The 117248-nt window shown below is 65.1% G+C and overlaps 9 protein-coding genes across 14 annotated transcripts in view; 6 read left to right on the top strand and 3 right to left on the bottom strand.

The window, feature by feature from the left end:
- Positions 1–727, bottom strand: part of RARG (retinoic acid receptor gamma) — a 10075-nt gene extending 9348 nt beyond the window's left edge. Inside the window, exon 1 of one of the 2 annotated variants that reach the window (XM_064474430.1) lies at positions 474–727. In XM_064474430.1, coding sequence (XP_064330500.1) covers positions 474–618 — 145 coding nt within the window. In that variant the 5' untranslated portion in view covers positions 619–727. The remainder of the gene's footprint in view (positions 1–473) is intronic. The other variant, XM_064474429.1, reaches the window with a different exon arrangement.
- A 15178-nt stretch (positions 728–15905) lies between these two features.
- Positions 15906–18568, top strand: MFSD5 (major facilitator superfamily domain containing 5). Its single transcript, XM_064474418.1, has 2 exons — positions 15906–15995; positions 16965–18568. The coding sequence occupies exon 2, from the start codon at positions 17017–17019 to the stop codon at positions 18376–18378; it is 1362 nt and encodes a 453-aa protein (XP_064330488.1). The 5' UTR covers positions 15906–15995; positions 16965–17016; the 3' UTR covers positions 18379–18568.
- Positions 18569–21481: 2913 nt separating this feature from the next.
- Positions 21482–35077, top strand: ESPL1 (extra spindle pole bodies like 1, separase). Of its 2 annotated transcripts, none has more exons than XM_064474349.1 (31): positions 21482–21561; positions 22218–22327; positions 22455–23528; positions 23731–23835; positions 24041–24161; positions 24385–24521; positions 24758–24951; positions 25104–25346; positions 25562–25706; positions 25921–26065; positions 26159–26298; positions 26407–26541; positions 26630–26749; positions 26909–27080; positions 27290–27418; positions 27533–27689; positions 29603–29712; positions 30043–31172; positions 31246–31588; positions 31713–31865; positions 32434–32647; positions 32779–32963; positions 33074–33198; positions 33272–33394; positions 33490–33645; positions 33722–33892; positions 33977–34081; positions 34194–34309; positions 34382–34465; positions 34584–34748; positions 34829–35077. In XM_064474349.1, the coding sequence occupies exons 2-31, from the start codon at positions 22247–22249 to the stop codon at positions 35028–35030; spliced, it is 6480 nt and encodes a 2159-aa protein (XP_064330419.1). In that variant the 5' UTR covers positions 21482–21561; positions 22218–22246; the 3' UTR covers positions 35031–35077. The 2 variants fall into 2 exon arrangements, with proteins under 2 accessions (XP_064330419.1, XP_064330418.1); XM_064474348.1 differs by having other exon boundaries at positions 24032–24161.
- Positions 35078–35916: 839 nt separating this feature from the next.
- Positions 35917–37972, top strand: PFDN5 (prefoldin subunit 5). Its single transcript, XM_064474492.1, has 6 exons — positions 35917–36040; positions 36677–36779; positions 37064–37095; positions 37256–37330; positions 37467–37572; positions 37665–37972. The coding sequence occupies exons 1-6, from the start codon at positions 35969–35971 to the stop codon at positions 37742–37744; spliced, it is 468 nt and encodes a 155-aa protein (XP_064330562.1). The 5' UTR covers positions 35917–35968; the 3' UTR covers positions 37745–37972.
- Positions 37973–38411: 439 nt separating this feature from the next.
- Positions 38412–49099, bottom strand: LOC135317767 (zinc finger protein 497-like). The gene is made up of 7 exons (XM_064474178.1): positions 48753–49099; positions 48254–48366; positions 45570–46140; positions 41498–42259; positions 40817–40899; positions 39421–39522; positions 38412–39305 (listed from the first exon to the last, which is right to left on the bottom strand). The coding sequence occupies exons 2-7, from the start codon at positions 48330–48332 to the stop codon at positions 38500–38502; spliced, it is 2403 nt and encodes an 800-aa protein (XP_064330248.1). The 5' UTR covers positions 48333–48366; positions 48753–49099; the 3' UTR covers positions 38412–38499.
- A 1661-nt stretch (positions 49100–50760) lies between these two features.
- ASB8 (ankyrin repeat and SOCS box containing 8) lies at positions 50761–54032 on the top strand. Of its 2 annotated transcripts, XM_064474469.1 has the most exons (4): positions 50761–51188; positions 51612–51636; positions 52444–52548; positions 53045–54032. In XM_064474469.1, the coding sequence occupies exons 1-4, from the start codon at positions 51010–51012 to the stop codon at positions 53675–53677; spliced, it is 942 nt and encodes a 313-aa protein (XP_064330539.1). In that variant the 5' UTR covers positions 50761–51009; the 3' UTR covers positions 53678–54032. The 2 variants fall into 2 exon arrangements, with proteins under 2 accessions (XP_064330539.1, XP_064330538.1); XM_064474468.1 differs by lacking the exon at positions 51612–51636 and having other exon boundaries at positions 50763–51163.
- Positions 54033–55426: 1394 nt separating this feature from the next.
- PFKM (phosphofructokinase, muscle) lies at positions 55427–66237 on the bottom strand. The gene is made up of 22 exons (XM_064474374.1): positions 66139–66237; positions 65364–65437; positions 65168–65245; positions 64766–64955; positions 64349–64514; positions 64208–64252; positions 63997–64105; positions 63826–63921; positions 63626–63718; positions 63422–63547; positions 58391–58455; positions 58238–58301; positions 58005–58151; positions 57699–57769; positions 57518–57605; positions 57281–57433; positions 57021–57185; positions 56825–56886; positions 56639–56750; positions 56433–56532; positions 56096–56201; positions 55427–55940 (listed from the first exon to the last, which is right to left on the bottom strand). Exons 1-22 carry the CDS (start codon positions 66227–66229, stop codon positions 55793–55795), a joined length of 2349 nt encoding a protein of 782 aa, XP_064330444.1. The 5' UTR covers positions 66230–66237; the 3' UTR covers positions 55427–55792.
- Positions 66238–69587: 3350 nt separating this feature from the next.
- SENP1 (SUMO specific peptidase 1) lies at positions 69588–85026 on the top strand. The gene is made up of 18 exons (XM_064474177.1): positions 69588–69592; positions 70059–70176; positions 70484–70744; positions 71436–71508; positions 71624–71783; positions 72767–72926; positions 74266–74369; positions 74447–74694; positions 74889–74943; positions 75282–75320; positions 75417–75501; positions 75789–75941; positions 76181–76312; positions 76780–76983; positions 77850–77929; positions 83369–83453; positions 83868–83963; positions 84553–85026. The coding sequence occupies exons 1-18, from the start codon at positions 69588–69590 to the stop codon at positions 84613–84615; spliced, it is 2121 nt and encodes a 706-aa protein (XP_064330247.1). The 3' UTR covers positions 84616–85026.
- Positions 85027–97168: 12142 nt separating this feature from the next.
- On the top strand, positions 97169–116033 carry COL2A1 (collagen type II alpha 1 chain). 3 transcript variants are annotated; one of them, XM_064474352.1, is made up of 54 exons: positions 97169–97357; positions 100156–100347; positions 101109–101125; positions 101381–101413; positions 101559–101591; positions 101710–101763; positions 101891–101992; positions 102071–102148; positions 102384–102428; positions 102512–102565; positions 102662–102715; positions 102847–102900; positions 102995–103048; positions 103135–103188; positions 103456–103500; positions 103617–103670; positions 103803–103847; positions 103973–104026; positions 104118–104216; positions 104407–104451; positions 105230–105328; positions 106249–106302; positions 106745–106852; positions 106940–106993; positions 107090–107188; positions 107981–108034; positions 108117–108215; positions 108298–108351; positions 108531–108584; positions 108850–108903; positions 109026–109079; positions 109191–109235; positions 109533–109631; positions 109748–109855; positions 109935–109988; positions 110069–110122; positions 110211–110264; positions 110365–110418; positions 110496–110603; positions 110743–110796; positions 110885–110938; positions 111276–111437; positions 111536–111643; positions 112079–112186; positions 112422–112475; positions 112576–112683; positions 113204–113257; positions 113366–113473; positions 113664–113717; positions 113893–114000; positions 114087–114375; positions 114512–114699; positions 114981–115223; positions 115343–116033. In XM_064474352.1, the coding sequence occupies exons 1-54, from the start codon at positions 97273–97275 to the stop codon at positions 115487–115489; spliced, it is 4449 nt and encodes a 1482-aa protein (XP_064330422.1). In that variant the 5' UTR covers positions 97169–97272; the 3' UTR covers positions 115490–116033. The 3 variants fall into 3 exon arrangements, with proteins under 3 accessions (XP_064330422.1, XP_064330421.1, XP_064330423.1); XM_064474351.1 differs by having other exon boundaries at positions 97170–97357; positions 100147–100347; XM_064474353.1 differs by lacking the exon at positions 100156–100347 and having other exon boundaries at positions 97170–97357.
- Positions 116034–117248: the final 1215 nt, after the last annotated feature.

Raw genomic sequence — 117248 nt, 5'->3', positions numbered from 1 at the left:
CCCCCCTTCCCACGCGTGTCCCCCCCCTCCTCAAGCGTGTCTGCCCCTCCCTACCCGTTCCCCCCACACACAGACGCGCGTCCCCTCCCCACGCGTGTCTCTCCCCAGGCGTGTCCCCCCACTCCCCACGCCTTCCCCCCCCCCCACCCCCCACGGGGGTCCCCCCACGGGGGTCCCACCACGCGTGCCCCCCCCCCACGCGTGCCCCCCCACGCGTGCCCCCCCACGCGTGCCCCCCCCCCACGCGTGCCCCCCCCGTGCCCCCCCCCCACCCGTGCCCCCCCCCACGCGGGTCCCCCCCACCCGTGCCCCCCCCCGTGCCCCCCTCCCCGCGTGCCCCCCCCCACGCGTGCCCCCCCCCGCGCCCCCCCCCACGCGTGCCCCCCCCCCCCGCCCCCCCCCCCGTGCCCCCCCCCCCCGTGCCCCCCCCCCGCGTGCCCCCCCCCCCGCGCCCCCCCCCCCGTGCCCCGTACCGCGGCGGGCGGGCGGCGGCCAGGCGAAGGGCGGCAGGGCCCCGCAGCGCGGCCCGTAGCCCGCCTTGCGCAGCGCGCAGGCCCCGCGGTTCGTCACGTCGTGCAGCCGCCGCGGCCCCGCCAGCGCCTCCAGGCAGTCGTACATGGCGGCGGGCCCCGGCCCGGCCCCGAGCGGCCCCGGCCCCGCCGCCCCCCGGCCCCGGCCGCGATCGCTCCCGGCGGCTGCGGCGCGGCCCGGCCCGGCCCCGGGCCCAGCGACCGGGGGCGGGGCCTGCGGGGGCGGGGCCTGCGGGGGCGGGCGGGGCCGGCGGAGGGGGTGTGGCCTGGCGGAGGGGCGGGGCCTGGGGAAGGGGACGCGGAAGGACGCGGGCACACGCGGCGGGACACGAGCGCGCGCGCGCGCGCACGCACACGTGGGTGTCGCACGGTATCACGCACGCGCGCACACACCCCTCCCCACGCGCGCGCGCGCGCGCGCCCGGGGGGCGGGGCCCTGACCTGCCCCCAGCCCCGCCCCCGGACCCCGTGTCACCGCCCCAGTCCCTCCCAGTCCCTCCCAGTGTCCATGTCACACCCCCCCATTCCCTCCCAGTCCCTCCCGGTCCCCGTGTCACCCCCCCCAGTCCCTCCCAGTCCCTCCCAGTGTCCATGTCACACCCCCCCATTCCCTCCCAGTCCCTCCCGGTCCCCGTGTCACCCCCCCCAGTCCCTCCCAGTCCCTCCCAGTGTCCATGTCACACCCCCCCAGTCCATCCCAGTCCCTCCCGGTCCCCGTGTCACCGCCCCACTCCCTCCCAGTCCCTCCCGGTCCCCGTGTCACCGCCCCAGTCCCTCCCAGTCCTCCCGCTCCCCGTGTCACCCCCCCCAGTCCCTCCCAGTCCCTCCCGGTCCCCGTGTCACCCCCCCCCAGTCCCACCCAGTCCCTCCCGGTCCCCGTGTCACCCCCCCCACTCCCTCCCAGTCCTCCAGTCCCCGTGTCACCCCCCCAGTCCCTCCCGGTCCCCGTGTCACCCCCCCAGTCCCCGCCAGTCCTCCCGGTCCCCGTGTCACCGCCCCAGTCCCTCCCGGTCCCCGTGTCACCCCCCCAGACCCTCCCAGTCCCTCCCGGACCCCGTGTCACCGCCCCAGTCCCTCCCGGTCCCCGTGTCACCGCCCCAGTCCCTCCCAGTCCCTCCCGGACCCCGTGTCACCCCCCCAGTCCCTCCCGGTCCCCGTGTCACCCCCCCAGTCCCCGCCAGTCCTCCCGGTCCCCGTGTCACCGCCCCAGTCCCTCCCGGTCCCCGTGTCACCCCCCCAGACCCTCCCAGTCCCTCCCGGACCCCGTGTCACCGCCCCAGTCCCTCCCGGTCCCCGTGTCACCGCCCCAGTCCCTCCCAGTCCCTCCCGGACCCCGTGTCACCGCCCCAGTCCCTCCCGGTCCCCGTGTCACCGCCCCAGTCCCTCCCAGTCCCTCCCGGACCCCGTGTCACCCCCCCAGACCCTCCCAGTCCCTCCCGGTCCCCGTGTCACCGCCCCAGTCCCTCCCGGTCCCCGTGTCACCGCCCCAGTCCCTCCCAGTCCCCGTGTCACCCCCCCCAGTCCCTCCCAGTCCCTCCCGGACCCCGTGTCACCCCCCCAGTCCCTCCCAGTCCCTCCCGGTCCCCGTGTCACCCCCCCAGTCCCTCCCAGCCCCCTCCCAGTGTCCATGTCACCCCCTTCCAGTCCCCCCAGTTCCATCCCACGTCCCCCCAGTCCCCTCGATCCCTCCCAGGCCCATGTCACCACCCCCCCCCGCCAGGGCAAGGGGGGCACCCCGCGCCCCCCCCATCCCCCCGCGCCCCCCCCATCCCCCCGCGCCCCCCCCCATCCCCCCGTGGCCCCCCCGATCCCCCCGCGGCCCCCCCGCGCCCCCCCCCGGTGCCCCGCGGTGGCCCCCGAAGGGCCCCCCTCCCCCTCCCCCGTCAGCCCAGAGCTCCCAGTTACCCCCGGCGCGACTGAACCCTGATGGGGTGACCCACGCCCCGGCACCCGCCGGCACCCCCGCACCCCCCCACACACCCGCACACCCGCACCCACCCGCACACCCACACACCCGCACACCCCCCCACACCCGCACACCCGCACACCCCCCACACCCGCACACCCGCACACCCGCACACCCGCACACCCGCACACCCCCCCACACCCGCACACCCGCACACCCCCCACACCCGCACACCCGCACACCCGCACACCCCCCACACCCCCACACCCGCACACCCCCCACACCCGCACACCCACACACCCGCACACCCCCCACACCCGCACACCCCCACACCCGCACACCCGCACACCTGCACACCCGCACACCCCCACACCCGCACACCCGCACACCCGCACACCCGCACACCTCCACACCCCCACACCCGCACACCCGCACACCCACACCCCCGCACCCGCACACCCGCACACGCCCCACACCCACACACCCCCACACCCGCACACCCGCACACCCGCACACCCCCGCACCCGCACACCCCCACACCCGCACACCCGCACACCCCCACACCCCCACACCCCCACACCTGCACACCCGCACACCCCCACACCCCCACACCCCCACACCTGCACACCCGCACACCCACACACCCGCACACCCGCACACCTGCACATGCACCTGCACACGCACCTGCACACCCGCACACCCCCACACCCCCACACTTGCACACCTGCACACACACCTGCACACGCACCTGCAGACCCGCACACCCGCACACCCCCACACCTGCACACCCCCACACCCCCACACCTGCACACCCGCACACCCGCACACCCGCACACCCGCACACCTGCACATGCACCTGCACACGCACCTGCAGACCCGCACACCCCCACACCCGCACACCCCCACACCTGCACACCCACACACCCGCACACACACCTGCACACCCGCACACCCGCACACCCACACAGCCATCACACACCCACACATGGCCTTCACACGGCCATTGCACACCCGGACACGACCCTCGAACAACCACACACATCCCTCGCACGCCCACACACACCCGCGCACAGCCCTTGCACGGCCCTCGTGCTCCCTCGCACGGCCCTTGAACACCCTCGCACAACCCTTGCACACCCTCGCACGGCCCTTGCATGGCTCTTGCACACCCTTGCACGGGGCCACGCTGGAGAGGCCAGGCAGCTGGGAGCGTGCGAGGGGGGCGTGGGGGGTCAGTGCAAGGGTTGCACGGGGCGGTGGTGCAAGGGTTGCATGGAATGTTGGTGCAAGGGTTGCACAGGGGGCTGTTGGTGCCAGGTTTGCACGGGGTGGTGGTGCAAGGGTTGCACGGGACATTGGTGCAAGTGTTTCACGTGGCGGTGATGCAAGGGTTGCATGGGATGTTGGTGCAAGGGTTGCACGGGGCGGTGGTGCAAAGGTCGCACGGGGGGCTGTTGGTGCCAGGTTTGCACAGGGCGGTGGTGCAAGCGTTGCACGGGGCAGTGGTGCAAGGGTTGCATGGGATGTTGGTGCAAGGGTTGCATGGGATGTTGGTGCAAGGGTTGCACGGGGCGGTGGTGCAAAGGTCGCACGGGGGGCTGTTGGTGCCAGGTTTGCACAGGGCGGTGGTGCAAGCGTTGCACGGGGCGGTGGTGCAAGGGTTGCACGGGGCGGTGGTGCAAGGGTTGCATGGGATGTTGGTGCAAGGGTTGCACGGGGCGGTGGTGCAAGGGTTGCACGGGGGGCTGTTGGTGCTTGCACGGCTGTCGTGAGCAGTGTGTTCCCGCCCAGGCCCACCCTCCCCGTGCACGTGCAGACACCGTGCGAGCGGTTTGCACACCCGGTGCGTGCATCGCCCCCACAGGGACGGGCAGGGACGGGCAGGGACGGGCAGGGGATGGGCAGGGGATGGGCAGGGGATGGGCAGGGATGGGCAGGGATGGGCAGGGACGGGCAGGGATGGGCAGGGGATGGGCAGGGACGGGCAGGGATGGGCAGGGGATGGGCAGGGGATGGGCAGGGACGGGCAGGGACGGGCGGGGATGGGCAGGGGATGGGCAGGGACGGGCAGGGACGGGCAGGGGATGGGCAGGGGATGGGCAGGGGATGGGCAGGGACGGGCAGGGACGGGCGGGGATGGGCAGGGGATGGGCAGGGGATGGGCAGGGACGGGCAGGGATGGGCAGGGACGGGCAGGGGACGGGCAGGGATGGGCAGGGACGGGCAGGGGATGGGCAGGGATGGGCAGGGACGGGCAGGGATGGGCAGGGACGGGCAGGGACGGGCAGGGACGGGCAGGGGATGGGCAGGGGATGGGCAGGGACGGGCAGGGATGGGCAGGGACGGGCAGGGGATGGGCAGGGGATGGGCAGGGACGGGCAGGGATGGGCAGGGACGGGCAGGGGACGGGCAGGGATGGGCAGGGACGGGCAGGGGATGGGCAGGGATGGGCAGGGACGGGCAGGGACGGGCAGGGATGGGCAGGGATGGGCAGGGGATGGGCAGGGATGGGCAGGGACGGGCAGGGGATGGGCAGGGATGGGCAGGGACGGGCAGGGACGGGCAGGGATGGGCAGGGATGGGCAGGGGATGGGCAGGGATGGGCAGGGACGGGCAGGGGATGGGCAGGGATGGGCAGGGGATGGGCAGGGATGGGCAGGGACGGGCAGGGGATGGGCAGGGATGGGCAGGGACGGGCAGGGACGGGCAGGGGATGGGCAGGGACGGGCAGGGATGGGCAGGGGATGGGCAGGGACGGGCAGGGGACGGGCAGGGATGGGCAGGGATGGGCAGGGGACGGGCAGGGATGGGCAGGGACGGGCAGGGACGGGCAGGGGATGGGCAGGGACGGGCAGGGGATGGGCAGGGACGGGCAGGGATGGGCAGGGGATGGGCAGGGGACGGGCAGGGGACGGGCAGCGGACGGGCAGGGACGGGCAGGGACAGGCAGGGGATGGGCGGGGACGGGCAGGGGATGGGCAGGGGACGGGCAGGGGACGGGCAGGGATGGGCAGGGACGGGCAGGGGATGGGCAGGGGATGGGCAGGGGATGGGCAGGGACGGGCAGGGGATGGGCAGGGATGGGCAGGGACGGGCAGGGACGGGCAGGGGACGGGCAGGGATGGGCAGGGAAGGGCAGGGACGGGCAGGGACGGGCAGGGGATGGGCAGGGGATGGGCAGGGATGGGCAGGGACGGGCAGGGACGGGCAGGGACGGGCAGGGGATGGGCAGGGGACGGGCAGGGGACGGGCAGGGGATGGGCAGGGACGGGCAGGGATGGGCAGGGGATGGGCAGGGGACGGGCAGGGATTGGCAGGGACGGGCAGGGGACGGGCAGGGACGGGCAGGGACGGGCAGGGGATGGGCAGGGATGGGCAGGGACGGGCAGGGATGGGCAGGGACGGGCAGGGACGGGCAGGGACGGGCAGGGGATGGGCAGGGGACGGGCAGGGGACGGGCAGGGGATGGGCAGGGACGGGCAGGGATGGGCAGGGGATGGGCAGGGGACGGGCAGGGATGGGCAGGGACGGGCAGGGACGGGCAGGGACAGGCAGGGGATGGGCGGGGACGGGCAGGGGACGGGCAGGGGATGGGCAGGGACGGGCAGCGATGGGCAGGGGATGGGCAGGGGACGGGCAGGGATGGGCAGGGACGGGCAGGGACGGGCAGGGACGGGCAGGGGATGGGCAGGGGACGGGCAGGGGACGGGCAGGGACGGGCAGGGACGGGCAGGGGACGGGCAGGGGATGGGCAGGGGACGGGCAGGGGACGGGCGGGGACGGGCAGGGGATGGGCAGGGATGGGCAGGGACGGGCAGGGACGGGCAGGGGACGGGCAGGGACGGGCAGGGACGGGCAGGGGATGGGCAGGGGATGGGCAGGGGACGGGCAAGGGATGGGCAGGGACAGGCAGGGACGGGCAGGGACAGGCAGGGACGGGCAGGGACGGGCAGGGACAGGCAGGGGATGGGCGGGGACGGGCAGGGGATGGGCAGGGGATGGGCAGGGGATGGGCGGGGACGGGCAGGGGACGGGCAGGGATGGGCAGGGGATGGGCAGGGGATGGGCAGGGGATGGGCAGGGGACGGGGAGGGGACGGGCGGGGATGGGCAGGGGATGGGCAGGGACGGGCAGGGATGGGCAGGGACGGGCAGGGGACGGGCAGGGACGGGCAGGGACGGGCAGGGGATGGGCAGGGGATGGGCAGGGGACGGGCAGGGATGGGCAGGGGACGGGCAGGGGACGGGCAGGGGATGGGCAGGGGATGGGCAGGGGATGGGCAGGGATGGGCAGGGGATGGGCAGGGGATGGGCAGGGGATGGGCAGGGACGGGCGGGGATGGGCAGGGGATGGGCAGGGGACGGGCAGGGGATGGGCAGGGGATGGGCAGGGATGGGCAGGGACGGGCAGGGGATGGGCAGGGGATGGGCAGGGACGGGCAGGGACGGGCAGGGGATGGGCAGGGGATGGGCAGGGACGGGCAGGGGATGGGCAGGGGATGGGCAGGGGACGGGCAGGGGATGGGCAGGGGATGGGCAGGGGACGGGCAGGGGATGGGCAGGGACGGGCGGGGATGGGCAGGGACAGGCAGGGGATGGGCAGGGGATGGGCAGGGATGGGCAGGGGATGGGCAGGGGATGGGCAGGGACGGGCGGGGATGGGCAGGGACAGGCAGGGGATGGGCAGGGGACGGGCAGGGGATGGGCAGGGGATGGGCAGGGGACGGGCAGGGACGGGCGGGGATGGGCAGGGATGGGCAGGGATGGGCAGGGGATGGGCAGGGACGGGCGGGGATGGGCAGGGACGGGCAGGGGATGGGCAGGGACGGGCGGGGACGGGCGGGGATGGGCAGGGACAGGCAGGGACAGGCAGGGACGGGCAGGGACGGGCAGGGACGGGCAGGGGATGGGCAGGGGACGGGCAGGGGATGGGCAGGGGATGGGCAGGGACGGGCAGGGATGGGCAGGGACGGGCAGGGACGGGCAGGGACGGGCAGGGACGGGCAGGGGATGGGCAGGGACGGGCAGGGATGGGCAGGGACGGGCAGGGACAGGCAGGGACAGGCAGGGATGGGCAGGGACGGGCAGGGACGGGCAGGGGATGGGCAGGGGACGGGCAGGGGATGGGCAGGGGATGGGCGGGGACGGGCAGGGGATGGGCAGGGGACGGGCGGGGACGGGCAGGGGATGGGCAGGGACGGGCAGGGATGGGCAGGGACGGGCAGGGACGGGCAGGGACGGGCAGGGACGGGCAGGGGATGGGCAGGGACGGGCAGGGACGGGCAGGGACGGGCAGGGACGGGCAGGGGATGGGCAGGGGATGGGCAGGGGATGGGCAGGGACGGGCAGGGGATGGGCAGGGGACGGGCAGGGGACGGGCAGGGGATGGGCAGGGTCTGGGGGCAGGAGGCACCTCCCTGCCCCCCCCGCCCCACCTGGGCCTCTCATCCTTCGCACAGGGCTGGGGGCACCCACAGCCCCCCAGGACGGGGAGGGGGCTGCAGCGTGGGGAGCATGTGCAAGGGTGCGTGAGAGTGCACAAGTGGGTGTCACAAGCATGCATGGGCACATATGTTGTGCCTGTGTGGGCACCAGTGGGTGAGAGATTGTGCAAGAGGTCTGAGCGTCTGCAAGAGGTGTGAGCTTGCACGGGTGTCTACGGGCGTGGAAGAGAGCGTGTAAGTGTGCACAAGGGGGTGTGAGCATGCACAAGGTGTGTGAGCGCGCACAGGCGTGTATGGCCATGCACAAGCGTGCACAACTGTGAGCATGCACAAGTGTGCGTGGGCATGCACGAGCGTGCACAAGCCTGTCCGAGCGTGCACAAGCACGTGTGAGCATGCACGAGTGTGAACGTGAAGGCTTGTGTGTGCAAGACCACACACGAGCGTGCACGTGTGACCGAGCACGACCCTGTGAGCACGCACGGCTTGCCTGTGCGATTGCACACGCGTGTGCCCACACCCGCAGCGTGACCGCACTGCACGGCCGCCGGCGTGTCCCCGCGTGCGCAGGCGTGCGAGGCGTGTGCCAGCAGCACCTGCCTGGCCGCATTCCTGCCTCCCCCACCCCACCCCCGCCGCCAGCTGGGGCGTGCCACCCCCACCCACGGCAGCACCCGGCCCCGTGGGGCCCCGTGGGGCGCAGGACGGCGGGTCCCTGTGGGGAGCGGGGTCCCCTTGTGAGGATCAATCTGAGCCAGGCAGTCGGCTGGAGGCCTTCATTAGAGGGTGTCCCCCCTGGGGAGTCCCCTTGTTTGCACGGCACGGTGCTGCATGGCATTGCACGACTTTGCACGGCATTGCACGACTTTGCACGGCATTGCACGGTATCGAACAGCAATGCACAGCCTTGCAGAACCTTGCATGTCATTGCACGGCATCGCGTGGCGTTGCATGGCATAGCACAACCTTGCACGGCATCAAACGGCAGTGCACGGCATTGCACGGCGTTGCACAACCTTGCATGGCATTGCACGGCATCGCTTGGTAGCGCACGGCATCGAACGGCAGTGCAAGGCCTTGCAGAACCTAACACGGCATTGCGCGGCATTGCATGGCATAGCACAACCTTGCACGGCATCGAATGGCAGTGCACAGCATTGCACGACCTTGCACGGCATTGCACGACCTTGCACGGCATTGCACGGCATCGCACAGAATTGCACGGCACCGCCTGGCAGTGCCTGGCATTGCAGAACCTTGCACAGCACCGAATGGCAGTGCACGGCATTGCATGACCTTGCACGGCATTGCACGACCTTGCACGGCATTGCACGGAGTCGCACAGAATTGCACAGCATCGCCTGGCAGTGCCTGGCATTGCACGACCTTGCACAGCGTTGCACGGCATCGCCTGGCCTTGCAGGGCATCGAATGGCAGCGCACAGCTTTGCAAAGCCTCGTGTGGTTTTGCACGGTGCTGAGCGCCTTCGCACGGCTCCATGCAGCGACATACGGCTTTGCATGTGCTTCACCACGCGGCCTTGCACGGCTTTGCACAGGTTTTGCACGGGATTGCATGGCTTTGCACAGCTTGGCAGGGTGTGCCCGAGCACTGCCCAGCGCGCCACGGCTTTGCACGACTTTGCACGGCTTTGCAGCGCATCTCATGGCACGGTGCAGCGTGGCTCAGTGTGCCGTGGCTTTGCACGGCTTTGCAGTGCCTCGCACGACTTCGCACAGCTTTGCGCTGCCTTGCACCGCGTTTAAAGCTTTGCACTGCTTTGCACGGCGTTGCACGGGTTTGCACAGCTTTGCACAGCTTTGCATTGCATTGCACACGTTGCACGGCTTTGCATGGCATTGAGTGGCCTTGCACGGCGTTGCACGGGTTTGCACAGCTTTGCACTGCGTTGCACAGCTTTGCATTGCCTTGCACGGCCTTGCACGGCCTTGCACGGCGTTGCACGGGCATTGAAGCATTGCCTGGTGTGCCACGGCTTTGCACGGCAGTTTAATCCTTTGCACGGCCTTTGCAGCCCTTGCACGCCCTTGCACACTCACGGCCCAGTACTCCCCAGGCCCCCCCCAGTGCCCAGCCCGTGCCACCCCCCCCCCGGGGAAACTGAGGCACGGAGGGGGTGGGGAAGGGCACGGGGGGAGGGGCGGACGGGGGGGGAGGGGATCCACGGGGGGCTGCGGCCGCGGGGGGGGAGGGGGCTGCAGCGCGGGGCCCCGCAACGAACAAAGCCGCCATTGAGCGGCGGGGGGAGGATTTTTCCACCCAAAACTTTTTCCATGACCCCAGCGGCGGCCGGGCCGCGCCCCTCCCCCCACCCCCTTCCTCCCCACCCCTCCCCCTCCCCCTCCTCTTCCTCCTCCCCCCGGCCGGGGGGTCCCCGGTTGGGGAAACTGAGGCACGGAGGCGGCGGGGGGGGGGGTGCGGGGGGACGCACACGCGTGCGCGTGTCTGTGTCACGCATGTCCCGGGGGGGGGGGTGCACGGCCACGCACTCGCACACGCGGCCTTGCACGCGCAGGCGGACCCGCGCTGTCACGGGCCCTTGCACACGCGTGTGTGCTCACACACGCACCCCCCCACCCAGCAGCCCCCTCCCCCCACTGGGTGACCCCCACCCCCACTCACCTGGCGTGGGTGTGGGCGTGGGTGTGGGCGTGGGCGTGGGCGTGGGCGCCGCCCGGGCCCGCCACGCCCCGTCATGTGACACCGCCCCGAAACCCGCCGCATTTTTCCCCAAACCGCAGGACACGCGGGCGAGGGCACGGGGCGGCGCCGCCCCCCCCTGGGGGACGGGGACACGCGTGGCGGGGGCTGGGCGCGCTGCGGGGCGCGGGGGCTGGGGGGGTGCCCGTGTGTGGGCGTGGCACGGCCCGGGTGACACGCATGGCACGTCCTGGGTGACACGCTGGCACACGCATGGCACGGCCTGGGTGACACGCATGGCACGGCCTGGGTGACACGCTTGCACATGCATGGCACAGCCCGGGTGACACGCATGGCATGGCCCGGGTGACACGCTGGCACACGCATGGCACAGCCCGGGTGACACGCATGGCATGGCCTGGGTGACACGCTGGCACACGCATGGCACAGCCCGGGTGACACGCATGGCACAGCCCGGGTGACACGCATGGCACGGCCTGGGTGACACGCTGGCACACGCATGGCACAGCCCGGGTGACACGCATGGCACAGCCCGGGTGACACGCATGGCATGGCCCGGGTGACACGCATGGCATGGCCTGGGTGACACGCTTGCACACGCATGGCATGGCCCGGGTGACACGCATGGCATGGCCTGGGTGACACGCTTGCACACGCATGGCATGGCCTGGGTGACACGCATGGCATGGCCTGGGTGACACGCTGGCACACGCATGGCATGGCCCGGGTCACACGCTTGCACACGCATGGCATGGCCCAGGTGACACGCATGGCATGGCCTGGGTGACACGCATGGCATGGCCCGGGTGACACGCATGGCACGGCCCGGTGACACGCATGGCATGGCCTGGGTGACACGCTGGCACACGCATGGCATGGCCCGGGTGACACGCATGGCACGGCCTGGTGACACGCATGGCATGGCCTGGGTGACACGCTGGCACACGCATGGCATGGCCCGGGTGACACGCATGGCACGGCCTGGTGACACGCATGGCATGGCCTGGGTGACACGCTGGCACACGCATGGCATGGCCCGGGTGACACGCATGGCACGGCCGGGTGACACGCATGGCACGGCCCGGGTGACACGCCAGCACGCTGAGGCTGAGGCACTCACGCAGGCACCTGGGTCACACAGAGCTGTGTCCCCCCGTGTCCCCCCGTGTCCCCCCGTGTCCCCCAATGTCCCCCGTGTCCCCCGTGTCCCCCCAATGTCCCCCGTGTCCCCCCATGTCCCCCCGTGTCCCCCAATGTCCCCCGTGTCCCCCGTGTCCCCCCAATGTCCCCCATGTCCCCAATGTCCCCCGTGTCCCCCGTGTCCCCCCGTGTCCCCCAATGTCCCCCGTGTCCCCCGTGTCCCCCCGTGTCCCCCAATGTCCCCCGTGTCCCCCCGTGTCCCCCCGTGTCCCCCCGTGTCCCCCCGTGACCCCCGCGTCCCCCCGTGACCCCGCGCCGCGGGGCCCCGCACGCCGCCGCGCTCCCGGTGCCCGCCAGGGGCCAGCACGAGCCCGCGGGACCCCCGGGACCCCCCTCCCCGCCCCCCCGTGGGGTGCCGCGCGTGGGGCCGGTCACCCCGCGGGGCGGGGCTGGGGGCTGTGCAGGGGGCAGCAGGGCGGCCCCAGCCCCCGCACCCATGGGTGCTGCCACGTGCGTGTCCCCCCGCGCCCCCCCGCCCAGCGGCTTTGGGCCTTAAATCCCCGGGCGGGGGGGGGCGGGGGGGGGGGCGGGGGCGGCATCGCCATGGGGCTGGGCTGGCCGGGACCCCGGCCCCGCCGCCGCGGGGGGCCCCCCATGGCCTGCTGCTGCCCCCCCTGCTGCCCCCCGCAGTGTCACCCCCTCTGCTGCCCCCCCGCCTGCCCCCCCACCTGCTGCCCCCTCTGCTGCCCCCCTGCCTGCCCCCCCCAGTGTCACCCCCCACTCTGCTGTCCCCCCTGCTGCCCCCAGTGTCACCCCCCACCCTGCTGCCCCCCCTGCTGCCCCCCTACCTGCCCCCCCCAGTGTCACCCCCCACCCTGCTGCCCCCCCTGCTGCCCCCCTACCTGCCCCCCCCAGTGTCACCCCCCACCCTGCTGCCCCCCCTGCTGCCCCCCTACCTGCCCCCCCCAGTGTCACCCCCCCTGCTGCCCCCCACCCACTTGCCCCCCGTGTCACCCCCCACCCTGTTACACCCCGTGTCACCCTCAATGTCACCCCCCCTGCTGCCCCCCACCCTGCTTCTCCCAGTGTCACCCCCCACCCTGCTGCTCCCCCCCCCCGCCCTGCTGCCCCCCCTCCCGGTGCTGCCCCCCCGCCTGCCGCCCCCGGCTGAGCATCAAGTGAGGGGGTGCCCAGGGGTCCCCCCCCCGCGCCCCCCGCCCGGGGCACCCTCTGGGCAGGCGCCCGGCGGCTGCGGTGAGTATGGGGGTGCACCCCCCGCCCCCCGCAACACGGGGAAACTGAGGCGCGGGCTGAGCCCTGGGCTCCGGGCCCTGGGTTGTGCAAGGGGGGGGGGGGGCGTTTGCACGGGGGGGGGGGGGTCGTTTGCACAGAGATTGGGGCATTTGCACGAAGGTTGGGGCACGTGCAAAGGTGCGGGAGGATTTGCACAAGGGCTGGGGCATTTCCATGGAGGTTGGGGCATTTGCACAAAGGCTGGGGGCAATTGCACGGGGCTGGGGCATTTGCACAAGGATTGGGGCAAGTGCACAGAGATTGGGGCATTTGCACAAGGATTGGGGCAATTGCACAGAGCTGGGGCAGTTGCACAAGGATTGGGGCAATTGCACAGGAGCTGGGGCACTTGCACAAGGAGTGGGGCAATTGCACAGAGCTGGGGCAGTTGCACAGGGGCCGGGGCACTTGCACAAGGAGTGGGGCAATTGCACGGGGCTGGAGCATTTGCAGGACAGAGGCATTTCCATGTAGGCTGGGGCATTTGCACAAGGATTGGGGCAAGTGCACAGAGATTGGGGCATTTGCACAAGGATTGGGGCAATTGCACAGAGCTGGGGCAGTTGCACAAGGATTGGGGCAATTGCACAGGAGCTGGGGCACTTGCACAAGGAGTGGGGCAATTGCACAGAGCTGGGGCAGTTGCACAGGGGCCGGGGCACTTGCACAAGGAGTGGGGCAATTGCACGGGGCTGGAGCATTTGCAGGACAGGGGCATTTCCATGTAGGCTGGGGCATTTGCACAAGGATTGGGGCAATTGCTCAGAGACTGGGGCATTTGCAGAGGGGTTGGGGCAATTGCACGGGGGCCGGGGCATTTGCACCGTGCCTGGGCTGTTGGGGGGGGTTATCGGCACCGGAGTTGGGGTGTTTGCACAACAGGGGGGATTTCCATGGGACGGTGGGGGCTGCACCGCAGGGGGGCACGGGGTGGGGGGGCTGCACGTGCAGCGGGGCTCTTGCACGGGGACAGCAGCGTGCACTGGGGGCGTCCTGCGGGAGCGGCTGCACGTGGGTTTGCCCGCACGTGCCGGCGGGTGTGGGGGGAGGGGGGCTGCCCTCTGTGACCCCCCCCCCCCCCCCACTAATCCCCTGCAAGCGCAGCGGCTCAGGGCCAGGCGGGAGGGCACCTTGCGGGGCAGCGCTACGTGTGCCGTGCGAGGGCGTGCACGGCTGTGCTGGGGTGTGCAAGGCTGCACTGAGCCGGGTGACACAGCCGTGCAACACAGCCGTGCAAGGCTGGGCTGAGCTGTGCGATGCAGCTGTGCAACGCAGCCGTGCAACGCAGCCGTGCAGTGCAGCTGCAAAATGCATCCGTGCAAGGCTGCACTGAGCCGTGTGCTGCAGCCGTGCAACGCAGCCGTGCAGTGCAGCTGCAAAATGCATCCGTGCAAGGCTGCACTGAGCCGTGTGCTGCAGCCGTGCAACGCAGCCGTGCAACACAGCCGTGAAATGCGTCCGTGCAAGGCTGCACTGAGCCGTGTGCTGCAGCCGTGCAACGCAGCCGTGCAACACAGCTGTGAAATGCGTCCGTGCAAGGCTGCACTGAGCCGTGTGCTGCAGCCGTGCAACGCAGCCGTGCAACACAGCCGTGAAATGCGTCCGTGCAAGGCTGCACTGAGCCGTGCCATGCAGCTGTGCGTGGCTGCAGCCAGCCACACTCTGCATCTCTGCCCTGCACCGCTGAGACTGGCACCGCCAGCCCCGGCCTGGCCTGGCCTCTGTAGGCTGAGCTGAGCCCAGATGAGCTGAGCTGGGCTCAGCCGAGCCGGGCCGAGCCAAGCTGGGCTGAGCTGAGCCAGACTGAGCCGAGCTGAGCCGGGCTGAGCTGAGCTGGGCTGAGCCAGGCCAAGCTGAGCTAGGCCAAGCCTAGCCTAGCCGACCTGAGCTGAGCCGAGCAGGACCAAACCGAGCCTGGCTGAGCTGAGGTGAGCTGAGCCAGGCCAAGCCGAGCCAAGCTGAGCTGGGCCGAGCCTGGCCGAGCCGGGCTGAGAGGTGCCGAGTCCGACCAGGCGCAGCCGAGCGGCTCCGAAGGCGGCCCCTCGAGCACTGGGCTCAGGTTCGGGCCCCTCGGGACAAGAAGGGCCTGGAGGGGCTGGAGCGTGTCCAGAGAAGGGCAGCGGGGCTGGGGCAGGGTCTGGAGCACAAGTGTGCTGGGGGGCGGCTGAGGGGGCTGGGGTGGGACGACCCGGCCTCGAGCCGCGCCGGGGAGCCGTAGGTCGGATTTTGGGCCCGATCCCTGCCCGCGAGCGCTGGCCGGCCCCGCGGGGGTCAACGCCGTGGGGCTGGGGGCCCCGGTTTGGGGGTGCTGGCGGGGCTGGGTTAGCGCTGGGGGTCCATGAGCTTAAGGGTCTCTTCTGACCTAAATGATTCTGTGATTCTATAGACGCCCCACAGACACCCCATGCAGGGCCCTATAGGCACCACTGACCTGTAGGTGCCCCCCAGACTCCCTGCGAGGGGCCCTGCAGGCGCCTCCACCCCACAGACGCCCTATAGACACCCCACAGACACCCCAGACAGGGCCTTACAGGCACTGCTGCTACACAAATACCCTATGGAAACCCCATAGACACCCCATACGGGGCTCTATAGGCACCTCCACCCCACAGACACCCTATAGACACCCCATAGATTCCCTGCGAGGGCCCTATAGGCACCACTGCCCCACAAACACTCTATAAGTACCCACAGACGCCCCAGACAGGGCCTTATAGGCACTGCTGCTACACAGATGCCCTATAGACACCCCACAGACAGCCCGTGCGGGGCTCTATAGGCACCTCCGCCCCACAGACCCCCCTACAGACCCCCCACAGCCCCCCCAAGGTTGGGGGCAAAGGTGACAGAGAGGGGAAAGGTCACGGCGAGGGGGGCGGGGAGAGCGGGGCCCGCGTCACGTGACGCGGGCCAAGATGGCGGCGCCCGCGGCTGGGGCCGGGCGGAAGCGGAAGTGGGGAGGTGCCGGCGCGAGCGGCTGCGGCCCCCGCTGAGGGGCAGGTGGGGAGGGGGGCGTCTGCGGGGCCTATGGGGGCCGTATGGGGTCTGGGGGGGGGGGTTGTGGGTCCTATAGGGGCCGTATGGGGCCTATAGGGGCCTGTGGGGGGGTGTCTATGGGGCCTATAGGGGCCGTATGGCCCGCGGCTGTAGGGTCCCCGAGGGGGGGGTCCTGTGGGCCCCGGGGCTGTGGGGGGCAGGTGGGGGGGTCTGGGGGGATCTATTGAGCCTGTGGGGGCTGTATAGGGCTGGGAGGGTTATGGGGGGCTCTGTGGCCTATGGGGCCGTGTGGGGCCGGGGTCACTATCGGGGGTCTGGAGGGATCGGGGGACATGTGGGGCTGGAGGGCCCGCGGCTGTGGGGTCCCCGAGAGGGGTCCTGTGGGCCCCCAGGCTGGTGGGGGGGTCGGTGGGGGATCTATGGGACCTATTGGGGATGTGTGGGGCCAGAGGCCCCGTGGCTGTGGGGTCCCCAAGAGGGGTCCTGTGGGCCCCGGGGCTGGGTGTGTGTTGGTGGGGGATCTTTGTGGCACATGGGGGGCCGGGGGGGCCTTTGGGGACCCTATGGGGCAGGGAGGGTGTAGGGGCTGTGCTGTGGGGGTGTGTGTGGGAGGTACTGCGGGGGGGTTATATGGGGCAGGGGTGTTATGGGACAGGGAGGTACTGGCGGGGGGGAATACAGGGCAGGGCGGGGGGTGTGTATAGGGCAGGACTGAGGGGGTACCTCAAGGGGGATGTATGGGGATGTATAGGGATGTGTGGGGGCTGAGGGGGGGGGGAGCTGGGGGAGCCCCTCGGTGGGGAGGGGCTGTGGGGACAGGAGGGTGATGGGGGCGGGGGGGTCAGCGGGGGCTGATGACACCAGAGGCACTTTTTGGGTTGAGCTGGGTGGGCTGGTTGGGGGCCACACTCCCCCCGGACCACCACCCCCCAACACGCAGCCCCTCTAAACCCCCCTTCTCCCCCCGCACAGGACCCCCGCAGCCCCTCTCGCCGCCGGCGATGCCGATGACCCCCCCTCCACCATGCTCCTCGCCTCCTACGCCGCCTGCGCCCTCCTCCTGGCCGCCTGCCTGGCGCTGGAGCTGGCCGCCTGCCGCTCCCGGCCCCCCGCCGCCCCCCACCACGCCAACCCGGCCTTCCGCCGCTTCCAGCGCGGCTACTACCGCGTCTACCTGCCGGCCCTGGCCGCCGACTGGCTGCAGGGACCCTACCTCTACAAACTCTACCAGCACTACCGCTTCCTGGAGGGACAGATCGCCATCCTCTACGTCTGCGGCTTCGCCTCCAGCGTCCTTTTCGGGTTGGTTTCTTCTTCTTTGGTCGATCGATTAGGTCGGAAGAAATCCTGCGTTCTTTTTTCCTTGACCTACTCGGTTTGTTGTTTGGTTAAACTCTCCCGGGATTACCTGGTGCTGGCGGTGGGGAGGGTTTTAGGGGGTTTATCCACGGCCTTGCTCTTCTCCGCCTTCGAGGCGTGGTACGTCCACGAGCACGTGGAACGCTATGATTTTCCGACCGAGTGGATCGCCGTCACCTTTTCCCGAGCGGCTTTTTGGAACAACGTCATCGCCGTGGGGGCCGGCGGGACGGCCGATTTCTTCGCCGAGTGGTTGGGGTTGGGCCCGGTGGCTCCGTTCATGGTCTCCATCCCCCTCCTGGTGCTGTCGGGGGTCTTCGCCGTAAAAAATTGGGATGAAAACTACGGGAAGAAACGAGCTTTCTCCAAAACCTGCGGCGACGGTTTGAAGTGCCTCCTCTCCGACCGCCGCGTCCTTCTCCTGGGCACCATCCAGGCTTTGTTTGAAAGCGTCGTCTACATCTTCATCTTCCTCTGGACGCCCGTCCTGGATCCCCACGGCGCTCCCTTGGGCATCGTTTTCTCCAGTTTCATGGCCGCCAGCATGCTGGGCTCCTCGCTTTACCGCCTGGCCGTCTCCAAGAGGTACCACCTCCAGCCCGTCCACCTCCTCTCCCTCGCCGTCCTCCTCATCTTCTTCTCCCTCTTCATGCTCACCTTCTCCACCAACCCCGGCCAGGAGAACCCCGCCGAGTCCTTCCTCGCCTTCCTCCTCATCGAACTCTCCTGCGGGCTCTACTTCCCAGCCATGGGTTTCCTCCGACGGAAAGTGATACCGGAGAAAGACCGTTTGGGGGTGATGAACTGGTTTCGCCTCCCTCTAAACTTACTGGCTTGTCTGGGTTTACTGGTCCTCCACGACAGCGACCGGCGGACGGGCACCAGGAGCATGTTCGGCGCCTGCGCGGCCGTGGCGCTGCTGGCGCTGCTGGCCGTCGGCCGCCTCTTCGCCCTGAGCCGCCGCGACGCCGAGCTCCGCCTGCCCGCCACGCCGGGACAGGCCGAGGACGCCGCGCCCGAGCCGTGACGGGGGTCCCCGACGCCGGCGTCGCCCCCTCCCCGGCCCCGGGGGGACCCGCTGCTACGGGGTGAGTGGCCGTGGGTGGCCGGTGACCCCCAAAACATCCTCAGCTCCGCGGCGGGGCCAGAACCGCGCGGGGAGGCGGATTGTCTTTTTTTTTTAATGAAAAAACCCCAAAATAAAAGGTTTTTCTGCAGATTCCCACCCCCCTCCACGCCGTTTTTGGGGGGAATCTGCCAAAGATTGGGGGGAAGCTTCGAATCTGCCCCCCACCCGCCCCGCCCGGGGGTCTGCAGATGTGCAGATTGCACACTGGAACCTCGTCATGAGCGGCGGCGCGCGGAGCCACGCGCGCACGGTTGTTCCTGGGGGGGGTTTTCTGTGCACGCCCAGCGCTCGTGTTGCACAATCGTCCCTCGTGCGTGGGGGGGAGGGGTTTCTGTTGCACCGACACGTGGCCGTCCTGCTCCGTGCAGAGCCGTGGCCCCGCGCCTCGTGGCACGCTGGTCCCTGCACGCCCGGGGCACAGGCGTCCTTGCACGCCCGCTCCTCATTGCACAGGTGTCCTTGCTCACTCACTCTCTGTTGCACTGGCATCTTTGCACACTCACCCCCCGTTGCACAGGCGTCCTTGCACACTCACCCCCCATGCACAGGTGTCCTTGCACACTCACCCCCCATTGCACAGGTGTCCTTGGCACATTCACTCCCCACTGCACTGGCGTCCTTGCAGACTCACCCCCATTGCACAGGTGTCCTTGCACACTCACTCCCCACTGCACTGGCATCCTTGCACACTCACCCCCAATTGCACAGGTGTCCTTGCACACTCACCCCCCATTGCATAGGTGTCCTTGCACACTCGCTCCCTGTTGTTCAGGCTTCCTCACACACTCACTCCCCTTTGCACAGGTGTCCTTGCACGCCCACTCCCCATTGCACAGGTGTCCTTGCACACCCACTCCCTGTTGTTCAGGCGTCCTTGCACACTCACTCCCCATTGCACAGGTGTCCTTGCACACCCAATCCCTGTTGTTCAGGCATCCTTGCACACTCACTCCCCGTTGCACAGGTGTCCTTGCACGCCCACTCCCCATTGCACAGGCATCCTTGCACACTCCCCGTTGCACAGGTGTCCTTGTACACCCACTCCCCACTGCACAGGCATCCTTGCACACCCTAAAGCTGTTGCACTGGTCCCTGCACAGCATCCCCCCGTTGCACACTCCCTGTGCCCACACCATGGCCCTGCTCCATGGGGGTCCCTGCACACCCACCCCCATTGCGGGGGGGTCCCCACACACCATTCCGGATTTACACCCGCCCCCCCACCACAGGGCCCGGCCCCGGGGTCCCACTGGCGAACGTCAGCTCCGAGGGAAGGTTTCCAGTTCCTCTTGGGTCGGTTCTCGGGTGCCCCCGGGGAGGGACCCCTGCCCCAGCTGGCGCCCCCCACCCGCACCCCTCCCACCCATCACCCAGCCCCCGAGTCCGGCCCCTCCGTTGCGGTCGGTGGGCTCCTGGGTTCCCGCGGGGATTTACTTCCCGGTGCCCCTTGCCTTCGTCCCGCACCCATCGGCCCGATCCTGCGAGTTCTGTGGGTGCAGCGGGAGCTTTCCCGGCTGCTTCGGGTTCGGGCACGCTGGGGGCTGCAACTCCGGGGGCTGCAACTCCCGCGGCTGCAACTCCAGGGGCTGCAACCCCGGGGGCTGCAACTCCCGCGGCTGCAACTCCAGGGGCTGCAACCCCGGGGGCTGCAACTCCCACGGCTGCAACTCCGGGGGCTGCAATTCCTGCGGCCTCAGCTGTGGCCTCACTGGGGCAGAGCAGAGGGGGAGGAGAACCCCCCTCGCCCTGCTGGCCACACGCCTTTCAATGCCCCCCAGGGCACCGCTGGCCCCCTCGGCCCCACGGGCCCGGTGCTGGCTCAGGGTCACCTCGCTGCCCCCCAGCACCCCCAGGACCCTCTCGGCAGAGCCGCGCCCCGGCCGGTCACCCCAACCTGTGCCGGTGCGGGGGGCTGTCCCTCCCCACGGGCAGGACCCCTCACCAGCCCCTATTGCAAGGGGGGACCTTGTGCACCTGCGCCTGTTGCACGGGGTTCCTTCACACCCCCACCTGTTGCCGGGGGGTCCCCGCACACCACTCCCCATTGCACGAGCGTCCTTGCACACCCGCAGCCGTAGCAGGGGGGTGTCCCGGCGCACCCGCGCCTTTGCAGGGTGCGGACCTCTCACACCGTGGGAGCTGCGTGGGAACCGGGGGCGGCCTTGAGGCCGCTCAGCAGGAGCCAAAACACCCCGGCGGGATCAGAGACGGGCTGTTTTGCTCCCAAACCCAAGGCTGCTGCCGAGATAAATAACTGTCCTGGCCAGAGCAGTAAAGGGGGGTCCTGCACAACCACCCACCATCACACAGGGGTCCCCCACAACCACCCTCATTGCATGGGGGTCCTGCACAACCACCCCCATCACACAGGGGTCCCCCACAACCACCCCCACCACAGGAGGGTCCTGCACAATCACCCCCATCGCACAGGGGTCCCCCACAACCACCCCCACCACAGGAGGGTCCTGTACAACCACCCCCATCACACAGGGGTCCCCCACAACCACCCCCACCACACGAGGGTCCTGCACAATCACCCCCATCGCACAGGGGTCCCCCACAACCACCCCCACCACACGAGGGTCCTGCACAACCACCCCCATCACACAGGGGTCCCCCACAACCACCCCCACCACACGAGGGTCCTGCACAACCACCCCCATCACACAGGGGTCCCCCACAACCACCCCCACCACACGAGGGTCCCGCACAATCACCCCCATCGCACAGGGGACCCCGTGCACCTGCCCCCCATTACACAGGGGTCCCCGCACAATTGTCACCATTGCACGGGGAGGAGCTTGCACAACGGCTCCCATTGCACGAGGGTTCCCGTGCACCCACCCGTCACCGCAGAGGCGTCCCCGCACACTGACCCCCACGGCACGGGGGTCCCCGCACAGCGGCCGCCATTGCACGGGGCGACGTGCGCATGCGCACCCCGGGCAGGCGGACTACAACTCCCGGCGTGCCCCGCGCGGGAGGTCCCGGCGGAGCCGCGCGCTGATTGGCTGCGGAGGACATTTGAACGGGGCGCGCGGCGGGGCCTGCACCCAACGGCGAAGCAGCGGCACCGGCACCGTGAGTCTGAGGGGCTGCGGACGCGGGGGGCGGCCGCGGACCCCCGGAGGGGCCCGGGAGTGGGGTGTGTGCCCTTGGGGCGGGGGGCTGAGTGCCCCGGGGGGGCGGGGAGTGGGGCTGGGGGGGGGCTGTGTGCCCTGTGTGGGGGGCGGGAGTGGGGATTGGAGGAGGCTCTGTGGGGCTGGGAGCGGCTGTGTGCCCCGTGGGGGGGCGGGGAGTGGGGCTGGGGGGGGCAAGGAGTGAAGCTGGGGGGGCTGAGTGCCCTGAGGGGGGGCCAGGAGTGAGGTTGGGGGGGTCAAGGAGCAGGGCTGGGGGGGCTGTGTGCCTTAGCAAGGGCTGGGAGTGAGGCTATGGGTCCTGGGTAGACTGGGCAGTGGGGCTGGGGGCTCCCACAGGGCTGAAAAATGGTGTGGTGGGGGGCTATGAGCACTGGGGTCTGGGGAGTGGGGCTAGGGAGGGCTGTGTGCCCTAGAGGGGCTGGGGAGTGGGGCCTGAGTAGACTGCCGTCCCCCAGGGATCTGGGGAGTGGGGGTCTGAGCACTGGGGGGGACTGGCAAGTGGGGCTTGGAGTTGCTTGCCAGCCTGTGGGGGGGCTGCAGGTCCAGAGAGGGTGCTGGGAGCTGTGGGGGTCCCACACCTTTGCCTGCCCACCCCAGTCTGCCCAGTTGCCAGTCCGGTGTCACACATGAAGAACCTCAAAGGAGCTGATTTTGCCCCCCAGCTGGACAGCCAGGAGGGCATAGAGAAGCTGCTCCTCGAGCTGAAGGTGAGCTGGGGACTGAGGGGCTCTGCTGCGGCACCATGGGGCAGGGTGACCCTCCCCCGAGGGCCCTGGGCTGGGTGCCGGGGGTCTGACACCCTCCCCTGCCCAGAAACACCTCTTACCCTTCCAGGGCAATGCCAGCCAGGCCTCCCGGCTGCGGAAAAGCCAGGTCTGCGACAAAGTCCTGCGGCTGTGTGTCGAGCGGATGGCCGAGCCGGGGGGCTCGCCGGCACTTGCCGCCAGCGTGGCAGCCGCAGCCGAGGCAGCGTGCCAGGGCTACCTGAGCGCCGCGCCGCAGCCCGCTCCTCTCTACCTGGAGAAGATCCTCTACCACCTGCTGAGGAACATGGCCGGCCGCGGGAGCGGCGGTGCCTGCTGGAGGGTGGCCGACCTCCTCCGTGCCCGGCTGCTGACCTACCGCCCCGGCCAGGCACCCTCCAAGGACTTCGCGGCCATCGCCTACAGCAGCTTCAGCGTGCTCTGGAGAGGGGCCGACACGCTGGCCGAGCCCGACTGGCCGCAGGAGGAGGGTAGAGCCGTCCTCTTGGCCCGTCTGCGAGCCCTGCGCTTCCTCCTGCTGCTGGAGGTGGACGAGGAGGCCTTGCTGCCGCTGCAGCCCCCCTTCTTCACCTCCCAGACAGCACAGCAGGCAGCTGCCACTGCCGCCTTGTACGAAGCCCAGCAGGCGCCATCCTTGGCTTTCCTCAGCCAGCAGCTCGGGGACTGCTTGCTTGCGACTCTGCGAAGGGAGGCGGCGGAGCCCCCCACCCTCCAGCAATCCCTCTGCTTCTTCGAGCTCACCCTGGAGCAGTGCCGGCATCTCTGCAAGCGCGGCCAGTACAGGGAGGCGGAGGAGGCAGTAGAGGATGCGAGGGGCTTCCTGGGGGCCACCGGCAGCTCCGCAAAATCTTTTGGTGACCCGCTGTCCCTCCTGGAGGCCGGGGTTCAGCTGAGCCGGGTGTTGGCCAAGAGCACCGGTCCTGCGGGGCCACCCTTATCCCAGGCCGCGGCGGCTCTCGGGGCGGCAGCGGAGGCCTCGGAGCGGTTCCTCAGGGTGCTGGCTGAGAGCTGCCAGTTCACCGTCTCCTCCCTCGGCGAGTACGTGAAGAGGAGCAAGCAGCAGCTCTTTGGCCGGGAGGACGTGCTTGGCCTCTGTGCCTTCACGGAGGGGCACTGCCGTGTCCTCCAGCGGCTGCTGGAGAGGGTAAGGCTGGGGCTGAGAGTGGGTCGACCACGTAACGTGGTTGATCAGAGCCTCTGTGAGTAGCTGGAGGGTTCGTAACCCTGCTGCGGGCTCGGTGCTCCCCTTAATGCATCAGCAGTGTGTCCCTCTCTGGTGTCCCTGGCTGCCGGCAGTGCTCGGTGCTGCCCTGGCCCCACGAAAGCTGCTTCCCTTCCCTCCATAGGTTCCTCCTGATGGTGTCAAAGAGAAGCTCATGGTGAAGCAGGTGCTCTACCGCAGCCTCCAGCTCTTCGCCAGCATGACCTACGACGCCTTCCAGTGCTCCCAGGTACCACCAGTGGAGGGGATGGTCCCTGGCACTGGGGGTGGGCGAGACCCTCGTGGTGCTGGGTGTCTTCTCCCATCAGAGGTGGTGGCACATTGGTGGGGTTGGAAGGGGCTGCTCACGCCACCCCGGGGAGGTTCTGCGGGGGCTGTGGGTCGCTGGTGGCCTCTTGCCGGCCATCCTCTCCCTCTCCCTGGAGCCGTTGCAGGCGGCGGGCTGGCTGGGTCTGGAGCGGCTGACGGCGGGCTGCAGGGCGAGCGTGGTGTGGATGCTGGAGGCACTGGAGGGGCTCCCCGAGAGCGAGCGAGCCAAGTACCTCGACATCACCGGTCAGTGCCGTGACAGGTGGGACCAAACCCAGCTCCTCGGCCCTGTCTCAGGTCGAATGCGGTGGCAGAGCTCAGTGTCCGTGACCTGAGGGGGTTCTCTGCCACGCAGAGTATGTGGCTGGTGGGGCCAGGGCAGAGGGTGACCGTCCCTGGCTGGGTAAGGAGAGGGAGGGGTCGTTCTCTCTCCATCGTGTCTTTAATATCTGGGTTTCCCTTGCGGCAGTGCTGTGCACGTTCAAGCTGGCCTACATCTTCTACAACCAGAACCTTCATGAGGAGGCCAGCTCTGTCAGCGAGCTCTTCTGCAAGGGGCTGGAGATGGCGGATGCCTACGCGTGTCCAGAGATCCCCCCGGAGAGGGTAAGGGCTTGTCTGATGCTCCTGGCAGAAACGGGGCTGAACTGAACGTGGTCCTGGTGCCAGGGGAGCAAAGGAGAGGACGGGACCAGCTTTTTGCTGCTAGAACAACCCCAATTCCCTGCTCTGAGACCTCCCCTTCGCCCAGGCGGGAGAGGGGGCTGCGGTACGGGTCGAGGGAGGCGGGGAGTTTGCTCCCACATAGCGCTGAAGCCGTTTCTCTGTGCTTTCCCCCGCAGCTGCACAAATGTTTCAGGCTGCAGGTGGAAAGCTACCGCAAGCTGGGGCGGCTGGAGAGAGCCCTGGCGTGTGTGGTGCAGTGGCTGGCTGCGCTGCGGGGCCGGATCGGCGAGCTGCTGGCGGAGCCCGTCTCCTTCTGGGTCAGAGTCAAAATGGATGCCGTGAAACAGGGGGCCGAGGAGTTACGGTTGCGGTAAGACCTGGAAGGCTGCCTGGTGCGTGGGGGGTGGATGTTTTGAAAGCTGCGCTTCCCAAGCTGGTAAAATGAGGCTGTTTCTCCTTGCGAGGCGTGCTCGGCTCCGCTGCGCTCTGTGCAGAGCCCCTCTACATCTCTCTCCCCCCCAGGACCCTCAAGGAAGGCTTGGAGGGGCACAACCTGGACGCAGACACCTTGGTGACCGTCCTCTTTGCGGAGTTGAAGGCCTACAAGACCATCCGAGCCGACACGGGGCAGGAACGCTACAACGTCCTCTGCGACCTGCTGGAGATCTGCTCGGAGGAGAGCGGCCGCCTGCACGAGCGAGCCGTCGGCTTGACAGAGCTGGCCCAGGTCTTGTGCTACCGCAGCTACGCCCAGCAGACGGACTGGTGGGTGGACGCTGGCGCACCAGGATCACCTCCTTGTGTCCTTCAAAGCCCCCCAGGAGCATTTAAAGGTCCTCAGGGGGTGTTTTGAGGATCTGGAGTGTTATTGCTCTGGCCGTTTACTCTGTTAAGGGTGCTGGGCTGTATCTGTCCCTCCCTTTAAGGTGCCCCAGGGGTTTTGGGGGCAGAAGGCTGTTTCTAATCCCTCTGTCTGGCAGCTCCTCCCTGGACTCTATCTGTGAAGCCTTGCGGCTGCTCGAGTTGGTGCCCCGGAGCGCCCAGAACCGGGACCAGCTCCTCGATGACCAGGCGCAGGCTCTGCTCTGGCTCTACATCTGCACCCTGGAGTCCAAGCTGGAGAAGGTGGGTGGCGGCGGCAGAGGGGGAGCTGTGGGATGCCGAAACGCGTCCCAATCTGGAAATGCCATGGGGGCTTCGTGTGCGTGGCGGGTGCCCTCCTCAGCCCTGCCACCAACACCCAGCTCTGCACTGGGGCCACCAAGAGCCACCCAGACCCTGCTGGAAACCCCGTGGTGGCTCTTAACGTGCGTCGCTGCTGCCTTCTCCCCCGCTGCAGAGCACAGAGAGGGAGCAGAGAGCCAAAGCCCAGGGGCTGAAGAACCTGGATGACTTTGAGCCCAACGACCTCAACTACGAAGGCAGGCTGCTGGAGGACAGGTTCCTGTACAATGGCATCTCCTTCAACCTGGCGACAGAGACCGGTGAGGACGCTGGCGGGTTTGGGCTCTTGAAGAGGCTCTTTGGGCGCGCCTGGTTTCGGGTCAGGGTGTCTCAGACCCGTGGTACGCCCTCAGCTCTGTCCAAAAGCCTGGACGACGCCTTTGCCTTGTGGAAGCAGCTCCTGGCGACGCCGGGCGTCCCGGCCGTGCGCAGCCCCGAGCAGACTGTCGCCTCCCTGCACCTCCTGGCAGCTCTCTACAAGCTGATGGCCAAGGTAACGCTGCTGGGGAGGTGGCCGGCGGGATGGCAGCTTCCCCAGGCACGCAGGGTCTCTCTGAGGTGGTCTCTGACTGTACCTTTGGGGGGGGTTCCTGCCCCCTAGCCCTTGCAAGCCATGGAGAGCTACCTCCTGGTCAGAGCCCTGTGCAGCGCGCTCGGGGACAGCCTGGGCACGGCCGGAGCCCTGTGCCAGGTCACCAAGCTGCTTTTCCGCCTGGAGTGCCCCAGCTATGCCCAGGTAAGTCTGGCAGGGAGGGAAGGGCCGGCAGGGTGAGCTTGGCCGATCCCTGAGGCCGCAGCCCTCACGCCGGCCCGTTGGTTTCCAGCTTTTCCTGGAGGAGACGGAGTCCTGCCTGCAGAAATCCGACAGCAGCGACGATTCCTACCTGCTGCTGCAGCAAACCTGCCTCCTGCTCCGCAGCCAGCTGTGCTGCGTCAATGACCGGGTAAGGCTGCTAAAGCCCTTTTTCCACCTCAGAAGTAGTGTTAGAGGGTAAGAGGAGACTGCGGCAGCTCTGTCTGGCTATCTCAGTGCCTCTCACCAGGGACCTTGGGCAGGGAGACGCCCTGGACCTCAAATGGTGACTCTTTTTCTCCCTCTGCAGATTGAAGAGGGTCTTACCCTGTTGCTGGGGGTGCTCCAGAACCCGGCTCTGCAAAAAATCACGAGGGTCTGGTACCTGCTGCGAGCCCACGTCCTTCAGCTGGTGGCCGTCTACCTGAGCCTTCCCCCCGCCCGCCTCTCGCCAGAGCTCCAGCAGTGGATCGTGGTGCAGGGTGAGTTGCCGGGGGATGTTTAAAACCCTCCCAGTGAGCACCAGGGTGACAGGGCCTGTGGCCGAAGCTCCGTGCAAACATCTGACCCCTGGGTTTTTCCAAACCAGCCCGTTTGGGGCAAGGAGAGGGAATTTTGGGGAGTTGCTCTGCACTGGGGCTGGGGGGGAGGGTCTTGAGTGGGGCTGATACCCACAACCGCCCTCGTGCAGGGTGGAAGACACCTGAGACGGCTCTCGCCGAAGCCCACAAGCTCTTCCGCAGCATCATCATCCTCCTGATGGGCAGCGACGTGCTGGGCTGTCAGACAACAGCATCCGACGTCCAGTTTGTGGATTACGGTGAGCCGGTTGTTCGTGGGGACCGAAACCCACCCCTTTCCCCGGCCAGTGGGGCTCCCTGCCTGCCTCTCCAGGAGGAGCAGCTCCGCTCACCTTCCCTGTCACCCCTCGCAGGGGACAACCTGCTGCTGAAGTGGCAAGTGCTGGCTGACTTGTTGGCCTGCTCGGAGCACCTGGTGGCTCTGCTCAGCAGGTTGGAGGTGGTGTGTAAAGCTAAAGCCTTCTGCTTGGAGGCCGTCAAGCTGGCCATGAGACTGCAAGCCTTCCAGTGGTGAGTTGCCTGAGGGGTGGGGGACAGGCTGGCCGCGGGCTCCCGGGGATGCTCGGTTAGGGCTGAGCCGCCCTGCGGCCGCCGGGGACGTTGGTGCCCGGCAAGGTGTGTGCCTGGCAAAATTACGGAGGTGATTCGGGGAGGTATTGAGGAAACAGCCGAAAGGCGACGCAGGCGCTGCCCCGGCCAGCACGGGCTCACGAGGGGAAAGTCCTGCTCAACAGACGTGGTTTCCCCCTGTGACAAGGTCACCCACGTGAGTGACCAAGGGAAGCCAGTCGACGGGATCTTTCTGGATTTCAGTAAAGCTGTCGCTGCCGTCTCCCGGCCTCCTCCGGGGCGCAGCGTCCAGCACCCGGCCGGCTACACGCGGGGTGCAGGGGGTGAGCGCCGGCCGCGCGTCGGGCTCGGAGGGTTGGAGCAAGCGGGGTTACATCGGGCGGGCGGGGGTCGCCCCGGGGCCAGCGCTCCTCCGGGTCCCCGTAAACGCTTGGGCGCGGGGCTGGGAGGGACCCGGCCCCTCGGCGACGCAGGGTCGGGAGGAGCTGCGGGCGCTCCCGAGGGCGGCCAGGGCCTGCGGAGGGGTCGAGGCGAAGTGGGGAGCCGGGCAGCCGCCGACCCTGCGGGGGTCAGCAGGGCCAAGGGCTGGGCTTTGCCCCTGGGGCAGGGCCCCCCTGGCCGTGCGGGGAGGCGGGGGTGCGGGGAGGCGGGGGTGCGGGGGGCTGGGGTGCGGGGAGGCGGGGGTGCGGGGAGGCGGGGGTGCAGGGGGCTGGGGTGCAGGGAGGCGGGGGTGCAGGGGGCTGGGGTGCGGGGAGGCGGGGGTGCGGGGAGGCGGGGGTGCAGGGGGCTGGGGTGCGGGGAGGCAGGGGTGCAGGGGGCTGGGGTGCGGGGAGGCGGGGGTGCAGGGGGCTGGGGTGCGGGGAGGCGGGGGTGCGGGGGGCTGGGGTGCGGGGAGGCGGGGGTGCGGGGGGCTGGGGTGCGGGGAGGCGGGGGTGCGGGGGGCTGGGGAGCAGGGGGCTGCCTGTGCGGGGAGGCGGGGGTGCAGGGGGCTGGGGTGCGGGGAGGCGGGGGTGCAGGGGGCTGGGGTGCAGGGGGCTGGGGAGCAGCTCTGCAGAGGGACCTGGGGGTTCTGGCCGACGGCAAGTTGAACATGGGCCAGCCGTGCCCTGGGGGGCACCGAGCCCCGCATCGCAGCCGGGCGAGGGGGGGATTGTCCCGCTCTGCCCCGCGCTGGGGCGGCCTCACCTCGAGCGCTGCGGGCAGCGTTGGGTGCCACAGGGCGTAGGATATCAATGATATAAAGGATATATGGAATATAAAGGGTATAAAGCTACTGGAGAGTGTCCAGAGGAGGCCACGGAGCTGGGGAAGGGTTTAGAGGGGAAACCGTACGAGGGGCGGCTGGAGTCCCTGGGTTTGTTCAGCTGGAGCAGAGGAGGCCGAGGGCAGCCTCATGGGCTCTGCAGCCCCCTCCCGAGGGCAGGAGGAGGGGCAGGGCTGGTCTCTGCTCTCTGGTGCCCAACGCCAGGCCCCGAGGGAACGGCAGGGAGATGTGCCAGGGGAGGGTTAGGCTGGGCATTAGGAGAAGGTCCTTCCCCCAGAGGGTGGTGGGGCCCTGGCACAGGCTCCCCAGGGAGGCATCGCGGCACCAGCCTGGCGATATTCCAGAAGCGCTTGGCCAAGGCCCTCAGAGACACGGTGTGAATTTGGGGTGTCCTGTGCAGGGCCGGGGGCTGGGCTCGATGGTCCCTGCGGGTCCCTCCCAGCTCAGGGCACCCTGTGGTTCTATAATTCAGCTTGCCAGGCCGGGCGTGAGCTCGCTCCTCGCTGCCCACCTGCCTCCCTCCCGCTCGGCCCTGGGGATGGAGCGATGGCTGCTGTGGTTGGGGCTCTGAGGGCTGTTTTCCCCCCAGGAGCACTACCTTCCTGGTGTTGAAGGCCCAGCTGGAGCTACAGCAGAGCGAGCTGGAGCTGAGCCACTTTGACCTCCATCAGGCTCTCTTCCTCCTGGAGTCTGACACCGGTGAGTCCCCGCTCCGGGCTCAGAGGAGAGGAGTGGGGGCGCTGAGGTGAGCCCCACACCCAAGCAGTGCCAGGGACGACCCCTTTTGCGCCCACTTTTGGGCTGGGGTGAAAGATCTGCCTTGCGCCCATCCCCATCGCCCAGGAGGGTGCAGAGGTGGGCGGGTGACTCTGAGCCATGTCTCCGCTTGTCAAGCGACTCCTCCAGCTGATAAAGGTGTAGCTGGGGAAAGCAGAAGTGTCGGGTCCAGCTTCCCACGCCCCTCGGGCCGGCTGCGGCGGGAGGGCTGTGCGGGGACGATGCCAAAATAACCCTCCCCTCTGCCTGCAGAACTTAAAGTCAGCAAGAAGCAGAAAGGCCAGACAAAAATCCTGCTCAGGAAGGGCAAATGTGAGGGCAAGAAGCCACAGGACCCCTCCACTGAGCCCCCGGGGGAAGAGGAAGCTTTCCTGAATGGCCCCGCGATGGAGTTTGTGGCCACGGTGAGTGGGCTGGAGAAGGCGGATGCTCTCACCGCCTCACCGGAGCTGAAGCGCGAGAAGAGGAGGAGACTGGCCTTCCTCACACACCCGGCAGCCTGCCCGTGCTGCCTCTGCTCCGACCTGGCCCTCTCGGCCGTCTGCCTGCGCTGGCTCCTCTCCTGCGCCCAGGGCGAGCTGGCAGCGGGCGCCGTGGCCGAGGGGCTGCGTCTGATCCGTGCCGTGCTGCCGCGCTGCACCGCCGTGGCCACCCGCTTCGCCGCTGTGCTGCGAGACAAGCTGCGGGGCGGCTCCGGCGGCCGGGACCTGCCTGCGCTGGAGCTGCTGCACGATCTGGTGGCCACCGGCTATGCCACGTTGGCCCTTCAGAGCCTGGCCAGCCCCCAGCTGGCGGAGGAGCTGCAGGAGGAGCTGGAGACGGGGCTGACCTTCCTAGCGTCCTGCAGACCCCACCTGCCCAGCCTGGAGGTCTCCAGGGCCAGCCTGCTGCTCGCCAAAGCCGTGGCCGCCGTTTGCCGCCTGGCCTCCGGGCGCGGCGACTCCATGGATGGCGTTTTTGCCGGCTCTTGGTCTTTGCGGCTGCCCACGCCGCCTCCGGCAGAGCCCAAAGCGGCGGCCGTCCCCCAGACCTTCAAAACGGACAAGGCTCAACCCCAAAGGCGCAAAAACAAGCTGGCGTTGGCCCCCGCCGCCCCCAAACCCAGAGCGAAGAAGAGCCAGCGAGCGAAGGCCCCGGCTGCGCGGAACACGGACGATGTCTTTGCCCCGGGTGACTTGGACAGCGAGGTGCCCCCCATAGTCATCCGCCCGGTGACGGTGCCCTGCACCCCGCGCCAGAAAGCCTGTCCCCGCACCAGGGCGCACGCAGCCCCCGGCCCCAGGACTCCCTTCACCATCTTCAGTGAATCCTCCCCACCGGCTGGCAAGTCCCGGCTCCTGCGAGCGCCCAAGGCTTTGGGGAGAGTCAAGTCTCGCCTAAAAGTGAGTGGGGAGGGAGGCGAGGGGCGGCCCGGGGCGCCCGGTACCAGCCCCAACCCCCCCTGTCCTCCTTCAGGTGCTGTTCAGCGATGACAGTGACGTGGAGGATCCTGAGGTGGGGCTGACCCCCACACCTACCTACAAGACATCCTGCGCCCGCAAAGCTCTGTCCCCCAAATCCCTGGGGTCCCAGGCGAGCTCGCCGGGGTGCGGTGCCCAGCCCCGGAGAGGGCGGCCGGGCACCCGCCGAGCCACGGCCGCGGAGAAGAGGGAGCGGGTGACCCGCAGGGCTCCCGGCAAGAGAGTGGAGGAGGAGCGGGAGCTTCTGAGGGCCATTGAGGAAGAGGAGAATGTGGAGAAAGAGCTTGAGATCAGCTTCAAGGTCTTGCAGGTCTCTGAGGAAGAGGAGGGAGCCCTAGGTGAGTTGGGCTATGCCGGGGATTGGGGGTGGTCTCGCCTTCACGCACCCCTAAGCAGCTGCGTGGGGCCGGCCCCACCGCTGCCGCCAGTCCCAGGAACGAGGCGCCTCGTCCCTCCCCGCAGGCAGGAGACGGCTGCCTCGCCGCGGGCAGAAGGGTGCGGAGGGGGAGCACGAGGTCCTGCGCCAAGAGGACGTCCTGGCAGCGCAGCGGCCGGGCAGTGGGGACCCCCTGCGCCTGGAGGGGACCCTCTCCTCCGCCCTGCCCGCGGCTGGCGGTGAGCACCCGGCACGGCGTGGGTGGGGAGGTTTTGGTGCTGGGGGGCTCTGGGGGGAGAAAGCGAAAGGTAGCCTGTCGGTGAGGTCGGTGGCACCTCTGCAAAAGAGATATTTAAACGGGTGAAACCCACTGTATGGGCAGAGGGCAAAACAGCTGAGGAGGGAGAGGGGCTCCTCCCCGGCGCTGGGGGAAGGAGTTTTAATTTTTGTCTCTCTCATGCAATCATGGGATGGGTTGGGTGGGAAGGGACCTTCTGAGCCCAACCCCCCGCAGGGAGCAGGGACATCTTTACCTAGATCGGGTCGCTCAGGGCCCCGTCCAGCCTGGCCTTGGATGTGTCCAGGGATGGACCATCGACCACCTCGCTGGGCAACCCGTCCCAGTGTTCCCCCACCCTCGCTCTGAAACATTTCTTCCTTATATCTGGTCTAAATCTTCCCTCTTTTTAGTTGAAAACCGCTTGTCCTATCGCTGCAGGCCCTGCTAAAAAGTGTCCCCATCTTTCTTACAAGCCCCCTTCGTATATTGATCCTGCCCCCGGGGTTTTGCTGCTTTGTCCCTTCCAGAGGTCTCCTCGCTGGACGCAGCCCGTGAGCTCCTGAAAGACGCCTTCAACTCGATCAGCCACTGCCCTCCCAGTGCGCTCTACAGCCAGCTCTGCCAGGTGCTGGCTCTGGCCGTGGGGAACCAGGACCCGCTCTGCACCGCGTACCTGCTCTCCGAGTCGGTCTCCGTCACCCCCCGCCATCAGCTGCTCAGCGTCATCCACAGGAAGATTCAGTGAGTCCCTCGGGCTCCCCTCCCTGCATCCCCACAGCACCGCAGAGAAGGGGCTCATCCAGCACCACTGGGGCCCTGGAAAAGGTGATTTTTGGGGGGTTGGTTCCCCCTAAATGCCTTTCCCTCCACAGGAAAGAGAAGAAGTCGAGAGGGGACGTGGCCGAGCAGCTCCGCGGGCTCTCCTTGCAGGAGGGGAGCGCTGCCCAGCACAGCCACCACCTCACCGAGCTCGAGAGATTCTTCACGTTCAGCTCCACGGGGCTGGGGGCTGAGGTGCTGGAGGGCTTCCGCAGGCAGCTGCAGCAGATCCCGAGTGGTGAGGGCTGACGTGAGCGCAGGGACCTGGCAGCTCGGCGCCCAGGAGGCTGCCGAGTGACGCACGGTGCCCTTGGCGCTGTCCCTAAGGGGTCTGGGTGTGACTTTCAGGGGTGACCGTGTGCACGTTGACCCTCGCCAGCGTCCAGCCTGCCTCCGTAGGGGACACGCTGCTGCTGACACGGCTGGAGAAGGGCACCGCTCCCGTGACCATCCGCATCCCCACCGCGCTCAACGTGAGGGCAGGGATAGGAGGGGGGCAGCTCAGCCGGGGCTGGCGCTCGAATCACAGCTCCCTTCCTCCTCCAGGTCCCGCTGCGCTCGGTGCTGAGCAACTTCGATGCCATCCAGAAGGAGCAGAAAGAAGCCAACAGCTGCACGGACAAGCAGGAATGGTGGCAGCGCCGGACCGAGCTGGACCGCAGGATGAAGGTGGAGTTAAAACCACCCTGTGCCCTGACGTGGGGCGCCTTTTGGAGAGGGTTGAGGGGTCTGCACTCCCCCAGTGACACTCTGACCTCTTGCAGAGCCTCATCGAGATGCTGGAGACGCAGGTGCTGGGCTGCTGGAGGGCTGCCCTGATCCCCAGCGGCCCCGAGCCCGGTCTGGCAGAGGAAGCCGCCCGCTTGCACCCCCAGCTCTGCCAGTGCGGCTGGAGGGACTCGGATCCCACCCTGCTGCAGGTGCCCGGGCTGGGGCAGGGTTCTGGGGAGCTGAACCCCCGCTTTGCCGCCGCTCACCCTTTCCTCGTCCCCGCAGGTGGTGCTGAACGCTGCTCCCCTCCTCGCCCCCCGCGATGTGCAAGCCCTGGCCTTCGGCCTCTGCCCAGCGCAGCCCCACAAGGCTTGGAGCCTCTTGCAGGAGGCGGTGGAGAAGCGGAGAGCCTGCGCCAAGCAGTCCGGCGGCTCCCTCGTCCTGGTGCTGGATAAGGTGAGACACCCCCCTGCTCCTGCTTCACCCCCTCCTGGCTCTGCTGCCCTCCTGCTCACACCTTCCTCCTCCTCTTCCTCCCAGCACCTGCAGAAGCTGCCCTGGGAGAGCATGGTGTGCCTGAAGGCTGTGCCTGTAACCAGGCTCCCTTCCCTGCGCTTCCTGCTCAGCTACTCCCTGGCACAGAAGGTGAGAGAGGATCAGGGGGACCCTGCGTACCCCCAGCCCTGAGGTTAGAGGGACCCCCCCTCAACCCCTGCGCTGGGCTGAGCCCCCCCGTTGTCTCCCCCCCCCCCTCCAGCGGCAGGCAGGGTCTGTGCTGAGCCGCGGCGTGAACCCCAGCAGCACTTTCTACGTCCTCAACCCGCACAGCAACCTCCTGGGCACTGAGGAGCGATTTCGGGGCTGGTTCGAAAGGTGGGTGGCGATCTCGGGGCTTGGGGGGGGTTGGTCTGTGCCCCCCACCCCTTCTCACCAGCTCTCCCACAGTGAGCCCGGCTGGAAGGGGGTGACGGGAGCCATCCCGAGCCCAGACCAGATGCAGGCAGCCCTCCTGGAGCACGACCTCTACATGTGAGCATCACCCGGGGCTGCTCTGGGGGGGTGGGGGACACCCCGAGGAGGGGTGGGGGAGTACAAAGGCAGCCGGGGCTCACCCTGGGGTGGGGCGGGGGGGTGCTTCTTGCTGTAGTTACGCAGGGCACGGAGCGGGCGCCCGCTTGCTGGACGGACAGACCATCGCCCGGCTGGACTGCCGTGCCGTCACCCTGCTCTTCGGCTGCAGCAGCGCCGCGCTCGCCGTCCGCGGCAGCCTGGAGGGCTCCGGCATCGTCCTCAAGTACATCATGGCCGGCTGGTGAGTTATGGGGGGTGTCTCGGGGGGTGGGGGTGGTGTGTTTGGGGTGGGAACGGGCCTAACACCATCCTCCCTTCCAGCCCCCTCGTCCTGGGGAACCTGTGGGACGTGACGGACCGGGACATCGACCGCTACGCCCAGGCGCTGCTGCAGGGCTGGCTGAGGGGGGGCTCGGGCGCCCCGCTCCTGTCCTACGTCGCCCAGGCGCGCCAAGCCCCCAAACTCAAATACCTCATCGGGGCGGCCCCCGTTGCCTACGGGCTGCCCGTCTGCCTGCAGTGAGGGCTGGGGGGTCCCCGTCCCCACGGGGCGATGGTGGGGGACACAGCGGGGGGGTGGGGGGTGTCTGGGGTTGCAGCTGCTTTAGTTGGGTTTAAGAGAAATGTTTTTATTTGTGTTCTGTGATAATAAAGCTGCTGCCTTTAGACCTGTCCCCCATGTGTGTGAATCCTTCCCTCTCTGACCCCCCTGGTTCCCCCCCCCCCCCCCCCCCATCCTCCCTCTCTGACCACCCCACCCGGTTCCCCCCCCCCCCCCATCCTCCCTCTCTGACCACCCCCGCCGGTTCCCCTCCCCCCCCCCCCATCCTCCCTCTCTGACCACCCCCCCCCGGTTCCCCCCCCATCCTCCCTCTCTGACCCCCCCGGTTCCCCCCCCCTCCTCCCTCTCTGACCACCCCCCCCGGTTCCCCCCTCCCTCTCTGACCACCCCCCCCGGTTCCCCCCTCCCTCTCTGACCACCCCCACCGGTTCCCCCCCCCCATCCTCCCTCTCTGACCACCCCCCCCGGTTCCCCCCCCCCATCCTCCCTCTCTGACCCCCCCGGTTCCCCCCCATCCTCCCTCTCTGCTCCCCATTTGCCTTCTGCCCCCGAGGCTCCTGCCCTCCTCCTCTGCTACTGTCGGTGCCCCAGAGCCCCCAGCCCTTGGGTTTTGGGGTGGGGGGGGACCCCAGGAGTCCCAGGAAGGTGCGGGCCGGGGTCTGCATGGCGGAGCTGGGCTTTAGCCTCTGCCCCTGGGGGGCACCTTGGATCCCCCTTGGGGGGGCGCGGGGCGCTTATTAGGGTCCTACAAAAGGGGTTCCCCTTCCCCCCGCCCCCGAGCGCCGCCGGCCGCCAGGGGGCGCAGTGCGGCGGAGCAGCGAGAGGCGCGGGCGGTGCCAGAGCGTCGCGGCGGAGCAGCGAGAGGCGCGGGCGGTGCCAGAGCGTCGCGGCGGGCCAAGATGGCGCAGACGGTGAATGTGGGGGAGCTGACGCTGCCGCAGCTGGAGCTGCTCAAGGGGCAGCTCGACCAGGTGGGGGGGGCCGGGGGGGCCGGGCCCGCCCGCCTGGGGCTGTGTGTGGTGGGCAGGGGGGCTGTGTGGGGCCAGACTGGGCTGGAAGGGTTTAGGGGGAATATACTGGGCCGGATTGACGGGGGTCTACTGGGCCAGACTGGGCTAGGGGAGGATGTACTGGGCTGGGGAGGAGGTGTGGGGTTAGGCTGGTCTGGTCTGGGGTGTATGTGGGGGGCCAGACTGGTTTGGGGGGACTGGAGAGGGGATATACTGGTCCAGTCCGGGGTGGAGGGACTTGGGGGGTGGAATGTACTGGGCCATACTGGGCTGGGGATGATGTACTGGGCTGGGGGGACTGGGGAATATGTGCGGGGCTAGAGTGGATTGGGGGGGGATTTACTGGACCAGACTGGGCTTGGGGGGGCTGGAGGGAGGATGTGTGGGGCCAGACTGGGCTGGGGCGACTGAGAGTGATGTACTGGACCAAACTGGGCCCTGGGGAACACCAGAGCAGGAACTGGTGGCTGTGGCAGGAGGGTGACACTGGCTTGGGGACACCCCGGGCTCTGGCTGTGGGGCTGCAGCCCCTCTGCGAGGTCTCTCAGGGCCTCCCCGGGCCCCCCTCCCCGCTGACGGGGCCGTGCTCCCTGCCAGGAGGTGGAGTTCCTCTCGTCCTCCATCGCCCAGCTCAAGGTGGTGCAGACCAAGTATGTGGAAGCCAAGGACTGTCTCAACGTCCTCAACAAGAGCAACGAAGGTGAGCTGGGACCCCCCTGTCCCAGCTGGGCCTGGGGGGTGCTGCGCCGAGCCCCCCAAGGCCAGGACCCTCTTCCCCAGCCTTGGCTGCCTCCCAGTATCATCCCTTCCTCCCCAGGGCTGAGACGTACCGAGCCCTGCCCTGAGCAAAGCACCCGCTGTCCCCATGTCAGCTCTTTCTCTGGCACCTCCTGCCTGGCTCAGGGCGGGGCAGGGGGCTGCTGGAGGGGCCCAGATGTTGAGTTGTGGGTTCCCCTCACCCACCTCCCCTTATTTTTTCCACAGGGAAGGACCTGCTGGTGCCGCTCACCAGCTCTGTATCCTTTCCAGCTCCCCGCAGCCCCCCCAAACCCGCTCCCTTCAGGGCTGTTGATGCCGAGCCGGCACCGCTGGCGCGCGGTGGCGCTGGTACCCGGCGTTCCTGCCGGAGCCGCGTAACCCTCCCGGTTCCCCGCTTTCCCTGACACCCCCTCCCAGATGTACGTCCCCGGGAAGCTCTCGGATGTCGAGCGCGTCCTGATCGATGTCGGAACCGGTTACTACGTGGAGAAGGTGAGGGGTGGCGCGCGTGGGGGCCACTGTCAGGTTTGGGGGGCGGCCCGGTGCCTTCCCTGGGGGACCACTCCCCACGTTTGTGCTGTGGAGGCCCCCCTTTTCCCCCCTAACCCACCCTCCCTCCCTCCCTCAGTCAGCAGATGATGCCCGAGACTTTTTCAAGCGGAAAATTGACTTCCTGACCAAGCAGATGGAGAAGATCCAGCCGGCGCTGCAGGAGAAACACGCCATGAAGCAGGGTAAGCGCCCGGCTCCCTCCCCTGCTCTTGGGGGGCCCCCCCAACAGCCCCACCCCCCCCAGACACTCCCCAGCCACCTTCTCTCCCCACAGCCGTGGTGGAAATGATGAGCCAGAAGATCCAGCAGCTCACGGCCCTGGGAGCCGCGCAGGGTGCGACCACTAAGGCGTAGCCTTCGGCCTCGTGGGCCGCTCTCCTCGCCATCGCCACTGGGATGGGAGCGGAGGCCGGAGGGAGCTGTGGGGTGCAGTGCAGCCCCCCCACCACCTCCCAGCTCTCCCAGTCCCGCTTCTCCGGCAGCTCTTCCCCCCTCCCCGGCGGTGCCCGGCAGCACCAGCCCCCCCAGTTTTGTAGGCAGCACCTCGCTGCTGCAGCACGGAATAAATGAGACTTCTCGAAAGGGGGTCCTCTTCGGGGGTGGGGGGGCGGCTTTGCCGCGGTTTGGGGCAGCTTTATCCTGGCAGTCGTGCTGCTTCCTCCATCTCCAGCTCTGAGGGCTCAGCTGGGCCCCCCGAACCCCACCAGTGGGGCTTTTTACCCCCCAATAATCCATGTTCCTCTAGACAGAAGAACTTTATTCCGCGGCCGAGGTCCCGTCCAGCCGCGCTCCCCTCCCCGGCGCGGGGGCAGCCTGGCAGCACCCCCTGGCTTCTACCCTACATGTGTGTGTCCCCCCTCCCCCCAATATATACATCTATAGGGTCCAACTCCTCTGGGAGCTCACGGAGGTCAGCCCATGGCCCCTGGGGCTCACGCAAAGCACAGCGGTGTCCGGTGGGGCTGGGCATCACCTCGTCCCCCTGCCCGCGGCGCCCTCCGTGCGTCCCCCTGCCCGCGGCGCCCTCCGTGCGTCCCCCAGCCCGGCGTCGCCTCGTCCCCCTGCCCGCAGCGCCCTCCGTGTGTCCCCCCTCGCGTTCCCCCCAGCTCTCAGTGGACGAAGAGGGGCTTGTGGACGCGCTTGTGGCGGTTGAGCGTGGCGCTCTTGGCGAAGCTCTCCCCGCACTCCACGCAGATGTAGGGCTCGTGGCCGTGGGCTTGCGCCCGGTGCCGCTCCAGCTCGGCCCTGTCGCGGCAGCTCTGCCCGCACTCGGGGCAGGGCGAGGGTTGCCCGCGGATGGCGTGAACCCGCTGATGCTTCAGCAGGTTGGTGCTCTGGGTGAAGCCGCGGCCGCACTGCCCGCAGCGATGGGGCCGGGCGCCCGAGTGGGTGCGTTGGTGCTTGATGAGGTTCTTGCTCTGGGTGAAGCTCTTCCCGCACTGCCCGCAGGTGTAGGGTTTCTCCCCAGTGTGGATGCGCTGGTGTTGGATGAGGTTGGAGCTCCAGCTGAAGCTCTTGCCGCAGTCCCCGCAGCGATACGGCTTCTCCCCGGTGTGCGTCCGGCGGTGCTGAACCAGGTGCGAGTTCTGGCTGAAGCTCTTGCCGCACTCCCCGCAGGTGCTGGGCCGCTCCCCGGTGTGAGTCCGCTGGTGCCGCAGCAGCTTCGACCAGTGGTTGAAGCTCTTCCCGCACTCGTTGCAGATAAAGGGACGCTGGCGGCCGCCCCGGTGCCGCCCCCCCACGCCTTCCCCCTCCTCCTCCTCGCCGTAGCCCCCCGTCGATGTCGTGGCACCGGAGCTGGGCTGCCCCCCTCGTTTTTTGGTTTTGGGGGCCAGGGGGCTGTGGGGGATGACGGTCTGGATGATCTCGTGGGGCAGAACCTCGTCCTCGCAGTCGCTCACGATACCGTCGTCAGCTGTGGGGGGTGGGGGGAGAGGCTGGGGAGGGGGCTCGTACCCCTCTCTGGGGACACGCACCCCTCTCTGGGGATGGGTTTCCCCCCTCCCCCCCGACCTTCGCCCCCTCCTCACCGATGTAGACCCTCCGGACCACGTCCCCCTCGTCCGAGTCGTGCAGCTCCACCACGCAGGGCTCCTCCTGCTCCATGGGGGCGGCCGGCGGACCCCGGTGTCCTGCAGGGCAGCGGGGAGCCCTGAGCCCCCCGCACCTGACACGGGGCCCACCACCCCCGGCCTGAGACCCTCCCCCCGCCCTCCGGGGCCTCCCCAAACCCATCCCAAATTCCTCCCGCCCGATGACATTGTGCATCTCGTTTCCTGTTGCGCCACGGCCAGTTCCTGTGTGCTCCGGCTGCACCGGCGCGTGCCGGGAGCCGGGGGGGCTACGGGAGCTGCCGGGGGGGGCAGCTCCCTCTGTGCTCCCCCCAAATCCCTCTGTGCCCGCCCCAGATACCGTTCTGCCATACCAAAATCCCTCTGTGCTGCCCCCCAAATCCCCTTCTGCCACCCCAAAATGCCTCTGTGCTGCCCCAAATCCCCTTCTGCCACCCCAAAATGCCTCTGTGCCCCTCCAAATCCCCTTCTGCCACCCCAAAATGCCTCTGTGCCCCTCCAAATCCCCTTCTGCCACCCCAAAATGCCTTTGTGCTGCCCCAAATCCTGTTCTGCCACCCCCAAATGCCCCTGTGCTGCCCCAAAATCCCTCTGTGCCCCCCCAAATCCTGTTCTGCCACCCCAAAATCCCTCTGTGCCCCTCCAAATCCCCTTCTGCCACCCCAAAATGCCTCTGTGCTGCCCCAAAATCCCTCTGTGCCCCCCCAAATACTGTTCTGCCACCCCAAGATCCCTCTGTGCTGCCCCCAAAATCCCTCTGTGCCCCCCCAAATCCTGTTCTGGCACCCCAACATCCCTCTGTGCCCCCCCAAATCAGCTTCTGCAACCCCAAATCCCTCTGTGCCCCTCCAAATCCCCTTCTGCCACCCCAAAATGCCTCTGTGCTGCCCCAAAATCCCTCTGTGCCCCCCCAATCCTGTTCTGCCACCCCAAAATCCCCTTCTGCCACCTTAAAATCCTTCTGTGCCCCCCAAATCAGCTTCTGCAGCCCCAAAATCCCTCTGTGCTCCCCCAAAATGCCTCTGATGCCCCAAATCCCATTCTGCCGCCCCAAAATCCGTGCTGCCCCCAAATTCCTCTCTGCCAGTCCAAGATGACTCTGTACTGCCCCAAATCCCTCTGTGCCACCCCAAATCCCTCTGCGCCCCCCCAATCCCTCTGTGCTCCCCCAAAATTCCTCTGTGACCCCCCAAAATCCCCTTCTGCTGCTCTGGGTCCCTTTGTGCCACCCTCAAATTCCTCTGTGCCCCCCAAATCCCTTTGTGCCCCCCCCCAACATCCCTCTGCGCGATCCCCAGTCTCTTCGTGCCCCCCCCCCCCGAATCCCCCTGCGCCCCCGTTCCCCCCACGTTACCTGGGCTCCCGGGGGGGTCAGGGGGTCCCGCTGCTGCTCCGGACTCGGCGCCGCGGCTCTGCCCTGGCGTCGACCCCCGAGACCTGGGGGGGGGCGGGGGGGGGGGGCAGTCACAGCCCTGCAGCTGGAGGGGGGGGGACATACGTGTGCCCCTCATGGTTCTGCCCCCCCGCCCCCGGATTTGGGGGGCTGCAAACACCCCCCAGCCCCTGCACATCCCACCAGGGTGGGGGTACCCCCCCCCCAAGCTCAGGGGTCCCGTGCCCGTCCCCCCCCCCATCTCGGGGGTCCTGCAGTACCGGGGTGGGGGGGGTGGGGGTGATACTTGTGTGTCCCCCCATTGATCTGCCCCCCCCCCGCCCCCGGATTTGGGGGGCTGAAAACAGCCCCCAGCCCCTGCACATCCCACCAGGGTGGGGGTACCCCCCCCCCAAGCTCAGGGGTCCCGTGCCCGCCCCCCCCCAACTCGGGGGTCCTGCAGCACCGGGGGGGGAAGGGTCCCTGAACCGCTGCCCCCTCCCTGCGGGCACAGCCGGGGGGGGGGGCGGTACCGGACGGCGGCCGGGGCCATCTTGGGGGGACACGGGGTGGGGGGCAGGGGGCGGAGGGACCCCCGAGCATCCCCGGGATGGGGAGGGGCGGCCCCGGTGTCGTTCCCACCCCCACCGCCCCCGCGCTCACCGGCCCCGCCGCCTCCGCCGCTTCCGCCGCTCGCCCGGCCCGAGGGGGCGGCGGCTCCGGCGGCCCGGCCCCCGCGGGGGGGCTGGGGGGGGGACCGGGGGGGCCGGGCCGCGGGCACCCCTGCGGCATCGCGGAGGGACCCCTCGGGGGGCGGGGGAGGGTCCGCAGGGTGCCCGGAGCACCCCAAAAACGCCGGCGCAAACACCCCCCACCCCCCCCCGGATGCCCGCTGCACCCGAAGGCGCCCGTACCCCTTTCCTGGGGTGCTCGGGGCGCCCCTCCTCGCGCGCAGCGGTGCCCATCGCCCCCTCTTGGGGTGCCTTGTGCACCCCAAAAGTGTCTGCATGCGCCCCGGTGCACCCCAAAGCTCCCTGCACCCCTTTTGCACCCAGCGGTCCCTGTATCCTCCTCCTGGGGTCCCTTGTGCACCCCAAAAGTGTCTGCATCCCCCCCCCGGTGCACCCCAAAGCTCCCTGCGCCCCTTTCCCGGGGTACCTTGTGCACCTCCAAAATGCCTGCCTTCCCCCCCCCCCCCAAGGTTCCCAGTGCACCCTAAGTTGCCTGTGTTGCTCTCCTGGGGTGCCCAATGCACCCCAAAAGTGGCTGCATGCCCCCGGATGCCCACTGCACCCCAAAGGTGCCTGTACCCCTCTCCCGGCAGGCCTTGTGCACCCCAGAAGTGCCTGAACGCCCATCCAGTGTTCCTGCTGCACCCCAAATGTGGCCATACCCCTGACACTGCTCAGTGCACCCCAAAAGTGTCTTCATCCCCCTCACGTTTCCCACTGCACCCCAAAAGTGCCTGTCCTCCCTCCCGAGGTGCCCATTGGTGCCTGTACCTCCCCCAAGATGCTCGGTGCACCCCAAAAAAACCTGCGCCCCCTCCCCAGGATGCCCTGTGCACCCCCAACGTGCCTGTACCCTTCTCCTGGGGTACGTGGTGCACCCCAAAAGTGCCTGCATCCACGGGATGCTCACTGTACCCCAAAGGTGTCTGTACCCCCCTCCTGGCATCCCCAGCAGTGCCTGCACCACCCCAAAGATGCTCAGTGCACCCCAAAGTTGCCTACATCCCCTCCAGGGTGCCCTGTGCACCCCAAAGTTACCCACAGTCCCCCCCTTGGGGTGCCCGCTGCACCCAAAGATGCCCACACCCCTCCAGGGAACCTGGTGCACCCCAAAAATGCCTTCGCCCCCCACCCAGCATGCCCAGTGCGCCCCGAAGGTGCCCACAGTCCCCCTCCCGGGGCTCCCCGTTGGTGCCCAGTGCACCCCAAAGCCACCTGCACCCCCCTGCCATGGAGCGTGGTGCACCCCAAGGGTGCCTGTGACCCCCTCAGATACCTGGGGCACCCCAGAGGGGCACACGCACCCCCAGAGGTGCTCAGTGCCCCCCAGGTTTCCCAGTGGCCCCCAAAGCTGCCCAATGCTCCCCCCAGCTTTCCCTGTGCCCCCCAAAGATGCTCAGTGCACCCCCTAAAGCTTCCCAGTGTGCCCCCCCCTCCGAGTTTCCTAGTGCCCCCCCCCAAGATGCTCAGTGCCCCCCCCAAAGATGCCCAGGGCACCCTCTGGTTGCCTGGGGCACCCCAAAGATGCTCAATGCACCCCCAAGCTGCCGAGCACACCCCCAAAGGTTCTCAGTGCCCCCCAAGTTTCCCAGTGCCCCCCCGAAGCTGCCCAATGCACCCCCCCAGCTTTCCCTGTGCCCCCCAAAGATGCTCAGTGCACCCCCAAATCTGCCCAGTGTGCCCCCCCGAGTTTCCTAGTGCCCCCACAAAGATGCTCAGCGCACCCCCAGAGCTGCCCAGTGCCCCCCTCAGGTTTCCCCATGCCCCCCCCGAGCTGCCCAGTGCCCCCCCAAGGACCCTTCCTCACCCCCCACCCCGGGCACACAGAGCCCAAATGCCAACCCCAGGGTGTCGGGGGGTGCCGGGTCCCCTCCCAGGGACCCCCACCCACACTCGAGACCCCCCCAGCTCTGCCCGCCAGCACTCGGGGACCCCGCTCAGGGGGTCTGGGGGGGGTCTGTGGCTCTTCGGGGTCTAAATGGGCTGAAAAAGTCAAATTTCCAGCCAGTGCCACCCCCGGGGTGGGGGAAACTGAGGCACGACGCAGCGACCCCCCCCCCAGCCTCCCCAAGGTGCGTCCTTTGACCCTAAACTGCCCCCCCCCCAAATTGGGGAGCAGCACAAGAAAGAAGGGGCAGAACCACTCCCCACACAAACTGCCCTGTTTTGGGGGGCAAATGGGGCTGGGGGGGGGCGAGCCGAGCCCCCTGCCCTCATCTGTGTTGGGGGGGAAGGGCTTTTGCAGCATCGCCCTGTGGGGGGGGCACGGGCGCTGCAGCCCCCAGCCCCCCGCCTTCGCCCTCCCCACCCCATCCCCATTCCGTGCCTCAGTTGCCCCCCCCCACCCCCCATTTATTTTTTTTTGGGGGGGGGCCATGGCGGCGGGGCCGCGAGGCACAAAGGAAAGCCGAAACACTCGACCCCCCCCCAACCACCGCCGCTCCCCAGCCCCTCGCCAGCGGCTCCCCCAACCCAAGAAATGGGGGGTGTCTCTTTTTTTTGGGGGGGGGGTCCCCCACTCTCCTTCCCCCCCTTCTCCCCCCCAAAGCCAACCCAAGGACGGCGGCTCATCCCTGTCGCCCCCCCACCCCCACCCCAGCGCCGCCGGCCTCCAACTCACCTCTCCGAGGCCGAAGGATGGGATGGCGCGGTGGGGTCTGGGAGGGGATGACGAAGGGTTTGGGTGGGGGGGGGTGTCCCCGATGAGGGGTTTCGGGGTGCGAGGCTTGGCGCTGGCCCCCCGGGCGCGAGGCTGGCGTTCGGGGGAGGCCGGGAACAGGAAGGTCCCAGCGTCATCCCATTCCCCCGGCCCTGCTGCCGCCTCGCCGCGAGCCGGATGCTTTTTTCCGCTCGGCGAGCAAAAATGGGGTCAAAACCTTGGGAAGGAGAAAGAAGAGGGGGGTCTCAGCCACGACACCCCCAAAACCCACACAGCCGAGCGATGGGTCCCAGTGGGGAGGATGGGGGGTTTGGCCCCCCCCCCCCCACCCCGGTGACGGGGAATTATGGATTCAGTTGGTTTGGTTTTTTTCTTTCCCGCTCCGCTTGGAAAATATTCCCGCGCAGGAGGATTTGGGGCGGGGGGGTGGGTTTCAGGAGGTTGGTTTTTTTTTTGGGGGGGGGAGACGAGGAGAAAAACAATCAGCTGGAGCCGCCCCCCCCCCCATAATCCCCTCTGCTTTGTGTAACGGCTCTGGCTCCAACCCCGCGCGTTTCCCGCCCCCCCCGGCAAAAAAAAAATGGTTGGAAATTATGCAACGAGGCCGGCGCCTTCGTTAGCGGGATCGTGCCCGGCTTTGCAGCGGCCCCGGGGCTTTGGGGGTGCCTTCAGCGTCCCCTTCTGCACCCCTCTGAGCCCCCGCACCCCCCGGGAGGGTTTGGGGGGGGGTGCGAGGGTGGGGAGCGGAGGGTCCCCGTCCCCATCCCTGCCCCGGGGAGGTTGGGTGGCGCGTGCGGGCGCGTGGCGGCAGCCGGCGTGGGAGCCATCCCCACGGGGCACCTGGCACCGCGGCACCCGGCTCCGCTCCAGCCGCGAGCAGGAGGACGGGAAAAGCCTTTCCATGGCGGCGTTGGCGTCGCCGGGATCGCGCCGTCGCTGCCGCCACCATGGCGTTCCCCCCCCCCCCCGCCCCCACTCCCCCCGGGGCCGTCCCCAAAAACCGCGTGGCGGGACGATGCTCGGCCAGCGCTGCTGCTCGGGGATCTTTTATTGATCTCGTCGGCGCACCCGCGCGCCCCAACCCCGCACCCCACGCTCCCACCCTCGCTGGCTTTTGGGGTGCTCGGGGTTGCAGGCACCGGCCCCCCCCGCTCCGCCGCGGGAGCAGCCAGCCCCGTTCCCGGCCGCCGCAGTCCCCAGCGCTCGCCGCGGCGATGCTGGTCCCCCTTGCTGGGGATGCACCCCGAAAGCCATCCTCATCCCTGCATCCCCACCCCAGTATCCCCATCCCGGCGTCCCCATCCCGGCGTCCCGGTCCCCGTCCCGGCGTCCCGGTCCCCGTCACGCGGCGTGAAGCTTCTGATGCCGTCGGAGCTGGGACTTGTGGCGAAAGCCGTCCCCGCACTCCCCGCAGATGTAGGGCTTCTCGTCGGTGTGGGTGCGGCGGTGGCGGATGAGGTTGGAGCTGACGCTGAAGCGTTTCCCGCACTCGCCACAACTGTAGGGTTTCTCGCCGGTGTGCGTCCGCTGATGCTGGATGAGGGCCGAGCTCTCGCTGAAACGCTTGCCGCAAGCGCCGCAGGCGTAGGGCTTCTCGCCGGTGTGGATACGTTGGTGGGTGACCAGGTTGGAGTTTTGGCTGAAGCCTTTGCCGCAAGCGCCGCAGGTGTAGGGCTTCTCCCCGGTGTGGGTGATCTGGTGACGCGCCAGGTCCGAGCTGCGGCTGAAACCTTTCCCGCACTCGCTGCAGATGGTGGGGCGCAGGCGACCCCCCCGCAGCCCCAGCAGCTCCTTCAGCGGTCCCAGCCCCCCCGGGTGACCCGGCGTTTTGGCCGGTCGACGTGCCGGCGCTTTCCGTCGCGGCCTTGCCGGGCGGCCTGGCGCTTCGCTGCCGGAGCCCGGCGGGCTGGGGTGGGCTGCGGGGAGAGGAGAGCTGGGCACCGGCAGGACGGCGCGGGGACGGCTGGCACCGAGGGCGTGGGGATGGGCCCAGGGCTGCGTCCCCTCTGTGCCTTCCCCGTCCCGTTTGCCCCTTCCCCATCCCTTGTTCCCCTTCTCCATCCCCTCTGACCCTTCCCCATCGCCCTCTCTCCATCCCTTTTCCACCTTCTCCATCCCCTCTGGCCCCTCTCCATCCCCACTATCCCTTCCCCATCCCCACTGCCTGTTCCCCATCCCCTCTGGCCCCTCTCCATCCCTTCTGCCCCTTCTCTGGCCCCTCTCCATCCCTTTTCCAACTTCTCCATCCCCACCACCCCTTCTCCATCCTTTTTCCACCTTCCCAGTGCCCTCTGCCCCTTCCCCATCCCCTCTGCCCCTTCTCTATCCCATTTGTACCTGCTCCATCCCCTCTGGCCCTTCCCCACCACCGCTGCCCCTTCCCCACCCCTTTTCCACCTTCCCCATCCCTTTTCCACCTTCCCCATCCCTTTTCCACCTTCCCCATCCCCTCTGCCCCCTCCCCATCCCATCCGTACCTGCTCCGTCCCCTCTGACCCTTCCCCGTCGCCCCCTCTCCGACCCTTTTCCACCTTCCGCACCCGTCTCCGCTCTGGGGAGAGCAGTGACCCCCTCTCCCACCCCCAAGCCCGGGGTTTGCCCCTGGCCCAGCCCGGCTGTGTGACCCCACCGACCCGCCGCGGCCCCGCCGGGGACAAGCGCCAGGGCTCGGGGTGCGGGAGGAGGTACCGCCGCGGGGCACCCCGACCCCGGCTTCCATCCGCAAACCACGGCTGGAGTTGGGGGACCAGGAAAGCCCTTGGTGTGGCAGCGGGGGCACCCCTGTACCCTGGGATTGGGGCACCCCCATGGTGTGGGAGCGGGGCACCCCTGCACCCCGGGTCTGGGGCGTCCCCATGGTGTGGGAGCGGGGCCAAGGGCACCCCAAGATCAGAGCATCCCCATGATGTGGGAGCGGGGCACCCCTGCACCCCAGGATCAGGGCGTCCCCATGGTGTGGGAGCGGGGCACCCCTGCACCCCAGGATTGGGGCACCCCCATGGCGTGGGAGCAGGGCCAAGGGCACCCCAAGATCGGAGCATCCCCATGGTGTGGGAGCGGGGCACCCCTGCACCCCGGGATTGGAGCATCCCCATGGTGTGGGAGTGGGGCACCCCTGCACCCCAGGATCGGGGCACCCCCATGGTATGTGACTGGGACATCCCTGTACCCCAGGATTGAAGTGTCCCCATGCTATAGCAATGGGGCACCCCTGCACCCCACAACTGGGACATCCCCACACCCATGACACTGGGACACCCCTGCACCCCCAAATCAGGGTGTTCCCATGTCATGTGATCAGGACACCCCTGCACCCCAGGACTGGGGTGTCTCAGTGCCACAGGAATGGGGTACCCCTGCACCCCAGGACTGGAACATACCTGTGCACAGAATTGGGACCTCCCTGAACCCCAACATCGGGGCACCCCCTCACTGTGCAATTGGGATGCCCGTGCACCCCCCGATGGGGGCATCCCCATGCTGTGGGGTTGGGGCACCCCTGTACCCGGGGATCGGGGTGTCCCTATGCCGGGGGGATGGGGTGTCCCTGCTCTGAGGGACCAGGGCACTCCAGGACCAGAGCATCCTCTTCTTGGGGGATCAGGGCACCCCCAAACCCTGGGATTGTGGTACATCTGTGCCATGGCAATGGGACGCCCCTGCACCCCAGGACTGGGGTATCCCCTTGCTGTGGGACTGGGGCACCCCCATATCTTGGGATTGGGGTAATGCCATGCCATGGGAATGGGACATCCCTGGCTCCCCTAGGACATCCCCGCACCCCAGGATCGGGGTACCCCATGCCATGGGAATGAGACACCCACACCCTCCGGAATCGGGGTCCCTCCACCCGCCAGGACTGGGGGATCCCCATGCCACGAGGTCGGGGTATCCCCACATTGCTGGGTCGGGGCAGATCCACAGGGGACCCCCAAAAAGGACTCACCACCCCACTCCCTGCGTCGCCGCGGGGGCACCCCACATGGGGACACCCCAGCCGAGCTGGGTGCCACTTTTGGGGGGGCTCACCTGCGGAGGTCCCCTCCGGCAGCTCGGCGTCCCGGGGGTCCTGGGGGTCCCGGGCAGACGGCTCCCCCTCCGTGTCCATCGCCGCTGTCCCAGCACGCTCAGACGGGGGGACCCTGCCCGGGGGGGGGGAAGGAGCAGGCAAAGAGATGGGGTGATGCGAGGGCACCCCAAGGGGGGGGGTCCCGGCTGCACCCCAAGGGGAGCCCCGAACTTCTCCGTGCCTCAGTTTCCTCTCCTGATGCTGAGGGGAGGGGGCCACCAAGGCCAGGGGTTGGGGCTTGAAGCATCCCCCTCCCCATCCCAACAGCACCCCCCCGCTATGCCCCCCACTCCTCACATGGAGGGCCCCCCCCAAGCTGGGGGGTGGGCTACGCTCCCCCCGACTCTGCCCCGAGCATCGCCGCCATCTCGGGGGGCACCGGGAAGGGGAAAAGGGGGGGGTGGGGTGGGGGTCCCTGTCCGCTTTCCTTTTCGGGGGGTTTCCCTGGCCACGACTCACCGCTGCGGCCGGCGGGGCCGGGGGGCCCGGGGGGGGCCCGGGGGGGGCCCCGGGGGTGGCGGCGGGGAGCGGCGGGTGGGCCGGAGCCGGAGCGGGGCGCGGGGCGGCCGCGAGCGGAAGGGCCTCCCCGCATGGCCGCCCTCGGCGCCCGCCGGCTGCCGGGTGGCGCAGCTCTATGGCCGGGGGGCTGCGGCCCCCCGCCACCGGCCCCGCGTGTCTGTCCGTGTCCCCCACCCCGCTATGGGGAACGGCCCCCAACCCCCCCCTCACCGGGTGGGGTGCAGGAGGAGGTGGGGGGGGGGGTCCCCGCCATCGCGGGCCTGGGCTCGGCGGTGGGACGAGCAGGGGTGGGGGGGCTTGGGGTGCTCCCCCCCCACCCCGGTGTGTCTGGGGGGGGGGGGGGGCTTGGGGTGTCTAACCCCTCCCTCACCCCACCCGCAGTGTGCCTGGCTTTGTGGGGGCACTGGCGGGCGGAAAGGACTCTTCTGGGGTCTGGGGGGTTTGAGGCTTGGAGGTGGATTTGGGGGGCTTGCGGGGGGTCTTTTGCCCCCCTAATCCTGCATGGCACCAGATGTTGGCAGCTGGTGGGGACAAGGGGGGGGACATGGCTCCGACTGCGCCCCCTCCCCCCCAAACACCCCACCAACTGCTTGCAGCTGGGTGAGGGGGACAGGACAAAATGGGGGGGGGGGTGTCAGTGCACCCCCCAACACCCCAATTCAACCAGACGTTGGCAGCTAGAGAGGGGGGTGGGCTGAGAGTTGGGGTCCTCCAGCCCTCCCCAAACTCTCCCACCAGATGTTTGCAGCTGGGTGGAGCTGCCGGGAGGGGGGACATGGGAGGAAGATGGGGGCACTCAGTGCCCCCCCCCCCCCCCATTGGGGACCCCCCCGGACAGGAGGGACCCCCAGCTCCCACCCGTTCTTGCTCAGCTCTATGGTTTTAACCCTTCCCGCCCCGAGCGAGGGTTGGGCTGGCGGCTGTTGGCTGGGGGAAGCAGCCGGACTGGGAGTCACTGGTTTGAACTGGTGGCGGTGTGAGCTGGCAGCAACGGTCACTGCGGGGGGTTACGTGCCACGGCACAGGAGGCTCAGTGACCCCCCCCCAGGGAACAGGTTTGGGGGTGTGACTCCCAGCGTCACCTGGCCAGGGTGTCACTGAGTCAGGGTGTTGGGTCACCCCTCGAGCTCAGCTGTCACCCATCAGGCTGCTGGGTCACCCCCATGCTGGGCTGTCACCCTATCAGGGTGTTGGGTCACCCCTAATCTCAGCTGTCACCATGCTGGGGTGTTGGGTTGCCCCTGGGCTGGGCTGTCACCATGTCGGGGTGTTGGGTCACCCCTGGGCTGGGCTGTCACCCCGCAGGCTGCTGAGCCAGCCCGTGTGACGGGGCTGGGCTGCAGTGACAGCCCGCTCAGGTGTCCGAGGCAGGAGGAGTTGGCACACCCGGGCACAGACCTGTCCCCAGCTCAGCCACCGTCTGACTGTCCCTAACAGTCAGACAAACACCCCATCCCCACAGTGATATCCTGGTGTGACCCAGCGCAGGGACACCCCGGTGTCACCCTCACAGGGACACCCAGTGTCACCCAGCGCAGGGACACCCCCCTGTCACCCAGTGCTGGGACACCCCGGTGTCACCCAGCGCAGGGACACCCCAGTGTCACCCTCCCACGGACACCCCGGTGTCACCCAGCACGGCTGTTTCCCCGGGGTGCGCCAGGCCCCGTTGCCGTGGTGACGCCGGGGGCGGGAGTTCCCCAGGGTCCCCACAGCGCTTCCAGCTGCGGCTGCTCTGGGAGAGAGCGGATTGGTGGAGAGCGGGGAGGGGGGCGGGGTTTACGTGCGGGAGCGGCTGGCAATTGGAGGAGTAGAAAGAACGGTGGCGGGGGGGCGGGACCTCGGAGGGCGGGGATTGCCTATCCGGGAGGAGGCGGAGCCTCGAGGGAAGCCGGGAGTCGGATTGGCGGAGGGGGGGGCGGAGAAGAGGCGGGGCGTTTGGCTGCGCATGCGTCGTTGCGTATCCAGTCACTTCCGGGTGGCGGCCTGTTTCCGCCTCCCGTCGCGCCGGGAGCGGCGGCGCTGGGATCCCCGGGACCCCTCCCGGGACCCCCTGAGACCCCTCGGGACCCCCCCGGGACTCCTCTGAGATCCCCCGGGACCCCCCGCTTCCCGAGCAGCTCCTCCCGCCGCGGCGGGGGAGGCCCCGTCAGGGCCTGTCACCGGGGCGGGGGCTCGGCGGGGCAGCCCCCGGGGCATGCGGCGTCCGTCCGTCCGTCCGCTTGCCCCGCACTATGTGGTACATCATGCAGAGCATCCAGAGCAAGTATTCTCTGTCGGAGCGGCTCATCCGCACGATCGCCGCCATCCGCTCCTTCCCGCGGGACAACGTGGAGGATCTCATCGGCAGGGTGAGCCCCGGGGCGCTGCGGGGCGGTCGGGGGGGCGGTCGAGGGGCGATCCCACACCCCTCCCCCGGGAGCCGACGGGGTGCCCCGTTGCTGCGGGGGATTCCCGTGCCGCACCCCCCGTTTGGCGTCCGGGCTTCGATTTGCGCCTGACAACAGCGACAGGAGTGCGAGGTCCTGCCCCTGGGGGGGAACAGCCCCCCGCACCGGCACAGGTTGGGGTGACCGGCTGGGGCGCGGCTCTGCCGAGAGGGTCCTGGGGGTGCTGGGGGGCAGCGAGGTGACCCTGAGCCAGCACCGGGCCCTTGGGGCTGAGGGGGCCGGCAGTGCCCTGGGGGGCATTGAAAGGAGTGTGGCCAACAGGGCGAGGGGGGTTCTCCTCCCCCTCTGCTCTGCCCCAGTGAGGCCACATCTGGGGGGCTGCGGCCAGTTCTGGGCCCCCCAGGTCAAGAAGGGCCGGGAGCTGCTCGAGCAAGGCCAGCGCAGAGCTGCCACCTGAATATGAAGACAAACCCCTTCCCTGTGCGGGTGCCAGAGCAGGGGCACAGGCTGCCCAGAGAGGCTGTGGGGTCCCTTCCCTGGAGACATTCACACCCTGCCTGGACGCGGTCCTGTGCCCCTGCTCTGGGGGTGCCTGCTCGGGCAGGGGGTGGGATGGGGTGAGCTCCCGAGGGCCCTGCCAACCCCTGCCATGCTGTGATTCTGGCTGATCTGGGCAGCTGCTGAGCTATTTTGGGTGGCGAAGGCTCCACTGAGCATCTTAAACCTCCTCGGAGACACCCCTTTCAAAGCCGACAGGCCTCTGGGTTCAGCCCCGGGCTGGGATGCTCCCAGGGCAGCTGCGGTGGCTTTTGATTGACAGCCGGTTTATTTACTGGAGGCAGAGTGTCCCGCTCGCCTTCCCAAACCTCGCACCAGCCGTTGCTCGTGATCCTGCCGGAGCACAGAGCCGGCGTGCGGACGGCGAACGTCTGCACGGGTTACGCCAGAGCCCTGCAGCACCCAGGTTCTCTCAGGCATCATTTAGTGATGATGAATTAATGAAAATCAAGGCTGGGAGCAGGGACACAGACTGTCGAGCGCTTCTGCCCGGCGGGGAGCTCTGTGCAACCGTGGTGCCCAGCCTGAAAAAAACTTGCGTGGGAATGTTATGCCGGATATCTATTAATAAACCTTTTCTAACGACGCAAATCAAGGTGCATCAGCTGCTGGCTTGGGGGTGGAAAAGGGCCAAGAGCGGGTGGCTTTGCTAATCCCGGCTGTGGTTTCCTGTCTTCTCGCAGGGCGCGGATGTGAACTGCATGCACGGCACCCTGAAACCGCTGCACTGCGCCTGTATGGTGGCTGACGCCGACTGCGTCGAGCTGCTGCTGCAGAAGGGAGCGGAGGTAAAGGCTTTGAATAAACAAAACCGCGTTAAAAAAACCCAAAATGCAAAGGTTCCTTTGAAAAAGGGCTGGGAATTCGGGAGGTGGCGGCGGGTGCTGATAAACGGCTGAGATTGGAGGTGATGGTTTTAAGCAGTGCCGGTTTTCTGCCTCCTCTTAGGGCAAAATGGGCTCAGGTGAAGGTTTATCGTGCCAGTAGGGAGTGAAAAGTTTGTGCCTGAGATCTCGGGGTGCCCGCTCGTCTGGGGAGGGAGGGTGGTTTTGCGGTGGAAGCCAGAAGGGAGAATGGAAAACTACATATTGCCTGATTTTTGGCCCTTCCCTTTTGCCGCTGGCAGGTCGTATCCCCCACTCCCTCCCTCATTTTCCCATCCGCTGAATTTGGGATGTGGAAACGCTTTCACGCAGCGCCGGTGGAGCTTCCCCTGATGCCGGCAGGAGCTGGCGTACCCCAGCGACCCCCAAACCCTTTCTCCTCCCTCCCTTTCTCCTGCAGGTCAACGCCCTGGACGGCTACAACCGAACAGCCCTTCACTACGCGGCGGAAAAGGACGAAACCTGCGTGGAAATCCTCCTGGAGTACGGGGCCAACCCCAACGCGCTGGACGGCAACAAGGACACCCCGCTCCACTGGGCCGCCTTCAAGAACAACGCCGAGTGCGTGCGGTCGCTGCTGGAGAACGGCGCCCTGGTGAACGCCCGCGATTACAACAACGACACGCCGCTCAGCTGGGCGGCCATGAAGGGTAACCTGGAGAGCGTCAGCATCCTCCTCGACTTCGGGGCGGAGGTCCGGGTGGTTAATTTGAAAGGCCAAACCCCCATCTCGCGGTTGGTGGCGTTGCTGGTCCGGGGATTGGGTACGGAGCGCGAGGATTCCTGCTTTGATCTTCTCCATCGAGCTATCGGACATTTTGAGCTGAGAAAAAACGGCAGCATGCCCTGGGAGGTGACAAGGGATCAGCAGCTCTGCGAAAAGCTCACCCTGCTCTGCTCGGCCCCCGGCACCCTACAGACGCTGTCGCGTTACGCCGTGCGCCGCAGCCTGGGCGTGCGGTTCCTGCCGGAGGCGGTGAAGCAGCTGCCCTTGCCCACCTGCCTGAAGGAGTACGTGTTGCTCCTTAGCTAAGCGAGAGACGAGGCGCCGGGGCTCTTCCCTGCCGGCGTTCGGCTCCCTTCGTCACCGCCTCCTCACGGCAGCACCCGGAACGAGGTTGACCGCTCGCTTGGTTTGGGACTCGCGGGTGCCAGGTTCCCCTTCCCGGTCGCCGTCCCGGTTTTCATCCTGCTCCGCTCTTCCCGCCTGAGCCGGCGCAGAGCAGCGGGGATCCACCGGTGCCGCTCACCCACGGCTCCACGTTGCCTCTCTGCCCACAGCGCCTGCTCGGCGCCTCCTCCCCACGCGCTCTCCCCGCCCCGATTTTGGCCTTGTGAGATGAACGATCCCCCTTTAACGGCAAATTATATCCCAGCTGTTGGATTAACATGGTCTTTTTTCCCTTTTTTTTTGTGTTGGGGCAGACCTTGGGGAACAAAAAGCTTTCGAGGTGTGGGAGAACATAGAAACCCACCTTCTTTGAAGGACCTGAGGCAGGAAGGTGTTGTCTGACCCGGCGAAGTCCTGTGGGACGTGTCGGCTGGATGCCCGGTGGCAAAGCCCACCCTAAGCGCGCGTAGCGAGCCTGTACCTTGTGTAACGGTGCGGGCTGGCACCTTCGCTAACGCCCGCGCGCAGCCGCCGCGGCACAACACCCCGCAGACGGGGCAGAGTCTGTCTGTCTGTCTGGGGCTCCCCGCGCTTTGGGCAGACACGAGGCGTCCCTTCAGCACCTGGAAGTAGGGTTTTTTTTTCCTTCGTATCTATAATTTTTAAGGTGCACCTGCGCTGTAGAGGGGAGAAGGGTGGGAGCACCTCAAAACCCACTACTTTGTGGGGGCTGCGATGCCTGTGAGGGGGCGAAATGTTTCCCTCCCTCTCCGGAGTAGCTGTGCTCAGAGCACGGAGCGCTCCGTGCCCCAGAGGCGAGGTCTCCCTCCCATCTACAACGCAAATAACCCACCCGAGCTCTTCCTTAGCTTTGGTTTTGTGCTGTCAACCCACCGTTTCGTTGTTGGCTTTATTTATGTGTGTGTACCTACAGATTTTAGGCGGAGGCGTGAGGACGTCCTGGCAGCGGGGCACCGGGCAGGACCCCCGCGGGCAGCGCCCGCTCTCTGGCACGGCTCGCTCCCGGCGCCGGCGGCGTCCCCGCACGCACCGTCACGTATTCACGGAAATAAACAGCTCGCCGCGTGCTGGAAGGTGTGTGTGTCGCACGCTCGCGGCCGGGGTCAGCGAGGGAGCGCAGGGGGTCGGCCCCGCTCTTTCGGGGTCCTCCCTGAAGGGAGAGTGCGCGTCGGAGCGAGGTTTGGGGGTGTTGCCGCTGGTGGTTTCGTTCCTCTGCTTGTCTTCGTCACCTCTGAGAACTGTAATGTCACCCTGTGGTGCTGCCTTGTTAAACCCTCACGCTGGTGGGTTCTGCGTGGGTTTTACCTCCGCTCCCCCTCGCTGCTCCCAGCCCGCCCTTCGCGCCCGCGCCTCCGCCCTCGTCGGGGGGCTTGGGGGGATCTTGATGGCGCAGCACCAAGCTGCATCACCCTCCGTGCGCCCGTTCCTCGCCCGGGGGCTCCTGGAAGAGCTGCCCCACGCTCTTGAAGGTGGATAAGCTTTGATAATTGCTTTACAGGAGAAAGCCGGGGGAGAAAAATCAGTTTATATATATTTTTTTCCTCCCTGCTGTGCTGGGAAGTGGAGCCGTTGGGACCAGGGGTGCGAGCGGGGCTGTGGGAGCCGTGTTCGCCTTCCCCAGGGGGTGAGAGTGGAGGGTTGGAGCCATGATTCGTGTTTGCCACCATGAGTGAGTGGTGAGTTTATTGAAGCATCTTAATTCTGAATTTTTAACACTAAAGCGGTGCCCTGGGGACTCTACCCAGTCCGCTTGCTCTCAGCTCATTGCAACATCCCGCCGCAACACTTTCCTGTTTAAAAAGCCCATAAAATACCTAAACCAACCCAAAATTTACCCCGAGGAAAGCCTCTGCTTCGGGAAAACCGCTCTTTTGCTGAGGCAGTGGGTGCCCTCGGGGCGTGGAGGTGCTGCCTGGCTTCCCAGGGGGTGCGAGCTACAACGGGGAAGCGCTTGTTTCGGAGGTTCCCTGGAGCGACACGCTCCGGGGTGGGGGAAGCCGCGCCGGCCATCTCCTCTTAGATGTTGGATTCGACCGAGATCCTCTTGCGCGTGACGTGCTCTAGGTGGGCTTTCTCCGAGGTGTCCAGCTCGATGTTGTACTTGGCCAGGATTTTTAGGATGGGGCGAAGCTTCAGCCACCACTGCTCCTTGGGGATGCGGTGCCTGGGCGAGAGAGAGAGAGGGCGGCGCGATGGTCCCGGGTCGAAACAACGATGCGTCGCCCAGGGAAGCGTTCCCAGCTCGCTGTATTTGTCCTTCCTGGGGCTGGGGCACGGTGGTGGGGGGGCTGGGGGGGGGGAAAAAAGGGGGACACCTACTCGAAGTCTGTCTGCTCCTTGAGCTCGGTGATGGGCTGGAAGACGAGGCTGCGCTTGCGCATGCCCAGCAGACAAGCCGAGTCGGCCGTGTTGGCGAAGATCCGACCTGCGAGGGGAGGTGGGGAGCGGGCTCAGGGTTTTGGACCCTCCAGGAGGGGAGAGCACCCATGAGCACCCCCTAAAATCCGCAGGGGAGCCCTGAGCCCTTTGCATTGGGATATCGGAGCGCGCGTGGGCGTTGGGAAAGAGCCGGGGGGTTGCTTTCAGCGAGCCTCCCGTGCTGCTCTGGGGAGGGGTTTGGAAACAAGGCAGGGAAGCCCCCCGGCGCGGCACCCACCGTGCCGGGAGCACTCCTTGATCTTCCCGGTGATCCAGGCCACCGCCTTGGCACCCATTTTGGTGCCGAAGTTCCTGTCGAAGGGGGTCGGGGTGCCGCCCTGCGCCGGAAAAGCCGTGGGGTGAATGGAGGTGGGGATAAAGCCGCCAGGTGAGGGTCTTACAACCCACAGCCCCTTCCCTGGGGGTCCCGGGGAGGGTCCGTACCTGCTGCATGTGCCCCAGCACGTTTTTCCGGCAGTCAAAGATTCCCTTCCCTTCCTCCGAGTAGAGGTTGTAGATGAAGTCGGTGGTGTAGTTCTCATTGCACCGCTCGTTCCTGCGCCAGGCGAGGGAGGTGGGCTTGTGGCGGGGTCTCAGCCGCCCCCACCCCATCCCACCCTGGGGACGTACCTGAGCACCAGCCCCCTCTTCACCGTCGTCTTCATCTTCTCAGTTAAATGCTCCACGTTGACCTACGTGGAGCATGAAACGGGCGTTGGGGGCTTTGGAAGAGGGAATAAATGCGTCCCCCGCCGCCCTGGGGCTTCGGCGGTGCCCAGAATGGGGGGGACACGGGTGGTGTGTTGGGGGGGGGGTGTCCCCCAACCTGCAGGTCGCGGATGTTGAAGTGTTCCTCGTAGATGTAGGCGGCATCGGCGCCGCCCGCCAGCCCTGCCATGGTGGCCAAGTAGCCGCAAAAGCCACCCATGGTCTCGATGATGAAGACGCGGCGCTTGGTCCCGGCCGCCGACTGCTTGATGCGGTCACAGGTCTGCGGAGGTGGAAGAATTGGGGTGGAAAACAGGGGTTTTTAGGTTTACGGGTGGTGTTAAATGGGGAGGGGTGGCGGCGGGTGCGGGGCCGCACCGTGGTGATGGTGTTGAGCGCGGTGTCGGCGCCGATGCTGAAGTCGGAGCCGGGGACGTTGTTGGAGACGGTGGCGGGGATGACGCAGAGCGGGATGCAGAGCTCCTCGTACTTGGCCCTCCCCTCCATCAGCTCCAGGCTGCCCGTGAAAGCCTGCGGGCAGCGAGGCAGAGGGTGTCGGCGCCGGCACGGTGTCGGCAGCTGCCCTCCCCCTGCCTCCACCGCTTCCCCGCTCACCTCGAAGCCACCGATAATGACCAGCCCGTGGATGCCGAAGTTGCTGATGTTGGCGCTGATTTCCTCAAAGTATTTCTTGGGCAAGGTCCTGGGAGGATGAAACCGCCCTGGCTGAGCCCGCTGGGGTGGGGGGCTCGACCTGGGGACCCCCCCGACGGGATTCCCCCGGGAGGACCGTTACCTTTTTGTCCCCAGTTTGGATCCTCCCAGCCCTGTCCAGCTGCCGACCCTCTCCCAGCTGATCTCTTCCACCTGGGGGGAAAGTTGAGGGTGGGATGTGAGAAGGATTTTGGGGTGCACCAGCCTTGCCGCCACCGTATCGCATTGATATTGGGGTAACCCGCTGCCCCCAGGGTGCGGGATGAACCCCAGTGGGGCTGGCGTGAGGAATGGGACACACCCCCCCCTCTTCCCTATGTGGCCGTAGCTGCTGCTTTTCGGGACCCTACCCCACCCCGTGCACCCCCTTTTCCCCCGGGGGTCGCACCCTCCCGTAGGCGAGCCCTTCGAAGCCGTCGTGCACCGCCAGCATCCGGTGCCCGTGGATGAGGCCGATCCGCACGGTCGACCGGACGGCCGCGTTCATGCCGGCAGCCGGCGCGCCCACGTTGAGCACGGCCAGCGTGTAGCCGCTCTGCGGGGAGAAAGGAGATGGCGTTGGGGGGCGGGGGGTTGTGGGGTTCAGGGGGGTCCCCGTCGCCCCCCTCCCCGCTGCCGCACCTTGGTGGAGGGGGGGCGGATGTGTGCCAGCAGCTTGTACACGTTCCAGTTGTTTTGGAAACTCCTGCAAATTGGGGGAAAGGCGGGTGTGGGAGCCCTGGGGGTGGCCGGAGCCCCGGGTCCCCAGCGGGGATGGGGGGTGCGGGCGCTCACCGGCCCCGCAGCTTCAGGGCGTCTTCAAAGCGCCCCTCGTTCATCGCCGTCGTCACGTCTTTGGTCTGTGGGGAGCAAAGATGGGTTTGCATTAACTGGGATGGGTTTTGCAGAACCACAGGGTGCCCTGAGCTGGGAGGGACCCGCAGGGACCATCGAGCCCAGCTCCCGGCCCTGCACAGGACACCCCAAATTCACACCGTGTCTCTGGGGGCCTTGGCCAAGCGCTTCTGGAACATCGCCAGGCTGGTGCCGCGATGCCTCCCTGGGGAGCCTGTGCCAGGGCCCCACCACCCTCGGGGGGAAGGACCTTCCCCTAATGCCCAGCCTCACCCTCCCCTGGCACATCTCCCCGCCATCCCCTCGGGGCCTGGCGTTGGGCACCAGAGAGCAGAGACCAGCCCTGCCCCTCCTCCTGCCCTCGGGAGGGGGCTGCAGAGCCCATGAGGCTGCCCTCGGCCCCCTCTGCTCCAGCTGAACAAACCCAGGGACTCCAGCCGCCCCTCGTACGGTTTCCCCTCTAAACCCTTCCCCAGCCCCGTGGCCTCCTCTGGATGCTCTCCAGTAGCTTTATACCCTTTATATTCCCTATATCCTTTATATCATTGATATCCTACGCCCTGTGGCACCCAACGCTGCCCGCAGCGCTCGAGGTGAGGCCGCCCCAGCGCGGGGCAGAGCGGGACAATCCCCTCCTCGCCCGGCTGCGATGCGGGGCTCGGTGCCCCCCAGGGCACGGCTGGCCCATGTTCAACTTGCCGTCAGCCAGAACCCCCAGGTCCCTCTGCAGAGCTGCTCCCCAGCCCCCCGCACCCCCAGCCCCCCGCACCCCCGCCTCCCCGCACCCCAGCCCCCCGCACCCCAGCCCCCTGCACCCCCGCCTCCCCGCACCCCAGCCCCCCGCACCCCCAGCCCCCCGCACCCCCGCCTCCCCGCACCCCAGCCCCCCGCACCCCTGCCTCCCCGCACCCCAGCCCCCTGCACCCCAGCCCCCCGCACCCCCGCCTCCCCGCACCCCAGCCCCCCGCACCCCCGCCTCCTGCACCCCCGCCTCCCCGCACGGCCAGGGGGGCCCTGCCCCAGGGCAAAGCCCAGCCCTCGGCCCTGCTGACCCCCGCAGGGTCGGCGGCTGCCCGGCTCCCCACTTCGCCTCGATCCCTCCGCAGGCCCTGGCCGCCCTCGGGAGCGCCCGCAGCTCCTCCCGACCCTGCGTCGCCGAGGGGCCGGGTCCCTCCCAGGCCCGCGCCCAAGCGTTTACGGGGACCCGGAGGAGCGCTGGCCCCGGGGCGACCCCCGCCCGCCCGATGTAACCCCGCTTGCTCCAACCCTCCGAGCCCGACGCGCGGCCGGCGCTCACCCCCTGCACCCCGCGTGTAGCCGGCCGGGTGCTGGACGCTGCGCCCCGGAGGAGGCCGGGAGACGGCAGCGACAGCTTTACTGAAATCCAGAAAGATCCCGTCGACTGGCTTCCCTTGGTCACTCACGTGGGTGACCTTGTCACAGGGGGAAACCACGTCTGTTGAGCAGGACTTTCCCCTCGTGAGCCCGTGCTGGCCGGGGCAGCGCCTGCGTCGCCTTTCGGCTGTTTCCTCAATACCTCCCCGAATCACCTCCGTAATTTTGCCAGGCACACACCTTGCCGGGTTTGCGACCGCTCCAGGCGGGATTGCGCGGCACCGCACGGGTTTGCGCCCCCCCGGCCTTGTTTGCATCCCACAGGTTGGGTTTGCGCCGCGTCGGGTGGGTTTGCGCCGCGTTGGGCTGGCTTGCACTGTGTTAGATGGGTTTGCACCACCCTGGCTGGGTTTGCACCGCGTTAGATGGGTTTGCACCGCGTTAGATGGGTTTGCACTGCATTGGATGGGTTTGCACTGCGTTAGATGGGTTTGCACTGCGTTAGATGGGTTTGCACCGCATTGGATGGGTTTGCACTGCGTTAGATGGGTTTGCACTGCGTTAGATGGGTTTGCACTGCGTTAGATGGGTTTGCACCACGTTAGATGGGTTTGCACGGTGTTAGATGGGTTTGCACTGCGTTAGATGGGTTTGCACCACGTTAGATGGGTTTGCACGGTGTTAGATGGGTTTGCACCACCCTGGCTGGGTTTGCACTGCGTTAGATGGGTTTGCACCACGTTAGATGGGTTTGCACGGTGTTAGATGGGTTTGCACCACCCTGGCTGGGTTTGCACTGCGTTAGATGGGTTTGCACCACCCTGGCTGGGTTTGCACTGCGTTAGATGGGTTTGCACTGCATTAGATGGGTTTGCACTGCGTTAGATGGGTTTGCACTGCATTAGATGGGTTTGCACTGCGTTAGATGGGTTTGCACCGCATTGGATGGGTTTGCACTGCGTTAGATGGGTTTGCACTGCGTTAGATGGGTTTGCACTGCATTGGATGGGTTTGCACTGTGTTGGATGGGTTTGCACGGTGTTAGATGGGTTTGCACTGCGTTAGATGGGTTTGCACCGCGTTAGATGGGTTTGCACTGCGTTAGATGGGTTTGCACCGCATTGGATGGGTTTGCACTGCGTTAGATGGGTTTGCACTGCGTTAGATGGGTTTGCACTGCGTTAGATGGGTTTGCACCGCGTTAGATGGGTTTGCACTGCGTTAGATGGGTTTGCACCGCGTTAGATGGGTTTGCACTGCGTTAGATGGGTTTGCACGGTGTTAGATGGGTTTGCACTGCGTTAGATGGGTTTGCTCTGCGTTAGATGGGTTTGCACTGCGTTAGATGGGTTTGCACTGCGTTAGATGGGTTTGCTCTGCGTTAGATGGGTTTGCACCGCGTTAGATGGGTTTGCACCACGTTAGATGGGTTTGCACGGTGTTAGATGGGTTTGCTCTGCGTTAGATGGGTTTGCACCGCGTTAGATGGGTTTGCACCACGTTAGATGGGTTTGCACTGCATTGGATGGGTTTGCACCACCCTGGCTGGGTTTGCACCGCATTGGATGGGTTTGCACTGCGTTAGATGGGTTTGCTCTGCGTTAGATGGGTTTGCACCACCCTGGCTGGGTTTGCACGGTGTTAGATGGGTTTGCACTGCGTTAGATGGGTTTGCACCGCGTTAGATGGGTTTGCACGGTGTTAGATGGGTTTGCACCGCGTTAGATGGGTTTGCACCGCGTTAGATGGGTTTGCACGGTGTTAGATGGGTTTGCACCACCCTGGCTGGGTTTGCACTGCATTAGATGGGTTTGCACTGCGTTAGATGGGTTTGCACTGTGTTAGATGGGTTTGCACTGCATTGGATGGGTTTGCACGGTGTTAGATGGGTTTGCACTGCGTTAGATGGGTTTGCACTGCGTTAGATGGGTTTGCTCTGCGTTAGATGGGTTTGCACTGCGTTAGATGGGTTTGCACTGCGTTAGATGGGTTTGCACCACCCTGGCTGGGTTTGCACGGTGTTAGATGGGTTTGCACCGCATTAGATGGGTTTGCACCACCCTGGCTGGGTTTGCACTGCGTTAGATGGGTTTGCACCACGTTAGATGGGTTTGCACGGTGTTAGATGGGTTTGCACCACGTTAGATGGGTTTGCACCACCCTGGCTGGGTTTGCACGGTGTTAGATGGGTTTGCACCACGTTAGATGGGTTTGCACCACCCTGGCTGGGTTTGCACCGCATTGGATGGGTTTGCACTGCGTTAGATGGGTTTGCACCGCGTTAGATGAGTTTGCACTGCATTAGATGGGTTTGCACCACCCTGGCTGGGTTTGCACTGCATTAGATGGGTTTGCTCTGCGTTAGATGGGTTTGCTCTGCGTTAGATGGGTTTGCTCTGCGTTAGATGGGTTTGCACTGCATTGGATGGGTTTGCACTGCGTTAGATGGGTTTGCACTGCGTTAGATGGGTTTGCACTGCATTAGATAGGTTTGCACCGCATTAGATGGGTTTGCACTGCATTGGATGGGTTTGCACTGCGTTAGATGGGTTTGCACTGCATTAGATAGGTTTGCACCGCATTAGATGGGTTTGCACCGCATTGGATGGGTTTGCACTGCGTTAGATGGGTTTGCACTGCATTAGATAGGTTTGCACCGCATTAGATGGGTTTGCACTGTGTTGGATGGGTTTGCTCTGCACCGGCTGGGCTTGCATCGCACCCAGCGGGGTTTGCATCGCACCCAGCGGGGTTTGCATCGCACCCAGCGGGGTTTGCGTCGCACCCAGCGGTGTTTGCGTCGCACCCAGCGGGGTTTGCATCGCACCCAGCGGGGTTTGCGTCGCACCCAGCGGGGTTTGCGTCGCACCCAGCGGTGTTTGCATCGCACCCAGCGGGGTTTGCATCGCACCCAGCGGTGTTTGCGTCGCACCCAGCGGGGTTTGCATCGCACCCAGCGGGGTTTGCATCGCACCCAGCGGGGTTTGCGTCGCACCCAGCGGGGTTTGCGTCGCACCCAGCGGGGTTTGCGTCGCACCCAGCGGTGTTTGCATCGCACCCAGCGGGGTTTGCGTCGCACCCAGCGGGGTTTGCGTCGCACCCAGCGGTGTTTGCATCGCACCCAGCGGGGTTTGCGTCGCACCCAGCGGGGTTTGCATCGCACCCAGCGGGGTTTGCGTCGCACCCAGCGGGGTTTGCGTCGCACCCAGCGGGGTTTGCATCGCACCCAGCGGGGTTTGCATCGCACCCAGCGGGGTTTGCATCGCACCCAGCGGTGTTTGCATCGCACCCAGCGGGGTTTGCGTCGCACCCAGCGGGGTTTGCGTCGCACCCAGCGGTGTTTGCATCGCACCCAGCGGTGTTTGCGTCGCACCCAGCGGGGTTTGCGTCGCACCCAGCGGGGTTTGCGTCGCACCCAGCGGGGTTTGCATCGCACCCAGCGGGGTTTGCATCATGCTGCATGACTTTGCATCGTGCCAGATGGGTTTGCATCACACCCAGCCAGGTTTGCTTTACATTGGACGCGTTTGCATCGTGCCAATGTGTGGCTCTGCATTGCAGCGGCTGGGTTTGCATCGCACCCGTCCACCGGGAGCCCTGGGGGTGCTCCTAGGGGTCCCGTCCCCCCCTACTCACCACCTGGACGCACTCCATAAGGGGCAGGCGCACGGCTTGGTTGCCTGAGAGGCTGACGACGCAGGCCGGGGTGTCGGGGGTCCCTTCCAGCAGAGCCATGACAGCTTCAACACCCATGCGGCTGCCCTGCGGGGACAGGGACGGGGACGTTACCCCCCCCGCACCCCCTCTCCCCCGCGGCCGGGGTGGGAGGGAGCTCCCTACCAGGATGCGGTCGAAGGCGGAGGGCGTCCCGCCACGCTGGACGTGGCCCAGGATGGTGACCCGGGTGTCGTACCCCAAACGCTTCACCACCAGCTGCAAGACAGGGATGCGCCTGGATCCGGCCCCGCCGCGGGGCCGGGAAAGGGCTGGAAAACGAAAAAAACAACAAAAAAGGGGGTTCCCCACCCCGCCCCGCTCACGGTTTTGATGTCGTCGGAGGTGATGGCCTTGCCGTGCTTGTCGATGGCGCCCTCGGCCACGATGATGATGTTCAGCCTCGAGCCGCCCACGCGGGTCTGGGGTGGGGGAAATTGGGGGGGTGACGGTGGGGACGGGACGGGGACGAAGGCGCCCGCCGGAGCCCGTCCTACCTCCGTCAGCCTGCGGCACAAGTGGTCCTCCCAGTCATCCTCGGGAGGGGACTCGGGGATGAAGACCCAGTCGGCGCCGCAGGCCAGGGCAGTGATGAGCGCCAGGTAGCTGGAAGCGGGTAAAAAAAGATGCTTTTTAGGTGTTTTTTTTTTGTTTTTTTCACATTTTCTTTACGGGGAGCCGGGTCCGGGTGGCAGCACGGGGACGTACCCGCAGTGGCGACCCATCACTTCCAGCACGAAGGTCCGTTGGTGGCTGCGGGAGACACGAGTTTCATCCCACGACAAGCCCGAGTGGGGCCCGGACACCTGGGTCCCCCCGACATGGGGGACACAGGGGGGTCCCCGTCACCTCTGGGCCGTGGTGGTGATGGCGTCCACGATCTCCATGATACGGTGCAGCGCCGAGTCGGTGCCGATGGTCATGTCGGTGCCGCAGAAGTCGTTGTCGATGGAGCCCACCATGCCCACGATGTTCAGGTGACTGGACTTCTTCGCCTCCTCCGCTGTGATCCCCCCTGCCGCAGGGCGGGACACCCCCTTTTCCCTCTGCGTGTCCCCCAAAACATCCCCGCGGGGCCAAACGCCAGCACAAAACTCCGGCGTGGGGGAAAAAATCCCAACTTTTTGTGTACGACCCCCCCTGATTTCGGTACAAACCCCCTGATTTCGGTACAAACCCCCTGATTTTTGGTACAGAATCTTTTCACCCCGCAGAAGAAATCCGGGGGGCGGGGGGGTGTCTCGTGGGGGACACACACGCACGTACCCACTTTCACCAGCTCGGCCAAGAGGCTGCTCCACTCGGCGCGGAAGGTGTCGGCGCCGGTGAGGCTGCCGTCGCCGCCGATGACGCAGAGGTTGGTGATGCCGCGTTTCACCAGGTTCCGGGCGGCTTTTAGCCGTCCCTCGCGCGTCCGAAAATCCTGGCACCGGGCGCTTCCGATGACCGTACCCCCCTACGGGACCCCCGTGTGGGTGCTGGGTACCCCCCCGCCCAGCACCCCTGTGTCCATCTGTCCATCCTTCCCCCTCCCTTCCCCATCCCGGCTCCGGTTTCGGGTTATTTTCAGGCTTGACCCCGGTGCCGCGGCGTAGGGTTACACCGTAACACCCCCCGCCCCCCCAAACCCCTGCCATCGGTGCACCGAGCTGGCCGGCCTCAGCTCACCAGCTGCAGCATCATGGAGACGCTCTCCCACGTGGCCTCCTTGATGTTGTCCCCGCCGTCCACCAGCCCCTGGTAGCCCTGGGAGGGGGAGGACACACAACACACACAACCTGATGTCAAAACAACCCCCCACCCCGAGGTTTGGGGGGGGATGGGAGTATCGGGGTGAGTGTGTCGGGGTGGGGTCAGCACCGACCTCATGCACAAAGTAGACCTTGGCGCCGGTGTAGATGCCCACCCTCACCACGGCGCGGACGGCCGCGTTCATGCCTGGGGGAGGAGGAGAGCGTCACCCCGAAACCCCCCCCCGAGGGAACCCCTAAAGCCATCGTCGTCCCCCCGCCCCGCACAGCGCCGGGCTCAGGCCCCCCCCCCACCCCCCCGCCCCCAAACCCCCCGTTCCCGGCGCGGATCGGGCCCCGCAGCTGCCCGGGTTATTTTTGCCCCGTTGACATTTAGCGGCGGCGCGGCGCACCGCGTGACACCGGGTGACAAGTGCGGTGGCGGGGGGGGGCGGTGGGGGGGGGGGAAGGTGAGCAGAGACCCCCATGGGCTGAATGACCCCCCCCCATCTCCCCTCAGGGTACCCCCAGCCAAATCCCCGGGGCCACCCTGGCAGAGGAACAAGCTTTGGGTTGAATCCCTGTGTTTTTGGGCAACCCCAACGCTTCTCCGGCGTTGGCTTCGTGCTGCAGCGCTGCCGCCGTCCCTTTAAGCCCTCCCAAATTTTCCGTGCACCCAGACCCCCCCCAGCACCCCAAAACTCCCCTTAACTCCACCCCACAGCTTCCTCACCCCACCGTCCCCCCAAGGTCACCCCCAAATCCTCAACCTGAGAAAAACCGCCTGAGGAACCCAACCGGCCGCGGGATCTGGCCACCCAAGTCCCGTTTTCGCCTCATTTTTCCCCAAAATGGGGCTCGACCCTGACACGACCGCGGGTTTTCGGGGGTCACCGGGGTGTCCCTTACCCTGGGCGTCCCCCCCGGAGGTGAGGACGGCGATGGCTTTGCCGGCGCCCAGGCTATCGGTTTGCCCGCGTCCCAGCGGCGTCTGCGCCATCTTCTTGGCTGGAAAAAGAGGAAAATTGGGCAAAAAGAGGGCGGCGAGGTCCCCCCGTCCCGCTGGCACCCGCAGACTGGCACCCGCCGCCCGCCCGCCCCTAAATGGGGCCCCTGGAGGGAGGGGCGGCCCCGGCGAGGGAGGGGGTGTCCCCTCCCCGGCACCCTGGGCGTGGGGGGGCACGGTCCTGCGGGTGCTGGTCTGCCCCCCTCACTGGTGCCAGTCCTCACTGGTGCCAGTCCATGGTCCTTACTGGTGCCAGTCCTTACTGGTGCCAGTCCATGGTCCTTACTGGTGCCAGTCTGCCCACCTTACTGGTGCCAGTCCTTACTGGTACCAGTCCTTACTGGTGCCAGTCCATGGTCCTTACTGGTGCCAGTCCTTACTGGTGCCAGTCCTCACTGGTGCCAGTCCATGGTCCTTACTGGTGCCAGTCCTTACTGGTGCCAGTCTGCCCTCCTTACTGGTGCCAGTCCATGGTCCTTACTGGTGCCAGTCCTTACTGGTACCAGTCCTTACTGGTGCCAGTCCATGGTCCTTACTGGTGCCAGTCCTTACTGGTGCCAGTCTGCCCTCCTTACTGGTGCCAGTCCATGGTCCTTACTGGTGCCAGTCTGCCCTCCTTACTGGTGCCAGTCTGTCCCACTTACTGGTGCCAGTCCTTACTGGTTACAGTCTGCCCTCCTTACTGGTGCCAGTCCATGCTCCTTACTGGTGCCAGTCCTTACTGGTGCCAGTCCTTACTGGTTACAGTCTGCCCTCCTTACTGGTGCCAGTCCTTACTGGTGCCAGTCTGTCCCACTTACTGGTGCCAGTCCTCACTGGTGCCAGTCCTTACTGGTTACAGTCTGCCCTCCTTACTGGTGCCAGTCCTTACTGGTGCCAGTCTGTGGTCCTTACTGGTGCCAGTCCTTACTGGTGCCCGTATGCCCTCCTTACTGGTGCCAGTCCTTACTGGTGCCAGTCCTTACTGGTGCCAGTCTGCCCTCCTTACTGGTGCCAGTCCTTACTGGTGCCAGTCTGTCCCACTTACTGGTGCCAGTCTGCCCTCCTTACTGGTGCCAGTCCTTACTGGTGCCAGTCCTTACTAGTGCCATTCTGCCCTCCTTACTGGTGCCAGTCCTTACTGGTGCCAGTCTGTCCCACTTACTGGTGCCAGTCTGCCCTCCTTACTGGTGCCAGTCCTTACTGGTGCCAGTCCTTACTAGTGCCATTCTGCCCTCCTTACTGGTGCCAGTCCTTACTGGTGCCATTCTGCCCTCCTTATTGGTGCCAGTCCTTACTGGTGCCAGTCTGTCCCACTTACTGGTGCCAGTCTGCCCTCCTTACTGGTGCCAGTCCTTACTGGTGCCAGTCCTTACTAGTGCCATTCTGCCCTCCTTACTGGTGCCAGTCCTTACTGGTGCCAGTCTGTCCCACTTACTAGTGCCAGTCCTTACTGGTGCCAGTCCTTACTAGTGCCACTCTGCCCTTCTTACTGGTGCCATTCTGCCCTCCTTACTGGTGCCAGTCCTTACTGGTGCCAGTCTGTATTCCCTGTGCGTATCAGTCTGCCCTCCTTACTGGTGAGAGCCTGCCCTCCTTACCGGTACAAGCCTGTCCTCCTTACTGGTTCCAGTCTGTCTTTACTGGTACCAGTCTGTCCCACTTACAGGTACCAGTCTGCCCTCCTTACTGCTGGTACCAGTCTGTCCCACTTACTGGTTCCAGTCTGTCCTTACTCGTTCCAGTCTGTCCCACTTACTGGTTCCAGTCTGTCCTTACCGGTTCCAGTCTGCCCCCCTGCTGGTGCCAGCACTGACCTGGCGGCTGCCCCTGCCTGGGCGCGGGGGGGAGGAAGGTGAGGAAGAGGAGGACGGCGGCGAAGGAGAGCGCGGCTGAGAGGAGGAGCCGGGAGGTCTCGGGGGAGAGCTCGGGGATGGCCACCATCACCCGCCCCGCGCTGTCACCCGAGCGGCTGTCACCCGAGCGGCTGTGACGGGACCGGCTGTAACAGATCAGCAGTAGGGACAGGCTGTAACAGGATCGGCTGTTGGGATCGGCTGTCGGGATCGGCTGTCGGGATCGGCTGTCGGGATCGGCTGTCGGGACAGGCTGTAACAGGATCGGCTGTTGGGATCGGCTGTCGGGATCGGCTGTCGGGATCGGCTGTCGGGATCGGCTGTCGGGACAGGCTGTAACAGGATCGGCTGTTGGGATCGGCTGTTGGGATCGGCTGTCGGGATCGGCTGTCGGGATCGGCTGTCGGGACAGGCTGTAACAGGATCGGCTGTTGGGATCGGCTGTCGGGATCGGCTGTCGGGATCGGCTGTCGGGACAGGCTGTAACAGGATCGGCTGTTGGGATCGGCTGTCGGGATCGGCTGTCGGGATCGGCTGTCATGGGACCGGCTGTAGGGACAGGCTGTAACAGGATCGGCTGTAACGGGACCGGCTGTCGGGATCGGCTGTCATGGGACCGGCTGTAGGGACAGGCTGTAACAGGATCGGCTGTTGGGATCGGCTGTCGGGATCGGCTGTCGGGACAGGCTGTAACAGGATCGGCTGTTGGGATCGGCTGTCGGGATCGGCTGTCGGGATCGGCTGTCATGGGACCGGCTGTAGGGACAGGCTGTAACAGGATCGGCTGTCGGGATCGGCTGTCGGGATCGGCTGTCATGGGACCGGCTGTAGGGACAGGCTGTAACAGGATCGGCTGTAATGGGACCGGCTGTCACGGGACTAGCTATAATGGGACCGGCTGTACGGATCAGCTGTAACAGGACCGGCCATAGGGACAGGCTGTGATGGGATCGGCTGTAACAGGATTGGCTGTAACGGGATCGGCTGTAATGGGATCGGCTGTAACGGGACCGGCTGTAGGGACAGGCTGTGATGGGATCGGCTGTAACAGATCAGCAGTAGGGACAGGCTGTAACAGGATTGGCTGTAACGGGACCGGCTGTCACGGGACTAGCTATAATGGGACCGGCTGTATGGATCACCTGTAATGGGACCGGCTGTAGGGACAGGCTGTGATGGGATCGGCTGTAACAGGACCTGCTCTAGGTATTGGCTGTCACGAGATCAGCTGTAACAGGATCAGCTATAATAGGACCAACTGTAGGGACCGGCTGTAATGGGATCGGCTGTAACGGGACCGGCTGTAACGGGATTGGCTGTAGGGATTGGCTGTAACGGGACCAGCTGTAGGGACCGGCTGTAATGGGATCCGCTATAATGGGATCGGCTGTAGGGATCAGCCCTAACGGGATAGGGTGTAACGGGATCGGCTGCCCCATGAGGGAACAGCACAGAGAGTGACACAGCCCCACAGCATGAGCCCCCCATAGGGTGACACCCCTGTAGGGTGACACACTATGGGGTGATACTGCCCAGCAGGGAGCTCCACAGTGTGTCCCCCCCATAGGGTGACACCGCCCACAGGGTGACACCCGCTATAGGGTGACACCTGCTATAGGGTGACACACCCATAGTGTGACACTGCCCACAGGGTGACACCCGCTATAGGGTGACACCCCCATAGGGTGACACTGCCCACAGGGTGACACCCCCCATAGGGTGACACCTGCTAAATGGTGACACCCCCATAGGGTGACACCGCCCACAGGATTACACCTGCTATAGGGTAATACCCCCCACAGGGTGACACCAACTATAGGGTGACACCCCCACAGGGTGACACCCCCCGCCAGGCCTCCCCTCCGTGGGCTGCCCCCCCCGGGACCGCCGCGCCGCCAGGGGGCTCCCTTCCCGCCCCGCCACCCCTCCCCAGCGCATGCGCATGTCCCGCCTTAGCGCGACCCCCTCCCCCCGACCGCCTCTCTCAGGCGTCACTTCCGGCGGCGCCGCGCCCGGCGTCCAGTTCCGCTTCCGGCCGCCTCGTTGCCGGCAGCTGCCACCGAGCCCGGGAACGGGGCGCGCGCTCTCGGGACGCTTCCGCTTCCGGTAGGGCGGGGGTGCGGCCGGGCCGGGGGCTGGGGGGCGGCGGGAGCGGCGGCGGTGGGTCTCAGCCCCGGCGGCGGGCCTCGGCCTCAGCCCCGGCCGGCGGCTCCGGGGTGCCGAACCGGTCCTGGTGCGTGCGGGGCGGGCAGCGGCACCGCCGCGGGGGTGACCGCCGGGAGGCCTCGGCCGGGCCCGCCAGCTGCTCCCTCCGCCCGGCGGGAGCCCCGGCGCTGCCGCCAGCCCTCCTCGGGCGCTGCCCGCTGGGGGTCCGGCCGTCCCCTAACGTTTTTCTCTTTATCTTCGTTTTTAGAAGGAAAACCGGAGCCGTCCGCTCCCGCCCGCCGCCCTCCGAGCCTGCCCGGACCCTCGGGATAGCTCCCGCCCCGCCGCTTCTCGGCTGCCGCCGCCGCGGGGGGCTGACGGGGGCTCTTCTCCCCCAGATGCGGCCGCGGAGCCCATGAGGATGGAGGCCCGGGACGCGGCGCGGCCCAACCACGGCTCCGTCTTCAAGGCCTTTCCGCCGCCCTCCCGAGCCGGCCTGCGGGAGCCGCTCGCCCAGCCCGACGCCAAGGTGCGGAGCCCCAGCGCTGCTGCAGCGAGCGAGGTTCCCCCCGGTCGCCGTCGGGGTGGGGGGACGCGGTTTTGGGGGCCGGTGGCTTCTCTTCCTCCCTTTTCCCCCCTTCCCGTGGCTTTCCCTGTGGGTCGGTGGCGCCCGTGAGCGGGATCTCTCTTCACAGCATCCCCCGAGCTCAAAACCCACCGGTTTTGACAGCGCCACCTCAATAACACCCAGCGTTTCCGCGCGGCGCCGGCCCCGCTCGCGCCGTTCGTCGCCGACGAGCGCCATACAACCGAAATCGCGCGCGGGATCCGCCCCGTGGACGGTGAACCCACGCGCCGGCGTGCTCGGCTCCGGCGCACGCGCATCCTGGCGCCGCGGTCGTGTCCCGAGGAGCCGGCGGCGTGGCTGTGAAGCCGGTGCTTTGCCCTCTGACAAGATGAAAACGGTGTTCGCTTGTTTATTTCCGCGTTAAAACGGCCGTGGTGCCGGCGGAGCGGATTTTAGGAGGGGACGGGAGCGTTGCCAGACCAGCGCCGGTGTGTTGTTACACCAGTTCGCTTCAGCAATCACTAAATTTATACCGTTGTGATTGGGGAGGAGCTGTAACTTTTCACATCCCTCCCCTGTGCTTTTGCCGTGCCTGGGCTTTACGACTGAGCCGCGCTTTCTCCTAATAAAACGCTGCCATCTTTTCACGCAGTTTTTACCCAACAAGATCAGCGGTTTCGCTTGCCCGGCTGGAAACACATCCTGTGCTCTCAATTACAGCCCAGGTAAGTCGTCATTTTCTGCCCTGGAGTGTCAGGTTTTTGCCTGTCCCCTTCTCCCAGCAGCTTGGGGAGGGAGATGTGGCTCTTTATTGACCGCTGCCGTGTTTCTCCCCTGCAGAAATCCCCTGCCCCGAGAGCTACCGGGTGGCAGGGGAGCCTCGAGCCTTTGGCTCCAGCGCCAACGGGCAGTGGAGGGGCTTGGTCCCGCCTCTGGCCTCCGTGCCGCAGAAACCGAGGGTGAGCCGAGGCTCTTACCTCGAAGCTCGCAAAAACCCCAGGTGCGTACAGCTCCCCTCCGCCTTTCACCTTCCCCGCAGAGCCCTGCGGGAGCTCCGCGTGGGGATTTTACCCGCTCAAACCATTGGTATCGATACAGGGCCGATTCGGGCTGGGAACAGTCGCGTGGGTCGAGGCAGGGCGGGTCTGGAGGTGCCTTTCGGTGTTTATAAACCTCCCTGCGGCAAAGACGCTTCGCAGAGGGCGTGAGCGCAGGTTTTGGGAGGGTACGGCGTGGCGTAACCTGCCTCTTGCAAAGCTGGTGGTGTAATGGGTGGGTTTTGAGCATATTGGGAGCGCTGGGATGAGAACGGGAACACCGTTACGCTGGGAAATCGGGGGGGGAGAGAGCACGCCATCGTTTTGCGATGAAAACCTGCCACTTAGTGCGTGCCGTGCTGGGTGCAGGAGCTATTTTTGCAGCTGGTATAAACTTTTCCAGACCGGGTCAAGTCTTTTTTGCTCCTGAAAATCCCCACGCTGGCCAACGTTTGTTTGCAAATAGGGAAAATTGATTTCAATGGGAGAAATGCTGAACCGACCCCTGTATTTTTTCAGGGGCTCTTAGGTGAGCCTGAGCGGGGAGAAGCAAGGCGAGGGGAGGGCGCCTGCTGTTAGCAAGAAATAAAACCGCCGAGAGCGGTGTCTCCAGGCGAGGTTCAGCCATTTTGTGGTGCGTGGATGGAAGCGGGAGCCGGTGGATGTGGCGGGAAGGTCTGGCCGTGGGTTTCCAGGCTGCGGCTCCTCGGCCTCGCAGTGCCACCTGGCGGCATCTGTTCGGCCGCACAGGCCTCGGGAATGGTTTCGGATCAAGCTGGCCAGCCCTCAGCTTTGAGGTGGTTCTTAAAACGCACCTAAAATACCAGTTTCTGATCACAGCTGGGTAGCCTGGTCCTAGGCTGGGCTTGGGGGAGAGTGAGATTACACTTGGTGTAATCAAACCAAGCATAAAGTGAAATCAAAGCGTTTCTTTCTCCCCTCGCAGTGGGACGTCCAACAGTTTTGTAGGAAAATCCAACCACCATTGCCATGCATCAGCTTTTCCGATCAAACCCGCTCAGAGTCCTTCCTGGAGCGGCCCGTGTCGCCGCAGCCTGCTTAGCCCCAAGAAGACTCCCCGGCGGTTCATCAGCACGGCAGAAGAGGTAAAGAAAAGGCTGGGAGACCGTTCAGTGGGTGGGTATTTCTGAGGAGGTCGTTTCTGGGCACCACAAAGTGCTTGAGGCGGCTCTAATCAACCGCCTTGTGCTGGATTTGCTCCTTCTGCCGGGAAGAATCTGGCTTCAGCTCTGCTCACGCTCAGACCTCGGCTGTAATTGGCCTGATCAAGGCTGCTGGTTGAATTTTTCACGACTCCTGGATGTGATTGCACCCATAAAACCTCCACCTCCATGTGTAACTGCTCGCTATTCACAGAATCCCAGAATCCCAGCGTGGCGGGGGCTGGAAGGGCCCTCTGGAGCTCACCCCGTCCCACCCCCTGCTGGAGCAGGCACCCCCAGAGCAGGGGCACAGGGCCGCGTCCAGGCGGGGGGTGAATGTCTCCAGGGAAGGGACCCCACAGCCCCTCTGGGCAGCCTGTGCCCCTGCTCTGGCACCCGCACAGGGAAGGGGTTTGTCCTCATGTTCAGGGGGAACCTCCCGTGTTCCAGCTTGTGCCCGTGGCCCCTTGGCCTGGCGTTGGGCACCACTGAAAAGAGCCCGGCCCCATCCCCCTGACACCCACCCTTCAGATATTTATAGGTACTGATGGGATCCCCCCTCAGCCTTCTCTTCTGCGGCTGAACAGACCCTGCTCTCTCAGCCTTTCCTCCCAAGGGAGATGCTCCACACGCCTTTTCATGCATCCTTGGGTACCATTGGCCTTCCTGGCCCCAAGGGCCCGGTGCTGGCTCAGGGTCACCTCGCTGCCCCCCAGCACCCCCAGGGCCTCTCAGCAGAGCCGCTCCCCAGCAGTTCAGCCCCCAGCCTGTGCCGGTGCGGGGGGTTCTTCCTCCCCCGGGGCAGGACCCTGCACGTGCTCGTGTTGAATTTCATCAGGTCCCCTGGGCCCAGCTCTCCAGCCTGGCCAGGTCTCGCTGGGTGGCAGCACGGCCCTCTGGTGCATCAGCCGCTCCTCCCAGCTTGGCATCGGCAGGGAACTTGCTGAGGTGACACTCGATCCCACCATCCAGGTCACTGATGGATGTGTTGGCCAGGACTGGGCCCAGCACAGACCCCTGGGGAACACCACTAGTGACAGGCCTCCAGCCAGGCTCTGCTCCACTGATCACGACCCTCTGAGCTCTGTTGTTGAGCCAGGGCTCTGGCCACCTCACTGTCCCCTCCTCCAACCCCCACTGCCTTAGCTTGCCTGTGAGGATGCTGTGGGAGACGGTGTCGAATGCCTTACTCAAGTCAAGACAGACAACACCCACTGCTCTCTGTTCACGGTGTCTTTATCAAAATCACGTTGGCTAGACGTATCTGCTTGTTCCCCTGCAGACTGTTCGAGAGGAAGAGCGGGAGATCTACAGGCAGTTGCTTCAAATGGTCACAGGAAAACAATTTTCCACGTCCAAGCCCTCTTCGCTGTTCCCCTTCCACCTGTGAGTATGTAAAACCCCCTTCTCCAGCTGACAGCGCCGCGCGTGTTCGCTGCCGCCTTACTTGCTGTTGTCCCTAGCTCCAGGTGTTCAAATTCCAGCAAAACCGTAGTGAAAGAAGCTCCCAGCAAGAACTCGAAGCTGTTTGAAGCTCACGGCGTTGCACCAGCCAGTTCAGCAACCAGCGTCCTCAGAGCACAGGAGCAGCCGTCACACAAACCGTCGCTCTACCCTGCCCCCAGCTATCCCTCCAATATCTTTGAGTCCAGTAATTCCACAGCCCAGCATCAGCAAGAAAATCTACCAGCATCGAACACGCAGTCTGAAGGTAAGGGAAAAATAAAAACCCCAACTGAACAAAACCCAAACCCAAAATGAAGCTCCAAGACTCAGCAGTCGACTTACATGTAGGTGTCAAACCCACTTTTTCCCTCCCCCGCTGCATCTGGACTCCTGCAGCAGCTGGGGAAGTGGGTAGTAATTGTGAGGTTAACAACGTTCCGGAAACTTTACTCTCTTTAGGGTCAGACTCTGTCATTTTGCTCAAGGTGAAGGATTCCAGAACCCCAGCACCAAGGTAAGAAGCTGTAAAACGGTGTCTGGAGGGGAGGGCTGGATTACGTTAGCTATTTTTGATTCCCCGGGGAGGTGAGAATGCAGGGTAGTGGGTGACCAGCGCCTTTCTGAACGTCTCGTGAAGAGAGAGAAGTTTGCTGTAGTTACAGGAACTCGCGTGTGATGCATCAAACCTCTTTCTTGAGACCTGGCTGCAAACGCCTGGCAGATGTGTCTGTAGCTCTTGCAATCGCTCTGGCAGTCAGGGTGTCCTCAGTACTTAGAAATCACGTTTTGAGCAATTCCTTGCTCTCCCTGTGAAGGACACCACTTACACCTCTCCTTTCTCCCTCTTCCCAGCCTCCCGTTCTTCCAGGCAGAACTGTGGATCAAAGAACTGTAAGTACACGAGGGTTTTCCTGCTCTCTTTTCCCATTGTGAGGGTTCGCGTGTAGAAATAAACACCGATTTGTTCACGTAAACCGTGCTTTTCAGGACCAGCGTCTACGATTCACGAGCTCGGGAGAGGTGGCGGCAGATTGAAGAGCAGAAGGCGCTGGCCTTACAGCTGCAGAGCCAGGTAACAGAGAGCAGACACTGAAAGAGCGCTCTTTGCAAGTCCCAATGTTAAACTGCGGAAGAGGAAGCGAATTGGAAATGGAAAAAACGACAAAAATCAGCTCCTTCGGGGCCTGGTGTCTTTGCTGCTTCCCCTTCCCGTGGCAGGGCTCTCGGTCGTGTCGTGGCCAGGGTAAATGCTCCCCCTCCGTGCCCCTTCCTGGATCGACTGGCCCCACGTAGCTCCCTCGCAGGCTCCGGAGAGGCGGCTGTCGTGGGCCCCACCTGATCCGAAGGTCTCTCCTTCAGCGGTTGCAGGAACAGGAACACTCAGTGCAGGATCTGGTGGATTTACATCTCCGAGTACCCCTTGAGAAGGAGATCCCTGTCACGGTGGTCCCAGAAGAGAAAGAGGATGCCAAGTCAGCTGATGGCGAAGAGGAGTTCCCTGAAATCACCGAGGTAAGCCTGCTTGGGTCTAGCCGACGCAAACAGGCGCTTGTGGGCGTGAAAGATCCAAATATTAACGTGATTTCCTGAAATCGATGCGCAGGGACAGCTGGCCGCTTCCCTTTTGCCACGTACGGTTTGTAGCGAGCTTATCCTTTGCGGAGCAAAGCGTAAACCTGGGTTTGAATCCAGCCTTTGTGATGGGAATAGCAGGAACTCTCCCTCTCAGTGCTGTCCGTGTCCCCCTGTAGGAAATGGAGAAGGAAATAAAGAGCGTATTCCGAGGCGGGAACCAGGACGAGGTCCTCAGTGAAGCTTTTCGATTAACGATCACTCGGAAAGACATTCAGACCCTCAATAATCTGAACTGGCTCAACGACGAGGTGAGGAGTCTACCTTGGGCTGTTAAGATGTTTTTCTTCAGCAATTTAAAGTAGGTTGAAGCGAACCAACGTGTCTGCTGTCTCCGTGCTGAAAGAAGGCAGAGAGGAGGGGGTAGCTGGTGTGGGCTGTGCTTCACGCTCGGGAGCGGTTAATCTGGGAAGAAACCCCTGTGTAAACCAGGCACTTGAAGTAATGATAATACTGGGAGGAGTGGAAGTGACTGCGGACGTGACCAGGGCAAAAAAAAAAAGTGAATCTTAAATGTAGAAGACTGCATGCCTAAATCTTTCCGGGTTTTTTGAAGGTTTTAAGGCTGTCGAGCTATTGCAAATCCCCCCAAGGACAGGCCTTCAAGAGCCGCAGGTGGAGGCAAAACCGATGCCTTCCCTAATTCTGCACAGGGCCAGAGCACCTTATGCAGACGTGTCGACCCTCTAACGTGCCCTGAATGATATTTCTTTCCCAGATAATTAATTTCTACATGAATTTGCTGATGGAGCGGAGCAAAGAGAAGGGTTTGCCAGCAGTTCACGCGTTCAATACTTTCTTCTTTACCAAATTGAAAACGGCGGGGTACCAAGCTGTGAAACGGTGGACTAAAAAAGTGGATATCTTCTCTGTGGATCTCCTCTTGGTGCCTATTCATCTGGGAGTGCACTGGTGCCTGGCAGTGAGTGCTTTAGTTATTCACGGTAGAGCGTAGCTGGAGCAGGTTGTCCTAGAAACCCGGCTAAGGCTAAAATTTCACGGCTTTTGAGTCGTCGGGCGTTTGCGTGGGGGGAAAATGTGTGTTTGTGCCGAAAATCGAAGCCTAGAGCGAGTGAAAAGAGAGCTGCGACTTGGTTTTTTGTGCGTTTCTAGTCAGAAAACAGCTGTGAAGGTCACGTTAGGCTAGCTTATCCTCCGGAGAAAGATCTCCTTTCCACGTTCCCACAAACTCGCCTTTAGAGGCATTGCCACGGGATCGTTTTGGAGAGATCTAGACGGCAGATACCGCGCGGCTCCCTCTACCTCCTGCCCCCGATGTGCTTTGTCCCTTCTCTTGGCCGCCGGCACCTGCGCGGTAACGGATCGTGCGTGGCTTTTGGGCCGGCGTCAACCTCCTTCGCTCAAACCTCCTCGGGGAGGGGAGGTTTGAGCCGCCCGGAAAGGCGGCGCTCGCACGGGCGGGCGGTGGTGTGGAAATGGGGCGTGGGGCCCCGAAAACCCACGCTTGGGGGGGGCTTGTTTTTCCCTCCGGTGGAGCAAAGCCTCTGTAAACCTACCTGTCTGCCGCTTAAGGAATAAGGATGAGAGTTTGTGTTTTACCAGGGTGCTCTGAGGAGAGCCTGCTTTTGAGATTCAGACGCTTAAATAAAACAGCAGCAAGGGGGGGGATTTTGGGGAGGGCTGCGCCAAAGGTGTTAGAAGTCCTCTGAAACCCTTCTCCGCTGTGAAATGGTCTAGACTTCCTTCTTCCTAGCGGCAGGGCGCGTGTCCCGGCAAAGGGACGAGCTCCCTGTGCGGTGCGCTGCTAACGAATCTCTCTCTGTGTAGGTCGTAGACTTCCGGAAAAAAACCATCACCTATTACGACTCCATGGGTGGAATAAACAGCGAAGCCTGCAGGATACTGTTGTGAGTAACCTTTATTTGAGTTGCGCCTGTTTAACAGTCGGACGGCTTCTTACCTTGCTCTGGAAGCCCTTCCGTGGGGACGGTCCCTTCCTGGGGCCCGAGAGGAAGAGTCAGAGGAACGCCTTGGTTTTCACGCGTTGCGTTTCACGCGCGGTCTGCGGTTCCGAAGCGGGTCTGCGAGAGCGCCCTGTGCCCGGTGCCGTGTCTTCAGCTCTTCCCAGGAGATCCGTCGGCGAGGCTGGTGTTACCTTCGAGGGTATAGACAGGTCTCAGAGCCGTTCTGTTGAGGACATCAGGCTTTACCGGTGTTCTTGGGCATCGTCTTTAGGAGGAAAACAGGACCGTGAGGGATAGGGGTGCTTCCCTCGTCCTGCAGCTGCTTGAATAAATGGTATCTCCTGGCCCCCCCGTCCAGGAGGGAGCTTCTCCCGCCTGGGGCAAAGACCAGCTCGGTAGCTTGGCCCTTTGGTTCAAGAAGGAGATCCTGGAGAGCGCGACGGTATACGTAGGGTGCGGGCGGGCCTCTCGCGTCAGGGTAGAGGTGTGCCCGGGTCCCTTCTCAGTTCCAGCAAGGCGTTAACACGCCGCGCCGTGCCTCCAAACCGGAGCTGGGTGAAAGCTGTCCTCCCTGGGTCTAAAGTGCAGAGGAGGTCTTTGGTTTTCCCATCCTGAGCGATGCTCCGGGAGGGAGCGGGGCTGGCTGCCTGCTCTCCCAGCTCTTGGGGGAGCGAGGTGCTCGCACGTCATATCCAGAACTCTCTTCCCATATTTGGAAGCTGCTCTGGAACGGAGTGCGATTAAAAATGAGCTTCTCTCTGGGCAGGGGTGAAACCCCCCCCTCTTTTCGAAGGTCCCATGTCACGCGGGGCTGTCAGGCGTGATACGAATCAGATCGCAAAGTGATTTACGAAACGCAGTCGCCAGCTCCTCGTGTCTCTCCGTCGTTGACCCCCGGCCGGCCGTCGGTTCTGTTTCTCATCTCGGCTTCGCTCCGACGCTGACTTGGGAATCTGATCCTGAGTCTTGTGGCGTGAGGTCGAGTATGTCAGCGGCGGTGTCACTCATTCAGTCAAGGAATGTGAATAACGATAAAGACAGACGGCAGGCAAATGCCGTTTCCAGTCTGCTTAGCACCTTCGTTTTCCACTTCAGGTGCTTTGCAGTCTGCGTGCACCGAGTTAGTTTAAATAACTGTAAAAATAAGCTGTTCCCCTTCTCCGTGCTGTTGTGCCATGTTGGTTTGAAGGGAGGAAAGGGAAAAGCAAAATACCAAATCCTTGGGAGCGGCTCAGGGCAGCGTCTCTGTTTCGCTGTGTATCTGTGTTCAAGAACGGTGCAGGCAGAGCTGGCCTGCCTTGGGGCAGGGATGGCCTGGGTGAAATCAGTTCCTTTCGGCCTGAATTTCTTTGATTCCAAGTCAAAAAATCACGGCTCTCTGGTGAAGTGAAACACCTGGGAGGCGAGAGGGGGACCCAGGAGTCCTTGCCCGTGTTTCGTTTAGGGGTCTGGGGTGAGGAAGCAGGTCCCCAAAGTGGCAGTAGAGAGTACCAGCGGATACAAGGTGTGTCGGCCACGCAGGGTGAGTGGTAGAGAGCCGGGATTTCAGGTCGCTGTTGCCCTGGACGTAATTGTTTTCCCTCTGTTTCCTTTTAGGAGGCTTTTATTGGTTGAATGCAGTGGGAGGATCACACCGGGAAGAAGGGACGGAGGTCCTATTCATGGTTAGTGACCCTTTCATGCTTTCAATCTTTAGAGCTTCCTAAAGGTGGTGAGTGTCGTGCCGTTAGCCAGACTTCACAGAGGAGGGAAACTGAGGCGCAGGGACGGTAGCTGGTTAAATACAAGGGCCACGGGCCAGGCTAGGGGTGAGCAGGGACCTCAGGCGTTCGTGGTTTGGTGGCTGCCGTGCTTTGTTTCAGCATCTGGGCTTTCACACCGCCTGGGGGTGAGACCTGGAGAGGATTTTAAGCAAGCTGCCTCTGTTTTATGGGGTTTCTCCTTGGGAAACACAGTGCTCGGTACCTCAGCTCTGCTGGAAGGGTCTGTGTTTTGGAGCGGACGTAAACCACCCTGTTAAAATTAGCTAAAAGCTTGATTCTAGTGCACCAAGGCCGGAGGAAAGCTATGGGGATAGAGCACACAAAGCGACTCGTGCCTGTGAAATCTTCTTATCTCCTGCCAGCAGCAGCGCTTGAAACGCTCACCTTTACGTGCCCTTTACTTCAAGGCTTTCAGATATTTAGCAGAGTGCTGCGGAGCTGATCCCAACGATCCCCTGAGGCACCCGGTCAGGTTGGTGTGTGCGTGTGGAAGCGCTGCAGAGGGCAAAAATCCCTTCTCAGATTTAGGAAAACGAGGTTAAAAGCCCGGAGTACGTGATGGGGCATGTCGGGTTTTGGTTCGACGTGTAGTTCCGCTTCAAAATTCCGCGTCAAGCTTTTTCTCCTTGAGGTCCTGACAAAGTTCATCAGTTAAGTTCTGCCTCCCAAAGTTATCTCGCGATTTGGAGTCCAGGTGTTTTCACTCTCCTGAAAGAGGAGGTTCGGGCTGCTACCGAGGCGGGAGCGGCGCCGTATTTCTTACACGACGTGTCTGATGTTGGCTGACCTCCGTGTGCGGGGATTGCTGGAGGCTGCTTGTTCGCACACCGCACAGCTGATGGTCCCAGTTAACGCAAACTCCATGTACTGAGTTATTTCCTAGCTCTTCTAGAAAATAACCCCACGTTTCCTGGCTGCTGGGCGCGTGTGGGCATCGCAGCTGTGCCTTGTGGTAGTTGGAGATAAAACCAGCCGTGCAGAAGCCACCTGATTTGTTTTATCTCCTGAAGCTCCGGCACCGTTTAAGCTTCCCTGGTTCCTTCCCTGTCTGCCAGACGAGTCTCGCGCTCGCGTCCCCCCCCTCCGCCTCTGCTCCGTATGTGCAGCCCCGCTCCACGCGGAGACGTTGCTCGGAGCCTCGTCCCGGCTCCTCGTGTGAGGCATCCTTTTATTTATCCGTGCAGCTTCGTTCCCCGCCTCTGCCCTTCCAAACGCAGCCGGCCGCGGGCCGCTGCTCTCTTCTGAGCTGAGGATTCAAGCGGGTTCTGGAGTGGGCAGCAACGGCCAGGATTTTTGTTCTTTTTTTGATAGCAATCGAAATGAGGCCGTGTAATTAATTGATGTCGTCACCATGTTTGTATTGTGCACAAAGGCTGCTCGCTTCCTCCAGGCGCTGCGCTGGGGGCTCAGCCTACCCTTATTTAGAACTCGTCGCAAGGAGTTTCGTCTCCGTCCGTTAGGTTTTTATTTGGAGGTGAGATATGGGCGCTTCTCGCGCTCAGTGGAACGCGTTTTGCTGCGGAGATTTAGCCCCTGCTGATCTCGTCTTGTCCAAACTGCGGCCGAGTCAAAGCAGCCAAGCAAAGAGCTCCCCCAGAGCCGTGACGGCGGCCGCCGGCAGCCCCCGCGCTGGGGAGCTGGGCCGGGAGCGTGCGGCCGCCTGACGAGGGCTGACAGAAAGTGCTTGTCTGGGACCCGATCGAGTCCCGGGGAACTGCCAGGAGGGGGGCTCCCCTCCTTTGTCGCTCTTGGGTCCAGCAAAGTCTATTTCTGGCTATTTTCTAGAGACGCTGTGGCCGGGATGGGGCTGATTCCGCATTCAGAGGCTGTTGGGTGCTTCTGCTGCCACTCGGAGTACTCGGTTCGGCAGCCCCGGGGTGTCTCAGGACCCTTCAGCCCGGGAGAGTTTTCTTTGAATAATTCTTTAAAGTCGTGATAGAGTAAAGTTCCCTGAGTGGCACCAGGGCAGCAAAGTCACCCCCCCACACCCCCCCACCCTCTGGGCTCGCCTGTGGGTCGCGTTGCCCCCCTCTCCCGTGGCGTTTCAGCGTTTGCTAACAGCGAGATGCGATTTAGCCAAGCCTTTTGCGGATCAGATTTCCGAAAGATGGCACATCTCCCCGCGTTGGCGGCCAAACCTGCCTCCCCCTCCGTGCCAGGCGCTCTCTTGACCCCTCCGTTTAAGCCAGCAGCGTCTAATCCCTCGCTTTTCCTTTCCAAACGTTCTGGTGGCAGCCGCGACAGCGAGAAGGCTCCTCGGGCTGCTTTGAGAAGATGCCAAACGCGAAGGAGACAGTTTCTGTTGATCTTCCCGGTCCTTTTGGTAGCAAAGGTGGGCAGAAAGTGTCTGCAAAGCTGGATGTCGCTTAACGACGCCGACGGCCGACAGAGAGGGGCTTCCTTGGGTCCATTTAGAACGTCTTGGGGCCGTTGCCTCGTCTCCTTGGGCTCGCTCTAGTCCAGCTTTATGTCTGTGTCCTTCCTGAGCTCCCCTTTCCGCACTTCGCAGTAAAGGGAAATGGTTCGAGGCGTCCATATCCACGAAGGGAGACGCGTGGCAGTTGCTCTGGGCATGGTCTTGGGGTAGACTTTTCTAAGCTTTTTCAAGAAGGCAGGAAAGAAACCCCTCACTTTTCTATTCTTCCAGCGGTATAATTGAGGCCAAACTGGTGGGAGCCTCTCTGGGCAGAGGAGATGGGCCAGTACCCATGGGCTTCCCTTGTTCTCCAGTTCTTGGGACTGGAACGGGACTGGCTCTGCGTCTCTTCTCCCTCTCTGAAGGCTTGTGAAAGGTATTTGCCACCCCACCGCTGCCACGGCTGGCTCCTTCTCCCGCGTGCCTCCATCCCTGTAAAGCACCTCGCAGCGGACTGTGGCGTGGCTTTTCCCGGGGCTGCCTCCCTCCGTCCCCCAGCCTCGGACCTTTTTTGAGAAAATCAGGGTCACCGTCCCTAGTTTGCCTCTCTGAAAGCACTTGCCATCTGCCTTCTGCTGCGGTAAGAAGGAATCAAATCAAGAGTGGAAGGGAAACCTGGGAGAAGAGCATCTACCAGCGAGCTGAACCCTCCACCACCCTCGAGAGGAGCTTTGCGGTGGTTTTTGTGACGCTTCACACACGGGGCGGTTGTTCCGGAGCCGCCGGGGTGCTGTTACGGTTGTGACAAATTTCCTCCCGTCTACCTTGATGCTAAGAAAGATCCCCAAAAGCGGCGGCACGGCGCGGAGCCCGCCACCAGAGCCCAGCTCCCCGGTCTCCCCTGCTTGCAGGCGCCTGTCGAGGCAGCCCCGTGGCTGCTGAGCTTTTCCTCCGCCGTGAGTCACTCTCTGATGAATTAGATTTGTTCTCGCTGGTTTATTTGTGGTTTTCGCCCTCTGCTTGGCAGGTACTTTTTTTTGGATGAGTTTAAGTCCTACTCGGTCCTTCTTTTGACTGCCTCAAAGCCCAGGTCTGTAGAGCCCTTTTTAAAATGGCCAGTACCGAGACGAAAATATTGGACTTCCATTTTGCATTAATTCTGCAAACACGGCAGAGGACTCCTCGGGTAAACTGACATGGGGTGTACTGGCTGGTTTCCCCCGATCCTCTGAGTAAGCTTTCTTTGTTTTCTTCTTCCTACAGGCAATACTTAAAACAGGAGAGTCTTGACAAGAAAAGGAAAGAGTTTGACACTAACGGCTGGTCGTTGCTGAGTAAGAAGAGTCAGGTGGGTTCACGCAGTCGGAGGTTTGCAGAGGGGGGTCTCTCTTGGTCCTTGCTTTCGCTCCCGGCCCTGATGTACCTTTCCTGGCTGGTTTTCCCGACGGACGCGGCCTCCTGGGAGCTCCGGGGGGGATGTGAACAGGTCCCGGAGCTTCCCTGGCAGGCTGCTGTGCTGCCATCCGCGGCAGCAGGGGGGCTTTCCCGAGCCAGGGGCGCCCCGGCGCCCCCTCGACCCCTGCCGCCCACCCTCTTGCCTTCACCCCCCCGCCCCCAGCGCCGGCGCGCGCCCGTCCGTGCAGCCCTGGCGTTAGCGCTTGTTTGAGAGGGGTCCTTCGCTCGGAGCTCCTCCTCCTCGGAGGGAACCGGGGCACTGGCCCTTCTGGAAATGATGGTTGGGTTTGTGTCCTTCCCTTTAAAGGAGATCCCGCAGCAGATGAACGGCAGCGACTGCGGGATGTTTGCCTGCAAATACGCCGACTGCATTACCAAAGACAAGCCCATCAACTTCACTCAGGTAAACCCCTCGTCTCGGGGAGAGACGGGCACGTGGCGCCGCCTTTTCCAAACGCCCTCTGCCCCCCCACCCCTCGCCCACCCACCCCCTGCGGGTCTGAAGCGCCCCAGTGGGGATGGTAGCGCTGCTCCTCCTCGGAGAGCTGCCCCAAGGCGCTGCGGCAGCTCCTTACGCCGTGCAAAGCCCTTCCTCTGAAGCCATCCTCGAGTCACCCGCTGCCCTCGAACCCGCGGAGCGCCTCGCGGCCGGGGGCGGCCGACGAGCCCGTAACGGCACCCGGGCGCCGTAGCCCGACCCCCGGGGAATTTCAGCGTTACTTAACGTTGTCAGCCTCCGTGGAGCGTCCCGCGGGCGAACATTTTACTTCTAATTATTAGAGAATATCATCGGAGCTACGTTATCACCTAAATCTCATCCGCTGTCCTGTTTTCAATAACGGGAAAGTAAATTCCCACCCCCCCTGAGAAAGGCACCGCTTAAAAAGAGCCGCACCCAGGAGAGCGGCTGCTCGATAAATGGTCCAGCAGCGAAAGACGCGCTGACCTACCTTTCCTTTCTCTCCTCTCTCGTTTTCCCTCCCCACCCAAAGCAACACATGCCCTATTTCCGGAAGCGAATGGCCTGGGAGATCCTTCATCGCAAGCTGCTATGATGACGTCGCGCCGACGGCCGCTTCCTCGCCAGGTTGTATCAGAAGTGCCCAAGATTTGCCCTGCTCGGCCGCCGGGGCCGGCGCGGACCTGCCCAGGGCTTCAGAGACACAGCAAATGGACCCTGTACCATATTTTTGATAAAATACCACTCCCGGACCAACACGCAATAGAAATGTTCAGAAGCACACTTGCCTTTTTTGTTTCCCCCCGCCCCCCCCCCCCCCCCTTTTTTTCTATTTCAAGACCTATTTTTACAATTACAAGCGATTTCAGGTGCTGAGACTTGGGGGCGGGGGCAGCGTCGGGCATTCAAGGAACTTATTTTTTCTGCTTTTTGCAGCTCTCGCTGCCGGCTTTGCTGAGCTGATGGGGTGACCCTGCAGGGGGAGGCTGGGCTTCAGGCGCGGGGGAGGCACTTACGAGGCTCTGGACGCTTTGTGCGCTGGGGCAGCTTGAAGTTGTGGGGGAGAAGCTTATTTGGGGGGGGGGGGGGGGATGTAGGGAGGGTTTCCTTGTAGCGGAGCATATTTGGGGTGTCCTCTAGCCCTGCGTTATCCCCCCGCTCTGTCCTCAAAGCCAGCGTTTTCTCGCCCATCGCAAGCTCTGCCCTAAGCCCCATCCTAAGATTATAAGCCGGCGCCCGCCAGCGCTTAGGGCAAGCCTGGCTGTGGGCTTCGGAGAGGCGGGCGGGGGGCCGGAGGCAGGCCGGGCATCCCTCGAGGGTGACGGGCACGAGCCGGAGGAGGCGAAAGGAACTTGTTTGTTAAAACGCCACTTTCGAGAGTCATTTTTCCTCCCGAGGACTTGGTCTCCCGGCTCTTTAGCATCAACCGTTTACGGAAATTCAGGTACAAAACCCGCGCTAGAGCCGATGCGCCGCCGAATTGTTTTGGGCCTGTTCCCGAGCGTTTTTCCGGCGCGACAGAGAACAAAGCCCGTGTGCGCGTTGGGGGTTTTCTTTTTTCCTCTTTCTTCTTTCCCTGCCCCGGCGTTGCCTCCTCGCAGGAGCCGAGGCCGCGGCTTCTCGCCACCTTTGTCCTTGTGCGGAGGGCCCCGGCCGAGCGCGGCGAATCGCTCCTCTTCCCTCCGTGACGTTTTGCACATGTTTTGCCTGGGGGTAGAGGCTGACGCAAGGTCAAAGGTTGCATCGAAGGCAAGGCGCCGTAGCCGCGTCGAGAAGTGCTTCCAAAGGGATCTCCCGGGGGCCTGGGGGACGAGCCGCGGCGCGGCGGGGGGGGAAGTAAAAATACTCAGAAGCGCTTCAACCCTTCCAAAAATGGGGTTTTTGGGGGGATGCCCCGAAGCTCCCGGCCGCTTCGCCCCCAGCGCCTGGCTCCTCTGCGCCCCCCGCACGGTCCCGGATGGGGCTGGGCTCACGCTTTCACCTGTTTTAATTTATTCTGAAGTGCGATGTGGGAGGAAGCGGCGAGCGTTCGACAAGCTTCCCCCGCCGCTGAACCCGCTTCTCTCCTGTACATAACCTTTTTAAGGAAAAGGAAAGAATGAAATAATGTTCACTTTTGTATTTTTGTCTCCAGATAGGGGTATTTTATACATTTTTCTCTACCTGTAAGCAGTAGTTTTGTACAAAACTCCCCCCTTTCGCCCCTGGCTCCCGCCACGTTGTGTTCTTTGTAGCCTGGTTTGTACCCCTTCCCTCTCCCCTCTGTATGTTTTATACCGAGTTCATTTACTACCTTTTTCTATCTTTTACTGCAAGTAAAGATCTGAGGAAAAAAAAAAAAAGTGACGTATCTTCTCCCTTTTTGTGCGTGTGTCGCGATTCTCGGTTAAATAGACGCGGCCGTGAGCGGCGTCCCTGCGCCGGGAGCCGGAGCGCGGCTGCCGGGAGCGGCCCTCGCGCGGGGAAGGCTATTTCACCCTCTACTCAAAATAAATCCCCCTCCTCGGGCTCGGGCGCTCGCCGGGCGGAGGTCTCTCAGCCCAGTTTGATGGAGGAAGGAGGCAGAGCTGCTGCGAGGTGGGCTCCAAAGGCCTTGGAGGCGCCTGCTGAGTGTCCTTGCCTTTGATTTTTGCCGCTTTCTGGAGCTGGAAGGGGCGAGTTGGGAACGGGGATCCTGTCCCAGTAACCCCCTGTAGGGCGTTGGTCCCTTCCCACCCCTGGGAAGGCGCTTCCAGCCCCTGCCGCCCCTCTCCCGACAGTAGTTCGGGGCTGAAAGAGCCCCTTACGCTGACCCAGGAGCAAAATCAACACGTCCCTTGTTTTCCTTGGCTTTCCCGCTCCTAAAAAAGCCGGGCAGAAAATGGCCCCGTCAAAGGCGGCTTGTGCCTCGCCTGTGCTGGGACCCCGGCGAGGCTCACGCCCCCTCCCCGGCCGCCCGGCTCTCGGCCCTCTGCGGCCACCAAAAATGCATTCAGCATTTATTCCTGCCCTTCTTTCTGGCTTATTAATAGAATAAATCATATTGCCCGGCCTGCCTGGCCGTCCCAGTCTGGGGATTTTCAGGTCATATTGACTTTTTCCTCCTTCCTGTATCATTCCTAGACGTGAGCGAGATTTTTTTGCCCGATACTTCCAAAGAGCCAGTTATTAGCGTCTCTGACATTCCTCACAAACACACACGTGGCCTCTGTAAATACTCACGTCGCTGCCTCCCACCCCAGGGCTCAATGCTCCATTCATCTGCTCCCAAAGCTGTGCCTAGAAGTCGGGAATTACCTGCCCCGCTCTATGTCCTAACGGGCTTTTATAGCCCGGACGCCTCCAGAAGCCCTTACGGCGCGATTTGCATCTCCCCAGGCCTCCGTCTTCCCCCACCCCGAGGAGGGGGTTTGCTGGGGGCTTCTTGCAAAACCCTGCAGGTGGATGCGGGGAGCGGGCGCTTCTCCGGCTCCCGCTGCTCCCTGCCGGGGGGGTCTCGGTGCGACGCTCCCCCCCTCCCCAACCCCGATCCTCGCCCACGCGCGGATCCACGACGGCAGCGGCCAAAGCCCTTCGCGGGTTATTGCCGAAAACAAGCGGGGTTTGTTTCTTTTCTGCGGGCGAGGTGGTCCCTTCTGCCCCGGGAGCCCTTCTCCGCCCTTCCCTCCCACCCTGGGCATCCTTCTGCCTCCCCAAAGGGAGGAAAAACAAGTCGTATCTGCTGAAAATTCACAGTTGTCCCATTTTCCGGGCTCCCGTGGGCAGCCGGGCTCGGCGGGGCCGGCGGCCGGTGCCGAACAGCTCCAACGTCGACGCGGACCCCCGAGCGGGGAGCGGGCCCGTCGCCGAGAGGCGGTTGGGGTCCTCTCGCTACGCCGCCGCGATGGCGACCATCCCGCTCGATTTAGTGGGTAAATCGATGGTCTCCGGCTCCCGGTGCAGAGCGAGGGTGGGCCAGGACCGTCTCTTGGGCCGTTGGGCCACCTCTTTCTGGGCTTCCCGGCCCAATCCTCGCCTTCCTGGGCGGAGGAGCTTCTCTCCGCAGAAGACGGGTCCCCGAGCCGTGGGGTCCTCCCGGCACCTCCGGCCGCCGATGATGATGGAGGAGGTCTGGCCTTCGGAGCTGCCGCGGAGCCGGTCTCCTTTCTGGTGCGTTTTTTCACCAACGGGTTGGCCCGTGGGCGAAGCATCCGGCTAAAAACGAGGCAGTTTTGGGGTCCGCTGACCCCAAGTCCCTCGAGCCAAGGGCAGCGCCCAGGCCCGGAGGTGCTGACACCAGGCGGTCCCTCCCGGGGACGGTCGGGTGACGCTGCCTGTCCCAAGGCCGTGCCTGGGGTAGCTCAACGCCCGCAGGGATGGTTGGGGGACCGGGGAGGAGGCGCTGCTGGATGCCCGAGCGTGGACGGCGCGTGCCAGGCATCCCGGAGGTCTTCCCGACCCCAGGAGACCCTCGCCAGCCACCCCTGAGCTCCCAGGCCTCCCACCGCACCCCACCGCCCCAAACCCCGTCGCCAAAGCGCATCCCCTGAGCCCGGGCGCCACAGGTGGCACCGGTGACCAGCGCCTATCCACCTCCCACCCACCACCCACCGCCGAATCCATCGCGGCCGCTATGAGGGGAAAAAAAAGAAGAGGAGGGGAAAAACAACAAAAAAAAGCTGTTTGGGGACAAAAATGCCCTTTGTGGGCTGCAGCGAGCGGCCGCGTGTTGCGATTGGCATCCGCATTGTTGGGTAAACTTTGTCCGGCCCAGCCGCCTCGCTGCCGGCGCTCCGGCGAAATAATTAGGCGAGTTCCTATAAAGCCGAGTCCCAGATTTACGGCGTGTGCGGACACAGACGCCCTTGTGCCGGGGTGGATGGTGGGGCGGGGGTGGGGTGGGTGCCGGGGGAGGGGGGGGGCATCGCTGTGCCGTGGCCCCTTGGACCCCAAAACTCCGGGCGGATGCGCCTGGGGGTGCCTCAGCCCCAAAAGTGGCTGGAGAGGAGTTTCCATCCAAGCTCTGGGTGTTTTTGGGGTCCTCCCACCCCAACATAGGGGTGCTCAAGGCTTTGGCGGGGGGGGGGGCTCTGCTTTGGGTCCAGTTCTTGGCATTTAGGGACCCAGTGGGGGGGTGTCAATCCCGGCATTCCTCTTGTCCCCCCCCCCATCTTTTATTTCCTGGCGTGCTGGGTTCGCTTCAGGGGAACATTTGGGGCACCCCCCCCCGCCACCCCCAGCAGCCTGGGACCCCCCCGAGCCCCCCCACCGCAGCTGGGGACCGCACAGCTCAGAGCCGGATGGGATCCGGCTGGGGGACCCCAGCCCCGCTGCGGGAGGGGGGAGGCGTGACTCAGTTTCCCCTCTTGCCCCCCCCAGATGCCAACAGATGTCACTGTCCCCCCCCAAAAATGCCACCTGGGTGTAATTTTTGCTCCCCAAACTAAACAAGTCGGGGTTGGGGGGGGGGGGGGGCTGCACAGTCCACGACACTCCTGATCGTAATTTCTCCTAACGACAGGCCCCCGGCCCCCTGCTGCCCCCCCCCCCGCCCGCCCCCTGCCACCCAGCCAGGGTCCCCCCACAAATCCCCCCACACCCTGCTAATCCCTCCGTCCCCGGCGCCTCATTAGGCCTCGCGGACCCCGCTGTTTTTTTTCCGCTCCTTTTCCAAAAAAAAAAAATAAAATAAAAAAAATTAAAATTATAACCCCCCAAACCCCCCCTGCAGCCCCATCCCGCCCCGAGCCCGGTCTCCGTTCAAGCCGCGGGACCCTCGAGCCGGCCCCCGTAAGAAACATTGCTTTTAGTTTGGGTTTTTTTTATTTAATTTTTTTTTTTTCCCTTTTTTTTTTTTCCGGCATCCTCTGGCCGGGGACACAGAGGGCGGCTTTGTGCCGGCTGGAGGACGCCGCGGGGCAGCGCTTGGGGCCCTGGCTCCCTGCCACCCCAAATAGGTGGCCTTTTTTTTGGGGGGGGGGGGGGGGGCAGGGGCGGGGGTAGACCTGGCATCAAAGGATACTGAATCCTTCCCTATTCCCCACCCTCCCCTTGCTCCGGGGCGGGGGAAAAAAGGGGGTGAAACCCCCTCCTGCGCCTTAGGGTTAGGAGCTGGAGGCGGTTTGGGGGATGCTGAAGCATCCTTGATCCTGGTGGGGGCTGTACCCCAGCAGCGCTCATCCCTGCCTGGATTTGGGGTGCCTTTTGAGGTCACCTTTTGGGTTTGGGATGGGTCCTTTTGGGTTTGGGATGGATAAAGTGGGGGTGCCTTGCAGCAGGGATGAGCTTTGGGGTGCTCTGAGCATCCGCGAGCCTCCAAAAGATGGAGGTTGGGGGTGTGTCGTGTTCCCTCCCAGCGCCAGCAGCCGGTGACCCCATATCTCAGCCAGCCCCCCCGAAAGCAGCCCCGTCACCCCCCGTAAGGGATACAGCACCAAGGACCGACCCGGGGGGGGGGTGTGTGGGGTGTCAGGTGATTTGAGGAGGGGGCGACAGGCTCAGAGAGGGGTCAGACCCCCGGGGCCGGGGCTGGCAGCACGAGAGATAACCGGGGCCGGAACCAGGATTTCTATTTCTGGTGGTTTATTTAACCTCACGCGGGCGGCGGCGGCGGCCGGGAGGTATTTATAGCTCCCGAAACACCCACCGTTCCCCTCCGTGGACGGCTCCTGCCCCCATGGCCGCTGCTGCCGTTGGGCTCAGCCTTCGGGGACCCCGAACCCCCAAAATTTGGCGTTTTGACTTTATTCTGCCTTTTTTAGGGTGTCTGGCCCCAGTGTCGGGGGACAGGGATGGGGACAGGTGGTGGCGGCGGTGGCAGAGCATCCCCAGCACGGGGTGATGGGGCAGCCGGTGATATCCCCCAACCCCCCCCCCACCCCCCCTTTTTATTTGCACCCCAATAACGGAGCATCGAGCCCGCATCCACCAGCAGACTAACAAAAATAGCACTTTTCACATCACCTGTCCCAAAGTCACAGGGTTTGGCCCCAAAGCCGAGGGGCGGCGGCTGTTCCCGCGCCGCCATGGATTTATCCGGCCCCGCCGACCCCCCGCGACACCTCGAAACCTCCCCCCACCCCCCCGCGACCCCACAAATGTCGCCGGCCTCTTTCCAGCCCTCATTAATTTGGGATAATCACGGCTCTCATTAGCGGGGGCGCGCGCCTGCCAGCGCCCGCTGCCCCCCCCCGCCCTGGCACCGGCACCCGCAGCTGTGTGCCCTCTTTTTTTGGGGGGTGGGGGGTAAAGAAGCCACCACCCCCTCCCCAAGCCCAGGAAGAGTTTGGGGGGGGGAGCTTTTGGTACCCCAGTGTTGGGGTTTTTCCCAGCCCTGAAGCTGGTTTTGCCTTGGGGATTCTCTGATGTCTTATACGAGGGTTGTGTCGCGGAGGGGGGGGGGGGCGCCTCACCCCTTTTTCTGGGGGTTCCTCCAAACATTTTGGGGGGATGATGCCCCTTAAAAAAGGAGAGGGGTGCTGAATGGCTGCGATGTGGGATGCTCCTCTCAAACCCCCCATTTTGAGGGGTGAGTCTTCCCCCCTACGCAGAACAGGCCGGACCCCCAGCCTTAACACTGCCCCACCCCCTCCCCAGCCCTGCCCCAGGTGTGGGGCACGGGGGTGTGAAACTCCCCCCCAAAAAAAACAAGCCCCAAAATCACCACGATCGCCCTCAAACCCCCCCCCCCCCCACGAGGCAGCTCCGAGCCGGAGGCTCAAAGGGGCTCTTTGTGCGGCTCTACCTTCCCCAAAGAGTCGCCTTTTCATCCCAACCTCCGCGAGGAGGAGGAGGAGGAGGAGGAGGAGGAGGAGGAGGAGGAGGAGGAGGAGGAGGAGGAGGAGGAGGAGGAGGAGGAAGAGGCCGGGTTCGGGGGGCCTGAACGAGGGCGAATTATTTGACATCATCTCACAAAAATGCTGCCGGCTTCCCCCACCCCAGGGCCCCCTGCCCACCTTTCCACCAGGGGCCGGGGGCAGAAGAGCCCCTTGGAGGGGAGGGGGGGGTCAGTGGACAAAGGGGCTGTGTGTGATAACCCCCCCCCCCAAAAAAAAAAAATAAAAATGGGGGGGAAAAAGGGCTTTTTTGGAGCTCTGAGCCCGGATCAGCTGGGAAATGAGCTGAGGTTTCGCAGCCGGAGAAGGGATTGTGGAGGGGGGGGGAAAAGGGGTGAACTGGGGATCGTGAAGGGGTTTTGGGGGGGGGTCCTGGGTGTTTATTGAGCCTAAAGGTGGCTGGGAGCCAGTGGGGTCACCCCGTCCGGTCCTGGGTGGCCCCAAAACCAGCCTTTTTGGGGTGAATGCGCCCAAAATAGGCCCGCCGGTGGGATAACGTGTGTGTGTGTCCCCCCCGACACCAACTTGGGGCTCAAACCTCATTTTGGGGGAATTGCGCACCCCTCCCCCACCCGCCGCTGCACCCACCCCGATAATAAAAATATAAAATTATATAGCAACAAGCAAAAAAAAAAACCCCAAAACTGTCCTTTTTCTGGCCATGCAGCCGCAGCCGGGGGGACAAAGCTCCTTTCTGCTCCCCGCTCCCGTGCTGGCCAGGGGAAATATTTGGGGGAAGGTCTGAGGTTAATGGGAGGTGCCAGCTTCAAAAAAATGGTGGTTTTTTTCTTTATTTTTTTTCCCTTTTACTGAAAAATGCTCTTTTTAAAGAAAAAAAATAAGGGGGGGGGGTCATCCCTGCCTGCCCCGTAAAGCAAACAGCCAAGCGGGTGTCGGGGCTGGCGGGCAAGGAAGTCCCTCTGTTTTGAGGCTATTTTTAAGGGATTGAGGGTATTTTGGGAGATATCCAAAAAAATGCGGAGAAATGAGGCTGAAATAGGGCCACAATGGGGCAAAATGCAACCAAAATGGGGCAAAATGGAACCAAAATGGGGCAAAATGCAACCAAAACGGGGCAAAACGGAGCCCAGTGGCTGAATTTCCCCGTCCCCTCCCTGGGTGGTTTTGAGCCCTGAGTTCTTGTTTGAAAATCAAGAGGTTTTTTTAGGGGGGAAACAGCTGTTTGGGGGGTTCCAAGTGGGGTGGGTGGTTTTGGGGTGGGTTTGCGGGGTTTTGGGTAAAAGGCTCCGCGTGGGGTGGGGGAGGATGAGGCTTCCTTCACCTGGGAAGAGTTTGGTCCCAAATCCAAGGGATGCTGGTGGAATGGGGACGGATGATGCTGCTGGGTGGTGGCGTCAGGGTGGGGATGGCTGGTCCCCCCCGCTTGGTGGCATCAGGGAGGTGACGGTCCCCAAGGCTGGTGGCATCAGGGTGGGGCTGGATGGTCCCCCTGGCTGGTGGCACCAAGGTGGGGATGGTCCCCCTGGCTGGTGGCATCAGGGAGGGGACAATCCCTTGACTGGTGGCATCAAGGTGGGGATGGAAGGTCCCCCTGGCTGATGGCATCAAGGAGGGGACAGTCCATCTCGCTGGTGGCATCAGGGAGGGGACAATCCCTTGACTGGTGGCATCAAGGTGGGGATGGAAGGTCCCCCTGGCTGATGGCATCAAGGAGGGGACAGTCCATCTCGCTGGTGGCATCAGGGAGGGGACAATCCCTTGACTGGTGGCATCAAGGTGGGGATGGAAGGTCCCCCTGGCTGATGGCATCAAGGAGGGGACAGTCCATCTCGCTGGTGGCATCAGGGAGGGGACAATCCCTTGACTGGTGGCATCAAGGTGGGGATGGAAGGTCCCCCTGGCTGATGGCATCAAGGAGGGGACAGTCCATCTCGCTGGTGGCATCAGGGAGGGGACAATCTCTTGACTGGTGGCACCAAGGTGGGGACAGTCCCCCTGGATAGGGAGAGTGGATGGGGACAGTCCCCATGGCTGGTGGCATCAAGGCAGGGAGGTGGCATCACGCTGGCCAGAACATCCCGGCGGGTGGTGACAGCATCCCCATCAGCCACCGCCAAGGTGGGGACATCGACCCAGGTGGGTGGCGTCAGGGTGGGGACAAAACCCTGGCCGGGGACATCCCTTTTGGGGAGCAGCATCAGGGCAGGGACTGTCCCCACCTGACGGCATCCCGGGCCTTGCGGTGGCGCTGCCGGTGACGGTGGTGACGGTGGTGACGGTGGTGACGGTGGTGACGGTGGCGACGGTGGTGACGGTGGTGACGGTGGCGGCAGAGCCCCCGGGGCGGGCAGAGTTAAGGCCGGGCGCTCTCATTCCTTCCACTCCCGCCACGGCGAATTCCTGAGCTGACTTGGATGTTTCCCTGCGATTCCCTGATCGCCTTTCCAGAGCCCGAAACCGGGGAAAACCGGGGAAGCGCCCGGGGACGCGACTCAGAAAAGGGGGGACAAAAAGCAAAACGATGAGGGTTGGTTTTTTTTTTTTGGGGGGGGGGCAGGGCTGCCTGATGAGGTTTGGGTTAAAAAAATCCCAATTTTGGACCACCTGCCCCAGCCAGGCGATGCCTTGACGCCTGCCCGTGCCGGGAGAGCCGGTGATGGTGGGAACCGCGCGGAGCCTCGGCCCCTTTGGGCACATATTGGGGGGGGTGGGGGGGGGGGGAAGAGACCTTGAGGAATGTGCCCCCCCCCTCCCCGTGCCCCTCACCTGGAGTCGGGGCGCGGGGGATGCTCCGTCCATCACCCTCCTCCGCCGGGAGCTGCCGGTGACAGCGGTGGCCCCCCAAAAAGCATGGAGGGGTCGGGTAGGGGGTCGGGTGGGGGGTCGGAGGGGGGGTCGGGGGGGGTGGGGGGGGCCAGACATCGCGTTGTTATTTACTCCCAGCCCCGTTTTCCAGTGGAAAGCGGCGGCCGCAGCCAGGTGCTGGCCCCGCTCCCGGGTGTGATCCCCAGCCAGAGCCGGCCGCCGCCAAGGGCCCAGCACGGGCTCCTCCACCTGCTCGGTGGTAGGACCCCCCCCAACACCCCCCCCAGCCCCCCCAAAGTGCAGCAGCGGGCAGGCTTTGCGCCCCTTTGCCAACTGGGGAAACTGAGGCACCGGGGGCTCATGGAGCAGAGCAGGACCGTGCCCCACAAATACCGGGGCGGCGGGGGGGGGTCACCCATCACCTGTGGAGCACTTTGGGGGTGCAGCGGTGGAAGAGGGGTCCAAAGCAGATTTGGGGGGGGGGGGGAAGCGGTTAGCTCGCTTTGGGGCGGGGGGGGGGGGCTTCAGCCGGAGCCGCCGCCGTCCCAGTGGCAGCCCCGGGAGTTATTTTTGGCCAAGTTTGCCGGTGCCCCACGGCAGCGCCGGTAACACACGGGCTTTGTCCGCGGCGGCCTCCCGGGAGGCTCCGGGGCAGCGGGGAGGCCGGGGGGGTTCTGGGGGGCGGGGGGGCTGGCGAGGCTCCGGGGGGGGGGAATGGGGAGATTCTGGAGGGGGGGGTCGACTACAGCAGAGATGCCCCATGGCTGCAGAGCTCACCGATGGCCGCGTGCCGACCCCCCGGCACCGGCCGTCCCCAGCTCCAGCCTTCGCCAGGGCCATCCCGCCCTGCTTTCATCCCTCCGTCCATCCGCCCGTCCATCCGTCTGTCCATCCATCCGCCTCCATCCCTCCCCAGCTCCATCCTTCCCTGGTCCCATCCTCCCCCAGCCCCAGCCTTGCCCACCCCCTCTCCTTCCCCACCACCCTGGCCCAGGGCAGGATGGAGCCCCCCCCACCCGCCCCCCCAAGCATTGACCCCCAGATCTATGAACCCCAACATCAAAACCACCCCAAACAGCCCCCCCCCATTTATTTTCACAGGGTATTTGTGAGTGGTGGGTGGAAGGGAGGTGGGTGGGGAGCCCCTTTTTGGGGACCCCCTTTCAGCTGCCAAGCGGGGAGGCATGGTGGGGGGGTGCAGCAGGGCCTGGGGCTGCTGGGGGGAGCCCCAAAGCCCTTTTAAATGGCCCCCACCATCACCTGACTGCACCCAGCACCCTCCCCCTCGGGGGTGGGGGGGGGTGGCCCAGGGGTGGGATGTCCCCCTGCCATTTGCTCCGGACCCCAGATGTCACCACTTTGCCCACCCCCGGGGTCCCCCCCTCCCTCAGTGCGGGGGCCAGACAGAGCTGGGGTGCGCACGTGGCGGGGGGGCCCCCGCTTTGGAGGTTGTCCCTGGGCTGGGAAAAGTGTGTCGCCCCCCCCCCAAGCCCCACTGCAAAGCCCCCACAGTGCCCTCCCCCCCACCGCCTTGGGGGTGCAGGGACACCCCCCCCCCATCCTCCTGAACCCCTTCCTGAGGGCGGGGGGAAGGGGCTTGGAAGGGGTCCCTTGGATCAGGCTGGGTCCTGGCTCCCCCCACACCCCCTGTTTTGGCGGGGGGGGCTGTGGTGGTCCTGGGCCCAGTTTCAGGCAGAGGAATGATGAGGAGGACTACACTGAGCTGGGGGGGGATGTGTGGGGTGGGGGGAGTGTTTGTGTCCTGTGTCCCCCTTGAACCCCCTCTTTCTCCTATGAATCAAGCAGAAATAGGGGGGCCAAAGGATTTTGGGGGGACCGGGGCAGAGATGGGGGGCTGCGATGGGGGAGCTGGGTCTGGGGGGCACAGGATGGGGAGGGGGATTTGTGTCAGGAACTGGGGAGGGGGGCAGGTCCCCCTGTGTTTGTGTTGGAGGGGGTTCGACCTCTCCAGGACCCCCGGGATAGGATGGGGGCCTCAGGCCCCCTAGAGCACACCACCCACCCCCACCCCCCCGGATAGGGTCTCAGTCTCCCCAGGGACCCCGGGCATGGGATGGGGGGGTATCAGCCCCCCCCGGGGTTCCCGGGATGGAGGCGGCGGGGGGGGGCTCAGCCCCCCAGGATCCCCGGCATGGGATGGAATGGGAGGGGTCTCCGTCTTCCCAGGACCCCCAGAATGGGGGGGGAGGGGTGTCTCAGCCCCCAGGGACCCCCAGGAGGGGCGATCAGCACCCCGGGCCCTCGGGGATGTGAAGGAATTGGGAGGGGGGGGTGTCTCACTCCCCCAGGATGGGATGAGACGGCAGGGGTGGGGGTTCCGTCTTCCCGGGACCCCCGGGATGGAAGGGAGGGTGTCCCCCCCGGGGATGGGGTGATGGTGGCGGGGCGTGTGTGTCTCCCCCCTCGGTCGCCCCCCGACCTTCGCAGCTCCCCGCAGCCGGGCCGGGGGGTGCTGGATTGGGGGGGGGCTCCCACAGCCCCGTCCCCCCCCCGTCCCTCCCTCCCCGCTCCCTCCCTCCCTGGCCGCCGGTGCCGTCCCGGAGGAGGGCCGGGGGGGCCGGCCCGGCTCGGGTTACACGGCCCGGGGGGCCGCGCCGGGACATATACGCGGCGGCGGGGCGGTGCGGGCACTGCTCGGCCCGACGCACGGTGAGGGGCGCCGCCGCCTCGCCATGCCCGGCCGCCGCCCGCTCCGCCTCGCCGCCGCCCTCGCCAGCCTCCTCCTCGCCGCCGTCGCCGCGCAGGACCGAGACCTCCGTGAGTACCGGACCCCCCCCCTCCCCCCCCCAAAACCCCCCCACGACCCACGACCCCCCACCCACACCCCGCCCCCGAGTGGAGCTCCGAGATTGCGGGGGGTGGGGGGGTGTGTGTTCGCAGGGGGGCGGCGGGAGACGCGGCGTGGGACAGTGGGGACAGTGTGGGGACACGGGGGGAAAGTGTGGGGACACGGGGGGACAGTGTGGGACACGGGGGGACAGTGTGGGGGCACGGGGGGACAGCGTGGGATGGCTGGGAAAAGTTTGAGCGTAGCGGAGGGGGACAGTGTGGGATGGGGGAGGCAGCACAAGGAGAGTGGGGGACAGTGTGGGGACACGGGGGGACAGCGTGGGATACAGGGGGACAGTGTGGGGACACGGGGGGACAGCGTGGGATACAGGGGGACAGTGTGGGGACACGGGGGGACAGCGTGGGATACAGGGGGACAGCGTGGAATGGCTGGGAAAAGTTTGAGGGTAGCGGAGGGGGACAGTGTGGGATGGGGAGGACGGTGGGGGGACGGGGGAGACAGCACGAGGAGAGTGGGGGACAGTGTGGGGGAACAGGGGGACAGCGTGGGATGGATGGGGAAAGTTTAAGGGTACTGGCGGGGGACAATCTAGGATGGGGGGGACAGCGTGGGACACTGGGGGACAGCACGAGGAGAGTGGGGGACACTGTGGGGATACTGGGGGACAGTGTGGGATGGCTGGGGAAGGTTTCAGGGTAGTGGAGGGGGACAGTATGGGTTGGGGGAGACAGCACAAGGAGAGGGGGACAAGGGGGGACAGCATGGGACAGGGAGGGACAGCGTGGGGACACTGGGGGGACAGCACAAGGAGAGTGGGGGACAGTGGGGGACAGGGAGGGACAGCGTGGGGACACTGGGGGACAGCACAAGGAGAGTGGGGGACAGCGGGGAGGGTGTGGGATGGATGGGGAACATTTAAGGCTAGCGGGGGGGACAGCCTGGTATGGAGAGGGACAGCGTGGGACACTGAGGGGACAGAGGGGGACAGCCTGGGATGGGGGGGACACACAGCATTAGGACCATGGGGTACAGATGGGACAGGGGGTGCAGCTTGGGGACAGCAGGTTACAGTGTGGGGACAGCCTGGGCTGTAGGAGATGGGATGGGGCAGGGGGCACGGCAGGGACACTGGGGTGGTGGTGGGGGACAGTTGGGGACACGGGGTGCAGCTGGGGACAGGGGGTACAGCCGGGGGACATGGGGTCTGGTCAGGGACACAGGGTGCAGCTGGGGACACTGAGGTCCAGACCTGGGGGTACGTCCTGGGGATGCTGGGGCACATCCTGGGGATGCTGGGGTCTGGCCTGGGGACTCTGGGGATGCCAGGGCACATCCTGGGGACCCTGGGGACACCAGGGCATCTCCTGGGGGCTCTGGGTCACATTGCGGGGACCCTGAGGACATCTCCCGGGGCCACAGCAGCACATTCCAAGGTCCCTGGGGACACCAGGGCACGTCCCAGGGATCTTGGGGCACCTCCTGGGGACCCTGGTGTGCAGCCTGGGGACCCCTGGGCATTGCTGGGGACCCTTGGGGTACCTCTTGGGGACACTGTGACACATCCCTGGGACCCTGGGCACCTCTGGAGACCCTGGGATGCAGCCTGGGGACACCAGGGCACCTCCTAGGCACACTGGGGTGCAGCTTGGGGCAACCTGGGCACTCCTGGGGACCCTGGGGTACCTCTGGGGGACCCACGGGTACAGCCTGGGGAGACCCGGGCACTCCTGGGGACCCTGGGGTACCTCTGGGGGACCCACGGGTACAGCCTGGGGAGACCCGGGCACTCCTGGGGAGGGACCCTGGGGTACCTCTGGGGGACCCACGGGTACAGCCTGGGGAGACCCGGGCACTCCTGGGGACCCTGGGGTACCTCTGGGGGACCCACGGGTACAGCCTGGGGAGACCCGGGCACTCCTGGGGACCCTGGGGGTACCTCTGGGGGACCCACGGGTACAGCCTGGGGAGACCCGGGCACTCCTGGGGGACCCTGGGGGTACCTCTGGGGGACCCACGGGTACGGCCTGGGGAGACCCGGGCACTCCTGGGGACCCTGGGGGTACCTCTGGGGGACCCACGGGTACGGCCTGGGGAGACCCGGGCACTCCTGGGGACCCTGGGGTACCTCTGGGGGACCCACGGGTACAGCCTGGGGAGACCCGGGCACTCCTGGGGACCCTGGGGTACCTCTGGGGGACTCACAGGTACAGCCTGGGGAGACCCGGCTACTCCTGGGGACCCTGGGGTACCTCTGGGGGACCCACGGGTACGGCCTGGGGAGACCCGGGCACTCCTGGGGACCCTGGGGTACCTCTGGGGGACTCACAGGTACAGCCTGGGGACCACCCCAGAGACCCTGGGGACGCTGCCATGTCCCCCCAGAGACGCAGGGGCTGTGGGGACACACTAAGTGCCTCCAAGACAGGGGGACACTGAGTGCCATTGGGGTCCTGGGGTGGGGGGGGTACCCCGTGCTTCAGGCTGGAAACCCCTCGCTAAGCCACCACCCCCGCTGCGCCGGGACCCCCTGGGGCGGGGGGGGGGGTCCTCGCTCCTCCTCATCCGCCCCCCAAACTTGGGGAGTTTGGGGGTGTGTGTGGGGTCATCTCATAATCAATGGGGTGGCAGTGCCACCACCTCCATCACAGCGGCCCCCCCACCCCGCTGTGTGCCCCCACCCCCCACCCCCGACCCCCGCCACCCTCTCCCCGCCGTATTTCCCCCCTCCCCGCCCTCCTCCGACTTCTCCCCGCAGCCGAAGCAGGCAGCTGCCTGCAGGACGGGCAGAGCTATAGCGATAAGGACGTGTGGAAGCCGGAGCCGTGCCGTATCTGCGTGTGCGACACGGGGACCGTCCTCTGCGACGAGATCATCTGCGAGGAGCTGCGGGATTGTCCCAGCCCCGAAATCCCCTTCGGAGAGTGCTGCCCCATATGCCCCACTGACCAACCCAGCGGTTGTAATTTATTTATTCCCTCCTTCCATTATAAATAAATTACCCAGCCATGGATGGGCTTGAGGGGGGGAACATCCATGGGGAGCCCCAGGGAAAAGGCAACTTGGACCCCCCCCCCCCAGTGGGGTAAAAAAAAATCATCCCAGGGTGGAAAAATCCCTTTTTTTTTCACCCCAAATGGCAGCTGGCTTCAAAGCCTGCAGGATTTTGGTTATTTGTTGTTTTCTTTTAAATAAAATTCCTCGAAAGCGGATGGGTTTGGGGTGCAGGGGGTGGTGCTGGTCGCAGCCATGGACATCCCCGCCCCCCCCTTGGGCATCCCGGCAAAGGGGACATTCAAACGGGGTTTCCATCCCCAAAAACGTGTTAATTCACCAGAATGATGCAAAAAATGCCCCCTGCCACCCCAGGAAGGGATGTGACACCCCCCCCCCGATTTCCCAAACCCCCCAAGTTGCCTTTTTTAACCCTTCCCTGCCCCCTCTTGAGGGGGGGTGTGAAGGATTGAGCACCCACCCAGCTGCCCCCCCCCCCCCAAAACTGCGTGGCCTCGCTCCCGCATGCTGAACCCCGCTTCGCCCGCTCCCCTCCCCGCTTCGGGGGAGCCCCCGCGCTCCTGTGCCCCCCCGGTTTGGCCCCACAGGCCCCCCCCCCAGGAGCATCATCACCCCCCCCGGGCTGGGGATGGAGGCGCCTCGTGTGTCCCCCCCCGACCCATCCCCCCCCTCTAATTTCTCTTTATTTCTTTGTTTTTCCAACAGGGCAACCTGGCCCCAAGGTGAGGCTGGTGTGTCCCCCCCCCCGGGGCCCCAAATTCCTGGGGTTTTCCCCCAAAATGAGGGGGGGGGGGGCTCAAGGCAGGACCCCTGGGTATCTGCATGGGGCAAGTGGCTTGGGGGTTGTCACCTCCTGGGGGGGGTTTGTTACCTTCTTGGGGGGGGGATTGTCACCTTGGGGAGGGGGAAGAAATTTGGGGGGGGGTGTGTGATTGGGGGCGCCCCCCCCTTGGCTAACCCCATGCTTTGCCTTGCAGGGACAGAAGGGCGAACCTGGTGACATTAAAGATGTAAGTCACCCAGGATGGGGGGTGAGGGAGGTCATGGGGACCCCCAAAACAGGGGGCCCCGCTGTTGCGGGGATGATCTGGGGGGGGTGTGTGTTCTTCCCTGCACCCATCTCACCCCAACCCTCATGTTCCCACCCCCCCACAGGTCGTAGGACCCCGAGGGCCTCCGGGACCACAGGTGGGAGCGCGTTTCTCCGGGCGCATTGCTGGAATATTTGTGGGAGGGGGTTGGTGGGATTGATGGGGGGGCACAGGGGGAAGAGCTGACCCCCCCCCCCCCACCCCTCCTCTCGCAGGGCCCGGCAGGCGAGCAGGGACAACGAGGGGACCGTGGTGAGAAGGGGGAGAAGGTGAGAGTGTACCCCCCACCCCCCGCCCCAGCAAACACCCCTCCCCCGGCACCAGTGGAGCTGGCAGAGAACTGACACACTCGTTGCATGATGACTCCCTTTTTCTACCCACCCCCCACCCCCACAGGGTGCTCCTGGCCCCCGGGGCAGGGATGGAGAACCCGGCACCCCTGGAAATCCCGGCCCCCCTGGCCCCCCTGGCCCTCCCGGCCCCCCTGGCCTCGGTGGGGTGAGTATTGAGGGGGGTTTGGGGTGAAACGCGGGGGTTTTGGGGCGGCTGGCGTGCTCAGCCCGCTTCCCCTTGCAGAACTTCGCGGCTCAGATGGCGGGGGGCTTCGACGAGAAGGCTGGAGGCGCGCAGATGGGCGTCATGCAGGGCCCCATGGTAAGAGGGACCCCCCCCCCCCTCCGCCCCCCCCGGGACCAGGGAGCCCCCCACGCACCCCAGGGGCACGTGGCAGTGGGTCCCGTCTTGGGACATGGGGGGCCCCGTGTCACCGACGATGGGGATCGTCCCCATTTTGGGGGGGACCCCCGCTGGTTTGGCAGATGATGGGGGAGGGTGTGGACACCTTGTTCCCCCACCATGACACTGTTGTCTCTCCCCCCCCCCCCACCAGGGCCCCATGGGACCCCGTGGCCCCCCCGGACCTTCCGGTGCTCCCGTAAGTACCCCCCCACCCGCCAGGCTCGGGGGTCTCTGGGTGGGCACCCCGCCACCCTGCTGATGCCACCGTCTCCCTTCCAGGGTCCCCAAGGATTTCAAGGCAACCCCGGCGAGCCCGGCGAGCCCGGTGCTGCTGTGAGTGTCCCCCCCGTCCCCCCACCACCCCCCCGTGGCCTGGGGACGTGCCACCCACCCGCTCCCACTCACCCACTGTCTCTCTGTCCCCTTTAGGGTCCGATGGGTCCCCGGGGACCACCGGGACCACCCGGGAAACCCGGCGACGATGTGAGTCCTTTGCTGCTTTGGTGTCAGGCAGCAAACCCTGGCTGAGACCGGGCAGCTCGTTGCAGCGATGGCCCCAGCCAGAAGCCAAAGGGTGATTTTATTTCCCACCCCCCCACCTCATTTCCCTGCAGGGCGAGACTGGCAAACCTGGTAAATCTGGCGAGCGCGGCCCCCCCGGCCCCCAGGTAAGGCAGTGCCCCCCCGGGATGGATCCAGCCCCCCTGGGATGGAGCCCCCCCACCTTTGCCCCCAACCATCTTTCTCCCTGCTTGCTCACAGGGTGCTCGTGGCTTCCCCGGGACCCCCGGTCTCCCTGGAGTGAAAGGCCACCGGGTAAGTGTGCGTCCCCCCCCTTTGCACCCGTGGTGTCCCCATCACCCGGTGACACAGAGGGTGACACCCCCCATCTCTGTCCCCAGGGCTATCCCGGCTTGGACGGCGCCAAGGGAGAGGCAGGGGCTCCTGGAGCCAAGGTAGGTGTTGGGCGACCGTCCCCATGGCACTGGGGGTGGCAGGGTGACCGTCCCATGGCACTGGGGGTGGCAGGGTGACCATCCCCATGGCACTGGGGCTGGCAGGGTGACCATCCCCGTGGCATTGGGAGTGGCAGGGTGACCGTCCCCGTGGCACTGGGGCTGGCAGGGTGACCGTCCCCGTGGCACTGGGGCTGGCAGGGTGACCATGCCTGTGGCCTCGGGGGGCTGCATGCGGGCGCTCACCCTCTCTGCCGTTCCCCACAGGGTGAATCCGGCTCACCTGGCGAGAACGGCTCCCCCGGCCCCATGGTGAGTCTTTGGGCTGGGAAAAGGGGGAAACTGAGGCACGGGTGGGGGGGGTGTTGCCCACCCCCCAGCCCCGGCTGGGCACCTCAGAGCCCGACCCGCTGCCGTGTCCCCCCCAGGGTCCCCGTGGGCTGCCTGGAGAGAGAGGACGTCCCGGCCCCTCCGGCGCTGCGGTGAGTGTGACGCCGCCCGGGTCACCCGTGGCACCCCGGTAGCACCCCGGTGGCGGGGGGTCGCCGGTGGGAGGGGTTCCCCCGCCCCCCCCGTGATGCCCCCTGTGACTCCCCCCGGCCGTCTGCCCCCAGGGTGCACGTGGCAACGATGGTCTCCCCGGCCCAGCTGGACCCCCTGTAAGTAAAAGGCTGCTTGGCTCCTTCCTGGGCTGCTGGACCCTGTGTCACCCCATGGGGGGACAGCAGGGTCCCCCAGGACCCCCCAAAGCCTGGACAGACCCTCACGCTCTTCTCACCCTCAGGGACCTGTCGGCCCAGCTGGAGCCCCCGGCTTCCCCGGTGCCCCCGGCTCGAAGGTAAGGGAGAAGGGGCTGCTCCCAGCGGGGGAAACTGAGGCACGGCACCGGCTGCCCCCCCCCACCCTCACCCCGTCTTTCCTCCCCCCAGGGTGAAGCTGGTCCCACTGGCGCACGAGGTCCCGAGGGTGCCCAGGGTCCCCGCGGCGAATCCGGCACCCCCGGCTCTCCTGGCCCTGCCGGCGCCCCTGTAAGTGGTGTCACTTGCTCTGTGTCCCCCTCCCCACGGTGGCTTGTCCCCACATGTCCCCTGGCCTGGGAGCCACGGGGACGGGGCTGATCCTGCGAGTGGCGGGGGGGGAAGGGGTCACCCTCTGCTTGGCGGTGGGGAGACTGAGGCACGGGGGGGCAGAGCCAGGCTCAGCGGTGTCTTCTTTTAGGGTAACCCAGGGACTGACGGCATCCCCGGTGCGAAGGGCTCAGCGGTGAGTATGGATGGGGACGGGGTGTCGTGAGCCCCAGGGGGGGCCTGGCCCTGTGTGGGGAGGGGCTACTCAGGGCTGAGCTGGGATGTGGTGGCACAAAGGGACCCCGGGTGTCGGAGGGGACACAGGGGTGGGGGATCGGAGGATGCGGGATGCTGGGAGATACTGGTGGCCGCTGGGGGACATGGGATGCTGAGGGACATGAGGACGCTGGGGGCTGTGGGGATTCTGGGGGACATGGGGTTGCTGTGGGGTGTGGGGATGCTGGTGGACACTGGGGGATGTGGGGATGCGGGGGGGACATGGGGGATGCCTGTGGGACATGGGGATGCTGTGGGGTTGTGGGGATTCTGGGGGACATGGGGTCGCTGTGGGGTGTGGGGATGCTGGGGGATACTGGGGGACATGGGGACATGGGGATGCTGTGGGGTGTGGGCATTGTGGGGGACACTGGGGGATGTGGGGATGCGGGGGGGGGGATGGACATGGGGGATGCATGTGGGACATGGGGATGCTGCAGGGTGTGGGGATGCTGGGGGACAAGGGTTGCTGGGGGGCGGGTGGCACCAGGGGATGGAGGATGCTGGGGGACACGGGGTCGCTGTGGGGTGTGGGGACACTGGGGGACATGGGGTCGCTGGGGGACGTGAGGATGCTGGCAGATGCGGGACGCTGGGGGTGCTGGGGACACTGGGGGGGGCTGTGGGAGGCGGGAGGACACAGGGGACATGGGGGGACATGGGGCCGTGCCCCCCTGATGGTGTCGGGCTGCCCACAGGGCGCCCCAGGCATCGCTGGTGCTCCAGGCTTCCCTGGCCCCCGTGGACCACCCGGACCCCAGGGTGCCACCGGCCCGCTGGGACCCAAGGGACAGACGGTAAGAGCCCCCCAAAAGCCCCTGGAGATGGGGACCCCTGCCCTGGCCCCGCCCACCACCACATGGCCCCACCCACTGCCACCACGCCCTTCCCAATGCCAACAGGCCCCACCTGCTCTGTGCATGCCCCGCCCATTCTGCCACAGGCCACGCCCCCATTCCTGAACCCCTGCGGGTCCCCTCCCCAGTCACCCTTGGGTCAATCCCAGGTCACCCACCCCCGGTCCCCAAAGGGGCCTCCGGGGATGGGATGGAATGGGGAGGGGATGGGATGAGGATGGGACAGGATGGGGACTGGGATGAGATGGGAATGGGATGGGGACAGGATGGGATGGGGACAGGGTGGGATGGGATGGAGACTGGGATGGGGGTGGGGTGGGGACAGGATGGGGTGGGGACAGGATGGGGAGAGGGAGGGGATGGGTTGGGTTGGATACAGGGACAGGTGAAAGGACTGGGATGGAGATGAGGATGAGGATGAGGAAAGGGATGGGGACAAGGACAGGGCTGAGGCTGGGGTCAGGAATGAGGACGGGAGTGGGGGAGAGGAAAGGGGGTGGGGACTGGGATGGGGATGAAGATGGAGACAGGGATAGAATGGGGACCGGGGTGGGGAGAGGGATGGGGTGGGACAAAGGTAGCTGTGGGCTTGGGGACAAGGACGGGAGCAGGAATGGGGGACAGGAACGAAGGTGGGGACAGGGATGGGGACAGGGATGGGGACAGGGATGGGGACAGAGATGGGGACAGGGATGCAGACGGGAGTGAAAGCGAGGGCAAGGCTGGGTTGGGGACTGGGGTGGGGACAAGCAAGACGGACACAGGGACGGGGCTATGGCCTGGAGAGGGGCCTGGGGCCTGGGACAGGGACAGCCGTGGGGCGCTGCGGCCTCGTCCCCCACCGCCCTCTCGCTCCGCAGGGAGAACCCGGCATCGCAGGCTTCAAAGGCGAACAGGGACCGAAGGGCGAGACGGTGAGTCCTGGGGCAGGGGGGCCACTTCCAGCACCCCCCACCTCAGCTGGGGGGGGGGTGTCCGTTCCACGGCCCCTTGCTCCCCATCTGGGACCGGAGCAGCTCGTCGGCATCTAACGAACCTCTTCCCCTAACGAGGCCCCTCGAGGGGCAGCGTTCCCCCTCCCGCAGGGGAACAATAGCCGCTGTGTTCGCGCCCCCCCCGCCGGGGACATTCCCCCCTCGCTTCATTAACCAGCCTCAATGCGAGGGGCTGGATCCCCGCCGCGGCGGCCGCCGAGCCCCGGCGCCGGCGGGACACGTGGCACGGCAAGGGGCTCCTGCCCGGCACCCCTGGGGTCTGTGATTTATTGGGGGTGGGGTGGGTGTGCAGGCAGCCCCCCCCACAGCACACCGTGGGGGAGGAAGGCTCCTCATGATCCCTTTTCCTCTTCTTCCTCAGGGACCCGCAGGACCCCAAGGTGCCCCCGGGCCGGCTGGCGAGGAAGGCAAGAGAGGAGCCCGTGGTGAACCCGGAGCTGCCGGCCCTGTGGGACCACCTGGAGAGAGGGTGTGTGGCCCCCCACAGCCCCCCAGTGAGGTGCTGCCCCCCAAAACCTCCCCCCCCAGTTTCACTCATCCTCCTCTTCCTCCCTAGGGTGCTCCCGGCAATCGTGGCTTCCCTGGACAGGATGGGCTGGCTGGACCGAAGGTGGGACATTGAGGATATGGGGAGGGGGTTTCAAGTGGGGTGACCACCCCCTGAACCCCCAAACTCACCCCTTCTCCCCCCTCTAACCCCACACAGGGTGCTCCAGGCGAGCGTGGCCCCGCCGGCCTCGCGGGTCCCAAGGGAGCCACCGGCGACCCTGGGCGCCCCGGAGAGCCCGGGCTGCCCGGAGCCAGGGTAAGAGCCGGGGGGGTCGGATCCTGCACCCCCGCAGGGGGCAGAGAGCGGGGCTTTGCCTGGATGGGGGCCCCCCGCTGTGCTGGGGGGGGGCTTGGCTGGGGCAGGACCACATGGGGGCAGCGGCGACGCTGGTGGGACCTGCTGGAGTCAGCAAGGGGGCTCTTTGGGGTCGGTTAAGGTGCTTTTGGGGTTGATAAGGTGCTTTTGGGGTCAATAAGCTGTGTTTGGGGTTGGCCAAGATGCTCTTTGACATTAAGATGCTCTTTGGAGTTGGTTCAGTTGCATTTTGGTGCTAATTAAGATGTTTTCTGGGGCTATCAAAGATACATTTGGGGCTAGTGAAGATGCAATCTGGGGTTAGCAAAGATGCTCCTTGGTGATAATGAAGATGCTCTTGGGGTTAGATAAAATGTATTTGGGGTTAGCAGAGATGCATTTGGGGTTAGCAAAGGTGCTCTTTCGGGTTACGATTCTTTCCGTGGTTAGCGAAGATGCTCTTTGGGTTTAACAAAGATACTCCTTGATGCTAATTAAGGTGCTCTTTGGGGTTAGTTAAGATGCATTTGGGGTTAGCAAAGATGCTGTTTGGGGTTAAGATGCTCTTTGGGGTGAGTGAAGGTGCTCTTCGGGGTCAGCCACCATGCTCCTGGGGTTAGGCAGACCCCTGCGGCCCCTGCGTGAGCTCCAGGCCCGGAGCAGCGCCTGAGAGCTGGGCAGGACAGCGTGCCCGGTGTCCCCCCGCCTCGGGGCCGGCTGCCGCAGCCCCCCAATTCCTTTCCTCCGCCGCAGGGTCTCACCGGCCGCCCAGGTGATGCTGGTCCTCAAGGCAAAGTCGGCCCAACCGTAAGTGATGCTCTGGGGTGGGGGGGGTCGGGGCGGACACCGGCACCCAGCACGGTCCCTGCTGACGTCCCCGTCCCCGCAGGGCGCTCCCGGCGAGGACGGACGCCCCGGCCCCCCCGGCCCGCAGGGAGCTCGTGGCCAGCCTGGCGTGATGGGTTTCCCCGGTCCCAAAGGTGCTAATGTGAGTATCAACCGATTTCTACCCAAAACGGGGCTGCGCTGGGACGTGGAGCCCATCACCATGGCTTCTCTCCTCCCTCTAGGGCGAGCCTGGAAAGGCTGGTGAGAAAGGACTCCCCGGTGCTCCAGGGCTGCGGGTGAGTTGTTTTCCCTCCCTCGCTGCACCCCCCAAAAACAATCCTGGGGTTGCTCCAGCATCGCAGTCCCTGAGGCATCTGCGGTCTCTGGGTGGGGAAACTGAGGCACGGGGAGGGTGAAGCGGGGTCTGCAGTGTCGCGCCCGGAGCTCAGCACTGGGTGATTTTCCTCCTCCGTAGGGTCTCCCTGGCAAGGACGGTGAGACAGGAGCTGCCGGCCCCCCGGGACCTGCCGTGAGTGTTACAGCCTTGTTCACTCAGGGCCAAAACCCACGTGAAATGAGGGGGTTGGGGGGTTGTAGCCCCCCCGGCTCTGGGCAAAGGACCACCCTTGGTCTGCTGGGGATGGAGCCTCTACACTCCCCAGCCCTTGTGGTGTTGGGGCATGGGGATTTTGGGATCCCCCCCCCCATGATTCTGGCTCTGCCCAAAATCCTGGGGTGGGTGAAACCTGCACCCCAGGAGGTTTTGGGGTCCTTCATCACTGTCCTTCCCGCAGGGTCCTGCGGGCGAGAGGGGAGAACAAGGAGCTCCCGGTCCCTCCGGCTTCCAGGTGAGCACATGGAAGGGGGGGTTTGGGGTGCCGGGGTCGGGGTGATACTCGTGCTGACCCCGAGCCCCCGTCCCTGCGGTTCTCGCTGCCACCGTGCTAATGCCGCTGCTTTCACCTCCCAGGGCCTGCCCGGGCCACCAGGTCCCCCCGGCGAGAGCGGCAAACCCGGAGATCAGGTGAGGCCCCGTTTTTCCCTCCTCCCACACATCCCCTGGCTGCAAAGTGGGGGTCAGGACCCCCGGCAGCCCCCAGGACTGACCCCTGACTCTCTTTCCCCTCTGCTGCAGGGTGTTCCCGGAGAAGCCGGTGCCCCCGGTCTCGTTGGTCCCAGAGTAAGTATCACCCGTCCTCCTGGCTGTGGGGACAGGATGCCTCTCCCTGTCCCATGGGGGATTTTGGGGGGAGCTTGAGGGGTCAGTGGAGCTTGGTCACCCCCATCCAGGGCCATCGGCTCCCCCACAGCCTCCACCGCAGCCCATCCCCTCTCTTCCCAGTACATCCCAGTCCCTTCCGGGCAGTGCAGGGTGGATGCTCTGCCCTCTGTCCCTGGGGACATCCGTGCAGAGGGCACCGTGACCATCACCGTGGCACCGTGGCCTCTTCCTAACGCTGTCCCCCCCCCACCCCAGGGTGAACGTGGCTTCCCCGGTGAACGTGGCTCTCCCGGCGCACAAGGGCTGCAAGGTCCCCGCGGTCTCCCCGGCACACCGGGCACCGACGGACCCAAGGTGGGTGACAAGGAGGGGACAGGGCTCGGTGCCACCAGCGGAACCGTGAGGCTGGGGGTCTGCACGTCGGGAGCGGGGGTTGGCACCCCAGTAACTGCACTTTTGCTCTGCTTTAGGGTGCAACCGGACCGGCTGGCCCCAACGGCGCCCAGGGTCCCCCAGGGCTGCAAGGAATGCCCGGTGAGAGAGGAGCAGCTGGCATTGCCGGTCCCAAGGGAGACCGGGTAAGTGGGGGGTCCCAGAGGTGTCCCAAGCAGCGTCAGGTCTCAGCTCGGCTCACACCGCCTCCATCTCGCCCCGCAGGGAGACGTCGGAGAGAAGGGCCCTGAGGGAGCACCTGGAAAGGACGGTGCACGCGTAAGTGGGATGGGGACGTGGCGGGTGGCCGGCGAGGGACGCTCGTGGTGGTCTCGTCCTCATCTGTCTCTCCCCTGTAGGGTCTGACGGGTCCCATCGGTCCCCCCGGCCCTGCTGGCCCCAACGGCGAGAAGGTGAGAGCCCAGGCAGCCCCTCGGCCGCTCCCACCCGAGGGAGATGCCGTCCACACCCCTCCCCAACGCTCCATCTTTTCTTTTCCAGGGTGAATCCGGCCCCCCTGGTCCATCCGGCGCTGCCGGTGCCCGCGGTGCCCCCGTAAGTGCCATCCCCCCACAGCCCCCGGGTGCTGGTGGTGCCCCCACTGGCCTCACTCCCCCTGTCCCCACACCATTTAATTCCCGTCTCTCCCTCTCAGGGCGAGCGCGGTGAGCCCGGTGCCCCCGGTCCTGCTGGATTTGCTGGCCCCCCGGTGAGTATTTGGCCCTGTTCCCCCCGGCACGGGTCCAGCGTCGGCTCAACCCGCTCACGGCGGCTGCTTCCCTGCAGGGCGCCGACGGGCAACCTGGTGCCAAAGGCGAACAAGGAGAGCCCGGACAGAAGGGTGACGCCGGCGCTCCTGGTCCCCAAGGTCCCTCTGGCGCACCTGGCCCGCAGGTGGGTACACTGGGGTACCCCGAAATCGGGGGCAAACCCCACAGTGGTCCCTACCCCAGGAAATTTGGGGCATCGCCTGGCAGGCATGTTGCAGTTCCCCCTCCGGCATGTTTCTAACCCATTTTCCTCCTCTTGCCAGGGTCCAACTGGTGTAACTGGTCCCAAAGGAGCTCGGGGTGCTCAGGGTCCCCCTGTGAGTATGGAGGGGTGGGCTGCGGGAGCGGGTGGCTGGGGGGAGTGCAGTGCAGTGTGTGAGCCGCCTTTCTCCTCTCCATCCCCAGGGAGCCACCGGATTCCCCGGCGCCGCTGGCCGCGTGGGACCACCCGGCCCTAACGTGAGTCAGGGGGCAGCCGGCATCGCTCAGGGGCAGGCAGGACCACTTGGGAGCAGCCAGGATCATTTGGGGACAGCCGGGATGGCTTCGGAGCACCTGGGATTGCCTCGGGGAGCAGCCAGGATTGCTCACCCCTGGGGTTGGGGGCTTGGGAGATGCTGCTTGCTCCATACCAGGGGGTCAGCACCAGGCAGCTCATCAGCCCATAAAAAGGGGTTTTCCTGAGGTTCTTCGAGCCCAGGAGCCGACCTGGAGCCCCGAGTGGTGCCAGGATGCGGGTGATGAGGGTGGAAAAGCCGTCTCCATTTGCACTAACCCTGTCTTCTCCCCGCCACAGGGTAACCCAGGCCCCCCCGGTCCCCCCGGCTCTGCTGGCAAAGATGGTCCCAAGGGTGCTCGTGGTGATGCCGGTCCCCCGGGCCGTGCCGGTGACCCCGGTCTCCAAGGCCCTGCTGGCCCCCCTGGCGAGAAAGGTGAACCCGGCGAGGACGGCCCCGCGGTAGGTTTTGTTTTTTGGGGGGGCACATCCCTCCATGCTTGTTCAGCGCCGTGCCACCACCCCGCTGGGTCTGATCCCCCCACTCTGCCTCCCAACAGGGCCCTGACGGTCCCCCAGGTCCCCAAGGTTTGGCAGGACAGCGCGGCATCGTCGGTCTTCCCGGACAGCGTGGTGAGAGAGGCTTCCCTGGGCTGCCGGGGCCATCGGTGAGTCGTCGCCCCCCCCCAGGCTCAGCCCCTTCCACCCACCACGTACCCCACGGAGCATCCTCCCTGCTGAGAGCAGCCAGAGCGGCTGAGCTTGGCTTTCCCAACCTCAGCACTGTGAATTTGGGTGCTTTGAAGCCCGTGCGGCAGCTCAGAGGCTGGTGAAGCCTCAGGGGGCTGCAACGAGCTGGTCAGGGGGCCACCAGCGCTCTGGGGTGCAGCTCCAGCACCCCAGGGACCCCAATCCTGGGTGAGGTTTGGGGTTTTGTAAAGCTACCAGGAGCCGCTGGCGCCAGCGGCATCGGGGCTGGGCAATAATAGATGCTTGTTTGGGCAGAGGAGTCCGGCAGCCTTAAAACGAGGCGAGCGCTGGGTGAAGGGCTGCGCTGGGATCTCCCACTCACACACGCCATCTCTTATTTTCCCTTCCTTTAGGGCGAACCTGGGAAACAAGGAGCACCCGGCTCTGCTGGCGACCGCGGCCCCCCCGGCCCCGTGGGTCCCCCTGGTCTGACGGGTCCCGCTGGTGAACCTGGGCGTGAGGTAGGCAGCAGGGGCAGGGAGCGGGCGAAGCAGGATGGTACCTCCGGCGTATCCCGGTGTATCCCCAGCGGCAGCGCCGGACGTCGCTGATCCCGCAGCCGGAGAGCCCTGCTCCGTAACTCAGCTTCTGGCAATCGCTGGCACCTTTTCCCTGACGTTTTTTGCTTTGAAAGGGGAGTTTGCGCATGTCCTGCTCCATCCCAGGGTCAAGACTTAATTTCTTCTCTTCCCCCAGGGTAACCCCGGCTCTGATGGACCCCCCGGCCGAGACGGCGCAGCCGGCGTGAAGGTGAGCTTGCCCGCGCGCTTCCTCCAGTGCTCGCTACCCACGTGCCCTCTTGCCCGGCTGGAAACCCCGCGGGTCTGACCATCCCGTTGTCTCGGTGCAGGGCGATCGTGGCGAGACCGGTCCCGTAGGTGCCCCCGGCGCTCCCGGTGCCCCCGGCGCTCCCGGCCCCGTCGGTCCCACCGGCAAACAAGGAGACAGAGGCGAGACGGTGAGTGCCGGCGCGTTGGCGAGGGAAATGGCTCATTGGGTTTGAGGTCTTGTTAGGGGAGACAGGAACCACCCTGAGCGCAGATAAATGAAGAAATAGCAGTGGCCCCCCCGGGACCAATTAGCTACTTGGAGTAATTGGGAGAGCCAGGCGGGTGCCGTCAGCGGCTGTCGCTAACTCAGCAGTGCCCCGACTGCCGTTAGCGGCTCCGAGCATCTTCCTGAGGATTCATGAGCGTCAAGAGCCCAGTTCGGGGCTCTGCCTACGCACAAGCGCTGCCCGGGGAGCCGTAAGCGCCGGGAGGCTTAACCGGGGGAAAATCTGCCAGGGTATTTGTTTGCAATGTTCGTTACTCGGCGCGGATGCTCCAGCTGAGAGTGTTTAAAGATGCCATTCAGTGCTGGCAGCTGCCGGTTCCTGGTGCTGCGAGCAGCCGGGTCAGACACCCCCGAAGATGCAGGGCACCCCCCAGCAGCCTGTGCTCCTGGCCCCTTTCGACTGCCCTCCTTTCTCTCCCCAGGGTGCACAAGGTCCCATGGGTCCTGCTGGTCCTGCTGGTGCTCGAGGCATGCCGGTGAGTGATGCTGGGCCCATCGGGGCATCCCGTGTGTGATGCGCAGGGTCCTGGGGCACACTGGGTTCTGCCACCCTGAGCCTGACATGTCCCCTTCTCCCCTTCCAGGGTCCCCAAGGCCCTCGTGGTGACAAGGGTGAGACAGGAGAGGCTGGAGAGAGGGGCCTGAAGGGCCACCGTGGCTTCACTGGTCTGCAGGGTCTTCCCGGACCACCCGTAAGTGGTTTTTTTGGGATCTCAGCACTCAGCCCCCCACCCATATCTTGCTGTGGCACTGGATGTGGCTCCTTTGGGGTCTCTGCAGCTGTGGAGGGAGCCCTGAGCCCATGCAAAGCCCCTGCAAAGGCTGAGCATCCTTCGATGGTGGACACAGAGCTATAACCATCCACCCTCGCTTCCTCCTCAGGGTCCTTCTGGAGACCAAGGTGCTGCTGGTCCCGCGGGTCCCTCCGGTCCCAGGGTAAGTCCTGCCCGTGGCGTTTGGGGAGATGAGAGGAAAAGGAGGCACCTCCATCCTCGAGCCCCCCCAGGTCGCCTGCCTCGCTCGCTAACGGCAGGAGCTATCGGCTCCCCAGCACCTTCCCTGCCTCCTTGCAACGACCTGACCCCCTCCGCCATTTGGGGCTCTCTCCTAGGGTCCCCCCGGCCCTGTCGGCCCCTCTGGCAAAGACGGCTCCAACGGCATGCCTGGCCCCATCGGTCCTCCCGGCCCCCGTGGAAGAAGTGGTGAACCAGGTCCTGCGGTGAGTGAAAACTCTGGCGGTGGCAGAGAAGAGGGGGTCCAGCTCGCCAAAGAGCCCATCAGCATTGTATCTTCTTCCCCCTGTAGGGTCCTCCCGGAAACCCAGGTCCCCCCGGTCCTCCTGGCCCCCCAGGCACTGGCATCGACATGTCAGCTTTCGCTGGCCTGGGTCAGACGGAGAAGGGTCCCGACCCCATCCGCTACATGCGGGCGGACGAGGCCGCCGGCAGCCTGCGGCAGCACGACGTCGAGGTGGACGCCACGCTCAAGTCCCTCAACAACCAGATTGAGAGCATCCGCAGCCCCGAGGGCTCCAAGAAGAACCCAGCCAGGACCTGCCGCGACATCAAGCTTTGCCATCCTGAGTGGAAGAGCGGTAAGAGCCTCCATCCCTCCCTCCCCCCCTCCCGTCCCTCTCCCCCAGCACCAAGAGGACGGCGAGGTCCACAACGCTCTTCGTTCTGACCTTCAAAACCTCATGTTCACACACCGTTTGTCCTCCCCCGCTGCAGGAGATTACTGGATCGACCCGAACCAGGGCTGCACTTTGGACGCCATCAAAGTTTTCTGCAACATGGAGACGGGCGAGACCTGCGTCTACCCCAACCCCAGCAGCATCCCCAAGAAGAACTGGTGGACCAGCAAGACCAAAGACAAGAAGCACGTCTGGTTCGCAGAGACCATCAACGGCGGTTTCCACGTAAGTGTGTCCCCCCCTCCCCGGCCCGGTGCTGCGCAGGGGAAGGTGTCGGGTGTCTGGTTGGAGGGGTGGGATGTCCTTCCTTGGGGTTACGTTGATGGATGTTATACGAGGGACTGGCTGTTCTAGAGGACGATGTTGAAAGCTTGGAGTTGGGTCAGCTGGGCTTTGATTTTTGCAGCCATCTAGGAACATAAAGTATGGAAGTCCCCGCAAAAGGCGGCTGAAAACAGGGTTGTTGCGACACCTGCGGGTTTTAATGTCTCGCCTCTTCCCTCCAGTTTAGCTACGGTGATGAAGATCTGGCTCCCAACACCGCCAACATCCAGATGACCTTCCTCCGCCTCCTGTCCACCGAAGGCTCCCAGAACGTCACTTACCATTGCAAGAACAGCATCGCCTACATGGACGAGGAGACGGGCAACCTGAAGAAAGCCATCCTCATCCAGGGATCCAACGACGTGGAGATCAGAGCCGAGGGCAACAGCAGGTTCACGTACAGCGTCTTGGAGGACGGTTGCACGGTAAGTCCGTGGGCCGCTGCGAGAGAAGGGATGATGAGTTGGGGTTTGACTCGTGGGGTTGCTGTTGGTTCGGAAGGCTCAAGAGCATCTAATAACATCCCTCCTGGTTTTCTCCCCAGAAACACACTGGCAAATGGGGCAAGACAGTCATCGAGTACCGATCGCAGAAGACCTCGCGCCTGCCCATTGTAGATATTGCACCTATGGACATTGGTGGAGCCGATCAGGAGTTTGGCGTGGATATTGGCCCAGTCTGCTTCTTGTAAAAAGAATTGTTTTATTTGTGTGTTTGTTTGTTTGTTGTTGTTTGTTGGTTTGTTTTGTTTTTTAAATCCAGCCCGATACCGTAAAAGAAAACTAAAAACCCAAACCCGCCCCCAAGGACCTGAGTACTTTCCAATCGCTCGTACGACTTCTGCACTGAATGGCTGCAACGACCCCTCGATTCACGGCCTTCCGTCGGGGACCACCGCCTCTTTCCAACGCCGTCTGGGCAGGCTGGGAAATAAAAAAAAACCCCACAGTCTTATTTATTTATTCTCTTCCTGTAAGACCTATTTTTTAGGTCAGGTGGAGGTGGGAATCTAACTGGCAGGTACGATGGCCCTTCCCTGCAAAAGGGATCTCGCAAATCCAGGTATCACGAATCCCCTCCCGCCCCCTTCCCTCCCCCCCCGTGTATCACCAGCAGGAGTGCTAATGTATAATACGAGAAAAACAAAAAAAATGGTGCTATTCTTGTAAAACAAGTCTGTATTTTTTAACATCAGTTGATATAAAAAAAAAAAAAACTTTTGGTGGAAAGTACAAGTCGAGCTGGGCTTTGTTCTTGTCGCCGCGCGGAGGCGTTTGCTGCCGTCTAACTCCTTTCTCCCCATTTCTCAGCCGTGATAAAGAAAGGTTTTGGGTCAAATCTCCAACTTTTCTGGGTTGAGGCTACCTCAGACTAAGGGAAAAAAATACCCCAAACCAAATAAACCCCTCAAAAAGCCAAAAAAAAGGGAGGGGAAAACGATTTTAAGTGAAAAAAATCTTGAAACCCCGGGAGCCAACACAGCAGCCGCGAGGTTTCCGTTGAGGGATCTCTCGTCCCATCGCACCCCTGAACAGAACCGGGGTGAGTCAAGGCGAGCGCTCGGGACACCGGTTAAAGGAAACCAGTAAAACCAACGGGGAGGGGGACGCTGGGACCGATCCTGAGGCGAATCAGCACGAGCACGGCAAGGGGGTGCCCTTTAACCCTCCTCCCCACGGGATTTGTCCCGCTTGGCGCAGGCAAAAAACGCGATTTCAGGACGTGTGTTGCAACACCGAAGGCGGCGGAGCTCGCAGCCATGGCGTGCGCAGGCTGGCGCGTACCGCAGCTGCGCCTTTACGCTGTCGTAAGAAGTTACATATGTCAAGCCTTAAACAGGCTTTGCTAATTAGAGGAAAAGCCTCAATAGTATCATCTTTTTATTTTTTTACTATTTTAAAGAATTAAGTAGCCCGCTGACCCCGCAAGAGTTAACAGACACGCTCGAGCTCTGCGTGCAGGACGGAACAAGCTGCTGTTGGGGGTTTTCAGTTTCATGACAGTGCTTTTGTTAACGCCTCAGCTTTTTGCGTCCGGTGATAGCATGGGCACCGCAGTTTTTCATTAAGAGAAATTACGACTTTAAAGGATTTAAGAAAAAACAACCTTTAAACACACTACTTTGGGGCCCTCACCTCAATTTTAAACGCTCACAGCTGGCAACACAGCAGCCACCACTCCTGCTAAAGCACCTGAGGCAGCCTCCGCAGGGCTGGGATCTTTAAAAAACATTGGCAGAAGAAATTCATTAAAAAGGATTGGAGGATTAAGAAGGATTTTCAGAATAAAACACCCTTTAAAAGGCCAAGTGCTTCACCACATGACCTGGAGGGCACCCCTAATTATTAGCGCTCTGGCTCACCACCGCCGGCTGTCACACAACTAGTTCGGGGCAAAGCCTGAATTAGTTGGGCCAAGCAGCAGGTTTAGGGTTCCTGCTGCAGACACCC

The sequence above is a fragment of the Phalacrocorax carbo genome, chromosome 27, assembly GCF_963921805.1.
Source record: "Phalacrocorax carbo chromosome 27, bPhaCar2.1, whole genome shotgun sequence".
In the NCBI taxonomy this organism is placed as follows: Eukaryota; Metazoa; Chordata; class Aves; order Suliformes; family Phalacrocoracidae; genus Phalacrocorax; species Phalacrocorax carbo.
Note: the sequence above shows the minus strand (reverse complement) of the source record. Positions and strands in the feature narration are given on the sequence as shown.

What these genes read in the sequence shown, in the direction of transcription:
- MFSD5 (XM_064474418.1), top strand. Translation starts at nt 17,017, where the DNA reads ATGCTCCTCGCCTCCTACGCCGCCTGCGCCCTCCTCCTGGCCGCCTGC.
- ESPL1 (XM_064474348.1), top strand. Translation starts at nt 22,247, where the DNA reads ATGAAGAACCTCAAAGGAGCTGATTTTGCCCCCCAGCTGGACAGCCAG. An exon ending in GCTGCAGCAGATCCCGAGTG is followed by an intron (nt 32,964 to 33,073) that starts GTGAGGGCTGAC and finishes TGTGACTTTCAG; the next exon opens with GGGTGACCGTGTGCACGTTG. An exon ending in AGCTGGACCGCAGGATGAAG is followed by an intron (nt 33,395 to 33,489) that starts GTGGAGTTAAAA and finishes GACCTCTTGCAG; the next exon opens with AGCCTCATCGAGATGCTGGA.
- PFDN5 (XM_064474492.1), top strand. Translation starts at nt 35,969, where the DNA reads ATGGCGCAGACGGTGAATGTGGGGGAGCTGACGCTGCCGCAGCTGGAG. An exon ending in TCAAGGGGCAGCTCGACCAG is followed by an intron (nt 36,041 to 36,676) that starts GTGGGGGGGGCC and finishes GCTCCCTGCCAG; the next exon opens with GAGGTGGAGTTCCTCTCGTC. An exon ending in CCGGTTACTACGTGGAGAAG is followed by an intron (nt 37,331 to 37,466) that starts GTGAGGGGTGGC and finishes TCCCTCCCTCAG; the next exon opens with TCAGCAGATGATGCCCGAGA.
- LOC135317767 (XM_064474178.1), bottom strand. Translation starts at nt 48,332, where the DNA reads ATGGACACGGAGGGGGAGCCGTCTGCCCGGGACCCCCAGGACCCCCGG. An exon ending in CGGCGGAGGCGGCGGGGCCG is followed by an intron (nt 40,900 to 41,497) that starts GTGAGCGCGGGG and finishes GCCCCCCCCCAG; the next exon opens with GTCTCGGGGGTCGACGCCAG. An exon ending in GGTCCGGAGGGTCTACATCG is followed by an intron (nt 39,306 to 39,420) that starts GTGAGGAGGGGG and finishes CACCCCCCACAG; the next exon opens with CTGACGACGGTATCGTGAGC.
- ASB8 (XM_064474469.1), top strand. Translation starts at nt 51,010, where the DNA reads ATGCGGCGTCCGTCCGTCCGTCCGCTTGCCCCGCACTATGTGGTACAT. An exon ending in CCCCGGGGCGCTGCGGGGCG is followed by an intron (nt 51,189 to 51,611) that starts GTCGGGGGGGCG and finishes CCCCAGGTCAAG; the next exon opens with AAGGGCCGGGAGCTGCTCGA. An exon ending in TGCTGCAGAAGGGAGCGGAG is followed by an intron (nt 52,549 to 53,044) that starts GTAAAGGCTTTG and finishes TTTCTCCTGCAG; the next exon opens with GTCAACGCCCTGGACGGCTA.
- PFKM (XM_064474374.1), bottom strand. Translation starts at nt 66,229, where the DNA reads ATGGCGCAGACGCCGCTGGGACGCGGGCAAACCGATAGCCTGGGCGCC. An exon ending in AAGGGCTCGCCTACGGGAGG is followed by an intron (nt 57,770 to 58,004) that starts GTGCGACCCCCG and finishes CTTTCCCCCCAG; the next exon opens with GTGGAAGAGATCAGCTGGGA. An exon ending in CAAGGAGTGCTCCCGGCACG is followed by an intron (nt 56,202 to 56,432) that starts GTGGGTGCCGCG and finishes CTCCCCTCGCAG; the next exon opens with GTCGGATCTTCGCCAACACG.
- SENP1 (XM_064474177.1), top strand. An exon ending in TGCTCTCAATTACAGCCCAG is followed by an intron (nt 71,509 to 71,623) that starts GTAAGTCGTCAT and finishes TCTCCCCTGCAG; the next exon opens with AAATCCCCTGCCCCGAGAGC. An exon ending in TCCAGAACCCCAGCACCAAG is followed by an intron (nt 74,944 to 75,281) that starts GTAAGAAGCTGT and finishes CCCTCTTCCCAG; the next exon opens with CCTCCCGTTCTTCCAGGCAG.
- COL2A1 (XM_064474351.1), top strand. Translation starts at nt 97,273, where the DNA reads ATGCCCGGCCGCCGCCCGCTCCGCCTCGCCGCCGCCCTCGCCAGCCTC. An exon ending in CCGGCCCAGCTGGACCCCCT is followed by an intron (nt 103,848 to 103,972) that starts GTAAGTAAAAGG and finishes TCTCACCCTCAG; the next exon opens with GGACCTGTCGGCCCAGCTGG. An exon ending in CTGGCGCACCTGGCCCGCAG is followed by an intron (nt 110,604 to 110,742) that starts GTGGGTACACTG and finishes TCCTCTTGCCAG; the next exon opens with GGTCCAACTGGTGTAACTGG.